Raw genomic sequence first — 144,179 nt, forward strand, 5'->3', positions numbered from 1 at the left:
TTGTTTTCAGAAAGATGATTATCCTGGAATGTAAAACCAACCTTGAAAAATAGAGATAAGGAGTTTCTCTGTCTTGCATGGGGGTTCTGTGTTTCCATGGTGATGAAACCAGCTCTCAATACCAGATTAACCAAGGTGCTCCTGGGCTTCCTGCTTTACTTTCTCACTCCACACACCAGGGAGCCCACACAGCAGAGGAGAGCCAGAGGCCAGTGGTACTCCCGCCAAGAGGCTCTGGGCCCGGGGAGCAGTCTGCCATGGCTGCCCAGTGCTCACTGTTTTACAGTGGTAGTTTACTTTAGACAACACCTTCAACACAAATTCAAAAGCAGGTTTCTTCACAATGTCCACTCCCTCTAGATAAACCCTAAATCAAACCTGCCCTCTCTCACTGAAGTCAGAATGATTTTGTTGTTATTGTTGTTTTAATAAATCTATAAATGTTGCCAGGTTTTAAGGTCAATGAAGAATGACTGCTTGCCCATTCTTTTTCCATAAAGAAGGTGAGGGGACATGGTGAGGGGACCTACTGATGCCAAGAGACATTCTTTATCCAGGTCTGCTTCGTGTATCTGCATCCATTCAGTGCATCGGGAGTGTCGAGGTAGGATAATCAGATATAACTCATACTATATATACATACAGATATAACAGATACTAACATATCTGTCCATGCAGAGTGCGAGGTATCAGCACTGGGGAGTGTGGCCTGGAAAGTGATCAAATAAGCTCTGTCCCACTCCCGTGGATAAGTGATTCCTCACACAGGAGAACCAGCAATCTTTAGGAATCAAACTGTAATCCTGATGGACCAGGCATGTCATCGCAAAGATTCGGGCAAATGGGAGAGTGACCAAAGAGAAGCAAGTCCCATTCAAAGGTTTACTTACTGTGCAACAGATAGCTCATCTGCATACTAGACAAAGACCTGGCATTGTCAACGCTTTAAAACTTCTAGAATAGAAATAAGAATAAATGTAGAGTCACATGGTCTTTGAAGGTTTTACCCCATATACATGAAATCTCTGGAAGCTGTCTCCATAGAACACCATGAGAAGCCCGACCAAGTGGCTCCTTGTGATTAATTATGTAGTATCAGAAAAGAATGACATCATCTGCCATTCAGATCTCCTGCCCGTACTGCATGTATCTGGATGCAATTAGGTAGCATCCACAAGGGCAACCTGCCACACTGCAAATACCAATTAGGGTTGTATTTCTCTTTCATGACATTCTGCCAAGTATAACTCTCCGAGTTTCTCAGTGCACTTCATTACTAGCCACAGGAGAGGGAAGCATGGGCATCTGCCTTCATCCCTTGTCCCTCCATGTTGGATCTCTACCACAGCTTGCTAATTCTACCACTGAAACCTAGAAGCTATCATTTATTCCAGGCAACCTCCTTGTACATTTTTCATTAAGAAAACAATACTGCACCAGAAGTATTGGTGACTCCACAGCCTTCTGTGCACAGCCTGCCAGGAGAGAGTGATCTCCCAGCAGCTCTTTCACTTCTGAGCACAGAGGTGAGATCTCCACCTTCTCTCTGGAGGGGAACAGCTAGGAGCACACAGGGCATAAGATCAGTGGAGCAGCTGGAACAGAAGTCTTCCTGCTACCATTTTCACCAGGGAGCCGGCAAACTCCAGTCTTCTGTGCATAACCCACCAGGAGAGAGAGATCTCCCAGCAGTGCTTTCACTTTTGAGCTCAGAGGAGTAAGGACACAGGCTTACAGGACCACAGGAGGAACAAACTCCAGCCAGAGACAAGAATACCAACTAGCACCAGATGGTGAAAGGCAAGCACAAGAACCCTACCAACAGAAACCAAGAAACCAAGGCCACATGGCAACATCAGAACCCAGTTCTCCCACCACAGCAAGTCCCAGATACCCCAACACACCGGAAAAGCAAGAGCTGGATTTAAAATCGTATCTCATGATGCTGATAGAGGGCTTCAATAAAGACTTAAATAACTTCCTTAAAGAAATACAGGAGAACATCAGTCAACAGGTAAAAGCCCTTAAAGAGGAAACACAAAAATCCCTTAAAGAATTACAGGAAAGCACAATCAAGTGAAGGAACTGAGCAAAACCATCCAGGATCTAAAAGTGGAAGTAGAAACAATAAAGAAATTACAAAGTGAGACATCTTTGGAGATAGAAAACCTCCAAGATAGAGGTTTTCTCCAAGAAAGAATTTCTGAATTCTCCAAGAAAGAATTCAGGAGTCATAGATGCAAGCATCAACAACAGAATACAAGAGATAGAATCTCAGGTGCTCAAGATACTATAGAAAACATTGACACAACAGTCAAAGAAAATGCAAAATGCATAAAGCTGATAACCCAAAACATCCAGGAACTCCAGGACACAATGAGAAGACCAAACCTAAGGATTATAGGTATAGACTAGAGTGAGGATTTACATCTTAAAAACCCAGTAAATATCTTCAACAAAATTGTAGAAGAAAACTTTCCTAACCTAGAGAAAGAGAAAGAACATACAAGAAGCCTTCAGAACTCCAGACTGGACCAGAACAGAAAGTTCTCCCGGCACATAATAATCAAAACACCAAATTCACTAAACAAAGAAAGAATATTAAAAGCAGTAAGGGAAAAAGGGCAAGTAACTTATAAAGGCAGACCGATCAGAATCACACTAGACTTCTCACCAGAGACAATGAAAGCTAGAAGATCCTGGGCAGACCTCATACAGACCCTAACAGAACACAAATGCCAGCCCAGGCTACTATACCCAGCAAAACTCTCTATCATCATAGATGGAGAAACCAAGATATTCCATAATAAAACCAAATTTACACAATATCTGTCCACAAATCCAGTCCTACAAAGAATAATTGATGGAAAATGCCAACACAAGGAGGGAAACTACACCCTAGAAAAACCAAGAAAATAATCTTCTTCCAACAAACCCAAAAGAAGATACCCACACAAACATAAAAATAACATCAAAAATAACAAGAAGTAACAATCACTATTCCCTAATATCTCTTAACAACAACGGACTCAACTCACCAATAAAAAGACATAGACTGATGAAATATTTCTCATGTTAATCTTCAATTTTATCAGAAAATGTTTGTAATTCCCCTTTTGATTAATTTAGTAATTTTTTTATGTCTACCATTTTATCTGCATTATTTTTCATGATAATCTTCTATTTCAATATGTCTCTATACTTCCTCTATTTTGTCAGAAATATTTTCTATGTAAATCTTTGATTTTGTCAAATGTTTCTTAATTCCACCTTCAATTAATTTAGAAAGTTTTTATATCTATCATTTTTATGTAAAATTTTCCATGAAATAGTCAATTTTAATGTGTTTGTCTATTTATTTCTTGAATTTAACCAGAAATATTTTCCATGTAAATCTTCAATGTTATCTGAAAATGTTTATAATTCTACTTTCAATAAACTTAGGAATACTTTTATACCTACCATTATTATATCTATATAAAATTTTCCTTGATAATCTTCAATTCTAACATGTTTTTTACATTTTTCTACAATATTAGCAGAAATATTTTCCACAGAATATCTTTAATTCTATCATAAAATGTTTCATCCCATATTTCAACTAATTTAGCAATGTTTTACATGTCTACCACTTTACTCTTTTATTTTCCATGACAATTGTTAATTTTAATGTGTTTATCTGAAAGATTTTCCATGTAAATCTTTAATTTTATCATAAAGTATTTTTACTTCCATTTTTAATAAATAAAAAAAAATAAAATAAAAAGAATAGAAAGCAATACTATACTGTGTCATGGCCTGATAGCTTGATTTTTAAAAGAAAATCCTGGGGCTGGAGAAATAGGTCGGTGGATAAGAGTGTTCAAAACTGAACACGACTGTGTGTGCCTGTAACTCCTGCTTACAGGGTGGATGCATGTAGAATCTAAGAGCTGGCCTGCCAGCCAGCCTGGATGAATTAGAAGCTGGGGGTTCCATGAACGGCCCTGGATCGAGGCAATAAATAGGCAGAGAGCAATGGAGAATGACACTGGACATTTTTCTCTTGCCTCTGCATGTGCATGCAAACAGACACATAACATACACCCATGCACAAAATGAAAAAAAAAAAATCTCATGGGCTGAGGCCTGCTAAGTCTCTGTTTGGTTAAGAGATGAGCTTATCTGGAAGAGCATAATTTCTTCAAAATGAACTTCCACCTAGAAGATGTTGGACACTTGCATGAAGTTTAGGAGTCTGGAACTGGCTGCTGCTGCATGTGACTGTCCTTCTAGAGCAGCCACCATCTTGGGACTCCATCACTGCTGGGATCGTACATGAAAGGGCTGGAGTACACAGCTAAGGGAGGCCAGAGAAAGGGGACTCCATATCTGTAGCTACAGGACAGCCGTCATCCCTGATGAACACATTTAGGTATAGCCTTTGCTGGTGGGACACCAACACCCCTGAAATAAACCTTCCCTGTGCTTTGTAGGGAATCATAATGAAGTCACTGGCTCCTCAGAGAGAACTTCAGGCAACTACACCTTTGTCTGTGGTTGGGCTCTTGGGAGAAATAGATGTTCTCATGTGTCCCTCAGGGGTGGAATTAGCACTGACAGCCCCGAATATAAAGGCTTTAAGTATGAGTTGGGCAGGTGCCTGTTCACATCGAAAGGAAAATGGGGACAGAGGGAGCAGGAAGCAGACAAACGGCTCCTGGAGTCACACTCGATGAGGTTTGGCTCCTAGAGTCCCTCATTGCCTCTCTTAGAACCCAGGTGTCGACCTGGGGCGATCCCCTCTGAGCATCATCTCCAGCAGTGAGAGCGGCCAGCCAGGAACAGGACAACACTTACAGAACCTAAAGCATCTCAACAACTGCTCTTCCAATGCCAGAGCAACTGCAGCTGGCACTACGAACAGTCATTAACCATGTCAGAGGCACAACCCTTAGCTGGACATGTCGAGTTCTTTCACACCGTGTACCCCATATTCACAGAGTTTGCCATTTTGGCATCTTCAAAGAACTTATAACCAGAAAAAAAAGCCAAAGTAATTATTAAGTTTCTCAAAAACTTAATAAAATCAAATTCCTTGCACACTATTACTAAAAGAGAAAACATTTTATTAAACAAAACAATGCATTACAGAGTAAACCTAGACACTTTAACAATAAAACTTTTGTATAAGAACATTTCAGTGAAATATAAAACGACCATCCTTCTCTCTCCTTGCTTCCTGCAGCTGCTCGAACACCGCACAAGGGAAGGACAAGGCAGAAACGCGCGGGTCCAGCAAGGAAGGCCATGCCTGCCATTCCCACAGGCCGCCAAATGCCGTGGGAAGCATATGAATTTATCCACATTCACCGACTGGCCCAGGTGCACACCTCCCTGGTTATTTTAGTTTGGATGATGAATGAAGAAAGGGGCTCTTCAAAGTGCTAAATCTAGAAAAGATGCCACTAGAAATCAATGCCAGACACACTCACCAGGCTGCAGGAGCTGGGTGTGGTGGCCTGGAAGTACCAGTGTGCCTCCAGTGTGCCTTCCTGATCCTATGTTCACGTCACATGGGTCTTCTTTGTAGTATGATTTTCACTAAGCGAACAATTATTTTTTGGTAGAATGAATGTGTGTGAGGGTCACTCAGGCAGCTGCCGCTTGCAGGACTCTGGTCAGGGAAATCCCAACCTGGATGAACACCTGAGAACACAAGGCTATCACTGCCATCAACTATCTTCCTATGCACCTTTGGAAGGTTCTAGCACATTTATCAGACAATAGGGTCAGTAGCTTTCAAATATCTTTCTTTGCCCCTGCTTCCTGAACTGAACAACTGTGCCCAGCGTGTGGTCTATAATATGAGCCTCACACGGGGATTGTTAATGTCTCAAACTGTGGGGAGGGAGAAGTGCTCATTAATTGAGACTAGCCCATACTTACTCACAATGTCACAAATGCATTTCTGTATCATGAAAGTTAATAACGCTAACTGGCGTCTTCAGGCAACTACACCTACATGTTTTCAAATATTACTTTTTCTTAGAAGTAACTACCGTCTTGAGGCTGCGGAGACGGCCCAGTGGGTCGCTGAGAAGCCTGCTGATCTGAGTCTGACTCTTGGAACCCACGGAAGATGCTGGATGAGGCAGCGCGGGGACTGGCTGGAAGCTCATGGCCGGGAGTGCACTGCAGCAGAAACAAGGGAGAAGCCTCAACAAGGAAGAAACAACTCCCGAGACTTGTCCTCTGACTTACCCATGCACACTGTGGTGAGCACACACACACACACACAGAGAGAGAGAGAGAGAGAGAAAGAGAGAGAGAGAGAGAGAGAGAGACAGACCCATACTTCAAAAACCAAACCAAAATAAAAATAACAAAAATAATTATTGTCTTATAAAACTCTACAACAAAAGACATATAAGGTAAGTACACGTCAGTAATTAAAAATTAAAGTGAAGAAATGCACTTCACTGTGTGATGTGGTCCATCTGCCTCAGACATTTTTCTTTGTTCAGCTCTGATTCCAGACCCCCTTGAGGTTAATTTTTTGTCTCTAGATCTTGGCTTAGACTGCAAGTACTTCTCCATGGGACAGCAATAACTAACTCAACTATATGTCCTCTATCTGCACGCTTCAATCCATATCACAGCTGCCTGCTTCTCTGGTTGTATCCCTAACACTTCATGAGTGTGAGCGTAATATCTGCAGACACTGCTCTCCCAGAAATGCCAGGAAGCACAGCATCAAAGCACAAGGGTGCCTGAACGACTGGTGCCTCAAAACCAGTATCTGCACTCCGCCTGACGGAGAATGAAGGATGGGTTTCCATCTGGTGAGAGGACCTACTGATGCCAAGACAACACAGGCTGTTAGGGGTCAGCTGAGAATGAAGATCAAAGCATGGGCTGCCACAGCCAAGGGGCAGAAGCAAGGGGAGAGGGAGAGGTAAATAGACCCAAAAAAGCCAGTTTCCACCTGGTCACCTACTGCTAGACTAGCTAGGCCACATCCAGATTCCTGACAGCAGACATCCAGACACCAGGTCTGCAGTGCAGAGAATAAGGGACTGGGTTAACCACAGCACTTACCACTGGTCTGTTAGTGACTCGGAAACCAGCACAGCTCTTGGGGTGCAGACTCTGAGCTTTGGACCAGGGCATTCACAGGCAAGGGTGGCTCAGGGCCCTCACAGGCTGGAGAGCATCCAGTCTCCCTCACAGACCCCAGAAGTCTCTTACTCACTTACCAGACAATTGGGACTGGTTGGGCGTGCTGGGCAAAGCATGCCATTGCAGCGCGGAGGAATAAAGTTGGACACACTGGGCGCAGTGGGTGGTAAATAAATGGGAATGCTCTGATTCGGTCTGGCAGCCGCCTCACAGGGAGAGGCGGGTCCAGAAGGGTATCTGGCAGCATGGAAGGAATTCAGAGAGAGAGTCGTGCTGGGGACACGAGCCTTATAAAGATCCTCGATAGAGCTCTCTGCAACAGAGTCTGGGTGAGCTGTAACAAGAAGGAGAACAGGTATCTGTGAGCACTGTGCACACTTGTGTGGCTCTGACTACCATACGATAAATACATGACCTCTGTCTCATTTCCCCATGCTGCACACAGCGACTGCACTTATTCACTGGTGGAAAGCCGGGTGCCTGTTCCTGTAACCACTATAAACACTGCACGTGTATCTCAAGAGATTTCAGAGACAGGAAGGGGTGTATGTGTGTGTGTGTGTGTGTGTGTGAGAGAGAGAGAGAGAGAGAGAGAGAGAGAGACAGAGACAGAGACAGAGAGAGAAAGAGAAGAGACACAGAGACAGAGAGGGAGGGAAGGAGGGAGAAAGAGAGACAGAGACAGGGAGGGAGGGAGGGGGAGAGACAGAGAGAGAGAGAGAGAGAGAGAGAGAGAGAGAGAGAGAGAGAACTCCCAATAAAGACAGTTCTTCCCAAAGACTAGTAAGTCCACAGTATATTTTCTTGACTGATGTGGTCCTGGGTTTAGGAGGAAGCAAGATGAAAAAGCCAACAAGCAGCATTCTCCCGTGGCCTCTAACGCAGTGCCTGTCTCCGAGTTCCTGCCTTGAGCTTTGCCCTGACCGCCCTGGATGATGGACTGCAAGATGTAAGATGAAACAAACCCTTTCCTCCCCAAAGCTGATTTTCAGTCATGATGTTCTACCACAGCAATAGAAACCATAACTCCATTCCTCTAGAGCAAGGAAGAACGTGAGAAAAACAAAACGAAACACACAAAAAAACAAATACATTCAGCTACAAAGAAAGTTTGGCTTTTTTTTTCTTATAAGTAGGTTAGACCAACACAGAATTATACTTTAGTTCTACAAAGTAGCTAGAATTCAAAGATTTGTAAACCATGTAATGTTTCAAAAGCCATCTCCAGTGGCTCAGTGGTTAAGAACGGCCGCTGTTGTAGGGGATTGGCTTAGGTTCCCAGCACACACAGCAGGAAGCTCACGACTCCAACTCCAGGTCCAGACAACTCAGCACCCTCTTCAGGCCTCCACAGGTACTGCGTATACATGGTGCATATGCATGTGTGCAGGGAAACACTCACACACATAAGATAGATACATATTTTTTAAAGTTAAGAGATTAAAATGGGATGACCAATCTAGAGGGAAAAATTATATACAGTCCTAACATAACTGTCTTTCCCAGAGTGGTCTCTCTGGGTGATGCAATTTCACAAGATTTTCAAGTACAGAAAATCCTGGGTGTGCTGTCTGTCATCAACACGGCTTTTACAGAACATAAACAGTACTGTGAATAAGGATATATCCAAAAGAGGCACTGAGCACGGCCCCACCCTAGTTTTTGAAGACAAAGCACACACGCTAAGAGCACAGGTGTTAGGTACTATGAAGACGAATCCACAAGGACACGTGGGCTGAGAGCTGGCTGTGCTGTGTGGACACCCAGGAACGAGTGCCTTTAACTAGGTGGCTCAGAAGACTCAGGGCAGGGCCTCTAAATAAAGACCTGGAAGAAGTAAATAAACCAACTTCCTAAATGCTCAGCCCACAGTCAGCACTGGATTAGTGAGCACAGTCAGTCCTCTGTATCCTTGAGCTGGGAATTAACTAACCATGGATTCAAAGGTTTTCGTTTTCTGCTTTTAAATCGACTACAGTGAAGCTATACAAAACAGGGAAAGACACTGTTCCTTAAACAATGTAATGTAACAATCATTTGTGTAAATTTACATTGTATATCAGATATCATCCAACCCACAACAGACTTCAAAGAGGCAGCAGTATATGCCCAGGTTATATGCAAAGTATGTTCCATTTTATAGAAGGGACTTGAGACTGAAGATCTGGTATCTGCAGAGGGACTTGGAACCAACCCTTCCTGGGTGCTGAGAGATACCGTGCTTTCTGTTAGATTTCATTTCTATGAGAAATAAATTTATCAATATACTTATCTGTTAGCAAGATATACTTTTGGCAATTATGTTCAATTTTCAGGCAGTTTCTAGGATAACTTTTAAAAAATGTTACATATGTTTTATTTTACATGTGTATTTGCACACATTTATATGTGTGTGTTGACCATGTGTGTGCAGGACTGCTCTGTAATTGGAGGCACAGATGGTTGTGAGCTACCATGTGGGTGCTGGGAACTAAACCCAGGACCTCTGCAAGAGGTCTGCTTCTGCTCCTAACAGACACTTGTGGCTGAATCTGAAATGTCACTCCAGACCCACTTTAGAAACGTGTTCCCCAGCTGGTGGCACTATTGTGTGGATCTGTGTAACCTTTAGGTGCTGCAATACAGTTGGCTGGAACTGGGCCTTCCATCTCTGCTTCCTTCTTACTCAGATTCCTGACCCCTGCTTTGTGAAGTCCTACTGGGTAAATCCTGCTCTGATTCCTGGTCCCCTACTTGTGATGTCCTACTGGGTGAATAGTACCATGCTTACCTCTGCCACCCCAGACTAAATCATCTAGCATTAGAAGTTAAACGTTTCCTTCCTGGAGTCTCTCTGTCAGGAATTCTGCCACAGTGATACAAAAGGAACTAAAAGATTCCATGTAAATGCTTCAAGATGGTGAGGCCAGGACTCCCTGGGCGATGCTTCAACGCCACTGGACCATGTGATAGAGCAGAACCGACTAGGGGCTCGGAGGTCCCGGGGGCTGCAGAACCTTTAGTCGCCTTCTCTGTGAGCCACAGAGCCAGGCATTGCTCACCTCTCGCTGCTCCCTCCAGAGGTCCTCCTGCAGCAGGCACGGAGTACACATCCAAGCCCTGGTCAGCCAGGAGCTGGATCTCCTGCACAGGTGAGTAAGCGCTTGTCAGCATGGCATTTTCCCTGGAAAGACAAGAGAGATTCGCTTCGCACATCCCTCCAGGTAGACAATAGTGACAGTGCTGAATTCAAAGGCTTTTCTAAAATGTGTTTTAAAAGATTTATCTGTATGAGTGTTTGCCTGCATGTACATCTATGTACCATACCTATGCACTCCCTACTGAGACCAGAAGAGGACATCAGGCCCTATGGAACCTGAGTTACAGTTGGTTGTAAGTTGCCATGAGGGTGCTAGGAACTGAACCCAGGTCCTCTGCAAGAGTCAGTGCTCTGAACTCCTGAGCCATCTCTCCAAGGTCCTTAAAGCTTTTCTATTCATCAAGATCTAAAAAACAAGTCTCAACTATAGATTATTTAAATATAACATAGTGATACTTGGGACCTTTGAGGATCCTTCAAAAGTCTTTTTTGTTTCTCTTTGCTTGCATAGACTTACAAGGCTTGAATGAGGAAGTCATCTCTTGGCATGTCACGTTTTGTACCTGTGAGTTCCAGTACTGCCTGTTAACTAGTTCTAGATGCTCCACAGCCCTCAACCCCTACAGAGGATTATAGAATCCATCCTGCCCCTGCTGGACATGCAGAGTCACTGAGATGGAGTCAAAAGGCCCCATTTTAGGGTTCTCAGGGCTAACAGGGTGTGTGTCATAGGATGGAAGCCCACAGCCCTGGGGATACTGGATGTGTTCATCACAGAAGTAAGAAGGTCAATTATGGCAGTGGGACACATTCATGAATCCCTGACAAACAGCAGGGCTCTTACTGTGTATGTCTTTGGTTCACGCACCATCATCCACATGAACAAGGAGGGAAAACACACCCAGAATGTGGATTCACATGCCCTTGCCATACCTCTGTGACGTGGCTGTGCACGGAAGGAACAGCTCGATGGGCATCTGTCTCTTAGAAAACCTTTTATTGCTCTGAATGGATTCTGTAATCTAAACAAGTACAAAGATACATCTGTGAAAACAGACCTACAGACACATGGATGTGTGGTTATAGAAACAAAAATAGAATATGGCGTATGGCAGTATGAATAGGACTTTAGAAACTGAGTACCTGGGCCAAAATGGCTGGAGAGAGTGAGTCCCGGACCTGCTTCACATAATCAACCGTGGCCTCAATAACTGAAGCCACATCGTTCTTCCTCCCCTTGACGTATGGCAGGAGAGTGCGCAGTTGCTGGCAGCAAAACTTGATGCGCTCTCTGTTAAAACAATTGTACAAAAATAATGAAGCATTACCTCTTTGTTCTTTTTCCTGGAATCTTGTGAAAGTGGACTGTCCCTATCTTCATCTGACCCTTGCTTAAGAAAAAGGCCGAAGCTCCTGAAATCACAACCCCAAGGTCCCCACTCAAAGGAACTACGACCAAAGTACAGAGTCTGTGCCATGCTAACCCCAGCTCCCTCTTGTACCACGTGAGTTTCACGTGTCATGCTGTGGCCTGAGCTGGAGGAAAGCGAGAAGATAGTTTTCCTAAGCAGATGAACTAGAATACAAGGTGATCCAGGCTAGCATCCAAAGGACACTAAATCTTGAATGCATCTCAGGAGAGACACATGGGAAATGTAGATCTAATTGACTCAAAACCGAGTCAAGCCCTTGGCATTTTCCCCTAAGTACTTGTTTTGTCCAGTTACAGCCTTGACACGTGCAGACTAACCGACAATTACTATCTGGAACCTTAGGAAAGTCCCTAAGATTCTCTTAATTTCAGAATAGAAGAAAAACAGACAGAAAATATCTATGGTTTGGCACACAGCCAGGGAGAAGATGCGTGGTGCTTCACTGGGTCTTCAGGATCTGGGGTCTGCAGAGCTGTCTCAAGAATTATTCTAGGAGAGAGCATCGAGGGGCCAACAGCTGGACACTTGAAGGCTTTGAACGTTTCACATGGAAAAACTCCACTTACAAAAGAATCTAAGACAAAAAACAAAACTGCCTACAAAATTCAAAAAAAAGTCAGCTGAAAATTCATATTTGCACCATTTTTAAACAACTCTTTAAGATATTTTTAACTCTCATTATTTTATTCTTATCTGATAAGGAAAGCATGGATAACTGTCTCTGAGAATTTTTAAGTGATATTAAGAGAATTTTTTGGATAGTTGCAATTGAAAAACTAATGCATAAATTCTCCACTCTACTGTAAAAAAATCAAATGCAATAAACCTAGACAATATTGAAATTATTAAAAAAACAAGAATCTAAGATAAAACAAACAGCAGCAGAGTCTCTGTGGGCAAAGCAGTCTCAGGAGAACATGAGAAGCTGCCTAATAGGAATTATGGTAAATCAGGTCTTCAGAATTTCATTGGCAGTGGGAATAGTAAGTTATAAACAAGAATGAAATTTTAAAAAAAGGGCTGAAACCAAGAACATTAAGCCATTATTATCTATAGATGACAACTGTTGACAATTGCCCCTTTACTATAGTTTTGCTACACAAATATACACCACTTTCACAAGGAGGAATACTATTACACATTGTTCTGATGTGTATTAAGAAAATTTCTGAATACACAGGGAATTAGAAGAACAACAGAAGAATACTTCTGTTCCCGCCACATAGCATCATTACTGTTCTCCCATCATGCTGTGGCAGTGGCACAGTGGCACCTACTCAGCTCTTTGGTCCCTCACAGTGACCAAATGCTGTATGGGTGGCATATATTCAGTGGTCATATTCACTAGTTTCATCTAGACTTTTAGCAGTGTTAAAGTTATGGGATTTGTGGACGTGGTTTCTCTGTGTGAAGGAATAACCTAGTGACCACAGGTTCCATGGGCACCCACCGTCTCAGCTTTTCTTTGCTTGAGTGAAGAAAAGAAGCCATTCTGTTTCTGTCTGGACTCGGCGATGGGGCTCTTAATCCATTTCCAGTGTCATTTTTCTGCAGTTCAGAGCTACACGCAAGTGAGAATCATGTCACATATTAAAGAAAAAATGCCAGGCAACTGTCAACAGTAAGTAGCAATTCACTAATCAGACAGAGTGTCTCCTGCTTCACACAAAGGAGGAGAACATATTAAATCACTGTACCTGACACATTTGGTACTGAATCTTTTTCTTCAGATTTCAAAATATCATAAATCCAATGATCAAAATCCTAAAATATGCTGATTAAATACAAATATAATCAGGACTAAGGCATCCTAATCTTATTAATCATGGCTCTTCTAAATTACTAGCAGTCACTGGCAATACATTTTTTTAACTTCATGCTGTTGTAAAAGCATTGCAACGCCAGTCCATTTCCCTTCTGGCTGTATTTGATAATTACATATGGTAGTTGGTGCTCAGATGACCTGCTATAAAGCAGACTGAACAAGATGACTCCTGCCCAACTGTGAACTGACATTAAGTGTTCCGAGGATGTCACAGGGCAAACTATGATGTTAGGTAGATTGGATGCAGTTTTTATTCACAATTGTTTCTACTGGGTCTTACAGTCCCACTGTAAATCACACCACAGCTGTATTTACCCTTTAAAAGTTAAGGCTCATGGGGCTAGAGAAGTGTCTTAGTGATTAACATCGTTAGATGGGCCTAGATTTAATTTCCATCACCCATGTGGTGGTTCATAACCATCTGTAACTCCAGTTCCGAGGTATCTGATGCTCTCTGCTGGCCTCTGAGGGCACTATATGTCTGTGGTACAAATATATGTGCAACAAAACACACCCAAACACATAAAATACATATTTTAAAGTTAAGGTCCATTACAGAGAAACGAACAGAGCAACTTTACATTTTCTTTTCCAACTTGATCAGAAAAGGTTTCTCTCCTTTTAAATTTGGTCATTTAATGGATGTTCTGATTCTATTATCTGGAACAGTGGTTCTCCACCTGTGGGCCTCCAACCCTCTATCTCCAAAAGTATTTACATTACATTCATAACTATAGCAAAATTAATTGTGAAGTAGCAACAAAAAATAATTTTATGGTTAGGGTAAACCACAACATGAGGAACTCTATTAACGGGTAATGACATTAGGAAGGTTGAGATCTAGAACTTTATGTTTTGAACTACATTAATTTTTATTTTATGTGTATATATGTAATACATGTGTGTCTGGAGCCCATGGATGCCAAGAGAGGGAATAGGACCCCAAGAACTGGAGTCACAGACAGGGTGACTGGGTGCAGGGAACTGAATCTGGTTCCTCTAGAAGAGTGGCCAATGCTCTTAACTGCTGAACCATCTCTACAGGCCCCTTTTGCATTGTTTTATATTGTTTTTTTAAATATTTGAAAAAGAATTCCGTGTGTGTGTGTGTGTGTGTGTGTGTGTGTGTGTGAAAGTGAGAGAGAGAGAGAGAGAGAGAGAGAGAGAGAGAGAGAGAGAGAGAGGTGAAGGGAGAAAGAGGGAGGGAGAGGGGGAGGGAGGAAGGGAGAGAGAAAGGAAGGGAGAGAGAGAGTGTGTGTGTGAGGGGGGAGGGAGGAAGTGAGAGAGATACAGAGAGAGAGAGATACAGAGAGAGAGAGAGAGAGAGAGAGAGAGAGAGAGAGAGATCACCCTTAGTGTCCCTGCTCCCCAGGGTCTCACAGGCCTGAAGCTCACCCAGTGGGCTAGGCTGGCTGGCCAGCGCCCTCCTGTCTTCACCTTCCTAGTGCTTGGATTCTAAACACACATGCCTTAAAGCTCAAGCTCTCCTATTTGAGTTCTGGGTCTGAAGCTCCTGTCCTCACGCTTATAAACAAGCACTTCATTGACCAAGGTAACTAATTCCCTAGCCCTGTACTTCTATTTTCTTTATCCAAAAGGGCAAAACTTGACTGAGAATTTTACTTTGATCTTGAGGGATAAAGAAAATTTCAAAGCTAGTAGACTCTGGAAATGCTTTTATGCAGCATATGAACATCCTGCAACCTCCCAGGCCCCTCCCCTACCTCACAGGCCAGAGAGCGGTCATCTCTCCCTCCCTACCTCACGTGCCACAGAGGGCTCATCTCTCCAAAGAGCTCTTTGAGGCTCAGCTCCTATATAAGGTTCACAAGGCTTTTGCTATCCATGTTCCACTTAAGTGAGGTCATCTTTGGTTTGCCACAGAACTGGCTGCCAAGTCCCTCCCTTGTTCTTCTCCACAGAGGATGGCTGCCTTCTACACACTCTAGAAGTGCCTGAGACTTCTCACCACCAGCAGCAGCAGCAGCCACAGGCTTCAGCACTTGTCCATCCCTGTGCTCTAAGCTCTATTTTAAACATCCTTGGTGTAAAAAGAGAGGGCAGCAGTCACACAAAGCTGAGTTTTATCAAACATGCAAAGCTAGCATAGGAGAGAGACAGAGATTGCCCTATAAAACAAAGCAAAGTGCTTCCTTCATGGGATGTCTGAAACTAAATCACAGGCACGCAATAGTTGTAGTTGGAGTTTTGAGTTTATGAGTTCAAAACAGACAATGGGAAGAAAGTGCTGTAGACAGACTAGGGAAGGCTGTGCTTGCACAAGTATCAGTGTTTTGAATGGGTCTTGCAAAAGGGGAGTCTGCTGTTATTTTATTTGAATATCAGTGTGCTTCCTGATATTGAGTTGAATCATCTTGTAAGGTGTGCTCATGATATCGACTCTAGAATCTGAAGCAGAAGGCTGTCACCTGTCTTCCAGGGATGAGTCCTTCTCTCTGTACCATGCTCAGCACTTGGGCTGGTGTCCTATTAGTAAGTTCTTTGCAGTATCTTTAATAAAATGTACACGGTAAACATAGGTGACATGGAAAAGTCAAAAAATAAATAAAACTAACCTAAGCAACAGATCTGTAGAAAAATGCCCTTCAAGTTCACTGCGGGGCGCAGGGAGGTATGGTTGGCGGTCTGGAAGCAACTCAGGGTTTCCCGTATCTATTGAGAGTTTAGAAAGAGGCTCATTTTAATCACAAAATCACTGCCAATTATTTTTTACAAAGCAGAGCTTTAAAAATAGAAAGCAAGTGATAGGTTTCAGCCCATGAAGCATAAAACCACCAAGATTAGAAAACAGAAAGGCTGCACACACAGCACCCAGGACATCCTCTCACCAGTAAGAACCTTCTATCTAAGGGACATATTTTATAAAGCGTCCCCAACTGAGTTTATGTATCACCTTCCTATTTATAAGTAAATGTCAAGCAACTGCACTGTCAAGTTATGGCCTCGGGGCCATAAAAAAAAATCTGCAGCTGTTAGTCCCTGGACCAATGATAAACCAACTGGAGAATGGCTGGGAGCCTTCAAAGGTGCCGGACAGGTGATGGGCAGCTGCTGCTTGACTGAAGACCAGAGAACAGATTGCAAACTGACCACATGCTTAGTCACACCCAGGAAGAACTATGAAGCCTTAGTGGGTAGGTGGGCTCTAGAGAGAGCCTGGTGAGAGGGGATCCTAAGAAGGGAACCCCTCTGACCACTGAAACCCAGCACTGTCAAGAGGCAGACACATTGACTCTAGAATGTAAACTTATATATAACTGTCTTCAGTATGTTACAAGAAAATATGAAATAAGTTTTAAAAAGGTTTCTAGCCTTATGGAAATATAACGGTGATTGTGGTGTGTGTGTATTTCCAGTGTGTCTAGTTGTGTGTGTGTATTTCCAGTGTGTCTAGTTGATAAGCATATGCAATGTAAAAAATAGCACAATCAAGTTAGTGTGCTCATCACTTTACATAATTATTTTCTTGTGCATGTGTTGAAAACATTTAAAATGGTTGGGCTCAATGCGTCACAAGTACTGTCAATACAGCCATCAAACTTAATCTTAGGTCTTCAGATTTTACTCCTATGACATATCAAAAACTCTCCACTCCCCGCCCAATGTTCTCCATGTGATACCAATTTAATCCTGAAAGATTTCTCAGCTAGTATCCCAGACTCTATCAAGCAAAAATAATTATTGAACTACATGAATTCCAGGAGTTGAAGGCTGCCTCCCACCCCTTAAGGACAAGCTAATAGTGTTTAAATGCTGCAATGCACACAATGCAGTAGGAAAGGGATTACAAAGAAGAGGTCTAACTGAGGCATTGTCATCAGTGCTTTGTATCTAAAACTATGAACGAGAAGGAATGACCCTTTATGCATTAAAGGGGTAAATGATTATGACGCTGTTTTGCAACAGGGTTGCTGTGCAATTCCAGGTTAGTGCCCTACTTTTCAGATATGTTTGTAATGAGGTAGCCTGATCAATTGTAGTTTAAAAACAAAGATATTATGGTAGCTAGGTTACCAAATGAAAAGAAACATAGTAACAATCCCAAACAAAAACAAACAGAACCCTTCATCACACACCCATCATGCAACTAACTCATCTGCAATTTCTGAACATTTCAGCTTCTCTTGCAAATAAAAACAAAAAAAATTTCCCTTTTACCCGTATTTCCTGATTATGATTAAAAACACACTCATAAAATGCATAGCAAATTGTTAATTCACAATAAAAGGCATAAAGTGGGAAATCAATTTAGAAATGTACAAACATGGTTTTATAGAATGTTAAGGACTATTTTAAACATTTTTAAATGTATTTTTAACTCACCCATGCTTGCGAAATATGTTTTCCAGTAGTTTACCACAGTGTTCACTTTTTCCAAGGTCAGCGGCTCACTGAAACTAATATCAGCTCCATATTCTGAAATATAGCCTACAGAAATCATGTTAACACCAACCTTGTAATTTCTGTTTGAAAATGAAGTGCATATTATATAGCAGGCAGTCACATACATACCTCTAAGTTTTTCAGGCATTACAAAAGCAAACAGCAAATGTGCGTTTTTCTTCTTGTAAGATCTGAAGGGAAAGTGTTACAATGAAACAAAATAATCACTCAAAAAAAAAAATCAGACTCAAGAGTTTAGCTAGAAACTAAACTACAGATGCCTTTAACTTTGAGAATTTAAAATGATGCAAAAAATTTAAAACTCCACATCTCAAATCAGTGAGGATATGATGGGCTGTTCTTTCTTAAATAAAGAAAATAACCTAAACTGTATCCACATTTTCAAACTCCTGGTTAGTTTAAAAAAGGTTGAGTCGCTGGTCATTGGTGGTGCACTCCTTTAATTCCAGCACTTGGGAGGCAGAGACAGGTGGATTTCTGAGTTTGGGGCCAGCCTCATCTACAGAGTGAGTTCCAGATCAGCCAGGGCTACACAGAGAAACCCTGTCTCGAAAAAACAAAACAAAACAAACAAACAAACAAACAAACAAACAAAAGTTGAGGACTAGAGGATAGTTCAAGACCACTATAGGAATAAAATCAGCAAGATCTGGATTGGGAAAAATTTACACAAAACTAAAACCCCCTTAAAACAAATACCCCTGTGTGTGTGTTTGAAAAGGACACACACGTATAATTTAAGACAAAAAAATCCCAAATAATACAAGGAAGAGAAAATAGAATTTTGAATTTTTGTCAAGCTTCTTTTAGAATCATAGGCAGAAAACACTCAACTCCGATTAGATATTTCAACATTAAAGAGTTGCTAATGCCCACTTGCTTTAATATCCACCAGAACTCTGAAATAATAAACTCTGAAAAGAGGAGCCACTGTAATGACAATTATTTAAAAAGCATACCTATGGGACTAATATCAGCATTATATACCAAATAATTTTCTATGATCAATTAACCGCTCTGATGTCACTCCTGCCTATTCCTGCTCAGACTGACATGTTAATTCTTACAATGGGGTGTCAAACCGGCCACAGAACTGCACTATGAAACTTCTACCCATGAAGACATGCTTTATCTTAAAACTCACAAAGGACTAATTTGATGTCAAGTATATCAATATACTGTATATCAATCAAGTATATTAATATATTATATCTTATGTATTTATTTTTTTATTCGATAAATTTTTTATTTACATTTCAAATGATTTCCCCTTTTCTAGACCCCCACTCCCCGGAAGTCCCATCAGCCCCTTTCCCTCCCCGTTTTCCCACCCAACCAGAAATAGGTTTTAAAAGCAATTTTAAAGACAAGGTCAAGATTTGGAAAATTTTACCTAATTACCATGGCGGCCTCCTGCTCCTCCGCAGTTATGGTGGAAGTCACCTTCAAGAAAATTATGTCAAACGAGTTAGTAGCCAAAAGGACGGCTACCTTCTTCACGTTGCTAATGGTCAGGGTGACCTGAGTTGTGCCAGAAAAGAATTTCTGCACAGAGCCAGCCAGGATGTATCTTGTGGCATCTCCAACTAGCAAAAGGTTTATTTTGCCCTAAAAGAGAAGGAAGAAAGCAGAGACCACATGTAATTACCAAACAAGAGTGACAAATAACTCAAGGGCAGGCTACCCTAAGCACCCGAGGGGGGAAGCTCTTCACTGCCTCTGTGCCCCGGCCTGGGCTTGGGTCTGAGCATGCTGCTACTTTGTTAAGATCCTGCCTGCTCATTAAGGCCATTATAGTGTAGTTTCCCTACAAACTTCCAAACTTCTCTCTTAGTCCATTAGCAGGTAAGGCTCTATTTATTATCTATCTATCTATCTATCTATCTATCTATCTATCTATCTATCTATCTCTATATCTATCTATCTATCTATCTATCTATCTATCTATCTATCTATCTATCTATCTATCATTCCAGCCTTTTAGATACAGGGTTTCTTTGTGCTCTCATGGCCGTCCTGGAACTCGATCCATAGATCAGGCTGGCTTTGAACTTATGAGATCTGCCTACCTCTGCCTGCTGAGTGCTGGGTCTAAAGGCATGAGCCACTGCCCAGCAACAAGTCAAGTTCTTTTGATCTAGCTTCCTAATCAGACTTTTCTCCTGGAAAATGAATTTTGTGAGAAAGGCCAATTGGTGAGTCACACATTTATTTTGGTTAAAAACACACTCCAGAGAACAAATATTTTAAAAAAAAATCTAAGTTTGGTGCTGGAGTGATGGTTCAGTAGTTAAAAGCTCTGCCTACCCTTACAGAGTACCCAGATTTGTTCTCTGCACCCCTGTGGTAGCTTACAGCTGTTGGCTAACTCCACAGGGGATATGGTGCCCTCTTCTGGTCTCATAGGCACAAGGCACACATAAGATGCACCAGCATCATGCAGGCAAAATACTTATATAAAAACATTTTATAATGCTTAAAGTGAGATTATGGTTGTGTGTCAGGACTTGGTCATAACAATCCTTGGCCACATGCAAAACCATGGGTTGACAGTGAGACCCTTGTCTCTCTACAAGGCTGCACTTCTGCTGGGACTGCCTGGAATTTATAATTAATATTTACACATAATGATTTTTGTTGTCATTTCTCTGACGTGTACTGTTCCTTGTAGCTCGAATTTGCTTCTTCCTGGGATATACTTTATTGAACTTCAGTACAGACTCAGGAGTATTCTTGCCTGACTCTCACACATGTCTGTCACAGTGTTCTGACAAGTCAGAGCTAGCTCTAGTTGGCCTGGGTCAAAATCACTGTCTCTGAATTTTGAAGATGATGGTCTGTCACCTTGTGATAATTCAGAGTGGAAGTTAAAAGCATCAAACAACTTTGCTTTCTTTGGGTTATTTCATGATTTGTTTTGTTTAATCTTCTGTGTCTGAGGATAAGCACTTATTACCTGCTCTGGAAACAGATAATATTTCTTCAATCACAGATCACTCTCTCCTCTCTGTTGTCTTTCCCTCTTTGGGAGGCTTTAGTGAAATGCTAGAAACCCAGGTAGATTCTTTCTCTCCATTTCTCTGGGACAGAATAGTCTTCCCAGATAGCTTTCTTGATCTTTGGTCCTTTAAAAAATACTGAATGTAATATGAATTGTGAAGTTTTTAAGGTTTTATTTTCTAAATAACCCATTACTTTTAGGATGTGATCACTTCTCTGAAGATATAGATTGGAATTTTACTTCTGTGTCTGTGTGTACACACATGTGTATCTATGTGTGGAAGTCAAAGGACAACTCTGAGTGTCATTTTTTCAGGTGTTGTTGACCATGTTGTGTTTTGGGGCTAGTCTTTTACTGAGCTTGGTATTTTCTAAGTATGATAGATTGGCTGGCCAGGAATCCCCAGATTCCTACTTTTACAGAGCTAGAATTGCATGAACGCAGTCATGTCCCCTGCGTGTTAATGTGGGACTGCCTGTGTGTGTGCCTGCATACGGTGGGTAGAAGTCTGTATTGGATTTCTTCTTCTGTTGCTCTCCATCTCACTTGTTTTTGAAGATTTATTTATTTATTTATTTATTATATGTTAGTACACTATAGCTGTCTTTAGACACCCCAGAAAAGGGCATTCGATCTCATTAAGGATGGTTGTGAGCCACCATGGGGTTGCTAGGATTTGAACTCAGAACCTTCAGAAGAGCAGTCAGTGCTCTTGAGTGCTGAGCCATCTCTCCAGCCCCTCCATCTCACTTTTTGAGGCAGTCTCTCATTCAACCTGAAGCTCACAGATTTGACTAAACTGACCAGTGAGTTTCAGGGGCTCTCTCTCTCTCTCTCTCTCTCTCTGCCTTCCCAGTTCAGGGGAACAGGAGGGTTGCAGGCATTACCACGCCTGGTCCTTACGTAGATGGTTCACATCCTCATGCTTACACATAAGCACGTTATCAACCATGCTATCTCCTCAGCCTTGCAAATTAGGATTCAAGCATTTATTGGTATTCTCTTTTGTCTAGCCTTTCCAGCTTGCTCTTTTAAATGTACCAAAGCAAGGATGTTTGTGAACAAAGCGAATTTATTTCTTGCCACTCCGAAGACTGGGAAGTCCAAGATTAAGATGTTGGCAGGTCCAGCATTGAGTGAAGGTATGACTTCTGATTCAGAGAAGGCAATGTCTAATGTGCTCGCACATGGTACAAGGGCCGATGAGTCCACCGTGGGCGTCTTTCTCAGGATCAATGTACCTTTGTGACCTAATCACCTTGGAACAGCTCCACCTTCTCACTTCTACACATTGGGATGTGAATTTCATTATAAAGCAGGTCACAGTGTGTGTGACTGGTGTAGCTAGCTGCACAGTTGTGCAGCTGCCGCTGTCTATCCCTAAAAAACTTATGAATCAAGGACTGAGTGCCTGTGAATATGATTTGGGTCCACTGTGAGAGAGCAGAAAACTGGAAAAAAGTCTTGGAGAGCAGAGTCCAAGGCTACGCAGCGGCTGTGCCTGTTCCCAGCCACACAGGGAACCTGAGTCCCACGTGCTGCTCCTTTTCTGTGGAGAGCAGTTCACAGGCATATGCTGGAGCTAACGCGGCCTTGCTCCAGGTGTTCTGCGTGTAGCTACTTCCACAGCAGGTGGTCAGCTTCTGCACACGTGTGACCCGTCCACCCTCCACTTCGCCCCAGCATCTCTTCTCTCCCTGTCTTTCGAGCTGTAGCCTTCCTCTGTGTGGACATGTGATGTGTCGCTGTCTAGATTTTAAGTCTGACTGTGGATTTTAAGCTGTTCAAGAAACTGTCACGTTGCAACCACGATTCTGTCAAGAACCAAGCATGGCATTCTGTAGTCAAGTCTCCTTAGGTCTTAATGCAGGATGGCCCCTCCCCTTTCTTCTATGATATTTACTCGCTGGAGGTGTCATTATTTCAAAAGTGCCTCCTGCTGTGTAGTTTAGAACAGAGGCGGTGGAGGAAGCATTTATGCTCAATCCACAGGCAGGAGCCGCTCTCCCACTCACCAATATCAGAAAGGATAAAAAATGCTTACTCATTAACATGTGGGGGCTTTTGTTTGGTTGGTTTTGTTTTTGTTTTTTGCAATCTGAAATCAGCCTACATCAGCAAACTTCTATTTTCCTCAAATACCCTAATATTCTCAAAACACACCATAACCTTTTCCTTTAAAAATAATTAATTCATTCATTATTTGAGACAGCACCCTTGGTATGTTGCCCAGGCTGGCTTTAAAGATGCTATCCTCCTGTCTCAGCTTCTGGAAACTGCAGTGACATAGGCAGAACATGAGTCCCTTGTGATTTCTTTGACTTCCTCTGAAAACCACACCATGGGTCCGGTTGCATTTTGGGTGCAACTCATTAGTGTCTGTTTTTGTCTGTTGTCCAATGATACTGTATCACATGACTAATTTGATTCCAGCACCTTCCTAAAACCCCTAAAGCCAAGCTGCTGTAACAATCAGTAATAAGTGGTAATGAGGGTTATAGTTTTGTTGTTTTTAAACAGTGGATTTAGTTGAAGCAAACTACTGATGTGCCGGTATAATCTACATGATACAGATAAGGTAACCCTAAAATGATATAAACATTTCTGTTAAGTGTGTGTGAAATGCAGTAAGTATGTGGTATATATAGTATGTGTTTATGTGGTACGTATATAACATCTGTATGTGGTGTGGATATTGGGTGTGAGTGTCTATGTGGGGTGTGTGAGTGGTATGTGTAGGTGGTATGTGTGTAAAAGGTACATGTGTATGTGCCCGTGTATGTGATGGGTGTGGGTGTGTCTTCCTTAATAACTCTCCACCTTGTATTTTGAGGAAAAGTCTCTCACTGAACTTGGGCTCACCCACTGGGCTAGATTGGTACCCACCGGCTGGCCAACAAGCCCCAGGGATCTCCCTGTCTGGGCCCCTCTCCCCCAGGTCTGGGGTTACAATGGATGCTGCTGCATCAGCCTTTATGTGGGTACCAGGTGCCAAACTCGAGTTCTCACACTTGAGCTGCAACCACTTTACCGACTAGGCCGCTTACCTCTCCGGCCCCCTTTTTCTTTTATGATGTGGTTGATTTTTCTCTCACTGGTCCATTTGAGAATAAAACAATGTGGTAAGAATAATGACACTGAACATAGGTATAAACCAGGGGTATGGGGGAGGGCCTAGTTTGTAAAACTTTCCATTAGGAAGTTCTTTCTTAGTTTTCTCAGGCATCTTTCCATTTGGTGTTCAGGCTTAATTGTGCTTGACAATGACTGTCATCGCAGGTAAAGTCTACTGGACAGAGGCAGTGGACACAGGGGAAGGGCCGGCCAAGAGCCCATGCATAGGGTCTTCCATCCCTTCTCTATAGCCCAGGGTACAAGGCTTAAAATCGCTGGAATGCAGAACAGTGTGTGAGCCATGGTTACCAGTCCACACCAACAATCCGATTTGGAGCCGAGGGAGCAAAGGCTTCCAGGTGGGGACCAGCATCTGCCTCTTGGTTCCAGCCAGGTATCACTACTGGCTCTATGTAAGGACATGACCTGCATCTGAAGGGCAAACCCACGGTGCATGGTAGACACCTCTATATTTTCTTAAATACTAAACCTGAGCCCACAACACACACACACAGACACACACACACATTTAATCAGACAGGATGCGAAAAGGAATTAAGGGAGGATGCCGTCAGGAGGCTCAGCAGCAGAGACAGCGCTAGGTAGCTCTGTTCTCTGCACATCCCGAATCACAGGGCTCTGAGAAGGGCAGAGAAGCAGCTACCTATTTGAACGTTTTTTTCTAGATGGTGCCTGGTGCTCTGACTCCATGAGTCACCTCCCCGGCTCCACTCTGAGCATCCCAATTTTTGTGCAGAAGAGTCAAGAGCTAGAACTGTAAGGGCAGAGTCAGGGAGGGGGCTGAGGAGTTGGAGAGGTAATGCAGACAGGGCGGAAAAGCAGCAGCCTTGGAAGCCATGCTCTATGCAGGAGTCAATGTTTGCCAAGGGGTATGTGCTGACACTCAGTACAAAACAAAGCCAAAGGATCTGAGCAGAAGGTCAAAGGATCTGATTTCCCTGACCTACGAAATCAGAGTCACAACATACTCAGGGTGTCAGTAGTCACACAGATTAGAACACCAAGGATGCCACCCAAGTCCACTTTCCAGTCATGTAAATTAAGCAAATGAAGCATGCATACCATAAATCTGAATATTTAGTGTCTCCTTGTTGGTATACACAGGCAATAAGTAATAAGGTTTGCCAAAAAATAAATGGAAAATCCTAGAATATTCTCGTTTGCAAAATTGCATTTTAACAGATCTATGATTTCAACCTAAGAACACAATTTGTTGGATTTCATTTGACAGCAATTTTTTTTTCTGTATGAATTGCCCAATGCACTTAAAAAATACATATTCATTGGGAAATTTTTTAAAAAATGAAGTGAAAATGAAATCCCATGCTCTCTTGGGGGTATGCCCCACTAACACCCTGCCACATATCCTTTAATTGTGGGCAGTTTTATAAGGTCGCACTTATCTACTGTCTCACTTCTGACCGCACAATCAGGGCACTGCAGTCTCTACGCTTGTAAGATTTCCATCTGCAATCGGTGGCGTCTAAACCCTTAATTAGTACCAGCAGGTGCTGAAGTGCTTAGAACAAATCGCTCCTATATTTTAGTGAGTTGTTATTATTTATGTCACTCTTATCACGAAGAGCAGCGCTGACAAGCAGCAGCAGGGGCAGCAGCAGGAGCTGCCTAGGCCTGAACTCTCAGAGGGCAATCGCTGGCCTCCTGTTTCCCAGAAAGCCAGGGTTTTAACTCTATCTGGACAGCCAGAGCAAGCTGCTGTTTTTGCAGAGGCTCGCAAAATTCCGCAGGAACTCCACACTACGTAGCAGTGTCAGAATCCACACTTTTCCGTGTTCTAGATAATCGGGTATTTTATTCGGAATTCCATTTGGCGCAGCATGGCTTCACCCCGCGCCACTCAAGTCGCTTTCCTTACAGCTTTCGCGCAGGCACAAACACCTCACCTAGAATTATCGAAACCCGTTACATGACCTAGAGAAATAAATTCGGTTTCCAGAAGCTTGTTCTTCGGGGGTCGGAAGATTAAGTAGACAAAGCCTTCTGGTGGGGGAGGGGGCTAACAACGCTCATCTAGGCACAAGTGGCCCCTCGTATTTGTTCAAAAACGATCTGTGAACAACAGATACCCCCGCTGGCTTGGCTTCCGGGGTGAGTAATGGTCCTCTGTCCTTCTCTAGCCAGGCCATCAGTTTCCCGCCACCCCCTGTTTTGTTTTTTTTCCTTACGGCACGGCCCAGACCAGGCCGGGAATTCACAGCGACCCTTTCGGCCTTGAAAGTGCGGGGCGTCCTGGGCAAAAGTCCCCCGGCCTGGGGTTCACTTTCCAGTTTTTAATCTAGTGCTGTTACACTGTGGGTCACCCAGGGTCTGGTCGGGGTGCGTTTCTGGGCGCTCTATCTGCGGGCTGCAGACCCTGCTGCGTACGCGGCAAGCAGGCTTTGTTTGAGCAAGGCCACTTTAGGTCGCCATCTTCGCGAGGCCAACAGTTCGGGGACAGGGAAGCCGGAAATAGACGCAGAGGACTGCGCGGTCCGTTCCTGGGGCCCAAACCTTTCCCCGTGGCAAAGTTCGACTCCGGGTCTCCCGCTTCCAAGACCCTCCCGGGGTTCTATTCCGAGCTCCGGGGTCAGAGGTTCGAAGTCTGGCCCTGTGGCCTGCTTGCCTGAAGGAACATCCCCACTCAGGAGCGCGCGCGTGGCCCCAGGCCCTTGATGGAGCCTGTCCTGGGTGAGCCCTGGCAAGGCTGGGCCTGCTCGTCTAGGCTCGGGTGATGCTCGCCACCGCCTCCCGCCAGGTCCTACCTGCCCCGGCCTCCGGCCTAGCTCCCCAGTGCTGATGCTGTCCGCCATGGCGCCTACTGCTCTGCAGCTTCTTGGCGGGCCCGCGCTGTGAGGGGCGGAGCAAGAGGCAGGGAGCGCCCCCAGGGACTGTGGGAGCCCTGGGCAGAGTGACGTGGACACCCCAGGCACGCCACTCACGCCTGGGGCTGGCTTGCAAGGCTCGACTACGCATGGGCAGAGGGTGTGCTGCCGCGATGGCTGGGGTGGGCCAGCGGCTCTGCGGTCTACAGATGCGTGCGTGCGCGCCTTCCTCGGATAAACTACTTTTGCCTGACGCCTGTGCGTGTGTATGGACAGCGCTCTCATGGCGGATTCTTTAATTCTGGATTTTTTGCAATCGCCCGGTTTTGTACTGAGATTTAATACGTTGTCCCCATTTTCTCAGCTTAGAAACTGAGGCAATGAAGACGTTTCTGGTGACTGCTGACATGAGAATCGGCCCTGGTTCAGCCTTTTCTTGAGAGCTATTGAAACAAGATCTTTTCTCTTGTTACTGTGTCTAGGTTTTTCTAATGCTTAGAAACCTGTTTTGTGGTGACGCAGCTCACTTGAACACAACACAGAAGAGTTTTGTGTGTCCCACCACCGCAGGTGGTCTGTCTCCCAGCCAAGCCCTCAGGGTCTCCCGGAGCTACTGTTGCATTCTGCTCTGGGGGGTCTGATTTAGGTATCAGAGTATGCAAAAATAGTCCTGTGCCTCCACTATTTGGATGGAAAGAGGTGAGATAGTTTGAGGGATCCTCCTTCATCCACGAATCGACCAACTGTGGGCTGAAAATATTAGAGAAAACTGGCCAGATAGTGTGGTACCCAACTTTAATCCCAGCACTAGGGTTGCAGAGGCAGGCCGATCTTCTGAGGCCAGCCCGGTCTATCTAACAAATTCCAAGACAGCCAGAAACTCTGTCTCAAAACAAACAAACAAACAAAAGAGGAGAAAATGTCATCATTACTAAACAAGTACAAACCCCACCACTCACTTTCTCATTCCCTGTACACTATAATGCTAGCCACTATCTGCATCATATTAAATATTACAAGGTAAATGTCCCTTTTCTAAAGGCTTCAGGCCTGAGACCTTTAACGGATGTATGAATGTTTTATATATAAAACGTGACCAGATTCACTTTAGGTGACACTGTGCAGAGATTCAGCCTTTACACATGATGTGCATTTGTGTTCATAAACACCATATACTTAGAATCTGAACGTGATCTTATACAGATTTAAGAAATAATTTTGCATGTCTCCCCATATGTAGAAAGGTATGGAAAAAAAAGGATCATCAACAAAGAAATTTCAAGTTTTAGAAGAGTTTAGATTTTTCAGATTAGCTATGCTCCACCTACATAAGCAATCTAGAGCTGATTTAAAGGAAAAATGTATGTTGTTTATATGCAAAACCAAATGCATTTTGTATAAAGGACCTGAATACCAACAGATCTTAGTATCTACAGGGGACCTGAAATCAATCCTCCGATTACACAAGGGTGAAATCTGTACATGTATGCATTTTATTAAACCTGAATTCTACCTCTCTGCTGCTTTCTACCTTATGCGGCCTGAGAATAAGTAAATGTGTGTGAAGCAGAAGGCCCGTCCATCCTTCTGAGATGTGGGGCAAGGGTGAAGTCATGCCAGACATGCATGGCGTGGTATGAACTGAGCCACTTAGAACATTTTTCTCTTTAACAGTAACCAACTTTCCGTTGTTCCAGGGCTGAGGAACAGCAACTGTGAAGCTAGAATGATTAGCTCAGACATATTTAGTTCAAATAAAACCTAAGACACAGAGCATGTGAAAGAAAGTCATTCTAAGGTTGGGAGGAGTAACTTTCATTTTCATCTATCTGTCTGTCTGTCCTTCTGTCCATTCACCTGTCTGTCCACCCATCCATCTATCCATTTATCTATTTGCATCTAGAGTGTGAAAGTACAAAATTAGGAAGTGTTAACCTAGATAGTTTCATTTTCAGCATTTCAAAAGAAAGCTTAATCTTTAAGTGTATATATATATATATTTTCACTCTTTCTAACTCTTTCAACTCTCATTGTGATGACAACTAACTCCAAATAAGGTCAGTTGCACCAGCAACCTAGTAAAACTGGTGGCAGGGTGACCTATACAAATGAAATTGGTAATTCTCATTTCTTCTAAATAGGATAAATTTTAGCTAATAGCTATCTAGACTTTTATTATGTTATTTAATTAAGCATGTATAATATCTGAATATTTAAACTAGTATGCTTCAACTCTCAAAGATGCAGTTTCTAAAATAATAGCACTGGGGTTCTATTTTCACTAATGGTGGTCAGGCCAAGCACATTACAAAATTGTGTAGTGTGTGCTATATGTTAACCAGCTGATATATTTTAACTCTCAAGACCATTAATCAATTAATATAGTTAATATTTTACAGTGAATCTCCCTGAATGGGACCTGTCAGGCACCTCCCCTGCCTGATACACACACACACACACACACACACACAAACACACATATATAAAATAAAAATTTATTATATTTATACATATGGTATAAATATATTATATAAAATATATATTTTAAACAGCATTATACCACTTTTGCAACAGGCATTACTACCAAAACTCAACTAATCATCAAATTCCATTGTAGAATTATAAACAGAAATGTTTCTGCAGTTTTCACACTTCTGATTCAGTTCTTATCTCCTCCCATCTTCTCCGGCAGTTCAACAAAGAATAGCCAGGACCATGCTTAAAACAGAAGCTGGACTAGGAACTCCTCGTCTTACGACTACCACTGAAACTGTCAGGCCCTCTACCTTGTCCAGTAAGATGCTCTCATCTCTGACTCTGTGTCTTGCTGTTATTACCTCTCACTCTCTGGTCACGACGTCTTCGTGTTGTTCCTTCTTCCTCATAATTTCCAGTTTTCCACTCTGCAGTTCTCTGCTGTGATGGCACCTCCTGGGATGCTCCTATCAGAATGCAGCTCCTTACTCTTATTTTTCTGTACATTGTTTACCCGGATGTAAGTAGCACATTTTCCCCTTCTCATCTCTAGAATAAAGACCTAGAAAAATCCTGACTCATAGCTGGCATTAAAATATTTGAATCAAAGAACATATTATGGAGCTGAAAAGATGGCTTAGCGGTTAAGAGCACTGGCTGTTCTTCCAGAGGACCCATGTTCAGTTCCCAGCCGCACCCACATGGCGGCTCATGATCTGAAACTCCAGTTCCAGAGGATCTGGTGCTTTCCTCTAGCTTCCCAGGATTTCTGCATGCACGTGAGGTGAACACACACGAACACACACACACACACTACATAACACATACACATCTCTCTCACACACAATCACTAACACATAACTCTCATAATACATATAAATATATTTTAAGAAAAAAACAAATTAAGAACACTTAGTAGTTGATTGGCAACAGTGGACATTGTTCTTGTCTTTAGAGATATGAGTTTATTAATGCCACCCATTCTATAATGAGACACAAAAGATACAGTTGGTTGGAAAGGAAAAACTGCATAACCAAAAATGTGTTCATTATCAAAGTGAATGCTCTGTCTTCACATAGTGTCACAGAGAGGAAAAGGCCAGTTTTAATCTTGTCCCTTTCCATCCTTAAAAGTCTGTAAGAGTTCTGCTTAAAGTTCTCTTCCTCAGTGTGACAGCAGGGCCTGCTCTATCCTTTCCCCATCAGGGTTGAGACTCTGGGTTTACTCAGGGTTGACTTTCAAGTCACCAAATTAGTCTCTCTTAACATTTTCCCAGAATCTCCACAATGGTTTTCCAGTACAGGAACCACACAACCAGGCTGGAGGAATTTCTTTGGTGCTGTGGTAATAACTAGATGAGCCCTCTGAGACCCAGAGAAGACCTCAACTCCCCTCAACTACAGCATCTGCCAGCAAACCTCTGTGGACCAGGTCATTGACCTCCTCAGCTAACAGCTAATTTACTAGCCATTCTCACTTCTGCCTGAATTTTTCCTGTATCCAAGAGGCCAGACACTCCTGCTCGAATGTCTTCTTCCTGCTTCTTGCTCAGTCCTTAACCTGGAAGTGTAATTCTAAGAGTTTACTATGCTTAGCTGTGACCGTTTCAAACTGCAACGGCTCATTCTTTTGAGAATAATCTGGGAAAGCAATAAAAATCGAGATGTATTCCTAATTCCCTTGGCTGCCCTTAATATATGCCTCCCTTAAAAGTAATCTGCTGAAGTCCTAGCTCTGACATGATGGTATTAAGAGGTTAGGTCTTTATGTGGTCATTGTGTGGTGAAGGAGCCCTTATTAATTACATTAGTGCCCTGATGAAAAAGAGGCCTGAGAGAGGTCCCTGAACCTCTCAAGACAGTGAATGCACAATGAGAAGATGCCGTCTATAGAGTTGAAATCAGACCATCCCCAGTCCACGGAATTTTCCAACACACTGATCTTGGACTTGGCAGCTTCCAGAGCTGGTAGGAATAAAATTCTGGTTTATTTTCTAAGCCAGCCTGTGGCTCAACAATTGACAACTATTTTCAGATCTTAGGGCAGAGACTGTTTTACCAGGATTCCTATCCCAGTAGTCATGTGATAATACATATATGCCCCCACCATGTGTTAAAAAGTAGTACCCTTAGGTGGCAAAAGAAAATCACATAGGAACTGATAATGCCCACAGTAGAGTGCAATAGGTCTTGACAGCTTTCCTACTAATATACTAATGTTCAAAAGCAGGAATTGGTTGTAGCAAATCTACCTTGTTTTAAACCTTGGTGCCTTGTAAGATAATAAAGAACTGAACAGAAGTGACAGTAAAACCAAGGCTAAGGTGGTGTCACAAAGGGTCCAGAGTGGCCCCCGCTCCCTGGCACAACCATGACACTGAGACATTAGTATCAGCAGATTCCTGAGAGCCTCTCTGGCTGTGCTGCCTGAGAAAACAGTCACAAAGGATTTGGTTTTCCTTTAGCCACAGTGACTGCTGGCCTAAGCCAGCAGGAATTTCTGTCACCAAAAAACTCAGGCAATCTTACAAGGAGAAATGTCTTGTCTATGAATATAGGGGGCGTATGAAGTAGAAAATGGGACATCTTGTGAAAAGTTGAATATTTGCTGACAGGAGAGAAAAGACTACTGAGCTAACTTTTCATGTTTACTATGAAACTTCCACAATACCCAAGTGGTGTGTGTGTCTGAGTATGTAAATAATAAAGATGTGGATCCATATTGGCGCTCTAACACTGCCAATGATTTGAATTCTTAAGATGTTTTTCTTTAATTGGCTCCCCAGATATACATAGGGGTGTGTGTGTGTGTGTGTGTGTGTGTGTGTGTGTGTGTGTGTGTGTGTAATTTTAACTTCTTTGGTTGATAAAGCCCAACTTGATCATTGTATAACAGAAAAAACCTTTTGTGTGGACCTTCCAACTCTTCAAGTTAGTTGCTGCCACAACAGAATGCTGAAGCAAGCAACATAAACTCAGCAGCTCTGGGAGACCCTAGACAGAAAGAGGTTGGAAACCTGAAGACTCCTGTTTACCTAAGTATTCAGCAGATTGTAGACTTAAGAAAAGATGTTGAGAAAATTCTTAGTAGTAAGTGTGGGGTGTAGCTGGTTGCTTTTAAAAAGCACAATGAGTTTGGGTGCAAGCAGCCCATGTTCAAGGAACACCTAGCAGTGTAGAACTCTGAGCGGTATGAAAGAATAGGAAAGTTTAACTACCTCCAGGGTCCACGAAGGCAAGACTGAGAAGTGTTTTGAACACCACAAAGGGCACCAGGACACAGACCGTGGCAGATGAACATGACTGGCAGGTTTTTGAAAATATGTTTGATAGCTTTCATGAGAAAGAGGAATGGGCCTAAGAAACAAATTATGCATAGAAATTATAACTGTTATATGTAGAATTCACTGTTCCTTAGGTATCGTGTGGGGTCTGTGTGTGTACACACATGTAAGTGTGGGTAAGTGTGTGTGTGCATGTGCATGCATGGAGGCAGAGGTTGATATTTTGTGTTATCGTCCATCACATCCATCACTCGTTTTGAAACAGGGTCTCTCATTGAACCCGGAGCTTAAGGTTAGCCTACACTGGCTGACCTTTGAACTCTAGAGATCCTCTCATCTCTGCTTCTCCAGTGCTAAGGTTAGCAGGTACACCATCATGCCCAGCTTTCTATGTGGATGTGGGAGTGTCAGACACACATGCTCAATCAGACGCTTTATTCACATCCTCACAACCAAATGAGTAGCATTGTGAATGTAATAAGTATGATATATATGATGATTCAAAAACCCGAGAGTCTTCCAAGCTGTTGGGCTACCACACATCGGGACTTAGAGATTTGCTTCTTTGGAATGTGTGGCGTCAGCACTTCAGAAGCTGAAGCAGGAGGATGGCCAGTTTAAGGCTTGCTTAGGTATTCTAGCTTGCCTTTCTGTGGCTGTGATTCCTTCACAGTGCTGACCATAAGCAGCACGGGGAGGAAAGGGTGTATTCGCTTTGTTTTCCCACAGTCTTCTAGCTCACACTTGAAGTAGGTGCCGAGCACTACGCCATCCTTAGAGCACTGAGAACTTCCATGGCTCATTCTCTGAGCACACAAGGATGTCAAGATGTACCTCTAGATCCCTTTTAAAAATCACTGTAATACATTTAGATTGTTTTGGTTAATATAATTCCATCTATATAGTAGCAGGGGGCCGGGGAGATGGCTCAGTCAGGAAAGTCCTTGTCTGCCTGATTCCCAACATCCGCATTAAATGACATAATTTAAATGCTTGCAAGGATGAAGCTCAATAAAATTATCAACAGCAATGTGTTGTGCAGAATCCATAGCATGATATAATGGACAGGGAATGACATCAGAAACCAGGGGGAGAAACGGTCATAGAAACAGAGGGGAAATCTAAATCTTTCCATTTCCAGAAAATGGAAGATTTCACATTAAACCCATTGCTGTGCTTATAATACCTCCAAAATCATCAAGGAAGATGGGGGGGGGGGAGGGTGGAGGGGAGAAGGCAGGACCAAGGATGATGACCTTGGGTGCTTGTGTGGGGCAGTCCTAGAAATGGTTCATGTCTTGTGCTTGGATTATTGGTCTGACTGTGCATGGTGATATGTCTTTGGTGCCAGCACCTCAGAAGCTGAGGCAGGAGGATGGCAAGTTTCTGACTAGGTGTTCTAGCTTACTTTTCTTCTGCTATGATATGACACTAACAAAGAAATTTAGGAAAGATGGAGGTTATTCAGTTTCCATTCCCATGTCATGGGCTGTCACTGAGAGAAGCCAGGGCAAGAGCCTGCAGTCTACACCATGAGGAATGTGGCTAGCTCAGCTCCCTTCCTTTTACAGTCCAGGACCACCTGCCCAGGTTTGGCAATGCCCACGGTGGACTGGGCAAATCTACAAACTGGCTATCCAGAAAGTGTCCTAAAGACACAAAACAATCCGATGGGGACTGTTCAACCAGCGTTCACTCTTCCTAGATGTGTCCAGTTGTAAACTACATAACACGACACTGTCTCAAAGACTAAGACAAAACCGAACAAACCTGCAGCAACCACCAGAGAGAAGGCACAAAAGGGACTATCTGCTTGATACAGGTCTCGTACAATTCTACACTGGTGGCGTGCTCCTGAAGAGTGTGTCTAACACATACAACAAGCCAGTGTTTATGAACTACACACTGTAAGCAGAGTGCTTGCCGTCCATGAAACATGAGCCTCAGGTGCATTCTTCAGAGACAGGAGACTGTTCGTTGAGTATAAAGCAGTCTGGATCACAGTCCACCAGTTTGATCACCGAATACTTTTTTTCTTCTTCAGAAACTGCACAGGGAAAAAGGCCTGTGTTTCTCCTTTGTCCAGGAACAACTCAAAAATATATATATAATGGGAAAAAACAAAATGGATTTTTAATACTCTGAGTTTTAATATTTTCTTTGCTTTAAAAATATTTTAATATGAAGTGAATGAGTTCTTCAGTTCTGGCCTTACAAGGGTGGCAGAGCCAAATTTATCCATTCACTGTGACTAAACAGAAGGGTAGATAAAAATAGATGAAACAGTTGTTTGTAGGCACAGGAGAGGCAGCCTTGAGAAAGCAGCAAGTCCCTCTGCCCCCTTCTTCCTCCCCTACGGCACATCACAGACTTCAGAGAAGGAGGTCCCTGGTAGCAGGACCATTTCCCACGTTAGAGGAGAAGCTGGTGAGAGAGGCTGAGGTTGAACACAAAGGCCTGTACAACAACAGAACCCCAGGTCTGCACAGGATACCATGAGCCCCTGCAGGACACCAACGCACAAACTGCAAGTGGTGAAGAAGAATGCTTGTAAGCCTGGGGCATCGAGTCCGGGCCAGGCGGAGCTATGAGCCCTTTGTGTCACTCAGGGCGTCGTTCCTAGGGTCTCAGGGTAGCTATAGCTTAGCAACACCACTCCCGGGAAATTTACTCACTACAGCAGAAGCATGAAAGAACTCTAAGTGGTTTAAATGCTCATAAGAACATTGCAATCTGCAATGTAAAATTATTAATGCCCAGAATCCAACAAAAACTGTACAGATATAAGAAGCAGTACAGGAGACCTAAAGCCAGGAGAAAAATCAGTCTCTAGAAACAAACCTGGAAGAGAAATAAAGAGAAAATATGTACATTAAAGCCACTATCATGTCAATATTCATTTTATTAATATAATTTATTCTTTGATAATTTCACACATGTATACAATGTACTTATTTCATACACACACCTGCTTCCTCCCTCCCAATTCCAAGATCCCATTACCCCCTCCCAACATCATACCTTTAAATATGTGTGTATACATATATTTAATACACGTATTTATATTTATGCATATATTTAATACATGTGTGTTTATATTTATATACATATATGTATACATATATTTAATATACATATTTGTATTTATACATATATTTAATACATGTATTTATACATATATTTAATACACATATTTATACATATATTTAATACATACACATATATTCCATTGAAGCCAGTTAGTGCTGTCCATAAATACATGGCTGTGGGGCCATCTACTGGATCATTCTGAACCTACCATGGACCACACCCTTAAATCAAAGGACTCTCCCTCTCCTGGCAGCCCTCACTGTCACCAGCTCCTCAGCTAGGGGTGGGGCCCATGTGTCCCTCTGCCACTGGAGCTGGAATGGTGGCTAGCTTGATCTTGTGCAGGTTTTGTGCAGGCTACTGCACACTCCATAGCTACTACAAGTTCATGAGTGCAGCATTATGGTTCTATTATCTACACATACATGTACATATTATGCATAATATATAATTGCATACATACACATAAATATCTCAGGTGTAAAAGACACATTACATATAAAAGGAAACAAATGACATTTCTCATCAGATACAAGTCAAAGCATCACTTGCTTAAACAGGCACAAGAAATTTAAATTCCAATAATTTCTCTTATTTAAATGGGAAAGTAAGTTATATACGGGTCTTCCTGATCTCGATTACAATTAGAAAAACATTCAAGTCAAAAAACACCTTAAACATTAATGAAATTCAATAAAGTTCATGGGTCCTAAAAACAACTTATTTCCCCTCTATTTCCTTCTACTCTCCAGTATTCCAAACTCTTGCAAAGTTTGGTCCAAAGACTAAACCATTGTTGTGATTCAGTAAATATCACAAAATGACTTTAATGCCACAGACACAGTGACAAGCCCCTATGACTGAATAGACTTTTTAAAATTGTGAGAAATCTTACAAACTATATAATCCCCTGTGACTGAATAGGCTTTCTAGAAATCTTATAAGCTATACAATTTACCACAGTCATTTTTATAGGTGTTGGAAATAAACATGAGGTGACAGGATGTTTCCTACATTTTCAAGGTGACCAGCAAGGGTGTGGAGGGCAAGAACAACACAGTGCAAGGCTGGAGTTATTGACAATATTCCCTGAGTCTTCCATGTGCATGTGATCTGGGATTATGTTGAAACCTTGATTTTAAAAAGCTGAACTGAGCATGATGCAATTTAAAATAACAAAAGGTAGATATATGTTATATGTAACATATAAAATAATATATAATTTTAACTAATGGTCAATTTAGAAACCAAACACAACATAAAAATGCAATCAGAGCATATCAGAAACACTCTACTGAGAGTGACAAAATGATGTCAACCTGAGAGTGACAAAATGATGTCAACCTTCAGGTTCCCTTCTAAGGTATTGTAAGAACTACAAGCACTTGTACTGGATATTTAGGGTCACTGGAGACACATGACTTTTATGCAGGCAGAAGAATCAACTTTTGAAAGAGCGAGAGAAGTTGCTCTTCCTCATCTATTTCCTCCCCTGAGGAATGTATTGAACATTAGCTTCCTAAACTGAAGACGCTTAATGAAGAAAAAGATGGAAAAAAATAGAAGTCTGCCCAGCTTTGGAATCACGGGTTGAGTTTTGGAAGATGGTTTGATCTTGAAACCTTTTTAACTGGTCCTTTCTTGGCATTTGTTGTCTTCTGATTCACGGAATTGTGTCTTCCACTGAAATAAAATAAGCATCAATCACAATTTTTCTGTCACTGCTGTCTGCAACAAAACCAGAAGCTAATGTTCAATAACTGCCCACGTAGTGACTGGCAGTTTGGGGGCTTGGGAGATGAACATTTACATTCCCCTGTATACTCTAGATATTGCTGCCCTGTCTGACACTGCAGGCCAGGACTTTCTCCATTCTGTGGTTCTCTTCCCCCTCTTGTCTCCTTGCCACACAGAAGCTTTTTAATTTCCTGTGATCCCATTTGCTGCTGGGTTTCTATGCAGAAAAATCAATTCTTATTGCTGTTTCTTAAAGTGCTGTCTCTGGGTTGGTTTGTTTGTTTTTGTTTTGGTGTTGGTTTTTAAGAATGGCAGTTTCAGCATTTCATGTTTTAAACTGAGGTTTTATTGACAGTCCCCCTCTTCTCATTAGAGCTATATTGTGTCTGTCTTTTTTGGTTATCTGTTATTTTTCAAAACTGGGCATTGTGTATAATATCACATAGCCATTCTGTAACTCAGATACTCTTTTTTTCCCCAGCTGGGGAAAATGCTATGTGGGCAGTGAACTGAACTGAAGATGGTTCTCAAGTGGAAAGAATGGTAAAGCAACCATTGAAAAGATGTCCAACATCCTGATCCATTCAGATTCCATGTCACTCAAGCAGGAAAACTAATGACAGCAAATGATAATGAGAGCATGGGAAGAGAAGACCTTAGCTGTCATCGGTGGGGCTATCAAGCAGTGCAGGCACTATGGACAATGGTGGTATAGTTGTTTCTCTAAGAACTAAAAATAAAATTGCCATACTTCTGATACATACGCAAAGGACTCTAACCCTGTGACAGAGATATGTGTGCACCCGTGTTCACAGTTGCCCTGTTCCCAACAGCACGGTTAAAGAGTCAGCCTAGGTGTGCATTGTCAGATGAACAGTGATGATGTGGAAATGTAATCTACTGTCAAGAGAGATGAAAAGGAAACATATTAAAACAAGGTAACTCAGGACCAGAAGGCAAGTGCCATGGGCTTCTTCTCATACATGGATCCCAGCTTCTAATGTTTATGTGCATTTACCTGGAAGAGAATGTGGATGCGAGGGAAGTAGACCGTGCTCCTTCAGAGGGAAGATGGCTTTAGGAAGAGGAGCGGAAGGGTGTGAAAGTGGGAAGGGGCATCCTGAGGTTAGAACAACACAGCAGGAATGCAGAGAAATGGGAGAGAGGAGAGGACGGGACCAGAGGGACCCCTCAAACCTAAGTATATATGAAAATGTCACGAGCAAGCCTGGGACTTTGTATCCAAATAAATAAATAGCAAGCATGAAACATTGTCAGGAGTATCCATAGCAACATTATTCACATTATCAGAAATATATAAATAATTCAAATCCCCATCAACTGATGATTGGATAACCAAGGGTCTATAAAACTCTGGGATGATAGCTAATCAACACAGTAAATCTGGCTGTGTTCGACATGGATGACCTTGAAAACAGAAGCTAGACCTGTGAGTGGCACACGGCATGTGACACAGTAGTGGGGAAAACCCACAAACACAGATCAGTGAGCACCAAGTCCTGGACAGTGAGACTATTATTGATGGGCAGGACACTTCTGTGGGAGTTGGAGGAGGAGGGTGTTCTGGAATCAGTGGTGATGGCTACTCAACCTGGACTTTAGTGCCGTGTGAATTCAGATGCTTCTGTTGGGTATGGGTGCATATGTGGGAATCCCAGGCAGCCATATTGCTCAGCTGAGCTCAAAACGGTTCAGAAACCTTTATATGTGAGTGTTACGTGAATGATATTAGTATAAGTGCTACATATTTGTTGTTTGCATGCTCGAGTTATGATTCATTCTTATTTTTCTCTCTTTACAAAAAAAATGTTTCCTGATTTTGCTTACTCTTTATAGTTACTAATGTGCTACACATTGGAAAGGAAGGAAATTTGGGAATATTTATTGAGTTAGGAGGTTTTTTCAAAACCTTCTAAGTCTTCCACAAACCATTTGGTACAGGTTTCACTCTCATACTACAAGGGGGTAAAATGAGTCTTGGAGTGACTGCTCATATAAAGACACATTGGATAATTTGGAGAAAATTTATTTTCTGTCCGCTCTGAATGCAGAGCAAAATTTCATTTGCCATCATGCTTCTTGCATTGTTAAAAGGATAATACTGGATATACTGTTATTTTGACTTGGAGACTTCGACAAGCTGGCTTATGATAGAATTTTTCTTCATTTATTACTCTCTTTAAAATGATATGTAACTATACAATTCACAGACAACACAAAAGTGAACAAACCCAAATTATTCATACCACCACCAGGTTATTTTTACATTATACTTTCTATTTACTGTCAAAATTTTCTACATCAGTTATATATTCTAGCATCTGCATTCTAGAGTCTTCTAGAATTGACTAGAACTTCTTAATTCTGTCATAGTTTATTGAATTAATTTCTTAAGGATGCAGATGTTGGCTGTATATCTGCTCCTTGTCTCAAAATAAGCTCCCCAAACAATCTGCCCCTCAAGAAGCCACAATTAATTTCCCAAGGGTGCTTTTCTTCTGGGGTATGAAGGACTGCTCTGTCCTCCTCAAGGGGCTTCCATGACTAGATAAAACTTTCATGAACAAAGCAGAGAGGAGGCTGCATAGCAAAGGAAAAAAAAAACAGAAAAAGAAACGCCGCTGCCATTGGTTCTTTGATGAGCGGTGGCTGTGTATCCATCACCGTTTGAAGTCCTTACTTGCTAAGTCCATAATTCACAGTTAATATATTCCATGGCCCATGGTCCAAATCTACCTATCAGCTTTGTAGAATTTAGGGGCAAGTTCTAAATCTATGTCTAAAGAGCATTTCTCTTAATCGTCTTAGCAATCCTTTATAAACAGCATATGCAAGAATCTTTAGCATAGACCTTTCATGGAGATGGAGTTATCTTATTCATTTATAGTCACACGTGAAATTGGAATATAATTGGTGATATTTGACTGGGCAGAGCTATTGTTTTGATCAATGTTTTAAACATACTTTCTCTTAAATGGGTTTCTTCTGGTACTCTGATTCATTCTGAGTGTTGAACAATATCATAAGCCAGTGTTTGGACATTGGATGCTAATATGGATGGTGCCAGTCACTCAAAGATCTACGTGTCAAACATGGCCCCTGGCAGTATTCTTGGGAGGGAGGCGTCTTGAGGTCACTGAAAACATAACTCTGAAGCCAGCAGTGATACCCAGCCCCTCCCTCTTCACATTTCTGCTTTGTATGCGGCAGTTTTGTTCTGCCTTGCACCACCAACCAATCAGTGTGCAGCTTGACACAGGCACAGCACAGTGAGGGCAACCAAGCATAGACAAGACCCTTTTAAGCTAAGGCTAAAGGAACCTTTAAAAAAAAAAAGTTACGTTAGCCTCTGTGTTACAGATGCAGGTTGACAAGCACATATGAGATTGTCAATCAGATCAAACATGAAGGCCATAGCTCTTGAGCTTTAAAAATATCAAAGAGTCAGATGCAGGTGTCTTCACCCAACCAATGGACAGAAATGGCTGACCCCTGTGGTTGAATTAGGGAAGGCTGAAAGAAGCTGGGGAGAAAGGCAACCTTGTAGGAGGACCAGCAGTCTCAATTGATCTGGACCCCTGAGATCTCTCAAACACTGGACGACCTAACAGGCAGCATACACCAGCTGGTATGAGGTTACCTACACATACAGTGGAGGACTGCCGGGTCTGCGTTCATTAAGAGATGATGCACCTAACCCTCAAGAAACTGGAGGCCCCAGGGAATTTAGAAGTCAGGTGGAGTGGGAGGTGGGGACATCCACGTGGAAACGGGGTGGGGAGGAGGTACAGTCAGACGGTGGCAGGGGTGGGGAGATAAAATATGGAGTGTAAAAATATAAATTAATTAATTTAAATTTTAAATTGTATATATAAAAATATATATCATGCAAAACATGACATGTCTGAAAGTGTGTAAAACCATAAACTCACAGTTCCATGAAGTACCATAAGGTTAAAATTCCAGTAACTCTTCCCCAGATAAACTTATAGATAAAACACTGCCATCTTACTAGAAGGCTCTCCTGTACTTCCTGATTCTCAGCCCTGTTTAATAAGGACCACCCTGCATTCTTACACCAGATTACTTCAGTCGCTTTAAAATATTATGTGAATGTAAGCACATTTACATATTTCCTTACAGAAGACTATGAGAATTTTCTAAATGTTGTGTAAAGGATATTTATTATTATTACCTATAAAATATATATGCATAGATACTAGGAATATCCATTCCCTGCCAATAAACATTTTAGATTGTTTTTTCCCCTTTGACTATCATGGATCAATGCACAGGTCTTAGGGTGTAAATGCTCTATCGTATTGAGAAGTAGAATTGTTGAAACCAGAGTAGATGTATGGGCAGCTATAGAGGTGAAACTAAGCACCATTCCTAAGCAGCTAAGCCCCCACTCCACCAGCTCCCACTCAGTGTTGTGACTCCCAGTGGCCACTCTGCTCTGCAGGTGAGGGTGGTGCTAACACTTCTCCTAAGCTCAGCACCACTTGGGTCAATCAAGGCTGCCGTGAGGTGCTTAGCGTCAGTGTTAGTTATGAATCACATCTGAACAACCAACAAAGGAAGGATATTGAAATTCCGTGGCCAGGTCAGTAACTCAGAAACAATATTTTAAGGCACCCTCGACTACTTAAATGTATTCAAATGCCTACAGGAAGACAGATGCTTCTGTTGGGGGAGCTCTGAGTGCTGCTTTTAGTTTCAGGCAGTGAAAGCCGTATTAGTCCAACTGCTTGACCAATCATCAGCTCAGTGATCAATTCAAGGATTATTAAGCAGCAATCTATGGTGGGCAATCTTTCCACATTCAGATTCGTCAGAGATAGAACGGATCTGGGTGGGATGGGCAGTTCTGAAGGTCCTGAGCGAGAGTCCTGGCCTATGGCATTCACCTCCCATATAGCACCTCAGACTAAGCTCAGACCTATGGCCCAGAGGCCCCAGGCAACAGACAGAGGCATGAGGGTGTATGGCCATTAGTCCATAGGGAGATAGGTGGGGTTTGGCAACTTGGTGATATCTTTGGGTAGCCTCAGTCAAACCTGATGAGATCTTTCAGGGAGTAGGCACCTTGCTATGGTGACTGATTTCAGGGTTTATTCTGAGACAGACAATGTCAAGAGTAGTCAGTGAAAACCTAGACTGTCTTCAGAATCACGGGATGGGAATGTTGGTGGATGTGTGTATTAATGTAATAGGAATAAGGCCTTAGTTGAAATCTCAAAGTACCTCTTCGCTATCAAAGAAAATTTCAGAGAAGTAGTAATGTATTTTAAAGATAGGATTGGATTAGGGTAAAGATAAAACAGAAGGTAGCCGTGTATGCTGCTGTGCAGTGAGGAGCTGAAACAGTAGCTCGAGATTACTGTCCTCCGGAAAGCCTGCCCACGCGACTCCAAGTGGCAACAGGTCCCTGTCCTAATATTAGCCTAGAAACTTTGAATATCCAGGACATAATCCACAAATTAAATGATGTCCAAAAAGAATGGAGGAGTGGTCCCTGGTTCTGGAAAGACTCAGTGCAAGAGTATAGGGGAATTCCAGAACAGGGAAGTGGGAAGGGGTAGATGGAAGAATAGGGGGACAGAAGAGGGCTTATGGGACTTGTGGGGAGTGGGGACCCAGAAAAGGGGAAATCATTTGCAATGTAAATAAAAAATAATAATAATAATAAAAACCTTGCCGCAAGTGGTAAGAATATCACCCTATACCATCACAAAACCTGCTTATGTTCTTGGAGTCTGGGATATTAGTAGGAGTTAGGGAGATGTGTGACTCTGGCCAACAGAACTGTTGGGTGGTATGGGCAGTGAGCCTCCCCCAGCCCCCAGAGATCAAAACCTAACAAGCAGGTGCTACCCAGGCAGTGAAATCCAAGCTAGTGTGCTGTCAGCTTGCTGGTGTGAGGCACTCTTGGAGGGACTAAGTCAGCAGGACTCTGCCTAGACAGGAGTTGACAAGTTGCCTCCTAGTCCTCACAAACTTGACTCCAGGACCTTTTCCCTTACGGATTTCAATGGGATCTTCTCTCTGTGATGCATCCTAGCACAAGTACAAATATATTCTGAGTTCTGGAACCTACCATTAAGTCTTTTACCACTGAGAAGGTTTTAGGACTCTCAGGCAGTGGTTCTTTTTCCATGGAGGTCCTTTGTCAAATTTTAATATTTAAACTACACTATAATTCAATAATGAAACTGTGTAAAGATAATTAATAGTAATTTAAATAAGTAATGACAATTAGTGAAAAATATGCTTTGGTCCATCTAGCTGAGAAATGGGCTATACCATTAATCTTTACCAAAGAAACCTGTCATAGTACGTATCCTTTGAGAACTTCTCATCTTGACTAGCTTTGGACAGGATTGATTAGGAACTAACTTACAATTTGGTTTGATTTTTTTCAGTGTTATATATGAATATCCTTGTCATATAGGCCAGATTAGGTGACTCCATATTTTCTATAGGGCCTGGAAAGTTCACAAATATATTAAAAACCTCAGCAAGTTCCTTCATTCTTCAGCATACAGTAGCTTCGTTTACATGACATCCATAGTTTAAAGTGTACCGTATCCATAGCAACAAACATGTTTCTCCACTGAAAAGAGGCAGACAGGTGTCAGCTGCACCTGCTGTGTTGTTAGGTTGTGACGTTTTAACTCTGCCGGTTTAACTCTGCGGGGGTTCTCGGTTGCCTTAGTTTAACATGCCACCTCCTTTGGAGGCTAACAGTGCTTCAGGGAGCTCCAATCCCGTGTATCTGGCATGCAAGACCCCTAGGTTCTCTGCTCTCTCTTCGCATGTGCTGTTTCATACATGGCTATAAGAATCTATAATCTCAGATTCCAAAATATAACAGACACCTTGTTGCGTGAGAGCCGTGCGAGGGCGAGTCTAATGAACTAGCGAGGGGAGATCTACCTAGACGTACGTTTTCACCGGACTCTCCTTCATTCTAGGCAGCGGGTCCATCTGTTGCCTCTTGGATACTTGAGTTAAGCCAGAAACCTGAAACACACACACAAAAAAAAAGAAAGAAAGAAAAAGAAAAGAAAGAAAGAAACAGCATGTTCACCTTTTACTTCCCAGCTAATTTCTGGGTTAAAAGAGTCAATTTTCTGTCAATTTCATTTGCAAACATGGCTCTTACTAGCATGGTAGGAGCAGCTAAGAGTGACAAGAAGTTCAGCCATTTTCTATACAGATAAACCTTTTGAAGTTTCTGTACAGACCCCCTCTTGGCCCCATAATCCACCCAACTTTTAAATTAAATATGGAGAAATCTATGGAAGTCAATCATCCATGTGGTGTGGGCCATTAGGAATTTTTGTAGCGGACACTAAACACACATAAAACACATGTCCTACCAGCAGAAAGCAAAGAGCAGTCTATATGGTAGGAAGGCAGAAAGGTAAGACAGCATCCTCATTGTACTTATTTGTGATTCCCCCGCAAGGGAAGGCAAACGGATGTCCCAAGCGATTCAAGAACACTGGAGGCTGATCAACTTCCAGATGGCTACTGAAGCCGTGAATGAATGAATGAATGAATGAGCTTCTCAATCAGGAGCAGCATCAGAGAGAAGAAAGGCAGTGATGTAAACAGTAGACTGCAGTGTCCGAGGGACACCGTGTTAACAATAGGGAACCCACCTAGCACAGTCAGTGAGTCACAGCGCCAGCCTAACCCAGGTCCAGTGAGAGGCCCTGCCGTGAGTGGAGAGCAGAGAGTGGGACACTGGTCCCCTCTGGTACCCATGCAGGCCCATACACTCTTTCAGTGGATATATCATACATGAGCACAGATGCGACACACACAACGCACTCATACCCAAAAGACATCAAAAGAATTTAGAATCGGTGGACAGTCCAACAGCCTCTTCCTCTGCAAACCAAGGCATTTATATTTAACATTCTCCTGCCCTTTGATAAAATTCTGATATTTGGAACAGACAGCAAAACTTAAATTTATCAGGTCTTATAACACTCTCAGAAGTCAGCCCTGCTTCGCTCTTTAATAACTCCTTGCATCATGAGAAAACCTGTGGAGGGGGAGTGGGTTTCAGTCAAAACACACCCATTTTGGTTGTTAAATGACAAGTTAGATATTAACAGCTTTGGAAGACACAGGGACTGGACCCTCCCTCACAGTCCACAACTTTAAACCAAGCACTAAAACGAACTTTCAATTTCTGGCTAGAAAAGGAACCCCAGTCACATCTTTGATGTTGGGAGGAGCCTTGCATGGAGCCTGACCCCTGGAAAAGCCACGAATGGAGACCTTCTAAACCCAGCTGAAGGAGTCCTAAACCTTTATAGGATTACATATAGCAGGAGGCTTTCTGATCAAGGGCAGAGTCACACCACTGCTTCCTCATCTAAGCCCAGATCCAAACAGGCCTGTCAATCACCTGGACAGGATAAAGTCCCTCAGGAGAAGCTGCTTGTTCTGGAGACCTTAGAAAATAGTATAATGGCTGCCTGGTATGTAGGTCAGACCAGGGGTCTCCTTCAGCATTGTCTGCTCACACTGCAGGAGAGCGTATTTACTCTGTAATAAGTCATGCCTGTCTTCCACACTGCTCTGTATCTGTCTATATTCTTCCCATAGAGATCACAGGAGGGGAGACAAGGAAGGCAGAGACTGAGGCAGGTGGCAACAGTGGATGGAGAAGGAGGCAGCCAGAGCGAGCATTACAGAAGCATCTACGACAGACCGAGCAAACGCAGATCGATTTTTTTACTTATTCAGTGTGGGAAGAACAAAACTCACCCATTAACCTTCCCAGGCACTGTAGCTTGAGCATGCTCAGAACCACCCTTGATGATAAAGATTAACAATTCACTCTAGACTGAAATCCTCATTAACATTTATACCAACGACAGGATTAATGCCTTCCTGGGAAGCTGTTGACTTTGACTGAACATCCGATGAGCCTGCACAGTTATCGAGATTAATCCACCTAAGTGGAAATTTTTTAGATAACTACAGGTAAATGGATGTTTCAGGGGCAAAAGACTTAGACTTTTCACCTTAGACAAAAATCTTCCAGGGTATTTTACATGAATAAAAATTTTCCTAACAATGGGCTTTTTATTATCAGTTGTGTAAATGCTTCCTAGAAACACTGACTGACACTCTTCGTAGTGAACAGTAAAGCAACAGAAGAGTTGGGCACCCTGTCTGACCTCCACAGGGACATACAGTTATGTGATGCAAACATGTTAGCTGTAAGACTCCAGAAGGCAAGTCAGGCGGTGGTGGCACACACCTGTAATCCTAGTACTCTGGGAGACAGAGGCAGGTGGATTTCTGAGTTTGAGGCCAGCCTGGTCTACAGAGTGAGTCCCAGGACAGTCAGAGCTATACAGAGAAACCCTTTCTTGAAAAAAACCAAATGCAAAAAACAAAAAACAAAAACAAAAACAAAAAAAACAAACAACAACAAAAAAAACAAAAAACAAAACAAAACAAAAAACAAAAGAATCCAGAAGGCAAGCAGAAATATGGCAGATCTATAACACCCAAAGACCAGGAAGGAATGGGGAGATAGCATCCCCCAATTACTGGACTTTAGAGCTTCTGATGTGTCAGACATTTTGCTGTACACTTCAAACACAAGGCTCTGTGAACACTCCCAGACCTGGAAACTGGCGGTATTATATCTTCCCTCAAGGGAGGCAAAGAAGGTGAGGTCCAGCACGGTCACATAGCAACTAGGGGCTGCGAGATGTCTCAGGGGCTAAGAATGTATAAGAACATATAGTTGGTAAACATGAGGACTTCCTTCAAGTTCCCAGAATTCAAGTAAAAAGCCAGGCATGGTTGAGTGCACCTGTAACTCTAGCAGGAAGAAAGAGACAACCAGATCCACTTAACACACACACACAACACACACACACTTTTTAAGAAGCTAACACAGCAGGTAAATGAAGAACTGGATTCAAAATCAAGAGTCTGTGGTCTTTCCATCAAGTCAAGATCTCATAGAGAAGACGGTGTTCACAAGAGACCTCCAGATGGAGTGAGACAGGCTCAGATGAGAAAGAGTATATGTCACCCATTGCCAAGGAGGAAGAAGGCAGCATTGATTGTGACCATAGGACGAGGGACTGACCAATCTTGTCTCAGTTCCTACAAACCTTGTTGACACTAAGCCCCAAGCATCCTTTTGCCACTGTAACCCTAATTTTCATTCCCAAATTCTACCATACTTGCCCTTCTGGGCTCCAAATCCCCATAGCTAGGGATGGAATCGTTTCATAGATTATCCTCAATGCTCTGCATCACTGTGACAGATGCTCTGCTCCCCTAGCCCCCACCCTCACCCCACCCCTGTCCCCGTCCCCATCTCCCTAGCTGCCTAGCTGCACTCTCCTTCTGGCTCTCTGGACCTCATTATTGAGGCTCTTCAGAACTATGTCCTGAGCTGTCTTCTCTTTACCTCACAATGTGGTCCCTGCCCATCTCTTTCCCTAACATGCCTGCAATCACTCTCTGCGTGCCAATATTTTCTGTCTCTTTCTAATCTAGAGCATCTTCCTGATCATTTAGACATCCCCCTGATATCTAGATACTTCTGTTTGGATAATATTCATTGAAAACTGAACTCATATTCTAATCTTAAACCGTATATCAAAATAAAGTTATATAAATGAAATATGAATGTAAGCATCAAATATCAAGTTATAGACATGCTGGATGGTGTGGTAGATGTTAAAAACATTAAGATGAAGACAATCTTTTATTTTTAAATAGATAACTATACCAAGCTTTTCCTTTGTTTCCTTTTTAAATAGGCATTTATAAACAAGAAAGCATACATTCATTACATAAAAATAGTTCTGAGTAGCAGAGTAAGCTGTCATATTGTCATTAGCAGCAGTGAAGGACAGGTGGGCACAGGGGTTTGGCAGCTATGAAGGTTGAAATGTTTTTTTCCCTTTGATTGAAGACAATCTTTTAAACCACACAGGAACGTAAGTCACAGCACTAGTGTTATAAAGCAAGTCCTCTGTGATATCACCAATGTCACAGATGAATCTGAAAACCGATGGAAGCTGTCAAGAGGCAAGCACAGGATGTATGGAAGGTCACTTTCCCCCTCACAGCAATGCTTGCTGTGTAGCTCAGACAGATGTGTGCGCGCACACGCGCGCGCACACACACACACACACACACACACACACACAAGTAGGAAAGCAACATGTCTGAAATTTTCTAGCCTGAGGATTATCAGGTTATCTGCATTATGAATGAAACTATGCAAATGTATCTTTTAACTGGGGAGACCCTTACATCTCTTTATAAAAGTTACATCTTCCTTTCCACTTTCCAGATTTAAAAACCGTGGTCTGTTTCCTTCCATAATTCCAGCACCTGTTTTTCTCTGCCAACCAAACAAGAATGGAAAAGCAAAATGACTTGTAGTCGGAGGAAACGTTTAGAATTTGCAATAAAAGACGGTGTTACCTGAGTCATTTCTGCGATGTACGAACGGCGCTCGTTGTTGGTCCTGTGGTATGCCTATCAAAAGATACCAGGTAAAGCCGACGTGAGGGAGGGAGGGAGGGAGAGAGGGAGGGAGGGAGGGACAGACACACTAACAGGTCAGGCTTCCCATCTCCTGCTTTTTGTATCAAATGGAATGTGGGTTTACAGAAAGTGCTAGAGTCCCAAGAAGAGACAACCCCTGCCTGGTGCCACGTGGCCTGGGCAGGCAGACTCCTACATGATGTCCCATTGCACAGCAGGACATAGGACCCCTGAGGCCACTCCTGAGATGACCTCAGACACTCAGAGGCCCCAGGCACCACTACGATGAGCAAGTAAAAGATAGAGAGATGGAAGAGATGGAGAAGCAGAAGGATGACGTGGGCATGGTGAAGAGAGACGGAACTGGAGACCGACCGGAGGGTAGTGAGGAACAGCCTGATGTGAGGACCCAGTGCTGCCACCTAAGGCCATGGTAAGGTCCTGGCCTGTGCTGTCACTGAGTGCTAGTCTGGGTCTGTGGCCTTGCAGCAGTTGGGGTCTGTTACCACCAAAGGCAAGGCAGACTTCCCTGGTCTGGGCTGCTGCCTGGGGCTGTGTTGATGTCTGAGGGCTGTGCAGAACTGGTTTTATCCCTCATCTGGTCATCCTGGGAAAGCTGGTTCCAGTGTCATGAAAAAGGAAGAACTGGCCCTGTCCCTCACTGGCTGCCACACTTAGGAGAGCAGACCCTGTACCTCACCTGGACAGCACCATAGAGCTGGCCCTGCTGGCGTAGGTGGAAGTAGGGGAGTTGGGGATGGAGGTGGGGTGAGCTGGCCCTGAGGGCATGACAGCAGGAAAGCTAGCTTTGCTGCAGGCTGTGGCATTGATGAGCCAACTGGGGCAATACTGGAGAGCTCATTCTGGTAGTGTGGATGACAGAGAGCTGGCAGGCTGACCAGCTCGGACACCTCCCAGGCTCAGATCCAGGGTTTTGAGTTGGTCCACTTCAACATCTACCCCATTAGTGAACTGACAGAGCACATGAAGGGGCGGGACCTGCAGATCCAAAGCTGCAGGATCTCCATGACAACGAGAGATCTGAGAGGAGTCCCAGTGAGGTTCCAGTATTGACAGTACAGCAGAAGCCATAGGCCTCAAACCAGACCAGGGACTCATGGCAATGAACACTTGCAAACAAAGAAGTGTGGGCAAAGGGTGTGCTGTGTGACACACTGTGACACACTACAGCTTCCACAACGAGATTTCCTTTCCTTTAGTGGGATAGGTTGCAAAGGCAGAGGGCCAGTATGAGGGGATAGGGAGATGGGTGAGATTTGGGTACATGATATGAAATTCGAAAAAAGAAAAAAAGAAAAAGAAAAGAAAATGCTAGAAATAAAGGGCAGCTTGGAGAACCTTTGAACCCACCTTTGACTCCTGCTCCAGTTTAAGTGCATAATCTTTCACTTGGTTTTCCAGACTCCTTTTTTCTTTTTCTAGTTGTTTAAGTAACACGTTTAAAGATTCCTGGAAATATGAACAGAGAATTTTATGCTCTTGTGGTTCTAAGCAACAATTAAAAAATTCACTAAAATCTTCCCCAGAGAATGACTGCCAAGAGCCAACGGTGGCCATTACATGAGTCCATGGGCTGTTCTAGGCAAGCGTAAAGCAACAGCAATGATACAGTGTTCTGAGGTCTGGGTGGTGAATTACATTAGGCGCCTTCTTGATTTATTTCAGAATTAGATCCGTTGTCCCAAGGTCTCCAAAATTGGACTAAGACTCAGAATTGTGTCTCTGCACAGAAATTTCTAGGGAGAAGTGAAGGTTTATAAAATCTGAAGAGAAATCAAAATATATGTATTTTCCATAGATGACTTCATTTGATTTGCATTACAAATCAGGAGACAGCCGTCTTTCTGTTTAATGTAGAGAAAATTGCAGCCACGCAATGGTTAGATAATGATCCCAGAGGTGTGGCACTGGCCATTGGGGGGCTGGAATCAGAACCTTGGTAAGCTAGCTCCCAGGCTCACACACGCTGACATTGCCAGTCACACTGTTGCTGCCACAGTGACAATATGGCAGACGACATGTCCTCTGCTAACTGTGTGCTTCGTGCCTTACACTAGTGTGAACTACCGAGACCCTAGGCATCCCCACAGAGAGGACAGCTGAAGACTCCTCTCCCCTAAAGGAGGAGGAAATGAAGCTATTGTGGTGGCCAAGATCAATAATACTATAAAGAGTCAGAGAGGCTTACGATTAAAACGCATCCTTTAGATCTGCCAAGAAACACTAGTTTCCTAGTAACTCGGGGCTCCAGCCACAATGAGGCTGTTCTCATGCCTGTGAGGTACAGGAGGAGCTGCACCTGGCATCCTCAGTGGTATCTCTCCAGAGCCACTGTTGGTTCTGGGATTCCTGGCATCCCTACCAGGGCCCTCAGCTGCACATACCAGGCCCCTTTGGCCTGGGCACTCACATGCCTCTCACAGAGTGGACTTTAGCCCCTGTCCTGCTGTGTTTGTTCTCCTGCTGTGGGGACAGAGGCTTCCTGAGATCTCCCCCTCCCGAACATTGCTATCTGGTCTCACACTTAAGATCTTGCTCATTAACAGTTCCCTGTCTCTCTTTATCCTAATGCATGCTGCAATGCAACTTACTAGCAACCCTCTATTTCCAAAACCCTCTCATGGCTTTTTCTACGCTGCTGCCTGGGCCATCATGTTGCCTTTGTCAATCGGACAACCTGGTGATGCTGACACCCTGAGGAGTTTTCTAAGTGAAGAGGCTGGGGGAGGAGGGGGGAGGGGGAGGGGTGCAGGGTCAGGGAGCACAGGTGAGAGTCACGCTCTGCTTCTGAGAAACAGACAAGTTCCTTTCTCGGTGCTGTGTCTCACTCTCATCTTCTACTAGTAACGCTCTGAGATCCACTGCTATGACTTTTTTTTAATTCTGAAAACAGACTCCCAGCTGGCTTAGGGACATGTACCCACTACACAAGGGGACACAGAGTCCTGAGTGAACAGCGCTCACTGACACACCCTACCTCTTCCATGCCTGCAGCTGCCAAATCCCCATGGCCAAGGCTTCTCGCCTTACCACTGCTGTCCCTCTCTGCGCTGTTGTCCCTTCTTCAACCGGCCCACGCAAGCCACCATGCCTCCAGCCTTAGACTTCCAAGGTGTCTCTTGCCTGGGAAGTTTCAGCCTCCAGTCAGCTCAGCCATTCACTTGAAACACCAACTATCATTCCCCTGCTAGCCAATGTCACATCCAAATCCAGAGCAGAGCCCTGGGTGTCTGTTCTCGATCTTTACCTAACACCTCAAACTCAGCTTCGCCAAACCAACGCGATGGTTTCACTTACGCGGTTCATATCCTGATACACTCATTGTCACAAACCACTAAGCATGGCTTTTCAATTTTACATGGGCTAGATGAGAATAGATTGTGAGTTTTTAATTTAAAAAAAAAAGAGTATACATCTGTAATGGGAGGGTATATAAAAATGAATCAAAAAAGATAAAGTATCGTCTTCCACTAAAATAATAATAATAATGATGATGATGATAATAATAATAAAGTATTAGCAGAGCCCAGGCTGCAGAAACACACTGCTCTGCCTCTGCTTCTGTCTCCCTCACTTTCTCCACAGCAACAAGTGTTGGCTAAAGTATAACATTCTGTTCTGACACATCCGAGACGCCCAGCAGTGCTGCCATTTCAGTCACAGGGGGCACAATTTACACTCCAACCATGAATCCTTAAATAAATCAAGCTTGAGATTCACCACCTGCCCTGCTGTCCGAGCTTAGGAATCACACTGCTTCTCTCTGTCTGACTGTGTGCTCGTCTCCCAGGCTAAGCAGCAGCTTTGGATCAACTGCAGGTCCCGTCCTGTCCTGACCTTCTTCATCACTGTCTCCTGTCGCTTGCCTGATGAGTCCACACAGAACAAGACCAGCCTCAGCACCGCACGCACAAGTGACTCCAAATGAATGGCCACGGTTCCTAGGCTGCATCTTATTTTCCTTCCAGGACCTGTTATGAGTTCTGCCCCACCCCCCTCTCGTGCATGTACACACACACACACACACACACACACACACACAGTACTTTAAAATTACAGTATAGGTTGGACGTAAAGGTTTGCTTGGCAATCTGGTGGGAATTAGACCAGCATCAAAATTAGTTATGCATTGGAGAAATCAAGAACCCGTTGTGGATTTCCCTAGACTACCACCATCATCAAATACCCTGGAGTCTGGACGAGTACAGAATAATCACTGTATTCTGCAAAAGAAAACCTTTAAAAGTACTAAATTATTCTAAGATAAAGTTAGGGTCCATTCTGGATTCTGAGTCTTTGTTTTCCTGACGGCAGACTTACTGAACTGGATATTTGGAAGGTGATTTTATCAGAGGGATGGACCTGTCGCTACCTCCAGAGGAGGCCCTGATCTTTCTGAAATGAACTTACTGAAACAGTTCTGATCTTTCCAAGATGGTGCGTATCTGTTTGCAGAAATCAATGGTCACAAGCCAGAAAGTTGTCTAGTGAAGACAAACTAAAGCGAAAGATCCTCCAAGAAACTAAATTCTCAAAATGGACACCGGGATTTCATGCTGTGTCTATGAAGAATTGTCTCTGACAACAGTTGCTTCTTAGCATTCTAACTTAGCATCTTCACCTACATTGTTTTAATTTGCTTTGAAAAGGTTACACTGCAGGGCTGTGTTTGTATGCCTGAAGCAAATATACTTAGGATTTAAGTAAAAGAAGAAAAAAGAAGCTAACTCGTCCATCCCATACAGAAAGAGAGCCCTAACAGCCACCTATTTTCTCAAAACTAATGTCAAGTGTTGCTCTGAAGAATTCAACAACTACAATAATAGGCAGGGGTAGGGGGCTAACTACAAATTAAAACATCCTGCTCAAGGTTTTAAGAGAGTGAAACAACAAATATGACCTATTTAACACCAGACACCGCCAGCCCTGATAGAAGATTAAGTACTATTCAGCCATTAGAAACAATGAATTCATGAAATTCTTAGACAAATGGATGGAGCTGGAGAACATCATACTAAGTGAGGTAACCCAGACTCAAAAGGTGAATCATGGTATGCACTCACTGATGAACGGATGATAGCCTAGAAACTTGGAATACTCAAGACATAATCCACACATCAAATGGTGCCCAAGAAGAAGAAAGGAGTGGCCCCTGGTCCTGGAAAGATTCAGTGCAGCAGTGTAGGGGAATACCAGGACAGGGAAGTGGGAAGGGGTGGATGGGGGAACAGGGGGAGGGAAGAGGGCTTATGGGACTTTCGGGGAGTGGGGAGATAGGAAAGGGGAAATCATTTGAAATGTAAATAAAGAATATATTGAATAAAAAAATAAATTAAATTAAAAAATCAAAAAAACAAAAATAACAAAAAAGTTCTTCATGCTGACATTGCAAGTGCCCCCTTGTGGACGAACCTGATTATTACAATATATAGCTCATTTGTTAATTTTTCTCTCTGGTTTGAAGCTATGCACCTGCCTTCAAGGAAATTGCTTTGATCTTTGGAGAGGCTTCAAATTAAATAGTGCACAGATCAATCCCAGGTCCACCATAGCCAGGTGGACGATGGGAATCCTACATCCTGCTTTTCGTAGCCCAAGATTCCTTTGTTCATCTTTTCATGATACAGTTGGCAAAACGATTTACTATACTTTATACAAAACACGAATTTGCTTGTCAGCAGGGCTGTAGAAACAAAGTTAGCATTCAGACTGACTGATATCAATTTGTGAGTGCATCGGTGGAAGTTGCCCCTAAACACTGATGATTCTGAAGAGAGGCAGAGGCAAACTGGGAGGAGGGCTGGAGAGACGTTTGACTGTGATAAGTACTTCGTGCCATAGGAGGGGACCTGAGCCTGGGTTCCAGCATGCACATCTGGAGGTTCACAACTGCCTCGTGCTCTGCTCTGCCCTCTTCAGGCACTGCGCACACATGCCGCCCGTAAACTCATGAGACACACACTCACACACAAAAGTAAAATAATAGGTGAATCTCTTTTAAAGTCAGAAATTTGGAGATGTTGTATATTCATAGTCTAGATCCATAAAAATAATTTAAATCATTTACTGTCAACTTAAAGGGAAAACTGAAAAAAGTGTGTGTGTGTGTGTGTGTGTGTGTGTGTGTATTTTCTGTCTGAGCAACACAAATTCTGTCCTCTCTTCTGAAAACTGAGACAGCATGTATTTACTCCTCAGGGATCCAGAGACTGAGTTACCAGCACTCAGGCCTCGGTGCTTGCTGCTCAGTCCTTGGTGACACACTTCCCTTGTTTCTTGTTCCTTGTTGCTAGACTCCCAATCCCTGCTGCTCAGAAACCTTCTCTGTTACTAAGAAAAAATACTTAAATATGAAATGTCCCTTATAGAAGCTACAGAGTCATTCCGACGGCAAAGTCCTGGCATGAAGAATCAGGTGACCAGCGAGTTTGCTTCTGCAAGGAATATTTTACACGCCACGCTACATAGGACCTGTTAAAATTCTACCTGTAACTAAGGAAGGCTCTCGGGACAGCTGCAGCCGCCATGTCAAAAAGCGCCACAAGATGGCGCTGTGAGCCGCCAGAGGAGAGCAAAACCTGGTCTTTCTGCTTTCAGAGAGAGGGAGGAAGGGTATTTTCCTGACCTTCCAAGACATATGAGTATTCTAGGTCAGAGGTAACAGAGAGGCAGGCAAACAGACTAATTTTCCTCTATTTGTCATTAACAAAAATGAAAGGTTTCTCTGCATTGCTCACTAAGCAACGTCAGTTACTCAAAAAGCCGCCATAAATCCCCTGGTCCCTAGGGCCCTTCCATGTGCTTGTCTCTCTGCCTCTGTTCTGAGAGCAAGTAGCACTGTGTGGGGGAGGGGGTAAGGACGAGGCTGGCTCCGCAGAGGCTGGGTGGACCTGGGCAAACCCCGGCCTCCTTTTACACTCAGTATCGCCTGATAGAGAGGGCATGCTGCTTTATCTCACTTGGTGTCTTGAGATCGACATAGAGGAGATTCATTTGTGTACCTGCCTATTTAATTAAAGACAAATTACTATTACAATACTGACTCTATAAATTCAGCTGAGAATTACATTAATATTCTTCCTCCCACCCTGCCAAAGAATCTTTTCCTTTTTAGCACATCCCGTATGGTTTTGTATAAGTTATTTTTCAAGTAAAATTTCAGCATGGGCTCTGAGGAAAGCCTGTCTCTCCACAGCAAGGACTCGTTTTTTTTTTTTATTTATTCGATATATTTTTATTTACATTTCAAATGATTTCCCCTTTTCTGGTTCCCCACTCCCCGAAAGTAACATAAGCCCCCTTCCCTCCCCCTGTTCTCCCACCCACTCCTTCCCACTTCCCTGTTCTGGTTTTGCCCTATACTGCTACACCGAGTCTTTCCAGAACCAGGGGCCACTCCTCTGTTCTTCTTGTACCTCATTTGATGTGTGGATTATGTTTTGGGTATTCCAGTTTTCTAGGCTAATATCTACTTATTAGTGAGTGCATACCATGATTCATCTTTTGAGACTGGGTTACCTCACTAGACACTCTGAAGCTAATAGAAAAGAAACTGGGGAAGACCCTTGAGGACATGGGTACAGGGGGAAAGTTCCTGAACAGAACACCAATAGCGTATGCTCTAAGATCAAGAACTGACAAATGGGACCTCATAAAATTACAAAGTTTCTGTAAAGCAAAGGACACCATCAAAAGGACAAATCAGCAACCAACAAATTGGGAAAAGATCTTCACCAATCCTACATCCGACAGAGGGCTAATATCCAATATATACAAAGAACTCAAGAAGTTAGACCCCAGAAAACCGAACAACCCTATTAAAAAATGGGGTACAGAGTCAAGCAAGGACTCATTATGAGTCGTGTCTTGAGACTTTTTTTTACGACCCTCCTTTCAAGGATAAATTCCCAAGGATAAAAACATGTGCTTCATTAAAGGATAAGCTCTGTGACTTGGATGTGCCCCAGGATGTAGAGACATTTATGAGAGAGAGGACATTAACAGGTGACACTGAGAAGGGACGAGAGGGCCCTCAGGAGCTTTGTGTCAAACTTGGCTGCTGGGCTGATTTTGTGTGTGTTGTGTTATCTGTGAGTGCTCTTGTGAGCACACCTCAGTCTACACATTTGGTGTGAAGGTGGAGACAGAACGCATACACTTTAGAAATGTAGGAGGTATTCAGTGTTCACCAGACTTCTTCGGACTGTGAGACACAGTTCTTAGGCAACCTGACTATTTTTCACTTTTCCGTGTTTGTCTCTATATTGGTCCTGGCCCGGTCTCTACGGGGTGGACAAGCCTGAAGGCCTTGGTCCTTGTCCAGCTCCCCTGAGCATTATCCAGGTTTCTCATATGCCTTGACACTTCTGTACCACATTCCCTGGGTGATTGTTTTCACCCAGGCCCCGTGTACTCACCACCGGCATCTTCTCATAGACACGAATGGAAGACAGTCTATCTGCAGAAAAGCAAAAGACACGGTTGGTCTTTCCGAGGTTCCCCTCAGCCCCGCAGCGCACGGACCACACGCAGCTTTTGTACCTGAAGGGTTCCCACGGACCTTTTCCATTTTCTCTTTCAGAGACACGATTTGTTTTTCCAATTGGTCATTCAGCTCCAGCTGGGTCTCGTACCGGGTTTTCCACTCGCTGCCTGGATAAAGACAGGGGAACGAGATCACCCCCAATGCTACTTACTATCCGTTCATTAAAAGAATACAGATCAGGGCTGGGAGATGGATCAGGCCATGCCACACAAGGACCTGAATTCAGATCTCAGCACACACACATAAAAATGCTGAGGTTAGAGGTGAGTTTCTATAACCCCAGAGCTGGGGAAGGGGCAGAGACAGACAGGCCCTGACTCTTTTATCCTTAAAGCACGTTTCCCTCTGCCTGCCTCCCCCCACACACGTGCACACACACACACACACACACACACACACACACACACACACTGAGTCAATGACCTCTGGTAAGAGATCTGCCTTAAGAGACCTTGTCTTAATTAGCAAATAAAGAAGATGGCAGGTGACCAAGGAAGACACACACAGTACATGCGCACCATCATCCACCCATGCAACACATGTGCACACATATACATAGACAATAACATAGGAACCAACTCAGTTGTATGTTGTTACTACTTGACTTTATTAGTAAAGCAAGTGAATGAGGAAAGAGATATTCTGAAGTATTTCTCTCTAGATAGAAGTTCCTAACTGCCAGGATTAGACTCACCCTTATGCTGTTTCTTAGCCTCATGGCTGTCTCTTAGCCAGAACTCAGGGCGGCCTCTGTGACTCCTGCACAGCTTGTTCTTCTTTGTTTTCTGCCACTGTTTATCCTTCACTTTCTGCTTTCTCATAGTATGTTCTACTGGGGGGGGAGGAGGTATCAGGAGCCTGTCTCCTCCCTTGAAACGTCCACACAACACCCTCACACACAGTACCAGTGTCCCATCCAATGTCTGAAGTTGGTCTTACCACTCTACACACTTGCTGTAGGGAAACCTTCGGTGTTAACACACTTGAGGCAGTCCTATTTAAAAAGTCAGTCATTTTCCTAGTGAGGAAATGGAGGCTCGGAAAGGTTGGAGACGATTCTCTAAGATGTTAGAGCTAATGCTGGTCTCGGTGGCACGCATTTGTAGCCCTGTGCTCGGGAGACTGAGAGTCTAGAGCTAGTCCTGGTACACTGCGGGCACGGGACCAAGTAGGGCTACATAGCAAGACGTTGTGTTGAAGACAGACAGACAGACAGACAGAGGGATGCAAAAGCAGAACTGAGAGATGATATAAGTGAAATAGCCTAGAGCTGAACTCTCCCTCGTGGCCCAGCACCTTGAAGCTGGGCTTTGTAAAAAGAGAGGAAAGGTGGTAACTTGTTTTCCCCTTCTCTTTAACACAGGACTGGGAAATGAGGGTCCGAGGGAAATGAGCAAACAAACACCTCTACAGACCGGACCTTGTTACCAGGACACAGCCGGCACTCCATCTGCACTGCTAGGCACGGACAGTTGTCCAACACTGGGCTTCACATCATCCCAAGCCGAAGGGCGGAGTCACTACACCAAGTTCCTCATGGAAGAGGAGCAAAGATGCCCCAAATTACTGAGCATATACTTCCAAGAGACACCACTGACCCCAAGAGACGCAGCTCTACCTGACCACGTAACTGAAGCCATCTTTCCCAATCCTCATCACGACAACAGAAGCTTTACAGATAAGAATGCTACCAAAATAATTAATTTTTTATTTATAAGTATATTTTATCAGTTTAATAATACGCTACTGTGGACATAAAACACAGATCTCCTCTGCATATTGCTATTAGTTACAGAACTAACAAAGCCATAACTTAAGCTATTTATCAATATACTTGTATGTCCACGGATAGGTAGGCTATAGAAAAGTGAGGTACATTCTATGGTAGCCTTGATGCTGTCTGGTCCATTCTTGGCTTCTGGGTTGGAGGAAGCTAGGTATCTGCTGGGAATGTATTGCAAAGTTTCACTTCATTGTCAAAGGATATTACATTAGACTCAGGGTAGGACATGAGGTTATTGACATATGCCCAACATATGCAAATCATTGAGTACAATACAACACAGACTAAAGAACAGAAATCACCTGACCGTGTCAATAGATACAGGAAAAAAACATTGATGGAAGCAAAGGATCCCTTCACAACGGCACCAAAGGAACCACCAAGGATTGAATGAACATTTTGCAGCACAGTAAAGCACACAGCCAACATTGTGCTGAAGGCAGAAGAACTGAAAGCATCTCCCCTGCAAGCAGGCACAGTCAGCTCCCTCCCTCTATTCTTTGTATTCAACAATGGGCTCAAAGCCCCAGCTGGAACACCAAGGGATTGAAGCAGAGAGGGCAGGGAGAGGCCCCAGCCACTCAAGTATTTCTCATTGCTACTTCATAACTGTTATTTTGATATTGATACAAATCATAACAGTAAGTCTCTGATATGCAGGATATCTGATATTGTAGCCCCTGTGAAAGGGTTGTTTGACTTCCAAAGGGTTGAGACCCACAGGATGAGACCCACCGGAACACGGACTGAGAGACACAGGCACACAGCGGAAACCATCGAGTTCTCGACTCTGTGCTCTGTGGGTGATGGAGTTGCTGTTCATCAGTTTGAAGGGAAATGGTGATCAGGCAATTTGTTTCAAATTCTGCACCTCTGAATTTCCCAGCTGAATCACCACAAGGCCTACTAAGAGCAGTCAATACTGCTGTCACAAGTAGACCCTGGCAACTGCCCCTGACTAGGGCAGATCTCAGTTGGCTCAGTCTGAGCAGGGCAGTGTGTGTGTGTGTGTGTGTGTGTGTGTCCCGATATTCACTGATCACAAGGCAAACTTTGTATAGCAAATCATTTTCAAAGTGAAAACTGTAATAATTCTCTCTTCCTAATTAATAATTGCACTCATTTCTTTTTGGCAAATTTTTTTGACATGGCTACAATTTTCAAACAGATGACATCTTAACAATGGCAACCAGCATCCGTGGAGTTTTTTCCCTAACAATGCAATTCCTTCTAATGCCTCACCTTTAAGTACTAGGCCAGGCTGAGATCAACAACATTCTTTTCTGAGTTTTGAAATGAGAAAAATCTGAATTTTATGGAAAACACTTTAGCATATACTGCTAAGGTCAGTCCCTTAATGACTTGGTTGGATAACCAAACCAATTAAAACCAACTACAAATGAAAATTCAATGGAGCTCAAAGGGGAGGCCCCAGGGTAGAGGCCTGCCATCAATACAGTTTGGCATTGACCCCACATGACCAGAGAATATTACCCAACACAGTGCACATATTAAAGAAAGGACGGAAGCCTGAGGCAGCCCAAGGTGGTTTTTTGTTTGTTTTTGTTTTGTTTTGCTTTGTTTTGTTTTTTTTTAATCTGGATGATGAAAAACGTCAAATGTTAAGTGCATAGGACAACGGAGAGGTTCCCATCCCGGGGACCCAGAGGACAGTGTTTCAAAGGTAAGTTTCTAATTGATGCTGGGTGCAGGCCAAAGGTGAGGACGCCTGGGTTCTGCTTAGCACACAGGGCATCACTAGTGACCCTGAAGAGGAGCTCCAGGCAAATCTCCTGACTGTGAGTGCAATTGTGAAGGAGGCCATCAGGACCTCACTGTGCAAACCTAGCTCTTTCCCTCCTTGGTCCCACAGGGGAATCATCCCTAAGCCTCAGCAGGCTGAAGTTTCTGTCTCAAGATAAAAATAAATCAAAACAAACCAACAAAAAACTGAGCAAATGCTTTTTCTTTCCTTTCTTCCTTCCTTCCATCCTTCTTTCCTTCCTTCTTTCTTTTCTTTGTTTTGTTTGTTTGTTTGTTTGTTTTTAGAGACAGGGTTTCTCTGTGTAGCCCTGGCTGTCCTGGAACTCACTCTGTAGACCAGGCTGGCCTCAAACTCAGAAATCCGCCTGTCTCTGCCTCCCAGGTGCTGGGATCACAGTTTTCTACTGTCTCCTTGCTGAGACGAGGTGAAATTCAGATTTGGCTACTACATGAAATCACATTTTCTTGCACATTTTCTACCAGTGCCAAAGGGTTTCAAGGGGCCTGTTTCAAAACTGGTTGTGTTTGCTCTCTCACCTGTAAATTAATCCACTTACAAAACAGATTAGACGAACTAAGAGACCGATAAGAAAGTGCAACTCGGAAAAGCCACTGCTTTGTGAAGTGTGTTACTGCGCAGGTGGAACGTGGGGAGTCAGCTGGAACAGATCTATCTTTCGGTGTCTTTCAGACACTGGGGATGATGGGAGAAACTAGGAAAAGAGGGCCTACCTCTGGAGTAACATCACTGTCCAGTGGGAATAGATGGGACTTACACCTGGCAGAGGCCACCCAGAAGCAGGATGGGAGAGGGGGGATCAGGCCCAGTGAAGCCTGAAGCTTTGGTGGTGTGAGAAGTCTTTGGGGATTGTGCTTTCTCTCTGGAAGGAGAGGGTGAACGCACCAGTTGAAAGTGACTATGGGATAAAGGTGGTAAGGATTCCAAGGACAGGAAGGAATGCGAGAATTCATCACCCTGTGTCGGATGGGAATTCATCCACAGTTGTTGATAGTTACCATAACTTTATAAGGTTAACATAGAAATAAATCGGAAGTTTTAACACTGACATCAGGAGCCATACTGATGATTCGTTAGTGTACAAGCAGTCATCACAATCCTTCAGGATCCTCAGCCTCGCCTCCTCCTGCGTTCTTTCTGCAGGCTGTGATATACTCCTGGTTACTGAGCATTCTTCCTGAATGGCTTTGTGTTTAGGATCCCATGCAAACTAATATGCATTTTTACTTATGTAGGTAGGTAGGTGTGTGTGTGTGTGTGTGTGTGTGTGTGTGTGTGTGTTTCACGTGCATGTAGGTAGATGAGGAGGCTAGAAGGGGCTGTTTAATTCCTTGGACTATCGTGACAGGTGATTGGAGCTGGCCCCATGTGGGTGCTGGGATTTAAACTTGGGTCCTCTGGAAGAGCTATCCCTCAGCCATCTCACTCGGGTCACAGTGAAATGTGACCTTCCCTTTGAATCTGGTTGAGCTCAAGGCTTTGCCAATGCTCTGCTTACTAAGCTCCAACCCCAGCCTGCAACACGATCGCGACAGTGAGCCTGCCTCCATCCCTTGAACCCATGACTGTCTTCACCAGGAGAATGCAGTGGCCCCACCCACTCAGCATCCCAGAAGCAGCCTTTTCCTCACCAGCATCTTTATTCCTGTCATTTAGAATGCTTGCCCAGGACTGTTCTCTGGGACAGAGTGGAAGGCAAAAGAGCCGTCTCATCTGAAGACCCAGCTGGGCTCCGACATCACACTCCAGCTATTTGCATAAGTCATCTTGAATCACCAGCTCATTGGAACCTTTACTGAAGCCCAGGCAGCACTGGGCTGCAACCACAGAGACCCAGCCAACCCAGCCAACCACTGGATTGTAACTGTTTTTATGCAGCCCTATGGGAGGGTGGTTTGCTACACAGTAACAATAACCAGAAATGTCCTGTACAAATGTGGCAGTAGCAGTGACCATAGCCAGGTTTTTGTCACAACCAACTGTGTGACCTAAGAAGCCATTGAAATTCCTCAATCCTGTTTTTTTAATAAATGGGGAGAATAACAACTCCCCCGTTCCTGAGAATCTCCAGATGCAGTAAACATGGGTGGGAGCTAGTTACACAATTCATTTTACACTTTAGACCAAGGACTGCAACACTCCGCCATCAGGACCTAGGCTCCTTGTAACTCAGCCTCAATCCTCCCCAAAACAGCTCTTAACACTCTGCTCTATTCAGCAACGCATTACCAATGGGCATAGATATTGCACCGCCTTGGTAATTCCCAGCATGCCTTCTACTATACCTAGGAAGACCCTTGAGGACACCCCAGACAACGTAACTGAGAGTGAGGATAACGGAGCTCCCACAGGGCCAGTAACAGCAGCCATCTGGAGGTTAGAAGAGACTATTATAGCCTTAGCTAAAATGCTATTCTCCAATTAGTCTTTAATTGGGGCGTTTTAATTCGCTTCTCATTGCTATGATAAAACTCCATGACCGAAAGTGACTTGGGGAAGGGTTCATTTCAAGGCACAACTCACAGCTACTGAGGGAAGACAGGGCTGGCACTCAAGGCAGGAACTTGAAGCAGAAACCACCATGGAAGAAGGCTGCTTCCTGGCTTGATCACTCTGGATTCCTCAGGTTCCTTTCTTACACATGTCCAAGCCTGCCTGTGTAGGAATGGCACCGCCCACGGTGGATGAGGCACCGCCCACGGTGGACGAAGCACCGCCCACGGTGGACGAGGCACCGCCCACGGTGGATGAGGCACCGCCCACGGTGGATGAAGCACCGCCCATGGTGGACAAAGCACTCCCAAATCAATCAGCGAACAAGAAAATGCCTACAGATCAATCTGATGGAGGCAATTCCTCCACTGAAGTTCCTTCTTCTGAGTTACGTCTAGGTTTGTGTCAAGTTGACTGTTGGTTACTTACTCAGAGCACTGCATTTTACCTCAGATCCACTTGTTTATGGCTCCCCAAGAGGAACAGAGTGTAAATCTGGCTTTAAAACCAGTTCATTCCCACAACCCTAACACAAACCTCGAGTCCCTCAGCATTCAGTTCAAGCACTGGATGCCTCCAAGGGTCGCTCACACAGGCCCACTTCCCATCTCGTCTCGCACACAATCCTCACACGAAGATTTCAGCCTGACCTTTTCTCCCAATCATCAGTCAGCTACTTTTGAGTGGAAGAAACAAAAATTCTTCAAAGTATTGGCACGTGATGGGATCTTGGTCAAAATTTGTGTGTTCATAGATTGACTATGTGACAAATTTTAAAGGTGTGTGTATGTGTGTGTGTGTGTGTGTGTGTGTGTGTGTGTGTGTGTGTGTGAGAGAGAGAGAGAGAGAGAGAGAGAGAGAGAGAGAGAGAGAGCCTTCTCTCATATTCTTCCCATTAAAACAGCCAAAGCCCCAATTTTAATTATGGTCCATGTCCAATAAGACCCAAGAGGCTGCGACTTGATTACATAGACTTGTGATTTTTATCTCAAAGCAAATTACATATTGATGTCTCATATCTAAACTTTGTGTATGGATGAATACTCTGAGCTTACAGGGTAGAAAACACCCAGTCTGAGGCTGAGCATTCTTAAGTAGTCCATGAAAGCCTTCCTGAGGCAGCACGGGAAGCTTGGGACTATTACTTTGAGTCAGTTCACCCACACTAGCCACCGGCACGGGTCCCATGCGTGACCATCCACTGCACACCTACCTGCAATGTCACCGCTGAGGCTGGCCTCCAGCTCTGCTATCTTATGCCGTATCTCAAGTGTCGAGAGCTGCACGACATCCCTGTCATCAGGAAGAGGTTGGTTAATAAGAATCCAGTTGAAGACAGCATGAGGAAAATAACATCTAGTGATACTTCAGGTGCAAATTACTCTGAAAGACCGTTTGCGGGAGGAGCAACTGAGCATTCTACAGGTACTGGGAAAATGGAAGTCAAGTAAAACACACCCAAGTCCAGAATCCCCTGCAAGCAGTGTGTGTCTGTGGTCAAATATAATCTCAACGACACTGTTTCACGCTTCTCGGGACCCGGCTAATTGTTAGCATGATGAATAGCTACAGTGACAGGTAACAGCAGATCACCCCAAACACAGACGTGGGAGGCACTACTAAAGCACACAGAGAAAAAATTATAAAGTCAAAAGCACCCTGGAGCTCACTGAGGACACGAGTGAGCTACCTGTAGCCACAATACAGGACGATGAGACAACTGTCCATCCAGTAAATATTCCAAATGCCCATTGTGTGAATGTCCAGCCCAGGGGCAGCACAGGGCTGCGGTTTGGCTCAGCAGCAGAAGGCACCTGCTACAAAGCCATGCAAGGGGAGCTTGATCCCTGCAAGCTACATGGTGCGAAGAGGGAATCAACCTGCCTGTCCTTAGACCTCTGACCTCTGACCTCAGCCCTCTGACCTCAGCCCTTTGACCTCAGACCTCTGACTTGTGCCTGTGTACTGTGAATATGCTTACTGCATACACACACCAAATGTAAAACAAAACAAAAGCAAACAAAAGCACCCACAGTTCAGTGACCCTGTCACAGGGGTGGCAGCTAGTGTCCCTGAAGGCTGACTGGATGAGCTGGGTTATGAAGCCACACTGAGGCCTAGAGTTCCTGGGTGACAGAGCTGAGATGAGAGTTCACACAGACTTGTTCTGCACCTTGACTGCCTCTGAGACACAGAGGCTGCACTCAGAATGCTCTGAGTTTGGTATAAGACTAAAAAGTAGGCAATTAGTCCAGTGTGCAGCTGGGAAAGAGCGGAAGTGGTCACTTTGGGGAGGGGCCGTGGGGAGGGTGGGCTGGTGTTCATGAGGCCTGTGAATGGGACCGTCGACAGCTACTCAAAACACTCAGAATAAAGACAGGCATGGCGGTGCACGCCTATAATCCCAGCACTCAGAAAGCAGAGGCAGGCGGATTTCTGCCTCTGAGTCCAGCCTGGTCTACAAGTGAGTTCCAGGATAGCCAGGTCTACACAAAGAAACCCTGTCTCAAACAAACAAACAAACAAACAAACAATAAAATCAAAACTCTCAGAGTATTCAAGATCCTAACATGAAATACTGTATTATTTTTGCCCATACTAAGAACTGAATCCAGCACCTTGTGCCATCTATGCTATCGGACATCCTCAGACCTTGTCTCATCCTGAAACAAGGCCCTGTGTGCCCTAACTGCCCTCTAGTCCCACACCCTCTTGCTCTGAGTACCTGAGTTTACAAGTTTGTCACCAAGCCAGGATAAAACTAGCTCCCCCCCCCCCCTTAAAGCATTTAAGATACAGGATACAGCTCATCAGCAGAAGCTGACCCGGTCACAAGCCCACACTCCCACCCCTCCATCTTAGCCTCCCTCAAAAATCACAGAGGGTCCCAGGGCTCATTTTCACAAAAATGTCCAGGTTTCTGAAGTTCTTCACAATGAACAGGAAAACACGGACTTCGCAGAACCGTCGAAACCAAGCACACATTTTCTTCAGGATCACAGACAATTCTTCTACGTTTGATCTACAAAGCACAAACCTTGGACTCCCGTGGCCTCCATGAAACAAAAAAGGTAAATGGGAATTGTTCAGATGACTCAGCGTTAAGAGCTGAGGACCCGGTTCAGTTCCCAGCACCCACAGGGAGGCCCACACGTGCGGTAACTCCCATTCCAGGGCATCTGACGCCCCCTTTTGGACACCATGGGCACCGCACTTATCTGTTGCATACCACCCCACACCCCAACCTCTTCCGTACGCTAACCCCACACAAAGAACCTCTCCATAAACATCGCTTTGAGTGAATGCCTCACGAGCCCGCATTAATTCCCACACATAGGGGCCTCCTCACGCCATCAGAGTTCCTGCCCCAGGTCGGTCGTGGGAGGCCTCGCAGCGAGCCGGAGCCCACACGGCCCACTCACTGCCCACTCACTTCATGTGGATCTCCTCCAGCAGCTCCAGCTTCAGGCGGTCTGTGCTCACCCCCTCGAAAGTGTCTCCGTGGCCCTCTCCCATCGCGAGACCTCCCGCGCGCCCTTCCCCTGTGCACCACCTAGAGCTTTAAGACCTGGGCACGCCTAGGAACCCTAAAGGAAAAAGCGTTGCCAGGAGCCAGGGCATGACGTCATAGGGTGTTGCTCATGTCTGCAGGCCCTCATAGGAGCCAGGTGTAAAACAGTCTCGGGGCGGGGTGTCCCTTTTCTGTGTCACCTTTGTGAATAGCCTCTGTGCAAGGCCAGGCTTCTGACCCAGGGGGTTGTGCCCAGAACATCCAACTTCTTCTGACCCCCTGGGGTTCCTGGATTAAGAGCGCCTTCCTTTGCTTCAGTTCAGTAGGTTAGTTAGACTTTAAAAAGATAGTCTGAATTTTGGTGATTATGAACTTTCAGGCCAAGAAATTCTGCCTTGGAGTTCGGGCAGCTCTGTGCACTGACCTCCTTATCACAATTTGCATCCCACTCTTGAGACGTCTCAGGTTTAATACTGTCTTCTCCCTCATCTTTTACCAGGCCGGTGATAGGCTCTCTGCCCGTGTGTGTGTGTGTGTGTGTGTGTGTGTGTGTGTGTGTGTGTGTGTGTGTGTGGTGTGTGTGTGTGGTGTGTGTGTGTGTGTGTGTGTGTGTGTGTTATCCCCGTTCAAATTCATGAATCCAGACAACTACTAAGAACTGATCAGAGGAGCTGGAGAGATGGCTCAGCAGAGATGAGCACTTGAGCTGTTAGATATGGGTCTGGGGTCCCCAGAAAATGGCAACACAATTCAAAGGACCTTAGCAAGGTCGACCGTTTTGCTTCAGCAGAAGGGAACGTAGTAGGTCCTATCGTCATATCAGTAGGCAAGCACATCCAGTGAAGGTGCCACGGGGTTTTCATTCCTACCCCAAAGGGGCCCTGTGCCTCATTTTGAGTGGGCAGTGCTGGGCCTCCCATGCTAACACTAATGGATAGGGCACAAGTGGTAAGCAAACGACAACCAAGCACGGCAACTGTCAACACATATTCTGACTTCAAGAAGTACCGACCCACAAGGAGCTCAGATTTCTGCCAAGTGATTTACCGATTTTTCTAAAGGGAGACTTGCCTTATTTCTTTCATAGAAAAGAATGGGACTGGAGAGATGGCTCAGTGGTTAAGAGCACCAACCGCTCTTCCAAAGGTCCTGAGTTCAATTCCCAGCAACCATGTGGTGGCTCACAATCATCTGCAATGTGATCTGATGCCCTCTTCTGGTGTGTCTGAAGACAGGTACAGTGTACTCACATACATGAAATAAATCATTTAAAAAGGAGAAGAGTACATTTTGTTTACATTTTCCACACAGCTCTTGATAAGAATGCTGGTTGGATTCCAGCACTCCAGGGATGCTGGACCACCCAACTCCCTATTCTGGTCTCAGCAGGCACTGCATGCAGGCAAGTAAGGTTTCCCAGACAAACTTTCCCTCATGAGTAAACCTCATGGTTGATGGGTTTGTGGGTTGTCTAAAAGCCCCCTTCCCCTGGAATATCTCTTCTCCCTGGCTCTCCCCTTCAGGTGCCTGCACCCACCTAGGACATGCCATCTGATGGCCTGTAGAGGAAACAGCCACCCTGGGATTCCCCAAGGACGCAGTGTTCTTCCTGAGTGTCCTGAGTAAGGCATTGCTATGCTGGCTGAGTCATGGATTTGCTCTTCCTCTGTACTAATGGTTAGACATGAGAGGCACTTCCCACCACTCCCACCACATCCCCTCCTCCTCACTGTCTAGTTGTCCCTGCGTGTTCAGTCTCTAGGTCCCAGAAAGTGCTCTTAAGCAGACATCTTGCTTTACTCTTATTCTTGCACCCCCTCCATTAGAAAGAAGCAGCAAGTATCTCAGCCTCTCTCTCCCCACTTTTCTCAGCAAACCACGGGCTAATCAGTGTGTAGCATCCACACCTCCTTTCTCCTCTGAAATTCCTCCCTTATGGGGCAAGCTCACAACTGCCTGAAATTCCAGTGGGGGGGGGGGAGTTGGGGGGTGCCCTTTTCTGGTCTTCACAGATACTCTACAAACATGGTACACATGAAGACATGCATACACATGGAAATAAAATCAATATTAATAAAGAAGTAGATTCTCAGTCTTAGTACCTGGTTCCTGACAAAGCTTCAAAAGCCCTTGAAGATTCACAGAATATCTTTGATCATTCATAATTCTCCTTTAAGCATACCTGAGGAGTTAATGTTACAGAGATGACTTAGAAGATGGGGCTAGATGCTGTAGGTAAGCATGAGGTGAGAAAGTTGAGACTTTGGGCTCCATCCTTTGAGATGGAAAGTTACTCTCCAATGGCCCACAATTGAATTATGCCTGTGTAATGGGGCTCCTTAAAGACCTTCAATGCTATGGCTAGGTGAGCATATTCACAAGTCTAAGTTGGTTGGCTCCAACTCTATGGAGATGGAGGAGTCACCTCTGTAGTCTAAGACAGGGTCAGTATGCTTTTCTGTAAAGAGGTGAATATTTTCAGTTTGAGGGCCCTATATTCTTAGAGAAGCTGCTTTCTTATATAATAGTGCATTGACCCAAAGCAGCCATAGTGAATGCACAAACGGTGAGTGTAACTGTCCCAAAAAATCTTATTTTTGAAAAAAAAAGTGGCCAGTGGGATTAGCCAGTGGAACATGCTTGCAGATACCTGGTCTAAAGAGACTAAATGAAGGCCTATATTTGAACAAGGCAGAGACTGACTGGATGTTCCTTCCAATCCATTTCAACAACTAGTACATAGTCCTTAGGCTATAAGAAAAAAATCCCCATTAGTTCCATATTCCTGAAATATAAGTATAGTAAATACGTCTGAGGCCCAGCAATTCAAAAACCATTTTATTCTCAAAGCACATTCATTAACCAATTCCAAATGAAACCCATAAGCTAGCCAACTACAGGTTCAGAAATGATAATAGGCCAAAGCTATAAAAACCAATATCAACCTTTTAAAATTAATAGAAATAAAATACCATGGAGTATTTAATTACACATTTCTAACTTAAAGGAAAATTGGCAACTGTCTGTCCTGTGTTCTGCACAGGTAGGGACTACCCACCAAAGGGTCCCATATTCTTTACTGAGCAGGGAGAGGCTCCTCCCATCACTTCCTGCCTTTCAGTATAAAATGTAATGACTAAGTGGAGACATATCACACTTAGTAAGTACAGTGTTTGTGTTTTACTTTCTAGAAATTTAGGAAAAACTTACAGAAGCAGATATGGAAAAGTGATTTCTTAATGCCAGTAACAATCAATGCAAATTTTAATAGAATATTAATCATCCTTCAAAATTCCCTAGTCTATACCACACTCCTCCATAAAGCTCAGGTAATGTGGAAGAAGAGGAGTGGAAAGTCTAAGAGTCAGAAGTCCAGGAGGCGTGGATAAACTGACATCTTCTGGGTACGATAGGACCCTTTCACCCTAAGGCCACCTCTATAGGATCAAACCAGCCAACACCAGCTTGCAGTGGGCAGGGTCTCACAAGCCCCCAGCCTAGCTGAGGAGCTTCTGACAGTTGATGGCTTCTGGGGAGCAAGATGTCAGTTCTCTTGAGGAGCGTGGTCCCTGGCAGATGAGCCAGCCTGCAGTGGATGGCCTCTCACCCATGAGCATATGGGCAGCACAGACTGGATTACTCCAAACAAACATACCAAAGAACATGAAGCTGGGAGTAAGACTAAGGTGTGGACCTGGGAGGAGTTGGGGGCTGTGGGGAGATACAATCAAAACATATTTATGCATGTACAAAATTTTCAAAGAATTAATAAAAATCATTCTATCAAAAAATTCCCTAGCCTCAACCATAAAGACTTAAAGAAGTGTTTTCTTCAGTTTAAGTCCAAAGCCATTTTGGTTTCCTAGTAGGCAGGAGAGCTAGCAAATACGAGACACATTACAGAGCTTCAAGGCACGTTCATGACCAATGTCTTCCCTGTTAGCTAGCAAATAAGAGAAGTATTACAGAGCTTCAAGGCACGTTCATGACCAAACTCTTTCTTCCCTGTTTGAGAAAGATTTCTAAAATATTGTCTGAGAACAAACTTTAAGATCACAGTTTTGTTTAGCTTATAGGCTGAAAATTCTGTTGGACATCTCAAAAGATCCACGATTAGTGCAAAAAAAGAAAGGCGTCAACATTAAGTCCTTTCCCGGTATAACTGGAACTCAGGTGGCTGTAAAATCATCTGCACAGCTTCCTGCTTTGCTTTCTGAAGGCTAGCACATATAAAAATAGATTGACATTAGGTTTAAATCACATATATTATAAGCTTTATTTTAACTGCAAAAATATTTTAGCCACATTTAAGGGAAAATAAACTTACTGAGACTACAAACTGCATATGTCTAGAAGCCAGATGTAAGAATACTGATTATTTTCCTTGTAAGTGGATACATGCCCCAAACTTCCAACAGTCACTTTGTAGGAATGAACAGACAGAAGATGCTGTTTGTCTGCGGAGAATCCATGCCCGCTCCACTCCACACCCTCCGTCTGGTAAGGCTTTGGTGCAGGTCGCTCCCAGGACTCCTGTTACTTGTCTTTCTTTTTTGCGCCTTGCTTCTCGTCCTCCTTCTGCTTTTCTAGGTCTCTCCTCCCTCCTGGGCCTGTTGCTCCTCCCCGACCTTCCCTCTGAGGGCTCTCGACGATCTGATAGTCCTCAAGGAGAGTGTGTCCCGTCTGCTTGGCGGTCTTCTTCACCATGGCCTTGATACCGATGTTGTCAATATTGTAGGCAGTGACCCCAACGTTGATGGCCGAGTCCACTGCATTATGTGTGGCTTCTCCTGCGTTGTGCCCATACCTTTAAGACAGGTAAAAGTGTAACAATGACATTAGAACACGCAATATTTCTAAAACACATTCCTCTGAAATCAATAGTGGATATGATGTCTGTGCCATTTCTTGAAAGCAAAACTGAAGCCTAGGTTTCAAGTTAGTTAATAACTGAAGACACAGGAGACAATGAAAACCACAGCTACAAAGCTGCTCTCTCCCTTTTAGCAAAAACTGTGGCTGAAGATTTAAGACTAGCTAGAAGAGTAATAAAATGATGAAAAAACTAAATATAAATTAAAACAAACATTGGTACTCATTAGTTTAAATCTGTTTCTTGAAGTCACTGCAGGATACAGAACTTCCAGCATCACAAGTGCTCTGAACTCACAAGCATCTGACTTGTCCTAGCAGAGATACTGTGATGCTCTCCTGACACCACATGCCACAACTCACTGGCCATCTTGCTGTCTTTAAACCCACAAAGTACACAGAAGCGCTGGCCCTCTGCTGTCTGGCCTCTGTGCAGACCTCCATGGCTGCCTTGAGCAGTCGCTGCTGCCGTCTCGGTGACTAACCTGTTTAGATGGTCTGGGCCCACTTCCCTGACAGCCGATTCTATTTTACCTGCCCTTTCTTCCTTCACAGCTTGCAATTCTCTATATACCATTAAGAGTGTTAATGGCAACTACCTGCATCTCCATTTATCTTGCTAAAATATAAACCCCACTGCAGAGGTTAAGTGCTTTGTTCACAAATGTACCCTATGCTTCTGACAGCATTTATGAATGACTGATACGATCACTTGTGACCTTACCCCCCCCCCCCCCGCCACTCTCTCTCTTTACTTCCCTCCCGTGCCCAGCCCTCCTTCCAGGACAGCCATGACTGAGAGCTCGCTCAGCCCTCTTGCCCCCCACTGCTGGGATTACATGCAGATAACCTGCCTCCCACCTTCCCTCAGTGTGAACAGTCACTGCGCAGACGCCGGCCCACCGTGCTCACCACCTTGATTTTGCAGGACTCAAGTGATCCTCATTGGATGACTGGAAAAAGAAGACTGACTAGAAAAGAAAGCTAAGGAGCTCTAAGCACAACCCAGCTTTTATGAGACACAGACATGAGAGGATTCTGTTAGAAGGGAGTGGGCAGAGCCAGAGAGGACCACGCTCAGTGAGACACCAGTCTCACAGAGCACTGCTCAACTGTTTCTCTTACACATGGGATCTGAGAATGAAACACAGTCTATCAAGGACATGGAAGATGAAAAGGCAGGCCGGAAGAATAAGATAGGGGTGTGTTACATGCAAGCATGGAAATGCCATAATGAAATGTACTGCTGTGCACATTTTATATACACCAATAAAACACATAGTGAAATACATGATAAAAGCATACAACAGTACTTATCATTGTCAAAGGTAGTAAGTCTAACACAGTGTCTCTGAGAGTCAATCTGAACCACACAAGGGCATCACAATGTGCCTTCACACTGCATACCCTGTCCTGGCAACAGGCTTGTAGAGCTTTTCTGAGCTGCACAAGCCTGCCTGGACAACAAACAACAGTCAAAGCCAAAGGGTGTGTGTGTGTGTGTGTGTGTGTGTGTGTGTGTGTGTGTGTGTGTTGCAGGAGTCAGTTCTCTCCTTCCATCATGCTGCATCAAGCTCAGGCTGACAGGCTTGAGCGTCAGTCCTGGACATTTATTACGAACACGGACCTGCTTTTGCCCTAAGGAACCCATTGCTAGCTGACTCAAAGAGACTTGCAGCCCCCTGGTTTCTCCAATCCAGTGCTCTAAGTCCAAAATAATCTGTGGCCCTGGGTGGCTGCCCAGATCTGTCCCTCAGCACCAAAAGCCATAGCCAGTCAAATCCTAGCTTAGTAGCATCCTGGAATGGGGATTTTCTTGCTAGGCATGTGACAGAAAAGCTTCCTGTCCCTGCTTTTCTGCAACCTGTCAGCATTGTGAAGGAACACGGCAGCCAGGGAACTCTGAGCAGATCCATCAGCTACGACTGAATCAAAGATGAGGTGGCGAGTTCAGCATGGGAACGTGACCATACTTATCTGACAATGATAACCAGTAAATCTTTAAAGCCAAGTCTGAGGAAAAAATAAGGACACCAGAACATATCCCAGAGAACGCTACCCAGCACTGTGAGGGCCACACGGAGATGATGCTGAGCTTGGCCCAGTCCTGTTTCCAAGAACTGGAAATGTTCTAGATGTCTAAATGCTCAAGTCTGCATAGCCACTCAGGAGAGCACTCCTCCTTAGCCATTTGAGGCCTCTTATGACACTGGCTTTTTCTGTGTGCAATGTATTTTTAAAAGCTACACCATCCTTGATGTGTTAAATAACTGTCTTTGCCTCCATTGGTTGCTTGTTCCTCAGGCTAAGACAACGACTACAACATGGAAAACTCACAGCAGGCCGAGAGTCAAGAAGTGCCATCAGACCCCACTCTGCAGGCCACTGGCCTGCACATGCCTTTGCAGCTCTCCCTGTCTCTGCATCTCAATTTCTTTATCTCATAAATGAAAAATATATATTTACATGGCTTTTGCTTGCTGTGTTTCTTTTTTAAATATATCCTCACTTAACTGCTTTTCTTTCTTTTTCTTTTCTTTCTTTCTTTCTTTCTTTCTTACTTTTTTTTTTTTTTTTTTTTTTTTTGGTTTTTCGAGACAGGGTTTCTCTGTGTAGCCCTGGCTGTCCTGGAACTCACTCTGTAGACCAGGCTGGCCTTGAACTCAGAAATCCACCTGCCTCTGCCTCTTGAGTGCTGGGATTAAAGGTGTGCGCCACCACTGTCCACTTAACAGCTTTAATGTCCCTTACACACAATTCTCCTAATAGACATGTATTCCTGTCTTCCTAGATAACTAACCATTCAGTCCTTTATTGTCTTTCAACTTAAAATGCATTGCTTAAAACTCCTCAAAATCAAGGATCTAGGTAAGATTATAAAGCTGTTTTGGTGTTTTCCTTTTTATAGTAGGTGAAAGCTGTAGTTACACTTCATGAACAAACCCCACACTGAGGGACAATGCCAGCGAGTGGAGCCGCCCTGCGGAGAGGCCCGTGTGTGCTCAGTCAGAACTGCACAGACGTCCCGTGTGTCCCCTGACGCCCACAGAGACAGGCCACCACCGCGGTGAGTCAGCGCTTCAGCAGGCACCTGTCCATCAACCAAGTGATGTGCAGCCATCAACACCGTGCTCAGAAACAGTGACTGGAATATTCAAAGGAGAAACACCGGTTCCTCCTACTTATGAAAGGAGGCAGGCTGTGGCTAGTTTAGGAAGACTTCATAGGTGAAGGTACAGAATTGATGTTTTTCATGAAAGCAAATGGGGGAAATAAGAAAAACAATGACCTGGCCACAGGCGTGCCAGCAAACCCCAGCTCCAAGGCAGCACTGACACAAGAGCAGGCCAGAAGCAAGCTGTGCATATGGCACGAAAGGGCAGGGTCTGTCTAAAGGTGGGAGCCCAGAGAGTGTGGGGTCACTCTCTAGATTACACCCACAGGCACAGGTGACTGTGATGGTTTTATGCCAACTTGATAGGCGCTAGAGTCTTTGAAAGGAGGGAAACTCAATTCAGAAAACATCTCCATAAGACTGGGCGTAGGCAAGCCTGCAGGGCATTTTCTTAAGTAGTGATTAATGTGGAGGGCCCAGCCCATTGTGGGTGGTGCCATCCCTGGGTCTGGTGGTCCATGGCTCTGTAAGAAAGCAGGCTGAGCAAGCCAACAAGCAGCACACTTCCCTGGCCTCTGTGTCAGCTCCTGTCTCCAGGTTCTGCCTGAGTTCTTGTCCTGACTTCCTTCCTTCCATGCTGAAAAGCAATATGGAAGTGCAAGCCAAATAAGCCCTTCCCTTCCCAGCCTGTTTTTGGTCACAGTGCTTCATCTCAGCAACAGAAGCCTAAGGCAATGACATTATCTGTGAAACAGGGAGGCTGGACTAAAGCAAGACTCTAAAAAGAACCATTTGTAAAGGACAAGGCTAGGGCTAGAAGGCAACAGCCGTGTGCAGGCTGCTAACCTCTTGGTCTGAAGCAGTAAGCACTGCAGCAGAACCAGTCAGGACAACAACGTATGCAATCAGACTTTATCCACAAAACAATGGTGGAAAAACAAAACAGCACCTTAACATGGGTAAAAATCAGCAAAGTGAAATTAAGCATTGTAAAGGAAAGGTCCTAATCATAAAACAGGGATGACCCTAAAACTTTACAGTCTCGGGCGGGGCTGGAATGCAGCTTTGTGGGCTAGCACTGCCAGGCATGGACAGCCTGAGCTCATTCCCAGCATTAAATAAACAAACACGGAAAAAGTGTCAAATATGATGAAAGACAGTAAAGACCAACTTATGTGTCAGTGTCTTTTGTTCCTTCATCAAGAGCAAAGGCGGCCAACACAGGAGCAGCGATGTCCTATCAGCATCTATCTGTGCACCCACGTCAGCTCTGGTTACCTTTAGAATATTTTTAGAAAACTGACAAACCTGTCACTAAAATGAGCAGTGATGGAGAAATGAAGGGACCTGGAAATTATATTTACAATTGTTCAAGAAACAGGAGCACTCAGATAAGAAAAACAAGAGACAGCGTCAACAGTGCTGTTTGTCCATCTGTTCAGATCTGTGTTTGACAGAGGAGGGCAGAGGCAACTCCTACGCAGATGTCATGCAGACCTGGTTTCAGAGACCATGACAACTGTCATTGGAGTTAGTTCATCACCTCTGGAAATTTAAATTTTACTCTAAATAAACCAATACAATCTAATACCATCTGAGCGTAAATTTCTTCCAGGAAAACACTGTTAAGCTTATTTTCCATAAACAGATATTCAGAGACAGACCTAACCTGCTGCAATGACATCATTCTCCTTAAGAACACCGAGTGGCACTAAGGAGCCTCGAGCTAGGCAGGGTGGAAGCTATTTGGCAGGCAGTGGGCAGCTGAGTTCAGTGGGTTAAGATGCTTACTGTTTTCCACTATTTCTGTAGCTCTTCACTTTGCTAAATCTAAAAATGTAAAAACCAAATGTTACTGTAACTGACCACAAACACTGTATATATATTCACCTACAGCTTCAGTGTTCCTGCTCCCTCACAGCAACACCAGCCGCCGGTGGTGAGGAGGCTTCTCTATGGCATTGCTTTCCTCCCAAGCACAGGCACAGGGAGGGCACAGCAGCGCTCTCCACAGGCACAGGGAGGGCACAGCAGCGTTCTCCACAGGCACAGGGAGGGACACAGCTTCAGTATACTGAAGTGAGCAGAAGACAAACACGCATTCTACTTTCTACAGTGTCAAAAAAAACAAAAAACCCCCGTAAGGATGGGGAGTGCTCACATTTAAGTAAGTGAGGGATGAAGGAAATGAAGGAATTCGTGACCAGCTCTTCTGTTCTCCCACTGCCACTAAACTGTTGTTGGTCAACAGATCCATCTTTTTCTATGTCTGGCCCAGATTATCTCCACAGGTGTAAAATCTGGAATCTTGGGGCCAAGTTTCTAATGCCCCAAGGCCTCTCCCCTCTTCCTGAGATCCTATTGGCATAAATTAAATCACTGTTAAGAACTATCACCCCTACAGTCACTAGTTCAATATCGGGCAACTCTGCTTTCTTTATTCACACTGTGTCTTGGAGAACAAAGTAACACTATCAACAGCACACGGGTGAATTCACTCAGAACCTTGTTAAAATACCTTGTTCATCACACCGGTCTCCTCCCTAACAATCTACACATAGAGAAAACATAACAAGCGCCTTCACTTTCTGTGCTAAGAAATGGTAATCATCATTTACTCTCTGTTTAAAAATGGCAGCCAAGCTGATCTACCATGTTCCTTTGACTTGAAGGCGCACCCCACACTGAGAAAACAAAACAATTTAGGTGGAAATTAAATTTAGCACTATTTAAGCCAAAAGCAATATAAATTATGTCAGATTAATGGTGCAGAGGTCCGTCCAGAGCACTGAGATTGTACACACAGCCCATGGAGGACAGACAGGGCACAGCGCTCTGCCTGACTGCGCAACATAGGACCTAGCTTACATCACAGCTCTGCCACTCAAGTAAGGATGGAAACTCTAACAGTTTTTAACTTTTAATGTTTCATTTTCCTTGTCTATAAAACTGATAGAAATGTGAAATGTATATAATACACGAGAACCCCTGAACACAGTCCTAATATGTACATATGAACTCTAACAGCAACACTACGGATACATTTCTCACGTGCAGATTCTGAGCACACTGGCGTTCACTTGCCTGTGAAGACCTACAGCTGACATAGTCGTTGTCACTCTCCACTTTGATTAGCTGAGGCAGCTCTCACTGAACCCAGAGACCTCCAGTTCCATCCTGCTGGACCGACTGCCCTGGAATCCACCTCTGCCTCCCTGGCTAATGTGCTAGCGTGGCCTCACATTGGTTTGGGGTCTGAACTCCAAACTCATAAGGCAAGAGCTTTATCCACTGAGCTTCCCTGCAGCCCTGCTGGTCCCTCTCCATAAATAAACAGTAAGATCCAAACTAACTACGCTAAGAAAACAACTCAGGTCCCACTAGATTTAGTTTTTTTAAGATCCAAATTTCTCTAATACAGACAGAAGAAGAAAGAGAACATGACCAAAAGTATAATCCATGTACATGTGAAATGTTACTAAAAAACACTATTTTGTACAATATACACTGATAAAAACCTTAAGTTCAAACAAAGAAGACACCCTCAAAATGGCATTTTAAATTTGTTCTTTAATAACACTGCCAAAGTATTTGTTTCTCAAAAGTAACTGGAAAGAGGCCTATGGCGTTGCTCTGGCCTGGTCTAAACTTTACTGTGTGGGGCTTGTTGGTGACTCAGTAGACGTGTTCCTCTCACTGACTCGATTCCACAGTTCCACTCCACAGCTGCTGACCTCTAACAAAACAAATGGCTGACACCAGAGTCCTGAGTGACTTCCCCTTTCAGAGTTTCTCTAAAGCAGCTAGCCTACCTCCTCACACCCTGACACCAAATCCCAAATCCCATGGACCTAACTAAAGTCACAGGCCCTCTTTCCTCTACTCTGTGGATGTCCATCTCCCCTGTGCTGCCTTCGGCTGAGGTCCCACTGACTGGAGACTGTGTGTGGGGCTCCCCTTCCCCACAGCCTGCAGGGAAATGCCTTTGACTTCCTGTGCCTTGTCATGCTAGGCCTACTGTCTCACCAGCACACAGCAATCTCTCCTTCCAGTCAAGACCCTCCACACAGATCTGAGGAGCCTCCTGGGGCTAAGGCACCTGGCTCCGAGATGGATACAGACTTTAGTCACCTGCCAAGGAGCAGAGTCTGGCAGCAGCCAGCGGGGCACACTGAAGCTACGTCTACCTCACACCAGAGACCTCAAAGCCAAAGTACAAAGAAAACATGCCACCAACTATCAGCTAAACTGGACACATCCATTTCTGTCCTGCCTACTTAATAGAAGACAACTGTCTCTCTAGCCCAATATAAATGTGCAATGGGAATCAGAACTTAGCCGTGGCACTTAATGAGCTAATGTTAAAAGGGGCCTCCAACCCAATCCAGTCCTTTTCTTCTTCAAGCAAACACTATTATCAAAAATTATGGTATTAAAAATTAAACATATTCTTTGCATTAATGAACATTTACAACAATTAGTAGCACAGATCAAAGCCACAGGAGTTCAATCAGTATATTAAAAATGTTCTCTATTTAGAAAATAGAGAATGGAGAAAAATAAGTTTATCAGAAACTTAACTAAAAGAAAGCACATAAATCTCAGGTGTCTGACTGAGGTGATGACACTGCAGACTTACTCTCAAACAGAAACGGAACTCACTTGTATCTGACAGTCTGCACAGTCTCTGCAGACACGTTGTTAACGATGCACTTAGCTGCGCATTCCAATCCTTGCCACACAGTTGAGAACCCTGCAAACATATTTAAAAGTCAGTCTCACATGAAGATCAAGCCTGCCTGAGTTTCTTAGGGAGCAGTTCTGTGCTCACCCAGAAACACAACAAAAATAAAAGAACAACACAAACCCAGGCCTTCCGTTACCTTGGACACTGCTCGCCGCCACAACCATGGCGCCATCCAGGGCAGATTTCCCATCTTTGTCTCTCTTCAGAGATTCTGGAACGAGTTTGCTTCCATGCTTCTTGACATGTGGAGCGAGCTCTTTACCAACACAATTCGCTACTGTGCAGACGCCATCAACTAACACAACCACAGAGAAAAGACTCAGGAATCGCTCCCCTGACGTCAGCCCCTGCACTGCACAAAGCTCTCCAACAGCCATCCACAACTGGTTTCTGCAGGGTGTTACTGTGTCTGTTAGGTGAACCTTGGCAGGCCCTACAGTGATTTGAAGTTCTGTTTGTGGTGTCTGCTTAAGGGGCACCTCAGGCAGAGTTCAGTTTGAAAAAAATCATCCAATTTTATTTTTCTCATTCAATAAGACTTAATATCAAAGATAGTGTTAGTCAATTTAATAGAAATCCACTAATGATCTATACAATTATATAAAAACAAATTTTAATGATACTAAAGTGTCACCTGGGGAAACAGACCCAGACCCACTGTGTGGCTGGACTGCAAGTTTAACGGTGGGGAGGTGGAGGCCCTCGCTCCTCACACCTCCTTAGTGACACTGAGTTGTCTATGCGAACATTCAGCCTGGATTAGCAGTGGTCCTAGCTCAGCCTAGAGGAAGCACAGGCACTCACCCAGGAACTGACTGACTTTAGCTGCTCCTCCAGTTGCCTGCTTCGCTATGTAGAGACCCCTGGTGACAGCCGGACTCACTTCCACTGGCTTTTCCTCTGGCTGAATGCGCTCTCTGAGTTTAGAAGCACCTTTTTGAATTGCTTTGCCAGTAAATTCAGCACCTTTGACTAAACCCCAGCTCACCCAGGAAGCACCTTTAAAAAGGGGAAGTTCAAAATTACAGAGATTAGGGTTAATTTTATCTTTAAATCCTTTAATTACATCAGCAGAAAACAAAAGAGTTCAGTAGTAGATCCTAAATGGGCCATGAACATGCCAACTGCACACCTGCAGCTTCCTTGAATAAATATTTCTCTAGAAAAAAACTAAAGACTTATTTTTATTTTATGTATATGTGATCATGTGTGTGCTGCGTGCATGCAGTACCTGCCGAGGCCAGAAGGGGGCAGAAGACCCCTGGGACGGAGGTTCAGGTGGTTGTGAGTCACTCTGAGGAGGCTGGGAACTGAACCCAGGCTCTGTGTCATGTGGCTAGTGGCCTAACACTGAGCATCTGTGGGGCCTGAAGGAAACCTTTTCTACTAAATGTATCTGTACTTAGGCCACACATCTCTGCAGGGCAGTTTCTACATTGCTCTGAGCTGTGTCATAGTGCATAGCAATCCGCTTTCCATCACAATTTTCTACTATCAGGTCCTGGTATCAGATTCTGAAATGGGTCACATGAACTGCAGCATCTGGCAGGAGTGAGGCGCCCCTGTCCTTTCTACCTTAGCTTAGGCAACACTTTTCCTTGTGAAATCCTCAGAAAGACAATTCAAGCCAGAAACCAAAGGACCTGTTTTGTAAGAAGGTGGTGAACTGTGGCTTGCTTTGGACTTCAGACTCAAGCATGAATTGGGCAGGGCTCTTGGTCTTCTCTCAGTCACACACTCAGTTTCCTGGAGCTCAGGACCTTGCAGTGTGCTACCCCAATGACAAAAGTGTGAGCACACTGGAAGACAGGCGCAGCCTGGACCACAGCTGACTCGGGCACAGCCCACCCTTGACGCTGCTAATGCTTCCCGCACTGTGGATGATAAGCAACAGCCTCTTCTTGTGGCAAGCACAGGCAGCCGCATTCCTGAGGACCACTTCCAGGCTCACTGAGCACCAGAGGCAGCAAGGCAGCCTCCTGGGCCCTCCGTGAAGAACTAGTCTTGTTCACAAAAGCTCCTCCCTCACAACCCAGCAGCAGCTCAAAGACCCCATCTAAATCGGTTACTTAAACACGATTCTATAAGCCATACTGTTACCGGCTCTCGGTCTGAGCCTGTGGGGACAGGCAGCTCGGGTACCTGACAGGATGTTGTGCGCCACTTTCTCGCTCCACTCGGGCAGCTCTCTCGGCTTTTCTTCTGAACTTGGCTCACAGGGCACAATCTGGCTCAGATTAACTTCTTCACTTGAAGCATCTTTAGTCTAAACAGTAAATGTGTTTAAACATGTAAAGGTTAGTGAAGTACAGAGGAGAGAAATTGAAAGCATCACATGATAAAGTATCAACAAACAGCAGCTGAGGTTAGTGAAAAAAAATCCACCCTGTCAATAAAAAAGTGCAAAAGAAGAATTGCTGCGAAACTGAAAATGGCCAGCTCCTCTGATGGGCTCCAGTAAAACAAAACTCCAGCACTGCAGCCACCGAACCACATTCATGATACTGCATACTCTCAGCTTAAGACCCACGTCAGAAGTCACCCTCAAAGCTGCAGGTATACGGTACTATCAGATCAACAGTCTAAAAGACTCAGCCAGTGAAGAAGGACGTACGCAAATAAACTGGATTTGATAGAAGACAAAGTCCAATTTGAGGGGCTGGAGAGATGGCTCAGTGATTAAGAGCCATCCACCAATTGTTCTCCCAAAGGTCCTGAGTTCAAATCCCAGCAACCACATGGTGGCTCACAACCATCTGTCATGAGATCTGACAGTTCTTCTGGTGTCTGAAGACAGCTACAGTGTATTTACATATATATCATAAGTAAATAAATCTTTAAAACAAAAGTCCGCTTTGGAACCTGAATATTCAGGTACACAGTGACCCGCCAGTGCATGTAAATGAAAACAGCAGTGGTTCACTAGACATCCGCCAGGATTTTAGTCAACACCCAAACTCAAAGCCAAATTCAACATTCTAACAGCATAGACCTCAAAGTGTTATAACTTGAAAAATCAAAGGTTTTCTGTGCCCAACAGATGACAAAGAATGTGACTTCAAATCTAGAGATAAACAAGGACTATCTGTGGATTCCCATGCTAGGAGGAGCACACTCTTCTCTATGGGAGAAAAGCTTCCTGCCGGTGAATCCAAAGACAGTCTGCGTCGCTAGGGCCAATGTCTCTGATGTATAAGATCCCTGGAGACTGAGAAGAGAAGGACTAACAACCCAATAGGAAAAGTGGGTGAAGGAGGGGAACAGACAGTACAGGGAACCCAACCTTGTCCAAAAAGAATGAATGTAAACTACAGTATGCTAGATATAAAAACAAAGCACTGGCCACCCTTCCTGCCCGGGCCATGTGGACATGAGACTGGAGCCCCCGACTGCACGGGATCCAGTGGATGCCTGGTCACAGGTGTGCTCAGTCCTGAACAGAGTGGGGAATGCTAGCACTAAGTTTTTTTCATGTGTATGATATATAGGATAAAATGTAATTAGAGATATCAACTAGGAGAGAATGTTTCACAGGAACAAACGTAGAATGACTTTTTCTTCTTCACAGTGTCAGACGAGCCACTCTCCACTTATTATTTATTGGAGGGAGCAGCACGGACCCAGAGCCAGCTCGGCCAACAATCAGAGGAGCATAAAAGGATGGGGGCCTCACTGTGAAAACAAAGTCTGAAAAACTGACGGCGACTCCGTCCCCGAACACAGGGTCTCCCTCAGCAGTGTGAGCGCACATATGTGGGGAGCCTAGCTGTGGCTGAGCTCTGCCTGTGACACTAGCGGTGTGTGGCCATCAGACTGGGACACACTTCCCACTGCGTCCTGAACTTGCCTTTTTCCCACGCTTCCCTTTGTGGCGAGCGTCCTTGCTGCCTTGGTCTATTGAGGAACCTGAAGAACTTGACTGACTGATATCGGTGTCAGAGGCTTCCCTCGGGGGTTCAGAGGGGCGACTCGATCTCCCAGGGATTTGGAATTCATCTTCTTCTCTATTCCAGTTGGCCTAGAGCGTAAAGGACTAAGGTTAGCTCAGCCAGCCTCTGCAGGGCACTCCTCCAGGTATACCACTCCACGTACACATGACACACGTGGTCAAATACCGGTGTGTCTGACTGCACAGGTAACTACTGTTGCCGTGTCTCTGTGTGTATGTGTGTCTGTGTGTGTGTGTGTACAGCTATATGTGCTGATACCATGGAACACATATGACAGTCACAGGACAGTCTTGGGTGTTGGTCTCACCTTTAAACCACCATTATTTGAGAGGATCTCATGGCTTCTGTTTGGCCAGGCGTACTTTGGGTGCATGGAGATTTTGCTACCTCTGCCTCCCAGGTCCACCAGGGCTGTGCTGGCCTTACAGATGCTGCTACTACTGTATGAGGCTTTTAGCAGGTTCTGGGATCTGCTGTCCAGTCAGTCATCAGTGCTGCGGAGCAGGTGCTTTGCTCTTGGAGCCTCCACCCAAGACCCTGCTTTCTTATCTAAACTCCTGTTCACTTCCTTACCAAACCTTAAAACTCTTGAGGGTTCTTTGGGTTGCACATATGGTTCAGGGAAGGTATAAAAGATGATCCTCAGTAGTTGCTCACGTAAGCTAGCTTTAAATCAATTATGCAATACTAAATCTGAGAGGATAAAGCAAGATGGGAATGTGTTCGAAGACAAGGACTGGAGAAGGCACGCATAACTGCACTGTCGGAAGGCCGGCACCAGGCGTCCGCACTCAGTCCACAGGCGCCATGGCGTGTCATGCTCGGCCAGGTGAGCAAACGCTTCAAGGTAAAATCGGGGTTTACAACTGACATTTTGGAACAGCGCAGAGCCAAAAGTAAAATAGAGCCAAAGAGTAAAATGAGGTAGAGCAGCATCCTGCAACCCTGGAGTCTTAGTTTCTTTCCTGAGGCCTGACAGTGAAGGCCCACAGAGCTAAGGGCAACAGTGTCCTGTACTGAGTCAATAAGCACCTGCGAGTTCCTGCAGTGAGCACGGTGGTTACTCCTGTCAGCCTCGTGGGATTTAAGCCCTCCAAGGAGAGACATCTCTGGGCACAGGTATGAGGTGCTATCAAATACATTAATGGAGGCAAGGCGAGAAAATCCACTTGAAATGGGGCCACACCATCCCTGCACTGGAGTCCAGAACTGGAAAAGGAGAGGGATCTGAGTAGCAGCAGCCATCTCTCTCTGCTTCCCGACTGACTGGGATCCCTCAACCACGTCCCAGCCTTCACCCACTCCTTCCTGGGGACACGCAAGGCAGGCCATACTGCACGGAAATTGCTCTTGACCCCTGCCATTTATCAGTTTAACTGGTTGGTAAGAGTCCATGCTCAATGGCCAAAGGAGAACAAGACTGCACTGCCCGCTGCCAACTGAATTTGGCTACTATCAAATACAGTAACTATCAATACTCACGATGTTTTTAAAAAAAAAAATTAAAGGAAACTTTCTTATACTCACTTAGCCCAAGATTTTGGCAGACAATAACACAGACAGGGCAAACAGGCTAAGTAAGGAGGCCTTGATTAAGCAGGTTGATTACCATGACTAGCTTGTGAAGTGTCCCCCAAAAGGCCCCAGTGCTGAAAGCCTTGTCAGTCTCCAGTGGATGGGTCCCGTCTCACAAGGAATAGCTTGTGGGGGTGCTGACACAAGTCAAGGGGGCATGTGCTGACAGACATGTGACTGAATGGACTGCAGGGACCCTGGTAGAAAAGGCAGGCCTGACTGAAGGAAGAGGGCCTCTAGGTGTTGTGCATTTGAAGGGAGAATCTAATCCCAGCCTTCCTCCTCTGTCTGTCTGTCTCTCTGTCTGTCTGTGTCTCTGTCTCTCTCTGTCTGTCTCTGTATGTCTCTCTCTCTCTCTCTCTCTCTCTCTCTCTCTCTCTCTCTCTCTCTGCTACATAGCTGACATGAGGCAAATGGTGTTCCTCTACCATGACCCCTGTCACGCACCTGCCTTGCCACAGATCTAAAGCATGTACCAGCAGGTACTAAAGCTCCTTGGAAGCATGAGCCTAACTACCTCCTCTGGTGACAAAAAGTTGTCATTCACAATGAACACATATTGCTTATTTGACCTTTATCCTCTAAGAGATTAAAGTCATTCTGTCCACTAAAATCTCTCCTGAAATGCCATCATAGATGTGAAATGTCCAAACCTACTAAAGCAGAATTATCTTCAAAATTTCATACCTTAGGCTAACCTCACTGTAAACAGGGGTCAAACAAACAGGCAGGATTACTGGGTGTGGCCGCCTGATAGCTGTCAAAGGAGAACTTCAATTCAGACCACTGCTGTGTGGGGTGGACACTATCACTGACTCCATGTTTTCCTGAGAAAACTACAGGTAGAGAAGGTCAGTAACAGCTGAGATTAATAGCTACTCCACAGAAAATTTACCTCTGGCGCCTACAATCTGAACAAGCAATGGCAGCCAATTCTCATCACCACATCATGAAGGAAGTCTCCTGGCAACTTACTGAGGGTCTTTGAAGACAATGGCACTCACGGTGAAGTTTGTTTTACCTAGGAATCCAGGTTACCTGGAGCCGGAGATCAGACATCTGTCTCAACAGATCTTCAAACAGCTCTCTGTCATCCTCTGGGAGCTCAGATGAAAGAACAACCCCTACAAAGCACCCGGCTGCTTGTAACATGGTGTCTGGAAACATGTAGGCTCCCACAGTGCACTTCAGAACCGGTGACCTATCAGGAACTAGAGGGTATAACCAGTCACACACCTGGAAAAGTGAGACAACACAGAAATCAGTAAATGGATCTCCGTGAAACTGCTATATAAAGGAAATATGTCAGTTTGATGCATGTTAAAGGTTTTACAGACCAACTATCAGCAGCTCCAACTTACAAATACCATCCTCTGTCCTGATCTTCCTGCAATAAAACTGTTGCAAATGCTCCACTGACAATGTCTTCAAGCCTTAAGTGGTCCTGAGTTTGACATAACCATGATGCTAGCCTTAAATAAAAGATGTCGGCATAAAATGGAGGCTGATTATTCTAAGTAGATCCCTTTGCAGCACTAGATTACTTTGTAGTACAATATTGGACAATATTCATTTACTCCTCACAGCATTCTATCAAACTGACTAGCAATTTTTACTTTTAAATGGTAAAGTGAAACTATAAAATTGTATATATTAACAGGACAACCAGTAATATTTTGATGAATGTACATATATCAGAATGTTTAAAGCAAGTTAAAATTATTATTTCTTCAGAAACCCATTATTTCTTCATAGTGGAAACCCAAAAGCACAGCTGACCATTCCTACATATCCACCAGTTGACCACCCCATCTTCGCCCACACAACTCAGCCTCCGTAACCATCCCTCACTCCCAGCCTGTCCATCCTGTGGTACTCAACTGTGTCAGGTGAAAGCCCCAGTTGCATCCGTGGTGCATGAGTACCCCACCGTATGCATACACCTCACATTCTCCATCCACTCACCCCATGAACAGGTAGGTCATTTCCATTGTGAAAATGTTGAATCACAGTCACTTTATGACTAGGTCACGTAGGTTTCTCAGTACTAAGAACTAGAAAGTGCAGCTTGCACGTGAGTATACACTTTGTCAGAGATGCAGTGATTATTTAATTAGGTTTTGCTTTTGCTAATGCCCAGAGAACCTGATCTGTCAGACACAGAGCAAAACATTGTGTGTCACTAATTGTGACAAATGACACTGTGGTACCACCTGGGGAGGTCAGTTTGTCCCAGCACTCAGACTTACGCTCATATCCTGGCTTTCTAAATCAGAATTCCTAATGTATTCATTTCTTATACACTATACCCCTGTAGCAACTGAAATATAGCCATCCCAATCTTGGAACACTGTCGCCCTTAGGTAAGCCTAAGGGGTCAGTCTACGGAAACAAGCCAAATTCGACACATCACCCGGCTGAGCAGCAGAGAAATGTGCAGACGGCAGCACTCAGGGCTGGCTCCTGGTTTGGTTTTGTTTTGTTTTGAATTAATGGATTCTCTTATCTATCTCAAAAGCCATTCAGGCAGATTAGAATAAAGCTAACTATAATGTTTTATAGAGTATAAGTGGTGCCAAGCACAAGACAAAACAAAAAGCCCAGTGATTAATTATTTAATATGTATTAGAAAATCTGCCTATTGAAAGTAACCTTACTCAGGCCCTAAATATATTAATAATGAGTTTTAGAGCCCTGGAAAGTTTACCCAATGTCTAACAGATAGCTGTGTTGTTACTGCCTATTTTGCTGTTGCTTGCTTGTTCTGTTTATGATAGATTCAGTAGATATGTTAACGACTTATCAGAACAGTGCTGCAAATAGCTAGTGTTTGAGTGATGGCCGATTAAACTTGGGGTGCAATTCTACTTATTTAGGAACCCAAACAAAGTATATAGCAGGTCAAAAGCCAAATTAAATAAATAAAGACAAGACAAATGCTGGTGGAGCCAAAACAACCACAGCAGAGATATGGCAGCCAAGGTGTCCCGGTGCCACATTCCTGCTCTTCCAGTTTCAAGGGCCCAGTGTTCTCAGAGCCAAGACTTCGCAACACTGTTACCAGACTGGCAGAAACTCTCTCAGCAGCCCCTCCCCTCCCTCCCCTCAGTCAGGAGCCCTGGGGGACTTCTCCCTTAAGATAACCAAGTCGGTAAGTCAGTTCTTGTCCACTAAGGAATCTTTCAGCTGTGCCCAAGAATCTGTTTTCCACGCCTCTGATATGCTTCCAACTGTTAAATGACTTTCAAGTTGGCTTCCACAAGAACCAGGGCAAAGGAGCATTAGGAGGCCTGCAGAAGGCCAATGTCTAGCTAAACTACCTTATCTGAGTCTGGGTTCAGGGAACTGCTTTGTTTAAACACAAATCCATTAAATGTACACTGTGACCTAGTTTCAAAAGCCCATCCCTATACCAAGCTTTTCACATCGGATGCTGGTCTGCTCCCTAAGATGACCCCACTGGACCCAACTCACATCTTTACTCTTTAGTCTTTACTCCTGGACCAACTGCATCTGCAGTTCAGCCTCTGGGCCAGGGCTTCTGAACCTTGGACTGACTGAGGTTTAGGGACAGATAAGTTTCCTCTTGATGTTGTTGTACCCTGTGGTCACTTAGCAGTTTCTCTGATCACTCTAATACACCAGAAATAATCACTCTCAGTTGTTGTACTGGCCGGGTTTGTGTGTCAACTTGACAAGAGCTAGAGTCATCAGAGAGGAAGGAGCCTCAGCTGAGGAGGTACATGCCTTCATGAGATCCAGCTGTCTCAACTAGTGATCAGTGAGCAAGGGCCTAAGCTCATTTGGGGGGCACCCATAGGCTGGTGGTCCTGGGTTCAAGAAAGGAGTCTGAGCAAGCCAGGGGAAGCACGCCAGTAGCAGCACCCCTCCATGGCCTCTGCATCAGCTCCTGCCTCCCTCCAGGTCCCTGCCCTGTGTGAGTTCCTGTCCTGACTTCTTCCAATGATAGACTGATCTGGAAGTGTGAGCCAAAGAAACCTATTCCTCCCCATCCGGCACCTGGCCATGGGGTTTGGTGGTAGTTATAGAAACCTTGATTAGACAGCTGTAATGAAAACAAGTGCAGGTCACACTGTCCTGTGATCTCTCAAGGGGCAAAAACGCCCTTGACTGAGTGTTTCCAGGCCAGTTCAGAATGTCAGGTGGGTCAACATTTGTGACTATTCAGTTACATATTCAAATATATCACATAAATTCTCTTTGAAATTTAAGTAACGTTTCTTCTTCAGATAAAAAAATTGTTCTCTTGGGCTGGAGAGAAGGCTCAGTTTCTAAGAGCACTGACTGCTCTTCTAGAGGCTCTGAGTTCAATTCCTAGCAACCACATGGTGGCTCACAACCATCTGTAATGGGATCAGATGCCCTTTCTGGTGTGTGTGAAGACAGCTACAGTATACTCATGTATATAAAATAAATAAATCTTTTTAAAAAAATTGTTCTCTTGGGTCCTAAAATCAACTTATTAAAAATAAAACCAAAGTAGATTTTCTATGGTAAGAATTCTAGAACTTTAGTTTCTTTAAAAAGAAAACACAAAAATATGATAGGAATATGTATTTGTTTTAATCCCAGGTGTGTTGTTTGGACTTCTGGGAATTTTTCTGGAGCCCAGAGAGGTGGTGGAGTCCCTAAAGTAGGTCTTTAGGGGTGTTGGCTGAGGCTTGTTAATAGTCAGTGCTCAAGAAGAAACAAGACAAAATCAGATTCAAGGATCTCTCTCTCCCCCCACCTCCTCTCCTCTCCCTTATCTAGTAATGGGGTGAACCTGGAAATATAAAGGGTGGGGAAAGAGGCCACAAAGTAGCAAAGGCCAGCTACAATTTTCTATCATTCAAAACAAAATAAATCCCAGCAAACACAAACATGGATATGTTCAGAACCCAGTAGAACTGTCTTTTCTTCTCCTCTTACCCTGGACATGGTAGATATCAACAAATAAAAATGAAACAGTCCACCCTTTTTTGGCTTATGCTCACATGTTATTTCAAAGGGCTTACCTGGAGAAATCCAGGAGGGCGGTTCAGAACTGTATCCAGAGAATTATCCAAGAACCTCACGATCCGCAGGTACCCAGGGTATGAGGGAGCACTAACCTCTCCCGCAGGGTTTACAAAAAAGATCTGCACTCCGTTTGGTATCAAGATCAGCTCATCTGCATCAAGCCCCAAGGTCTCAAGAGGGGGCGGCTGGGACCGGTTCCTATAGAAGTCTTCTCCCACAGAGGAAAACTCCCCAGAATCTGTTCCATAGGAAACAGTGTAGTGGCCCTCAGCAGCCTGTGGGGTGTAGGCTGGTGGCGCTTCCGTGGGGCAGCTGGGCGACGGTAAGGGCAGAGCAGAAGGGGCAGCACTTGGTCCAGCACCTGCAGCAGAGATGCTCCCATCTACTTCAGCAGGCTGCGGGGCTGAACTCACCGTCTCTGGGGTCTTCTTACACTCGTCTTTAGGAGGGAACTCTGGGTATAACTTGGGCACATCTTGAATGTCATTCCGCAGAGAAGTGGCAAGGCCCTTCTCCAGGATCTCTAGCCTGGTGCGGACGTTCTGAAGCGTTTCCTTCATTTTCTGTTGCATCTGTCTGGCGGCCTCCCACGCAGGGCCGGTGTGCCCTGGATCTGCTGCTGCCGCGATGCTGATGCCCCTGAGCAGGTGTCCTATCCCTTGCTTGTAATAGTTCTTCGCTTCTTCCTTCTGCCCTAGCTCATCCGTGTTCAGTCCTTTATTAACAAACATAAAGGCCTTCTCGTACGCTTCCTTGATGATCTTAATTTCAGCAGGTTCTCCATTTCCCGGTTCTCTCTCCATCTCTGCAAGACAAGAAACATCTCCTGCGATTAACCAGTTAGCTCTCTGTGTCCTCAGTTCAACGAGAATATATTTCCAGGACAGGGGCCTCTCTTATCTTTGCCCCGTTCACTACTGCATTCCTAATACTTCAGAGAAAGCATCCAATAAATACTTGGTGAGTTGATAAATGTTATTGGTAATAAATAGTAAAGGGGGCTGGAGAGGTGGGTCAGTGATCAGTTCTGAACTCCAGGGGACCGCTTCTTGAACGCTAACCCCAGTACTGAGGAGGTGGATCCCTGGAACTCACGGACCTCCTTGGCTCCAGGACAGTTGTACAGCCTATCTCAAACCAAACCAAACCAAACCAAACCAAACCAAACCAAACCACGTGGTGACTGCAGATGAACGTCACCACCCACTCACAGTCGGCCTCTGGCTTCCATGCATGCATACACCATAAGAAAAACCATAAGGGAAAAAAAACAACAGAATAGCCATAAAATAAAATATGCATGTTCCCGTGCCCAAAAAGACACCCACCCACCCCCAGGAGGGGGGAAACAAATTCAGCTTTTAGAAATTATACATAAAATAGCTGGGAAGGTGAACTTGACAGATGGGTAAAGAGTTTATAAAGTTAGAGAAAATGCCCAGAATGCAGAGCAGTGAGATAAAGGAATGAACAACAGAAAATAAGAATAAACTTAGGACTTTTTAAAGAAGGCCCAATGTGAATTCTAAACTGCTCCGAAATGCAAAACAGAGAAAAATGATGGACAGAAGAGTAACAGGGCTAACTCACAATGAACAGATAAATCCAAAAACAGATTAAACAGGTGTGGCAGAGGCTGGACAGCTGCCGCAGCGCCAGGCAGACCTCAGGACAGTTCCCTGCACACTGCAGGCCTCCTCCCCTCACTGGGTGAGTGGAATCCAGAACCAAAGGTGGGATCCTCAGGGGTAGTTACAAAGTGACAGAGCTAGACTGGAAGATAACCCAGAAAGCATTCAGGAAACAAAAACTGACAGTGTCTGGTGTGTTCCGACCTTTCAGGAAAGACTTATAGAACCCTGGCAGAATTCAAGGTTTAATCGGAAAAAATGAAAAACTACAGACATAGAAATCAAGACAATTAGTAACTCCAGGGAAGACAAGTGCCAAACAAAACCAAGAAAGTAATCAGGAAATACTATGCTTCTGTTGTATTTTAGTGCCATAATACTGAAAACAGTGGATCTTGATGTTAGCCCAATGATACACTAAACCATCCTGAGAAAACAAAACAAAGTCTGTGTGTGAGGATGAGGAGCCCAAACCTCATCTTTACCAGTCAGCTGTGGAGCCCAAGACTGCACAGCAAATGGTGCTACTATACTGCCGAGAGATAGGAAACACCCTGAATTGGGTCAGAAAATTGATCCAAGCTGCCCTCAGAAGGGAGCCAGGTTGGTTTACAAAGGCCGTTAATTCTTTATGTATCTATTGAAGCTGAACACTTACTTTACAAAATAAATGAAGGCTTTGCAGCAGTCTTGTCCAGAAAGATTACACTGTGGGCCACAAAATTAATTTTGATTTTCCAGGAACCACTAACAAAGTAAAACGAAACAGGTGACATTTCAATGGCAGCTTTTATTTATCTAATACAGCCACTCTATTATTCTGACTTGTAACCAGTATAACAATGATTTGTGACTATTTTGCTTTTCTTTGTATTATGTCTTACAAAGACAGCCTACACTGTATTTAAGAGTTTGTGTCGAGTCCAATATGTCCCACAGCTAACAGTCAACTGTCAAAAGTGCCCCTGCTGGTCTCTGTGGACTCCTTACAGCTTCTTGGGACAAGGAAAAAAAAATCAAGGGACAGAAGAGTTTCTATAACTCTCTACACAATGAAGGCACCACAGGCTTTAGTAGTCAGACTTCCTAGAGCTGAAAAACAGGCCAATAGATGGCCTTATCACACAGCAGCTTTATGATAGTGGACAACAAGCTCAGTCCCCAATTCAGGAACTAGCGTAAACATGTAGCAATATAAAAACCATTATTTGCCCTACCCTGGGGTCACTACTGACACACTTTCCCTGGAATCTATTCTGCTGTGTCATCATAATGCCTCAGGCTTCCAAGGATCCCAATCCCTTTGCCCTCGTAGAAGCCACAGGATAAACATTCCATACTTCATTTCCCTTGGGGCACAAGAAGGTATGAACTCAGGAGTGTCTATACAGTGCTGGCCTGCAGCTGTGGCTCTGCTAGACTGCTTGTGGTTTCTGGGCCGCAGGCTGTATTCATGTGCTTAGAATAATCAGAGGACCAAGCAGTGCCCCGGCATATCTATAAGAAAAACTGTTTACTATATGTCTTGAAAAGATTGAAACGTTAATGTTTAATTCTCAATGTTGGGAACAAGAAAGTCTTTGGAGTGCCAATCTGAAGAACTAAATAAACAGTGCCTTCCTTCATTAGCTTAATGGTCCAATCATCAAATCATGAACCAATACTTGCTCTAGATAACAAGGGTGGAGTTTTAAACATTCTCTCTCTCCCTCTCCTCTCTTCTCTCTCCCCTTTCCCCCCTACCCCCTCCTCCCTCCCTCTCCCTCTCTCTCTCTCTCTCTCTCTCTCTCTCTCTCTCTCTCTCTCTCTCTCTCTCTCTCTCCTATACAGATCTCTGCTTGTGCAATGTTAGCAGACAGGTGCCCTGGGCCTGGGGAAGTCAGAGGACAGCTGGGTGTGTGGCCTGGTCTTTCACCTTGTCTGAAACAGGGACTTTAGCTTGTTTGTTTTTGTTTTCCTATTTGGTAGACAAGGCTAGCTTCTGGGGAGTCTCCTGCCTCCCATATCCCAATATGAGGGCAGATTACAGCTTTATACAGGGTTGGGAGGGGAGGGGATTTGAACTTAGGCCCTCAGGGTTAGTCTCCTCAGTCCTGTTTAAATTTTCTAAGATTTAAGAAACGCCTGCTTTACACACGGCTGTGTATGTGATTCACTCTGCACCAGAAGAAGTAAAGTTCTGATTAAAAAATACTTGAAAACTCAGTTTTATTCCATGACAGAGAAAGTAGCAAATAATTGTGCTTATGGGAAACAGGCAGCAACAGGAGTTCTGATGCCAGCATGCCTGGTCCATTACAAAGAGTGGGGAATGGGAAGGGTTGGTTATTCAGATTATATACAGACAAGTTAACATAGGGTACAAAGTGATAGCGAAGCCTGATTTTTAAACTATTGTAATTTTTACTATGTTTTTATTATTTTAATTATGCATATGTGGGGGTAGGGAGCATGCGCCCCTGTATGTAGAGACCGGGTGAAGCTGGAATTAGAGACAGCCAGAGTACCGAAATGGGCGCTGGGAACTGACTTGGGTGCTCTACAAGTGTGGTACCTGTTAACTGCTGAGCCATCTTTCCAGCCCCATTATTCTGACTTTTTTAAAAAATGAAATACAGAATGATGAAATAAAGCTAATTAACTTACTCATCACCTAGATATAATTTTTTTTTAAATGAAAGCAGTTGAGCCTCATCTCTTGCTGATGTGCGCAATGTCCCATGATTAAGCTATACTGAGCAGACTGTCTGTCCCTCACTCTCCTATCTGGGTAGGGAAAATGGAGGACTGATCATCAGAGACGGTTTTTTAAGGTCTCTGTTCAGCTCTCATACCATCACACCAGTTCTCAATTGCTAGGGAACTGTGTGTTTTAGATAACACCGCGCACCACCACAGCGCAGCAAACCACATTCCACAGAATACAGAGGTTTCTTGTTTCAAACAAGTCCTCCACAAACGCAATTAAGACCATCAGGAAGATGCACGAACCAAGACCAGTTCCCTCAGAACTAAGAACACTCTTCTACTGGCGCATTATTCACTTAATTGCTTCTGTAAAATTTAAAACAGTTGCTAAATTCTGAGATATCCGAGGGTCATCTCACCGATTTAAAAAAAAAAAAAAAACCGTTACGCAAACCTCGAGTATCCTTAAGTAATACCACAACCATGGAGAATAACGGAACCAGCTGTACACTTGTGCAATAAAGTAGCGTCACAAAACCACGCACATTCCCAGAGAAAACTTTGCCAGTTAGGCCTCAGGGGTCTTCTGAGATGCTGGAAGCCAGTAAACATGTATTCCAATTACCAAACGCCCGCGCCGTTCGTGGCCAGTGTTGTGGCTCCTGGCGCTTTCAGCTGCCCAACAAGCAAGAAAGCCAGTGGGGTCTGGAGAGGGAACCCTAGAGGTCGCACGCTAGGGATTACCAGAGATCAGGAATGGGAGGATCGAACCAGGGATTCTGGGGACCAGGAATAGGACTCAAACAGGGAACAAGCGAAGATCAGGGATAGGTACACGCGCACCAAGGATGCGCGGGGGCTCAGGATTGAAGGACCAGCGCCAGGGGATGAGCAGGGACCAAGGATGGGAGGACCCGCACCAGCGATGCGCGTGATCCTGGGGCAGGAGGATCGAGGACCTGAGCGCCGCTCCCCGGGCCAGAGCGGTAGAAGGTGAAGGGTGGGCGAAGGCTCCTCAGTAATTGCTGGAATACCCTCAGCAGGACTTCTGGAAACTTCTTTGGCAGAAGGGTTCCCAGCAAGATGCCGCCGGGGCCCGGGCCGCAGCCCCCACCCCGCTGTGCGTCCCGGGGTGGGCCCGGCTCACAAAGCCCCGCGTGACGCCCTCTGGTCCGGCCCCGCCCACGCGTCACCACACCGGCGCGGAGCTGAGCTTCTGCCCACGCTGACCTTCCAAAGGCGCACGGGAAGCTAGCGGTCCGCTCCGAGACCGAGAGCCCACGGAGAGCGCGCAGCTGCAGGCCCGAGACACCCACCCTCCGGCCTCAGCCAGGCCCAGGCCACGTCGGACCGCGCCTGCGCACTCTGCACCGGCTGCCCTGGGGCCGCCGAAGGGACCCGCAGCGCCACGGCAATGACAGCTTCCGGCCGCCAGGGGGAGACCTGGGTCGGGCACTGAGGACCTGGAGAACAGAGGTTGACAGGAACCAGGGACCTTACCTGACTTGTGTAAGGTGCTAAATCTGTGACATGAAAACAAAACAGACACTAACAAACAAAAACCCCACAAGGCTGGGGGCTGTAGAGACGGTTCAGCAGTGAAGAAGAGGTCATTATTTTTCATTTGTCTCTATAATACATAAAGAACACACCACAATAATTTATAAATGCAACAATTAAACATGAATAAAAGACTTGAGTAGATTCTTCTTCAGAAAAGATATACAGACCACCAGAAAGCATATCAAAAGATGGTTAATATCATGAGTCTTCAGGCTAACTCAAATCAAAATGGGGTGTGACTTCTCATTAGAATGGCTATAATCAAAACACAAGCAGTAAAAGGTTTGGCAAGATGTTTTTTCAGTCCTCCTGCATTACTGGTGGGAATGTTAAATAACGAAGAGTAAATAGCCCAGCAAGTCTATCCCTAGTTAGAATTGTTCGTTAAATTATCCATTTATCTTGATTCAAATAATTCAGTCGTTATAAAATTCCTTTCACTCTCTTGACACCACCTGTAATCACCTGGCTAGAGTCCCGATGTGGGTGGCCTGTGTCAGGGTGGATTGCGGGGTGTCTTAATTGATGTGGGATGACCCAGCTCTCTTCCGGCAGCACCGTTTCCTAGATAGGAGGCCCTGGAAGAATGGAGGCATTGCACCTGGCTCCAGCAATCAGACAGGCCAGCGAGAGTGGGCTCCTTTCTCTCTGTTCTTGACTGGAGGTGTGACTTATCTAGATGTTTGGTTTCCTGCTTGACTTTCTCATAATACTGGATTATAACCCGGACCAGTGACCGGAATAAAACCTCTTGCTCCTCTAAATCACAGCAACAGATGAAACTAGGACATACTCCTGTTTATTTTTGATTAAGTGAATCAGACAGGATTTTATAACGGCATCCTGCCTTAATTCTTTGAACTGCTTCCAAATTATATGCTCCAAATCACTTTACAATGCCATATCTGTAGTGTATGTTTGTGTGTGTGTGTGTGTGTGTGTGTGTGTGTGTGTTAGGCAATAAATCCCTCCATCTCTTCAGGCAATAAAATTAAGCGACTTGACTACAAAACTACTTGCTACCAACTAATTATAGTTACTCACACACTCAATTTCTAGGAAATAGTTCAAAATGGTCTTACAAAGATTGACAACTGGAATGATTGGGACCTGGTATTTCCAGCATACCATGTTCAAATTAATGTCTTCATCCTCTAGTAGTATCTAAATGGGACACCCACACTCACAGACACTCACAGACATACCCACTCACACCCACAATCATATACACACACTCATGCACACACACACTCATGTACATGCACACACATGCACACACACTCACACACACACACACACACACACACACACACACACACACACTTGCAGCCATCCTCATCCCTAATCTAGTTTCAGCAACAGGTAGGAGAGGTAGGGGAAGAGATGCTGGGACCCTTCCTCTCTGGGGAGGAAACCCCTCTCATCTGTTAGCCATGGAGCCTGCTCTTGGCTGTAACAGTCTGGGGTAGTTTCTATTTCAGAAAATGGAATTAGAGGAGACAGTGAGGAGGGAGAACCTGTCTCAATAGCAAGGAGAAGAACGGTAGAGCAGGACCCTGAGTGTCTTCCTCAGCCTCTGTAATTCACAACCCACCAACTCTCACAATCAACCAAGAGAATCAGCTAGAACTGTCCACATTAAATTATGAGGCTAAAACAAAGTCTCCTAGATTTCATAACATTGGCCTTGACAAACAACGCTAAAGGAAATGAATTTTACTTATTCATTTAATCTCTCTCTGGAAACCTTACAAAGTTTCCTAAAAGGAAGATTGTTCAGTAGTGTTTATTTGAGCAAAACAGCACTTTTGGAGAAATGCACCATGATCTGCCAGCATTGATAGACAAATGAAAGGCGGCCTAGAGTAATCTAATGCTCTACTCAGTCAGCCAGCCCATCGGTTACAGTTCAAGCAGTAACTGACAGCTTAGTTAGTTAATGGGCCTTTTGCAATACAGCAAAATCATCTTTCTGAAAAATTCGTACTAATATCATTTTCTCAAACCAAGCAGAGGTATCTTGCTGTTTTATTTTATTTCCCTTGAGCTGGAGAGACAGCTGTGTTTAAGAGCACTGGCTGCTCTTGCAGAGGACCCAGGTTCAGTTCCCAGCACCCACATAGTGGCTCACAAGCCATCTCTATCTCCAGCTCCAGGTGATCTGACACCTTCTTCCGTGGTTACCGCACACATGAAGTATATGTACATACACATATGCAGGTGAATCAACAATATACACATACATACATATATGTGCATACATATATGCAGGCAAAACACCAATATACACATACATATATGTACATACACATATGCAGGTGAAACACCAATATACACAAAATAAAAATAAATATATTATTTCATTTTTTAAAAAGAATTATTTATTTTATGCATATGAGCACACTGTAGCTGTCTTCAGATACACCAAAAGAGGGCATCAGACCCCATTACAGATGGTTGTGAGCTACTATGTGGTTACTGGGAATTGAACCCATGACCTCTGGAAGAGCAGTCAGTGCTCTTAACCACTGAGCCATCTCCCCAGCCCTAGCCTTTTTTTTTTTTTATTTCAGGCTTTCTCATACACAAATAAGGTGACTCCCTCTGACAAGAAGATGAGAGCCCCAAAAGTTTGCATTGCAGATTCCAGACCCACAGCACGTCCCTGCCAGAGTCAAGATTTCCACTGCTTTCAGACCTGTTGTTTTCTCTGCACTGAAGACTGTATGTTCAGCATGAACGGTTTCCATACCTCGTCCTTGAATTCAATCCAAACAGTGTGGAATAAAGTTTGTAGACAGGAAATGTGGCCAAGGTTTTGTCGTGACCTACGGCCAACACTAGAGTTTTCTATTTTAACCTTGATGTGTATAGCTGTTCTTTATCCCAAGAGGTAATGTATTTTATGAAAATCAGAAAGATTTTAGAAAAGTAATGTTGCCAAGGTCGAGGAGATTAGCTTTAAAAACAGATATATTTAATACCATGGACTGTCACAGGGACCAGTATTTGAATCTTAGCGTCTGTGCCAGTTTGAACTTAAGTAACCCATTTACTAACCTCAAAGCTCCAGTTCCCGATCTATGATACTGGGATAGCAGTGATTTCTTCAAAGGCTTAGGCTCTGGATTAAATAAGATAATTATGCAAAGCTCTGTCTCTCGGAGGAAGGAACAGACTGCTGAGCGGTCTGTGCAAGAGCACAGACCCTGGAACCTGAAACTCGGATCTGATACTCACCTCTGGGACTGACTGTGGGTTGGTTTGCTTTGCCCAGCTGTGCCTCCGTTCTGCCACTGTTAAAATGCAGCAATGACAGTGACAGCCTGCTTCCTATCGGTGTGTGTGACATGCTTAACAGAGCTCCTAGCAGAGAATAGGCACAAAGCTGTTTTCTAAAACAAATCTCTTCGAGGGGCTTGAGAGATGGTTCAGCAGTTCAGTGGATGGGCTGCTCTCAAAGAGGATCTGGGTTAACTTCCCAGCACCCACTTGGCAGCTCATAGCCATCTACAATTCCTGTTCCTGGGGATCTGACGCCCTCTTCTGGCCTCTTCAATGAATGCACACATACGGTGCCTGAACATACCAACAAACACCTATACGCAAAAATTAAAATTAACTTACTGCTAAATAAAATGGAGGCTATTTGACACTGTGATCACAGGTTAAAATTTCCCCCATTGTTACAATTTTGGACTTCTGTTTTGTCTTTCTTTAGGAATATAGATAACTCAGCATACCCAGAGTGCTAGCTAGGTCTTATGGTTACTAGAGTAAGGGACTAGAGTCAGAAGAAGGGAAGAAGGGAGGAAGGAAAGCTACTAGGAAGGTCTTTTAGGTCTATGTGAAAACGCGATCATGTGATACCCAGTATTTCCTAGAAGGAACAGAAGGGTTGTACATATGAGAAACTGACAGAAGCGTTCTCGTGAGGCTCCCAACTCAAGTGACTTTAATGTTTGGCAAGGTGGCATTAAATCATCACATTGACAAGGAGCTGAAACTTGCTGTATAGCCACATTACACACAGCAGGAATCCTGATGTTACCCACCACAACTTCAACATTCATGCCGTGGAAACGCAGACCGGAGGACAGGGCTTCTCGCCCTGTCTTCTGAGGAGTGTGTGCCATGCGCTCATCTCAGAAGCTTAGGCAACCTCACACAGTAAGTGTAACCAAACTAGCAGAGAGAACCACAGGCGACTTCTGAATTGGCTACAACACACAATTCTGAATCACGGAACCTAATAGTTTCTGAAAAGCTGCAGAAGAAACTGCTGTTCTGTGTGGGGCCGTGGACCGTGCCACAGACAGAAAACCTGTAAGGTCGAGTGGATTCAGGAGCCCCGGCAAGTCTCATCATTGAGAACGGAAGGTGTTTAAATCTGCTTCCGACCAGGTTCCTGTCCTGGAACATGTGACCACAACACCCAATTGAGAGAGAGGGCTATGACAGCCATATGAGGCAACCCTAACATCTCAGGCCAAGCCAATAGAACGCATCTACCTTTAGATCCCACCCCACCCAAAAATATTAATAAGGTCCTATCCACAAAGAATAGGGTGCATGAGTTATTTCACCCAAGATAGTCGAGAGTGCCTGTCTTAAGGAGCTGTAACACTCCAGGGAAACAGTGTGACCCCCACCTGGCCCAACCGGCTGGATGCTCAAGCCTAAGGCAGCCACTTCCTGCTCAGTGGTCCCAGCCTTGGCCCTTCGTCTCCCACTGTGTCCCACTGCTTGCCGCCGACTCTAGGACAGTGGCAGCCACTCCAATTGGGCCAGAGCCCCGCAGATAGCACCCCTATAGGCAGACCAGCAGTTCTGTGCAAATTCCACCAGGTTATAAATAAGGTGGAACTCTGAACTTGTACACTGGGTATCTCTGTGTGGTTCTGCCTCACAGACCCACAGGCTAGTCCACAGCTCCCAGGGGCACTGGTGTGATTGTATTTAAAATAGCTTTTCATCTTTCAAAGACCCTCTTCATTCTGGTAGAAAAAGGGAGAACGTTCTAAACTTTTCTAAGTATCTCTACTGTTTTCTTTTAAAATCTTTTCATCATCTCACGGAGTCCTTAGTTCTGCCTTGGTCCACCACACAGATACCTCTCTGTTCTGCCATCTTTTCTGGAGCTCCTGGTGGATGCAATCGATGTAGGGCCTTGGTCTTCAGTGACTGCGTGGGTAAAGAACGCACACACCCAGGAACAGCTTTGGAGAAGGTTTCGGTTTATTGGGGGGAGGGGTATTATACCCCTGGGGAGGTGGGCAGGTTCTCTGGGGCAAGGTTCCTGTGGCTATGTGCACTTGGCCAAGACAGGGGAGTTGGAAGATCCTTCATCTGCTTGCTCAGAGGCTGAGGGGTCCAGGGACAAACCTTATAAGGTCAAACAAGAAGTGAGGCCCGATAACCGACAGGGTAGTCAATTCTTAACTAGGGTTGATAGTGGGGCAGCTGACTGGGAGAGGGGAGGGAACCGATGTCTGCCGTCCTCATAGGAGGTATTAAGGATTGAAGCTTTCCCTGAGGCCCTTCCCCCATCTATCCTGGGCCATGACACTCCCACACTCTTCCACTTCTCCACCAGCAGATTCGTTCTTTGTAGTGGCATTGGAAAATGCTGGCCTTTCCGCCGAGGGCTATGTGGATGTCTGTGCTCAGCCTGAAGCCACGTTGATGTGGGTGGTCTGAGCTGCAGCCTGAGGCTGTGTCTGGATCTACAGCAGCCAGGGACTGACAGTGTTGTTGGTGGTGACCTGTGTCGCCACCCAGCGCCATGAGCATGTCCATTATCTGTGCTGTCACCTAAGGCTAGGTTGACGTCCACGGTCTGGGCTCTGGATATCTGTGGGCCCTGGTGCTTGAAATACCCACGCATCACCCCAAAGGCCATGTTGGTGTCCTCCATCTGTGTTGCCAGTGAGGCTTATGATGGTGTCTGTGGCCTGCTTCAGCAGAGAGCTGTGTCTGTGACTGAGACCATGCTGATGTCCATGGCAAATGCTGATGCACAGGACCAGGATGAAGTCGTGCTGACTGCAAAGGGTAAGGAAGTCACTTCTGCAATGGCATCAGTGAGTCACAGATGACAAAGAGGGACATAGGAGGCTTCAGGGATGACCTCACCCCCATGCTCCCCAAAATAACATCTTAAGCAGAAAACCATCAGAGAGAACTCTTAAAACGTGTGAGAAGGATGCTGAAGTGTAGCTTTCCACAACTGATGGTTTCTGGTGGGGGTGTGGAAGGACTCGGTTGTCTTTAAGGGGAAACATCAGTTGAACTTGATTCTTCTTTTCTTCTTCTTCTTCTTCTCTTCTCTTTTCTTCTTCTTCTTCTTCTTCTTCTTCTTCTTCTTCTTCTTCTTCTTCTTCTTCTTCTTCTCCTTCTCCTTCTCCTTCTCCTTCTCCTTCTCCTTCTTCTCCTTCTCTTCCTCTTCCCCCTCCTCCCCCTCCTCCTCCTTCTCCTCCTCCTCCTCCTCCTCTTCCTCCGTCTCCTCCTCCTCCTTCTCCTTCTTCTCCTCCTCCTTTTCCTCCTCCTCCTCTTCTTCCTTTTCCTCCTCTTCCTCCCCCCTCCTCCTCTTCCTTCTTCTCTCTTCTGGCGAGAGGTCACAAGGGTGGGAACAGACTTGAAAGGACAAAGAAGTGAGTGTGATTGAGGTGCATGATATCAAATCTTCGAATTGTTGATAAAAAATTCTATGAATAAATGAATAAATAAATAAAATCATCTTATTTTTGTTTGACTTGGTTTGTTTTTTGCAGGTCAAGGTTTAGTGATGTAGCTTAGGCTGGTCTCAAATCCACCATACAGCCCAGGCCGATCTCATACTCACTATGTAGCCCAGGCTGATCACAAACTCACCACCCTCTTCCTTACATCTGAAATGTCCTAAGATTACAGCTGGCTATTAAAAAAATATTCTTAAAACGAAAAAAGATTTTATTTTATGTGTATGAGTGTTCGGATATATGTCTATGCACTACATGCATGCAGTGCTCATGGAGACCAGAAGAGGGCGTCAGATCCCCTGAAACTAGAGTTATAGATGGTTGTGAGCTCCCCTTTGGGTGCTGAGAACGGAACCCAAGGCCCTCTGCAAGAGTGGTCAGTGCTCTTAACTGCTGAGACATCTCTCTAGCTCCTGATAGAGGATCAAGATAGTAAGCAAGACTGATTAAAAGTCTTTGATTTTAAACAAAATTATTGGTTATAAGTAGAAATAATGAAAATATTTCTGCCTGTGTGACACTTGGAGGACCTCTGCAGGCCCTGTTAATGCTGGCCTTTGCAGTTTATTTTAAGAAGGTGGTGGTGTGGCTCCAGCATCTTACAGACAGGGCCAACATTAGCTGTGAGAGAGCCTCAGAGGGCAGAGCATCTGTGAATCCAGATTTCAGGGGTCAAAAGTGACACGATGTTTTCCCTAGACCTGTTAGACAAGTGGCTCATCTATTGAAATGTGTCTGACATCATCTTCTGAAAGAGACATTCCTGCCTGGCAGACCCAGGTCTCAGAATGCAGACGTCACGCATACCTTCTGCCCTGTAGCTCTCTCTGCACTCAGTGATTCTCAGGAGGCCTCTGTCCACTGAGCTTCAACACAGAGCCCCAGAGGTGTGGTGACATCAGAGGCAGCCCACAGTCCCCCAGCCTGCTGCCTCTCAGCCTGAAGTCAACAGGGATGAGGAGACCCTTGTTTGTTTGTTTGTTTGTTTGTCTTTAAAGACCGTTTTGTTCCTGGGTAATTTCAAATGACAATTTATGTTTCCAGTGTTGCTTTTGGCTCCTAGGCTGTTTGCTAGCACACTGGCAGGACTTGTTCTCTGTATCGCTTTGTGGAGATGAGTGGGGTGGAAAGACAAGACCAACCGGAATGGAGCCGTTGTTCATCACTGATGTGCCTACACTCGACATCTTTAAAAAAAAAAACCTCCATCATGGGGCTTGAGAGATGTCTCAGTCCTTAGGAGCACTTACTGCTCTAGCAGAGGACACGGGTTCGATTTCCAGCTCACAACCATTTGTAATTCTGGTTCCAGGGGATTCAATGCTTTCTGGTTGCTGAAGGTATCAGGCACTGGTGTGGTGCATGACAAACACTCAAACACACAAAATAAGGATCAATTTTCAAAAAATAATAAAAATGCAGTCAGATTTACTAGGGCTGGGGAAGGGCCTGACAGTGTGCACTTTGAGGTGTCCCAGGAGGGGGCGGGGACATGGAACCCAGGGAACTTCTTACAGGTCCTGGTCTATAAGAATGCGACAATCACAGGTCTTTCTTCTGAAAACTACAAGCATCTTAAAGATCTGTAGTTGATGTTATTTCTTCTCTCATTACCTTTTCTGTGGAAGTGTGTGAACTGAACTGCAGTCTTTCCCTAGAGTCCAGGGATCAGGAGTTAACTAAACCCACCCCCCTCCCCCTACCTCTTCCTTCATCCCCTAAATCATCAGTGATGAGATGCTGCCTAGTCTAGCCTCATTTCTCTTTGACTTCAACCATCAAATCTTACAGTCCCAGCCTGTCATCTTCATAAACTAAGCAAGCAAACAACCAAAGCGTCGATGAGCAGAGTGTTCCAGTTGTGTTGGTTTGTGTGGTTAACTGGAGTGGTGCAGAAAATGGCTGTGACGTAGCATCACACACAGTAGTTCGCTTTACACCCTCCAGTAGGCTGAGCAGTCCTGTCCCAGCATGTCAACATAGCACATGTCCCAGCACATCCACAGGACAGCACCGAGGCTGCATTAAGAAAATGCAGCTGACTCTGGCTCTGCATGGGCTTCCCACAGCTTTCTGCAGAGAGAACATTCAACATAGCCGTGGGACATGCTCGACACCAAGATGTTTATACTGGCTCAGGGCTAGTAATGAAATTTTGCATTAATATTTTTATGTACAGTCATTTTTTGAAGACAGAGGTACACATACATCACTCTGAAAAAGCACCACCAGCTTCCGGGGTTAGGGATTCACCCTCCTGTTTCTCTGTGTCCTTATCTTGTCCCACAAAGAGCTACCATTAATCCCTGTGAGTTCCCCCCATCAACGTGTCTTTAGTGTCCCTTGCTGTTCTATAACAGTCTCCATTTCCCTTCTGGGTTTTTCTAAAAGCCTTTCTCCTCTGAACTCTAAATGATTCATTTCTTTTCCTCGTGTGACCAACATTTGCTAAACTCAAGGCCTTCATGCCAGGCCCCTGCTTTGGTGACTTGCACTGCCAGGAAAAGAAGGCTATTGCTTTCCAAGGCCTCTGAAGCTTCAATTAAACCTGGCCGACTTCCCATGATGCCTCACCCCTCTCTGAGCTCCACTCTTGCCAGGTCCTGCCTGCAGCTGTTCGGGGCAGACTGGAGAGGCAGCTGCTAGCTTGCTAAGACTCTCAAATGCCACACATTCCACGGAACTGGATCCCCTCTTCACCAAAATTGTCACATGGGGCTCGGTAGCCCCACCCCCTCAGCACTGCCCTAGCTTGTGTGCCTCCCCCTACCCTCTTCCTTCCTTAGAGAATCCATCAATGCCTGTATAAACTCACTGGTTCTGCTAGTGAGAATAAGAATTTAGCTGACATTCTAAGTAAGCACGGCTGAGTTCTGAAAAAATATTACTTACGAAAGACTGGAGACCAATGCGTTTTCGCTTCAAAATCGTTTACCCATCCATCAGGCCGGAGAGACAGATGGTGGCTAAGGGCACTGGCTGCTCTTGCACAGGACCTAGGTTCAGTTCCCACCACCCACATAGCAGCTCATAAATACCTGCAATTCCAGTTCCAGGGGATCAGACATCTTCTTCTGGCCTTTATGGATACTGCACAGGCTTGTGTACAGGCAAAATACCAGTACACATAAAGATAAACAAACCTTAGAAAAGACATAGTTTACCTGGGAGAAAACCCTCTGGCCCAAGATGGAATGAATGGATGTTGGCATTTTCTTGGCCTTGGCCGAACGCATAGCTTCTACATCAGTGTGATGTGTGTGCACTGATAGAAGCACTGGTACAGAGATCTGGTACAGGGTTCAGTGATATTTAGGTACAATAAGAATGAATTATTAAATCCAGTAATCATTCACCCTAGACAGTGTAAGCTGTACAAATTACTTGTCTCCTGTTTTTCATCCTAATACAAGTTAGATCTCAGCATGGAAAATGTGGAAAAAATTCATAATTCCTTGCTACTAAGTGGTGTCCACGGCTCTAATTCTTCAGGGTCATTGGCATTTCTTTGGAAGAGACAGTGAGTTGGGAATATTTTTAATGTATCAATAACATGAGAGTCTTTGCTTTGGCTGTCCCTCCCTCCCTCCTTCCCTCCCTCCCAGTTCACTGTCACATTAGCTACCCCCTCAGCTGCTGAGCGTGCAGGAATGAACAACGCAGCGTGTCCCCTGCTGTCAGCAGGATGAGCACACTGCACAGATGGAGGCAGAAGAGTCATTGATGAAGAAAAATACTTAATTTTTCAAAGTCATGTCTATTTAATCACATGTTTTTTGCTTTTCTCTAATTCCTAAGATGCTTCTGCCCAGATATTTTCGGTCTCCTTATGTAAGAAACACTGGTGAGAAGTTATTTCTAATATGCCTTCATGCGTTCTTCCTAATAAACTGTAAATGTAATCAGTTGATTCTTCTAAGGTGCTCAACATTGAAGTCAGTCTCTGTAATGCTTTCAATTCAGAGGACAAAGTAAACAGCATACGGCACTACATATCACCATTAAAGAATACCGCTGCAGTTTATCTCTGCATACATCTACTCTTCTCTAAATTAAATCAGCTACTGATTTGCTTCCAAGGTCATCTGCCTCCCATCCTTTTTTTTTTATTCTCCCAAGTGCCAACATTTCGTCTACTTCATTTTTGTACTGAGACTTTAAACAGCAGGAGGCCTGGGCAGAATGGAAGCCACAGCGCACACCCATTGAACATCTCGTCTCCTAATAATTGTAGCAAAATCTGCAGTCAGAAAACTAGAACTTTTAGCACTAGTTCACTCTATTCCTCCGAATCCTGCTGTGATTTTTACAGATTCCCCACCCCCACTCCTGGGTTTTAGGTTTCATTGGGAACCTTGACTGCCACACCCCAGCTGTGACAAATGCTTGCATTCTGGTTTGGAGCATGTCCGGTCCCAGTTGCTTCCCTAGGGAATCATAGAAGATCCTTTTGCCAGGCTTAAAGAAGCATCAGAGTCAGACTGAGCAGCAGCCTTTATTTCAGGTGACCCCAATGTGCTCCCCAGATTAGCTTTGCAAAGGAAGAGTCTGGAGAGATGCCTTCTCAGTTAAGGGTCCTGGCTGCTCTCGCAGAGGGTGTGTGTTCAATTCCCAGCGTCCATATGACTGCTCACAACCATCTGTAACTCTTGTTCTAAGGGATGTCCTCTTCTGGCCTCCTTGGGTTCCAGGCATACATATGGTACATACACAGGCAAGCAAATGATCACATACATATATATATAATCACACATATATGTGTGTGTGTATTTATGTATGTGTGTATAATAAAAATAAGTGGCAAAAGTAAAAGAAAAGCACATTCTTAGGACCCATGAAATCCCCTGTTCTATATTGCTATTACCACTGTCATTACCCTTCCAGACTCACTGGGAACTTCTGTGTTTATGCAGCAGACCTCACTGTGTACAAGACAGTGAACTCAGATTGCATATGAAAACACGGACCCAGCACCGTGAGCTCTTACCTTCTAAAGACAGATGCATAGTAGAAGACAGACAGGAAATCAGCCCTAAAAATAAGGCTGCCTACTCCTTAAATGAAGGGACAGAGGGCATGGGTAGAACAATAGTAATTGGCGAGACTATCCACTAAGATGAAACCTTCACAGCCGCTTGCTTATGGTTCCCTTCCAGGGTTGAGGGAGTCACAAGAGGAAGGGGGCAGGGTTGAGAGGTGGGGGGTTGGGTGGATGCAGCTCCTGGCCTTGGGGAAACAAGGAAACTGACTGAAAAGGCTCTTTCATTGCCCTGGCAGAGGCAGCCTTGCAGCTGGGGCCCCCACTGCCCTGATGATACCCCTGCTGGCTGGTGGCCTTTTAGAGAGCCTGGTAGAGACTGGTCTTAACCCCAGTCTCTGGTAATGGGGGAGGCAGTTGAAATGACCACCCAGCAAGTCAAGACTATCTAATCAATCTAAATTTTAACTTGGCAGGCTCTCTTGTGAGACCTAGGATAGTGTCTCCAAGCTGTTCACAAAGATAAGAAAGCCCGTGTCTGCTCAAATCTCTCGTGTTAAATGGCTTGGTATTTGCATTGTGTCCAATATTTATTCATCTGTAGCAGCTATCATCTGAAATTTGAAATCTGAAACATTCCGAAATCATTAACTTTTTGAGCACTCACTGCTGCCCCAAATGGAAATTCCATCCCTGTGTTGTGTTTTACCAATCTAAGACTTCATTCATTCTTGCTGAAAAACTACATTTCCCATCTTCCCTTGCGAATTACGGAACTCCTAGCCACTCTTGTAAGGGTCTTTGTCAGCCATAAGCTTTTTGGTTCTCTGCCCACGTGGATAACAAAAACGCCCCTTACTGTGAATAAACAGGGTTCCACCCCAGGTAAGACCAAACCTTTCTTTCTACCTTCATCTTTCTCTGGCAGCTTTAATACAATCTTTCATATAGTGCCAAAGATCCTGGATAAAATCTGAGCCTAATAGTGGTTAAGCCTACTCCCAGAACACCTCAGCCGCCGGCCAGGTAACTTTTTTTTCACTTCCTTTGTCTCTCACTTCACTATGTCCCCGACAGACTGACCTGGGTGGGAGGCTACACTACCTTCGATCAGAATGTGCAGACAACAGCAGAACTCTGGGTCAAGGTAATGGATTGGACCTAATTCAGAGGTGCCCTGGGTAGGTGTGGACGCTCACTGGGGCTTTCTTCTGTCTCAAGACCCGCTTGATCAAAGGCACTGGAGACGTCCCACTAGCTGTGAGAAAGTCTGGCTCAGACTTCTAATTCCCGGAATTCTCCACTGGCCAACCACTTGATTGGCCGAAAGCCCCAAGAACCTTCCACTGGCCCTGCAGCTCCTTAACCCTGGAACTGTAACTGTTAGGGAGGCCCTCTTACTTTTCCAGGCACATCTGGTCATTCCAAGACTTAGAGGCCGCTCTCTAAGCGGCTGGATATTGACCCCTGTTTTTACTCCATTCTCGGCCCTGCTGTGGCTTCCAAATCCTCTGTTCCAAATAAGACATCCTCAGCTTGGCTGCAGACTAATCTAAAAGTTCCCTTTGGGAGGAGACCTTATTCCTTTTTTATGTATTCAACACCCCATTCAAATCTGGCCTCCACAGACGTTGGGCAAATGGCTATTGCTGGCCCAAATTTGGAACTATTGATTTTTAATATCTAAACTGATTTAAGTAACTGCACAAGATGAAATGCTAGCATGGCCCAGCCCCCCCCCCCCCCAATATATAGTTCACAGTTCATTTTAATCTCTCTCAAGGCCTTACAACCATGCCAAGAACCCAGAATGCTCACCACTTCTGCAAACCTCCGAACATACTTCTTTATTCCTGAGATAGTACAGAGTCCTTTTGTCTCGGGCCTCTTAGGCCTTGTGCAGTGGTCCACTTGTGTTTCATCCTCTCCAAACCTAGAAAATCCTGCTTGTGCTGTTGACAGCTGAGGGGTAAAGGTGGGTCAGGGTGTTGGTTCTATTTACAGATCTCCTCAAACTCATTATGGATGTGTAGATCACAGGGTTCAGTCTCCCAGGACATCAAACACCATCTGGGTATGGATAATATTGAAAAATTCTTTCATGTTGTTCAACTCCATTGGGAAGGCTGGCTTTGATGTTACAGTTTGGCCCACCTGCTCCAGACCCAAGCATATTTGTTTAAAAGATTCCTCCCTAATCACCCAAGTTCCCTGACAAAAGGAGGACACCAGCTCATCTGTCAAACTCACAGACATTGACAGTAATGTTTGTGGATGTTTTCCAAGAAATTCCAAAGACCAATATTTATTAAAGTTCTTTGAATGCGGTGATCTTGCTTCACAAATTGCGCCTCTAAACAACCAATCTACTTAAAATAGAACGACGTTAAGAATAACGCTTGCTGTTGTCACTGTGTGGTGATCTGGAGATTTGTTCACCAGCAGAAGAGATAGAGACTTGGCTTTAGACTTCTTTGCCAATTCAGTCTATGCTACATGTAATTATTTATTACAGATGTGACGTGACTGGCTGCTTTTGTTTTTCATCTGTTGGTTGAGTGTATGGAAGGAAGATGTGGAGAGTTTTTAAAATGTTCTGGTAATAGGGTTAATTTTAGAAATCTTTATAAAATGAATCATTTACTCTTGACAAGGCAGCTGCTGTCTTTGGGCGTGTGGTGTTTTGATTAGGAATAGCCCCCCACAGACTCCTGTGTTTGAATGCTTGGTTCATAGGGAGTGGCACAATTAGGAGGTGTAGCTTTGTTGGAGTAGGTGGAAGACGTGTGGGGATGGGCTTGGAGGTCTCCTATACTCAAGCTATGCCCAGTGTGGTACACAGTCTCCTTAATACCTACAGATCAAGATACAGAACTCTCAGCTCCTTCTCCAGCACCACGTTTGCCCGCACGCTGCCATGCTTCCCACCGTGATGATGCTAGACTAAGCCTCTGAACCTGTAAGCCAGCCCCAATTAAATGTTTTCCTTTACAAGAGTTGCCGTGGTCATGGTGTCTGTTCACAGCAATAAACATCTAACTGAGGCAGGGAGTACACTTTTTAAACTGGAAATTGAAAATCACTTCCTTTTGGAGAATACAACTTAGATATTGATATTTTGATATAATCTTGGAATATAGCTATAACAATTTGATTTTAACTAAAATATGTATTAAGTTATGTTTTCAAATACTAGATAAAGTAATTTAAAGCAATGGTCCCAATTTACATTTTTTTTTTTACCTTAGCAAATTGTTTCTAACAAAAAATTGTGTTTTACTTGAGATATATTCTGGTTTTGTTCCTTAAGTAATAGGTGATATTATGAATATTTGAAACAAATATTAAAGTTCATCATATTTAAAAGCAAGGAATACCACTAACACAACTTATTGGTTCAAATTCATTCTTTTGATGCTGACTTTAATTGACTTTTTTTTTTTTTTAAACAAAGCTTCCAGGTACATATTTCCTATGCTGGAGTCTGGTCTAAGTGAATAGCCAATACAGTTATTTTATTCTTCTACAGAACTCTGGTACAAGGTTCAGTCAGTTGTGCAATTGCATTTAACCTGATGTACCTGAATGTATCCAATTCCATTTGGATCTATATTGATTCATGTTAACCTTGATGTCTAAGTTTTCCTTGTGCGACTTTGTTTCTTAATGTTGTACAGCTATTATTGCCTCCTGACTTGTACTCTGGATCTTTGCCAGCTGCTGAGCTTGATCTGGGACCTTTGGATGAAGCCTCTTGAACCTTCCCTTACTGCCCTTCTGTCAAGGGTGAGGTACCAAGATTACTGCCCCAAGCAGTTCAGGTGACCCCTGGAACTGGACTGAACCTGGAGTCTCAGTCTCCCTCCCCCTCTCTCTCTGCTCTGTATGTGTGTTTATCTGTATGTGCCTGTGTGCTTGTGTATATGTGTACATATATATGGATAGTGCATTTCTTTGTACATGTGTATGAAGGCGAGTTGTAGTTGTGTGTGTGTGTGTGTGTGTGTGTGTGTACAATCGCGTGCGAGAACCAAAAGTCAATGTTGGGTGCCTTCCTCAGTTGCATTCTACCTTACTCTTTGAGACAAGGTCTCTGACCAAATCTGGCCCACAATATAGACCCTGGTCCAGTGTCACAGAATCCAGGTAGACCAGATGCATGAAATGAAGAAGGAGAGAGCAAGAGGATAAGTAGATGGTGTCCTGGTTCACTATCATTACACCCCTTTTAGAACAAAGGACATAAAACCGCAGTGGCACAGAGGGCAGCCCAGGAGGAAATGGTTCTGCCTGGAAACAACATCACCCATCAAGTGCATCCCTCATCTGCCACATGGGCGCTCTGGCCTTCTAGGAGCGCCACAGTGGAGCCTGATGTGAGCCTGAAGGAAGCGTGACTAAATGCAAAGCCAACATAGACTTCCTGTAGGCCTCAGCTAAGCTGCTGTGTGCCGGACTCCGAACCAGCGCTCTGCTTCCAAAGAAAGGAACTCGCCCGAGAAAATGCAAGACACGGCTGTGAGCATGGCAAGCATTTTATGAGATCTGGGGGTTCCTTCCCAAACCCACTCTCTCCTGAAAGCATTGTCCCAAGATCATCATCCAGAAAAGAAGGATACAGCCCCCCCTGGAAGGCAGTTTTACATCTGCAAAGTATGACCTTAAAAGCTCGGAGAAAGCCTGGCATATGGGCCTCTTCTGAACAATGATGCAATCCCCTAGTATCTTAGAGCAAGCTTTGGAGATTTGGCATAAATCTCCCTCAAAGAAGCCTCAAATGACACCAAGATTTGGTACTGAAATTGGGACTGGGGTTAGGAGGGGAGTAGAGATGGAAGAATCGGAAATGCCCAGTGTCTGACTACCAGGAGGCAGGCTGTCTGAGAGTAACCCTCCGCTTCATCTCTGTCTTCCCTGGCTCCACTCTGCCCCCTGCAGGTCAGGAGAGCAGATGCTCTCTTCCGTTCTGCCAGCAGCTTCTGCTTCCTATTAGCCTGAACACCCCTATCTGAGTATCTATAAATTCATCAAACTGTGGATCAAGAGATTTTCACTGCATAATACAAAAACGTACAGCTTTTTTCCTGTATTGTTTTACTCTGATCAATGAAGTATGCAAAACATGTTCATACAGCCTTGGGGAGATTTGTATGGGATAGGACCCGAGTTTGAAGGTTAATCTTATAAATATTTTTATATACAGATTTATATACAACAGGCTGAATATAGGTTTGATAGATGATTTAAAGCAAGAGGGGCTTGGTCTGACCTTAGGAGGGACCATGCTCACTGTGAGGGTCACTTTTGTAACCCATGTGTGCGGATGGACAAAATGCCTATAGAAGATAAACAGCACCCCCATAGGGCAGAAATGACACCCCTAGTCTGCAAGGGAAGCTGGGAAGTGTAGTCTTTCAGCAAGAAACTATCATTCCTAACTAAGAGGGGATAAAATTTGCAGGGCAGGGGCATTACAGCTGTTTTCTGCTGTTTTCTATGTCAGAGGGCATAGTTCTGAGTCCACTGAAAGGGGGCCCCCAGGTCAAGAAGCAGGGGGAGAGTCTTAATTTGATTGGTTATAATGGATCAGGCCACTGTGATCCTGTGGTCCTCCTGGAGAGACTTGTAAAATGATTATTAGAGGGCTGTACGCAGATGATCTGGCTACAGTGGAGAACTGAGAGATTTTTCTGGAAAGGTTGGTGGAGGGGGAGGAGCAGGGCAGGAGAGACAGACTGGGTCGGTGAGAGAAAGTGGACATAGGGTTGATTCAGGGTGACAGTGTCTGGTTCCATTGCCAGGACGGTTGGACCACAATGAGCTAGCTAGCAAAGTAGCAGGCAGCTACAGAGCGTCAAAGGAAGGGAACCGGTGAAACCAGAGGAGTAACGTAAGGAACTGGGTCTGGCCTGGGGGCAAGGGAGGAAGGTCCCTTTTAGCCAGTTTCTCCACGGTGTCTAAAAGCTCTGTTCTGCTCATGTGTCAGGAACAAAGGGAGCTGTTGTAGGGTGGGGACTAGGAGAAGAGCTTGGGTGGGACATTTAGTGTTGGTATAGAGTGACGTTCAGAAAGGAAAACATTTTAAAAGCAACTAAAACATTAAAAGACAGTAAGTACAACATTAAAAGAAAAGTAAGTATGATGATAACAGAGAGGAAGGAGGGATCAGAGGAGCCACACTGGAGGGGAACCGGAAGGAACTTTCACCTTGTCCCTGTGTCTTTAGGCTCCTTTAAAACCAGTTAGGATCTGCTGGCGTGGAAGCAGCATTGTTTGGAGAGGGCAAAGATCCCATCCTTAGCAGAGGTCAGATCTAGTCCTTTTTAATCCTGGAGAACTGCAGCTGCCGAGGAGGTGAACCGGTCCTGAAGGGCATTGAGCTGATCTGAGCTGGTGAGACACAGAGGTTCACTGGTGCAAAGAAGTCCAGCTGCATTAGTTCTGAGTCTCCAAAACAATGTCCAAGTGGCAAGACGAGAGATGTGTCAGATGGCCCACTAGTCCCCTAGTCCACTAGTCTCAAAAAAAGAAATTATCAACCTCTGGCTTCTACATGTACACACACATGTACACACCCTACAAACACACAGAAACCAACAAAGTTTCCTCCATATCTTATTTCTATGTGTTTCTCAAGTACAGACAAACTATAGAATCTAGCTTGCTGGCACAGAGAGGCTTGGTTTGCTTCACGACATTTCAAGTTGTCAATATCCAGTGTCATCTTTGTAGAATATAGGCCTCATTGTGCCTTTGCTTAACAATCTTCTTTGATCTCTTGGGGCCTAAAGATCAAGAGCCCAAAACATGGCATCCAAGGCTTCTCACATCTAATCCCAGCCAACCTTGGTCCTGTCTCCCATGCTCCCCGCCCTTAGTACCACGCCAGACTACTGCACTCATTCCTTTCCAAGGTCCCACAGTCAAGAAAGGCCTGGCCCCCTCATGCCTTCTCTTTCCCATTTGGAATTCTTGCACACCTCTCTGTAAGTCAGAAAGACTCATCAGCCTTCCCAGAAGTTGCTAAAGAATATCTCCTCCTCTGTGGCATTTTCCTGGAGTCCTTCCAGGCAGCCTCCATCCTTTCTTTCACATTCTGTGGTTGGCATCTGTTGAACGAAGGCTTCCTGTGGCTCCGTGTACTCAGGTGGAACATCTAGGTTTGCTTTAAGAGGTTAACAAGGCGATCGCGAGGATCATAAGCCACAGAATCAGGGCTGCTGGCACCTCTTTGTCATTCTGCCATCCCATGCTGTCTTAAACAAGCTGTCACTTTGTTTCTGTCTTGGGGCATTTGCAGTGACTTCCTTGGCATCATGGCCTCAGTGAGAACATTAGATCCTTCTAAGTGCCTCTTCTGACCACTGAATCCAAACAGCTTTCTGATTGTACTGCTGTGTGTGTGTGTGTGTGTGTGTGTGTGTGTGTGTGTGTGTGAGAGAGAGAGAGAGAGAGAGAGAGAGAGAGAGAGAAAGAGAGAGAGAGAGACAGACAGACAGACAGAGAGACAGAGGCAGAGACACACAGAGAGACACACACAGAGAGAGACGCACAGAGAGAGACGTCATTTCATTTTGAGAAAGTTAATTTTGTTCTTTTCCCCAATGAAATGTTAAAAAGTCTAAAAGTCTTCTGCCAAAATTCCTAAGCCACCTTAAGCCAGGATGACAATAGCTATATTTTTTTTAACTTCATTAGACTAGAATACCTGACTTCTAATTATTACTAAAATATAATTGAAATTAATAACATGTCAAGAATATTTCCTTTCAATAGAACTTCTTAAAATGTAGAAAGGGAATAAAATAAAGAATTCCTAGTAGTTCCCCAAAAGACTTGTTAACTGTGCTTTGATCCCTGTCAATTGAAATGCCCAGACACACAGTCTCTCTGATTCAAATCTGAAGCACTATGATTTGATCTAGTTTATCCCCTATGAAAAGAATGTCAGAGTATAACCCCCATGTGGGGAATGAGAGGGCAGAAGTTTAATGTGAGTGCTCTGTAGGAAGAGCCTTCCAGGGAGGCACATGTGTGGATGCATTTGCCAGTTTTTTACCAAGTCCCTTTACCTCTGCTTGTTCTTTATCAAGTCCCTTGCCTCTGCTTGGGCACAGCAGTCCTACCCTTGACCATGCCTGTCGGAGTTTCATTGGTTCCAGAAGTGTGACGCTCCAGATACCCCAAAGGATGTGTATATATGTAATTTAAAAAAAAAAGATTCTGTTAACAAATGGTGCTGGATCAACTGGAGGTCAACACATAGAAAAATGCAAATCGACCTGTTCTTATCTCCTTGTACTAAGCTTAAGTCCAAGTGGATCAAGGATCTACACATAAAACCAGATACACTGATGCTTATAGGGGAGAAAGTGGGGAAGAGCCTTGAACACATGGGCACAGGGGAAAAGTTCCTGAACAGAACACCAATGGCTTATGCTCTAAGATCAAGAATCGACAAATGGGACCTCATAAAATTGCAAAGCCTCTGTAAGTCAAAGGACACTGTCAATAGGACAAAATGGCAACCAACAGATTGGGAAAAGATCTTTACTAATCCTACATCTGATACAAAGCTAATATCCAATGTATACAAAGAAATCAAGAAGTTAGACTCCAGAGAGTCAAATAACCCTATTAAAAATGGAGTACAGAGCTAAACAGAGAATTCTCAACTGAGAAAACTGAGGAAATGGCTGTGAAGCACCTAAATAAATGTTCAGCATCCTTAGTTATCAGGGAAATGCAAATCAAAACAACACTGAGATTCCACCTCACACCAGTCAGAATGGCTAAGATGAAAAACTCAGGGAACAGCAGATGCTGGAGAGGATGTGGAGTGAGAGGAACACTTCTCCACTGCTGGTGGGATTGCAAACTGGTACAAACACTCTGGAAATCAGTGTGGTGGCTCCTCAGAAAATTGGACATAGTACTATCTGAGGACCCAGCTATACCACTCCTGGTCATATACCCAGAAGATGCTCCAACATATGATAAGGGCACATGCTCTGCTATGTTCATAGCAGCCTTATTTATAATAGCTGGAAGCTGGAAAGAACCCAGATGCCCTTCAACAGAGGAATGGATACAGAAAATGAGGTACATTTACACAATGGAGTACTATTCAGCTATTAAAAACAATGAATTCATGAAATTCTTAGGCAAATGGATGGAACTAGAAAGTGTCATCCTGAGTGAGGTAACCCAATTACAAGGGAACACACATGGCACTCACTGATAAGTGGATATTAGCCCAAAAGCTCAGAATAAACAAGATACAATTCACAGACCACAGGAAGCTCAAGAAGATAGAAGACCAAAGTGTGGGTGCTTTAGTTTTTCTGAGAAAGGGAGCAAAATACTCAATTTTGGAGAAATTATAGAGATGAAATGTGGGGCAGAGAGTAAAGGAAAGGTCATCCAGAGACTGTCCTACCTGGGGATTCATCCTATAAACAAACAGTCACCAAATCCCAACACTATTGTGGATGACAGGAGGTGCTTGCCGAAAGGAGCCTGTTATGGTTGTCTCTGGAGGGGCCCTGCCAGAGCCTTACAGATACAGAGACAGATGCTAGCAGCCAACCATTGGACTGAGCATGGGGTCCCCAGTGGAGGAGTTGGAGGGAGGACTGGAGGAGCTGAAGGGGTTTTCAGCCTCATAGGAAGAACGAAGATGTGGACCAACTAGATGCCCCGGGACTCCCAGGGACTAAGCCATCAACCAAGGGGTACAGATGGTTCCAGCTGCATTTGTGGTGGAGGAATGCCTTGTCAGGCATCAGGGGGAGGAAAGGTCCTTGGTCCTATGATGGCTCTATAGATGCCCAATCATGGGGAAATCGATGGGTGGGGGAGTTTGGAGTGGGTTGGGTGGAGGGGCATCCTCATGGAGACAGGGGAAGGGAGGATGGATTGGGTGTTTTTCTGGAAGGGGGGAAACAAGGCAAGGGAATAACATTTGAAATGTAAATGAAGAATGTACACAATATTAAAAAACAAAGATTCTGCCCATAACTCTGAGCAATCCAGAGCCTCTGAAATCTCCACTGCTCCCTTCAGCTCTCTGGCTGTGTCCTCTGCCAACCTTTCTCCCTCCCGAGTCTGATGACTGACGGATGGTCCTTCTGGGAATGCACCTAGCTTGTGTCTGGTCCCACCTGGGCTTTCCTGATGCATCACACCAGCACTGAGCATGTGTGTGGCGCATCTTCTAGGCCTTGTGTTTGTTCCCAAGATGCCCTGCTCACGGTTATCACACTTGTGGACAACAGACTGGGGACACTGCTTGGAAACTATTTACATTCAAAGGGTTGGGTTGTAACATTTACCATGTGAAAGGTGAATAAAACTTTCAAGTCATTTTGATAAATGGCTCACGAGGCTATTGGCTGGAGCTGACTGCACCTTGGCCTAGTGACATGTCTTCATTTCAGGGATAAGAATGGTTGGAACCAAGTGGCCTGATCCCTCCCTCTCTTCCCATCCCAAGACAATTGAATTTCAGTGCAGCCTCATGAACAGTTGCTGTGAAACAAATCAGACTATAAAAGGATTTTTCATTATTAATGAGTAACAAACCATCCTATGTTCCCTTGAAGAAGTCACTGCCTCCTGAGGAACATATGCAAATAATGAAAGTATTCTTTGTGTGACAAAGTATCCTGAGCGCCCTGACATCTCAAATATTTGTTTAGAGCAATTTATTAGCGAGTAGGAAATGAGCCTAGGGTTCATTTGGAAATGACAGTTAGGAAGCAGCAGGGATAAGGAGACAGACCTTTTCCTTTTGCAGTCTGTCTGCCTTCTGCCAATGACTCTACCGCGCCCTCCCTGTGCACAGTTGGTTACAGTGGTACATAAATGCAGGTTGTCTTGAGTTTACTTTCCTTTCTACTCTTGGAGCTTATATTTTGTCTGTATCTAAATTTGTATTGACCTTGCTGGGCATGGTGGCATATATCTTTAATCCCAGCACACGCTGGGGAGGCAGAGACAGGCAGATCTCTGAGTTTGTGGGCTGTCTGGTCTACATAATGAGTTACAAGTATTACACAAAGAGACCCTGTCTCAACAAGCAAACAAAAGTCATTGACTTTGGGTGCTTTGAAAACTCACCCAAAATGCTTTGAAATTTCAGAAGTTGTTTGAAACCAGGCAGCAAGGCAAGCTCCAAGGGCATCCATCTTCTGCCCTTGAGGACCAAGAGTCTGTCTGTTCCTTTCTCTCTGATACAATTTCCCACATGGACCCCTATGATTGTCACATAGAGTGATATAAAGCTAATTCCTTTTTAGGTTGTAACACAGCGTGTCTTTTCAAAATAGAATTGTCTTCTCACCTTTTCTCCTTCTGAAACTGTGCCAGGAAGTACAAGTGATGGCCAGAGTCCTGAAATAAATGCATATTAATGTGTTAACATTGGCTTAGTGAATCAGAGGGCACTGGGGGCATCAGTTTTATACTCTTTTGTATAGAAAAAATTCAATTTTCTTTCAGGGCTGGCTGCATGAATTGGAGATTGGCTGCACGGGGTTTTGGGAAGAGGTAAATCTGATTACTACATTTGGATCTAGAGTGGGGATGTTGGCCCAAGAAGGAGATGATCCACAGAGCCTGCATTTCATCGTCAATGCTTCCATGAGGCCACATGGAGCAAAACAGTCCCTGCGTGGTGTAGCACTGCCCAGGAGCAGAGAAGTTAGAATTAAGAAGGATCTTTTGAGTTTGCCCCATTTGAAGAATTGGGTGTGTGGAGTTTTCAATGAAATTCTAGACTTTTTCTAAAAAAAAAAAAGAAAGAAAGAAAGAAAGAAAGTAAAGAAAGAAAAGAGAAGATAAGAGAAGAGAAGAAAAGAAAAGAAAAGAAAAAAAGAAAGCTAATTAGTCAATTCCCAACTTCAGCTGTCTGAGTAGCTGAAAACCAAATCATTTTATTAAAACTGTTGTCTTCTCTAGGTGAAAGACTCTGGCTTGATATAAGACCTATTGTCTGTTCTCTCAAATTTTGCAAGTTTTCACTAAGGAAATGATAACTGAAACACTATGAGGACTCCAGTTCAAGGTTATTTGCTAAGTCCCAACTCTAAAGCTCCTCCCAGATCAGCTGATGTCCCCTGGAGATCCAGGGGAGAGGCACTGTTATCCATTCTAGGCAGCTCCTTTGCAATCCTCCCCCAAAGGATGGAAACAGAGGAGAAAGACATTTAATAAACCCCAAGGGTGGGAGAATTGTTAGAGTCAATGCCTTCTAGCTCTGGATCTGTGGAATCTCACCCCAGCTGAAAGAGTCTGCCTCACTCAACAGCCTTATTACCCTTCTGAATACCAGCTAGCACAGCAAGCACCCTTCATCAGATGGGTATCCGGCCATTATTTGTTGAATAAAGTTCAGCAGGGAAAACAACCGTTAAATTGTCTGTCATCCTCTACGTATATAAAATAGATTTCTACTTTAGTCTTCGGTGTAATGTTCCACTATAATTGTTCCATAGGTAGGAGCTCATGTCTGATCTCCCCAGTCAAACTGTCTTTATAGACTCTGCCTTGAATATCCTGGCATCTCTTTTACAGTCTTGAGAAACTATGAATCTCACAAGCGGCATGGCCAGCCTGTGGCTGTCACTGGGGGCTCACCACCTGGCCTTATTGTCTCATCTATACCTTTACCAACCTCCAGTTAACCTATACCAGGCCAGATGGATACAGTATCGGGCTGCCTCGCAACAACTCTACCCCTGTGCTAAGGCTTTCCTCTCACACTTTGTTGTGGAGGTTTTATAGTTTTTGCTTGCATATTTAGATCTGTGGTCCATAGTTGGGTCTCAGTAACGATGTGAGGCAAGAGTCAACACATTTTCCGTGTGAATATTCAAGAATCATTTGCTGAAAGGATCATCTTTTCACTGCAGAATGTGATGGGTTTTGCATGGAAAACTCTACAGCACGAAAATGTGACATCTCATTCAGGGCTCTCTGTTCCTCAGTCACTGCATGGAGGATTGAACCCTCCTGAAACTTGGCACAACACTTTAAATTTATCCCAATGAGGGGAGGAGGTAGGAACCTCTAAACTGCAGCATCAGGCCTGTCTCCTCTGGGGACAGGCTGTCATGAGACTGTCATGACTTCTGCTGCCACCACTTGTGTCTCACAGTTATACTTTTGTGTGTGTGTGACAAGAAGAATGTAGGGACTCGGAACTGTTGGGCTCTCTTTCTCTTCCTGTGTATATAAGCAATACTTGTCTGAACCAAAAAGAAGCTCTTGTGTCCTCACTAGCCACAGCATGTGGGCCTTGGCTTCCCTGGCTGTGTATGTTACATGTGCCCAAGACTTTCTGCTCCCCAAGAGATGTGCCCATAGCTGTCTCCCTGGGCCCTTCTGACATGTATGGCGTCTTAATTATTTCAGGCCTTTCCAGGCAACCAGAGACATTGGAATTTGTGAGTTCTGGGTATAATGGCTTCATTTTCTGGGTCTCTCTGAGAATTTTCTTGTGAATTCACTAAGATGCTTCTTGTCCTAGCTAGGATGGCAAACTCAACTGAGCTGTGATGTAGCCCTTTCTGATCTGTACAGTTCCCAGCAATGTCTACGAGAAGTCCTGTGCTGGGGCCTTGGGTTAAGTCAAATCAGCCATCCTCCAGTGGAGTGTTTTGAAAGCTTCCTCCATCCTGCCACAGGGTGTTGGAGTGTCAGGAGAGGTCAGACAGCCCAGGGACAGTTTTAGAGATACCACAGACTTCCCGCTTCTCAGCAGCTTTTATCGTATAAGCTATTCTCAATTTCCATTTATGATTATTGTTAAGAATACACCACAGTAGGCTAGACATAGCACAGTTGTAGACCAATTACCTGCACATGTGAGGCTCCACGTTCAATCTCTGGTACTACAAAAATAAATGAACAAACAGACTCCCACAGAAGACTCAAGTCACTGAAAAGTATTTCACAAGGCAATGGAAAACATATTTAATTTGAGAAAATGAAGTTAGTTCCTTCATTGCAAGTCTCATCAGAACTTTGAGAGGCTTATATGCAAACCAAGAGTTTGGAAAAAGAAAGTCTAATACAGTTTTCCATGGACAGATCCATCTAGTCTGTGAACACCCCTGGGAAACCGCACACAACGAACTCCCGTGCGGCAGTAGCTCTCTGTTGCCCTCTTGTGGTAAGTTGCTTCACTTCGGTCCTGTTCAGGGCTTAAAAGGGCTTAGTCTTCCTGTTGCTGTTACCAGGTCCACAGATCTGATTGCTTCTTCTATGCACAAATGGTTTTGCATGGCCTCATAATGGCACACAAGAATTCCAGGAAAGAAAAGGGCAGGAACTGCCAGTGTGGAAATTCCTTCTTGGCTGGATAGTTTCCTGGAAGTCTTACTAGTTATAACCAAAGAAGCAGTTCGAGTGTCTGTACTTGATCTTAAAAAGGCCATTCCGCAGCCTGCAAGGTCGGGAAGAAGACGCTTCAAGAGATGCTTGAGGCTGAACGGCTTTGTGCATGGTTCACTCTGCTACAGGCGGTTAACTGTTCACAGCCCAGCTGCGCTCGGCCGTGGGAGAAGTTAACAGGGATAAGGAAGAAATATCTGAGTATATTGTTGGGGCAAGAAAAGCATCACCTGACCTCTGCCTAAGCCCTAACACAGATACCAAACTTCCGTTGCAGTGTATCAGCAGTTTTTAACCAGGGACAGCTGAACCAGTTGGAAAAGAGGAGGGCAGCTCCAACAGGGTGGAGCATAGAGATATGCAAGTAGGTACAGGGGTGGGTGTTGGAAATGGTGCGTGGGCTGGAGAAGGACAGGATGGCAGGGGCCAGATAGACAGCTGGTATTTGCTAATTAATACCGTGGTTGTGGAATAGGAAAAATAATTACTAGTGATTATTTTCAGATATAAAACCGGAGGGATATAATTGTTTTAAACACTGACTCTTACAGGACCGCATGCTCATTAACAACTTTTTAAAGTGTCAAGCTCTGTGTTTTGTTGGAAGTTGCTCATATTAATAAGTTTTATAGATATTTTTTGTAATATAACTAAGGAATGCGTGACTTCAGCATTTGCAGCTACGCAAGATGTTGGCGGCTTCTTTACAAGGGTGACCGAAGAGGTTCAGAGGCTTCCGATTGCTTTAAATCCTTTTCTGTATAATACAACATAATGAGGATACCCTTGAGATTTGGGGAGTTTCCTGGATGCTGCAGAAAGTATGAGAATTATAAATCCAAGCATGTGTGTGTGTGTGTGTGTGTGTGTGCACGCGCGCGCGCGTGTGCACACTCACAGTCAAAAATTCTCAAGCGAGAGTCATTACCTCTTTAGTCCTCTGCCTTCAGTAAGAGTCAGCGTGGAGGGAGTAGTGGCGATAGTATCCCATGATCACCCTTTTAATAAGGATCTGGCTTTTCAAGTATCATAACTTTTCTGAGGCTTCCATTTTAAGTCTGCAGCCTTAATGCCAAATGCAGCCAAATGCAGTTGAGATAGTTTTGTGTAGGGGAGTGGAATATTCATTTTTCCCCTGTGTGCGCAACATCACTGAAATGAGTCTCTGACTACAGACAGTGCTCCCGGAATACTTCATAATAAATATATAAAGAAACACCATAGTCATGATTTTAAAACAACATAGTTTACCTATGGTTTTCTTAACATTTTATTCAGTAGCTAAAAATTATTTGATATGTGATCAAAGTCATGGAATTCTGAACATTTTAGGGTAAAGTGGATATGATAGTAAAATTGATAGTATAATTTGATCCTCAGTAATAAGTTTTGTTACTTAAATTTAAACACCCTAAAGAAGTATCTCTTTTAGATTGTTAGAGGAAATTAGGGCTCTGATATCTGAGAGTGCACAGGCACAGTGCAAGCAGCCCAGGGGAAGCTCTTGGCTTAATTCACGTGTGACCAACACACATCTTCCTTGACAAAGAGCTGTTTTGTAAAGGCCTCTTGACATCACTGGTCTAAGGTTTAGTGTGCAGCATTTCACATAGATTTATTTTCTGCTGATAGAGTATAAAAGCAGACGCCTCTTTAGATGATACCACTGACTTTGTTCCCTACCTTTCTGTAGAATGCCATTTTCCCACTTCCAAGGATTGGGCATAAAATTTGACAGGTGGCGTGGAGATCACGCGCTCGTGGATAACAGCTGGAAGAACCTCGAATGTTTAATACACAGGGCTGTTCCTTCAAGGGAAGGAATGAAAGGCCTGTTTTCTCCCCCCAGAAGGCTGGGAGCAGCTGTGCTTTCTAGACTGGTGACTTTTGTGCTGTCTACGAGACCAGAGAGCACAGTGGACCCTCCCTGGGACCCTTAAAGAGCAACTTCGCTTGTAAATACAACTACTACTAAAAGAAAGGGGCAATCTGAGAGAAAACAGAATTACCATTCAGTTCTACTACAGTCCCTACTTTTATGTCAAGTAAGAGAAACCAAACAAAATCTTTTAAGTTCAGACTTCATTTTAGGGAGCCTGATCTAAACTTGAGCTCAGGTAAACTAACAGGCTAGTACCTAGCATTAGTTTCCAAGTTGCTCCCCAACAAAACCTGAGCCTAACTCCAGTCTCTAGGCTAATCCCCAACAAGACCAGAGTTTCCAGGTTACACCCTCAACAAGACCAGAGTTTCCAGGTTACACCCTCAACAAGGCCAGTATCTCCAGGTTATTTCCCCCGAACAAACCTGCACCTCCAGATTACAAACCCACCCTCTGCCTAATGACCACCACTGTAGAGCGGAGCAGAAATTACGTTTATGGTATGACTACCAGCACCAGCCAATTATTTTAAAGGCCTCAGTAGCTTTCCAATTAGATGCTTGCACACTTACTCCCTGCTTGCTGCTTACTATAAAGCCTTGCCCCAACAATCATTCAGGTCTCCCCACCACCACCAAACTGTCCTGTGTGACAGCAGTACGTTGTGTGTGTGTGTGGGGGGGTGCTAAGCTAGCTTGACTAGAATAAAGACCCTGCTATGAGTTGCATCAGATTGACTCCTGTCTGTTCTTTTGGGGGGACCACTAACATGTCTCTGGCACTGCAGTACCTGTTCTAGATGCTTCTCTTTATTTTGTGGCAACAGATAGCAACAGTACCAACAGAACCCAAAGCCTTCAATTCCCAAAGCTATTCATCCCATTTCTTTGATGAATATTTCTTGGTGTCCGTGGATCCAAAAAGCTTTTGCAGATAAACATTTGAAAGTGAGCTTTATATCATTTCTAAAATCTGACAAGGGAAATTATCTCTAGAGGACCCATCTCATTATGTTGGCAGTTTTTATTAAGCTTTAATCAGCCTTTCATTGTGGAAGAGCTCATGTTCCCAGGAGGTGTAAGTTCAGACACCCAGAGCTTGAAGCTTAAATATATAATCTTCGAAAAGGTCTGGCTGGTCATAGACACTGGATGGTTAATAACACAGAATTAAATAGCTCTATCAGAATGGGATCTATCACAGACACCCACAAATGTCACCGTAGGTGGTACACATTCCAATTAACCGCCCCAGGAGGGCAGTGCAGAGTTGGAACAGTTAAGAGACTGAGCTTCATATTTAATTAATCCTGAAAGTTTTAATTAGCAAACTGTCATACTAATTAATGTTCCTTAGGTCCGTGGGGAAAGGAGACCAACTTTGAGGTGATCTTAATCTGCCCTTTTAAAAACAATGGTCCTCATTCAGGATGGATCTTCAACCTCAATTTAATTCCGTATCTCAAAGACAAATCGTACTACCTACTAATTTTGAACCACAGCTTCCCAAGTAAAAATCAACTAAGTCAACAGTCACAGTTAGCCACTGTGACTATTAGAAGTAATTGCTTTTGTCAGTCTATAGGAAGACAGTGGTACCATCTTTCTAACACTGGGCACTGTGCAGAGACTCAAATGATATGTTTTTCCTATAAAATTTAATACTATATTAAATAGTATTATTTAATACTAATAAAAGTAAAAGATTTTCATTTTCTTGATTGCATTATTCTGAGCACGTATAGATATATGTACTAAGAGTCATAAAAGCATTATACATCTATTTAATTGAGTGTTAAATGTCAGGCTGTGCAGGGAGCTTGTGGTATGGTTGAGTTTGCAAAAGAGTTTGAGCTGTGTGCTTCTTTTCCAAGCTAAGGGCCTGTGTCAGCTCTGGGCCTTTCCAAACAGGAACACCTGAGCCTTGTCACACAACCTCTGTGATGTAGCCACATCACAGGCTGCCAGGAACAGTTAGTTTCTCCACCAAAGGTTCATTGTTTCTTTGTTGGAACTAAATTAGAGCCATTGAGTTACCTCTGGGGATCTTTGCTCAATGGGCCTTGTGTCCTTGTCATCTTCTTCAGATATTAATCATGCCATAGCATGACTCAGTGCCAGGAACTTGGCCACTGTAAACAAGGCCCAAGGTCCCATACCCAGCACCACAAAGAAGAGGTGGACCATACTGGTGAAATATTTCCTCTACAACAGTCTGAATGGGCTCTCATGCAGTTAATGCAAAGTGGTGAGCTGGTGATTGACTGAAACCACAGATGATAACAAGTATGCTGACGCACGCCTGTAATCCAGGTTAAAAAAGAAAAAGTCAAACGGTTCCAGAGTACATTACTCATGGACTTGAACTAAAGCATAGTAAAGAAAAGTAGTATTCTAAAACACTATATATGCTGATTATCGATTAGCCCAAATGTGAGCTAATTTTCATTCTCTAAATGAAATCTGTATATAAAACTTTTTGGATACATAAGCATAGTAGATGCTAATAAAAGAGATAAATTAGTCGATGATTACCTGGACTGGTTAGTAAGAATTTAGTTATATAGATTATATTGAATACAATGTTAATTTTGAAATATTTATTCTTATTTCAAAAACAGTTTTTACTTGTATTACGTATTTGTAAATATGTGGGCAGTACCCAAGGAGGTCAGATGAGAGCCTCAGATTCCCCTGGAACTGGAGTTGTAGATGAATATGAACCACCATGTGGGTGCAGCAAACCAAACCTTTGTCCTCTGGAAGAGCAGCCAGTGCCCTTAACCACTGAGGCATCTCTCTAGCTTTAAGACTTCTTGCTTTTGAAAGATATCCTTTAACAGGAAACACCAAACAAACAAATGAACAAAATCCCCTCCATTCTCCTCCACTGAGCATAACAAAATAAGTTAGGAAAAGAAAGAGTTTTTTATCACAAAGTGTTCTGAGCACCCCAGAAAGTCTATGTTTCCTACAGGCAAGAGTCAGGGGTCAGAGAGGTGAAGGACAGAGAAAGGATCTTAGAATTTCTTTGCTGCTAATGCTTGGCGTTACAGAGGGATGTTGAGCCAGACAGAACTTATATCCTGACTAGAGATGATTCTCTGACTTGGGCAGCAAGGAGGAGCAGACCTTGAAGGCTCTGTCATGACAGGTGGGAACAAGACATCTCCAGAAGGTTCAGCATGCATGACTGAGTAAGAGTAAAGGCCATTGTTTTAAATCTAAAGTTGAATGGAGAACTTAAACCAGTTGGTAAGCACCATTGGAGAGTAAGGGTTAGATTTCAAATCCTGTGAACACTGGGGCCAGGTCTCTCTTGTATACTGCGACAGATTCTATTTTTCCAGCTCCTACCACTACCCGAGGAGCCAGTAGGTGATGGCCACTTGGGAAGGGGGAGTCATGCAGCCACTAGTAGGTTCCCCATTGTGGAGTGGATGACCACAGGCCCACGGGTGTGTGGGAAGCCTGATTGGACTCAGTTGGCTAACACTAATTAACTAATTATAAAAGGGTATGAAATTGAGAGGTAAAAACTTGGAAAGCCCTGCAGGAGTAGAAATCAGTCATTTGATTTTCCTCTATCGAGAACTTTCTGTTTAGATTTCTGCCCCATTTTTAATTTATGTTAGACTTTTTGATATCTAGTTTCTTGAGTTCTTTTAAAAATATATTTTGGACATTAGTTTTTTATCAATTCGAAGTTGTTTAAAAAAAACTTTCCCCATTACATAGAGTGTTGTTTTGTCCAAATGACAGTGTCCTTTGCCTTACAGAGGATTTTCAGTATCTTGAGGTACCATTTATTAGTCGATCTTAGTGCCTGTGCTATGGTTTTCCTGTGCTGATGAGTTCAAGCCTTTCCCCCACTTTCTCTTCTATTTGGTTCAGTGTATTTGGTTTTATGTTGAGGTCTTTGATCCATTTGGAGCTGGATGATAAGTACAGATCTATTTGAATGCTTCTGCGTGCAGCTGTTTGACCAGCACCATTTGTTGAAGATGTTTTCTTTCCCCCCATTGAATGTTTCTGGCTTATTCATCAAAAATAAGGTAACCAGGTTTATGGAATTATGTCTGGGTCTTCAATTTGAGTTCACTGATCAACATGTCAGTTTTGGTGGGGGTTTTTTCTATATTATTTGTTTACATTCCAAATGTTTTCCCCTTTCTTGGTTCCCCCCTCCCCATAAGTCCCATAAGCCCTCTTCCCTCTGCCCATTCCCCAATCAACCCCCTCCCACTTCTCTGTCCTGGTACTCCCCTACAATGCTGGATCAAGCCTTTCCAGGACCAGGGACCTTTCCTTCCTTCTTCTTGGGACTCATTTGATATGTGAATTGTGTCTTTGGTATTCAGAGCTTCTGAGCTAATATCCACTTCTCAGTGACTGCATTCCATGTGTGTTCTTTTGTGATTGGGTTACCTCACTCAGGATGATATTTTCCAGTTCCAACTATTTGCTTAAGAATTTCATGAATTCATTGTTTTTAATTGCGGAGTAGTATTCCATTGTGTAAATATACCACATTTTCTGTATCCATTCCTCCAGTGAGGGACAGCTGGGTTCTTTCCAGCTTCTGGCTATTATAAATAGGGCTGCTATGAACATAGTGGAGCATGTGTCCTTATTGCATGCTGGGGAATCCTCTGGGTATATATATATGCCCAGGAATGGTATAGCAGAGTCCTCCGGAAGTGTCATAGAGGAACCGCCAGACTGATTTCCAGAGTGGTTGTACCAACTTGCAATCGCACCAGCAGTGGAGGAGTGTTCCTCTTTCTCCACATCCTCGCCAACACCTGCTGTCTCCTGAGTTTTTAATCTTAGCCATTTTGACTGGTGTGAGGTGAAATCTCAGCGTTGTTTTGATTTGCTTTTCCCTAATGACTAATGATGCTGAACATTTCTTAAGGTGCTTCTCAGTCATTCGAAATTCTTCAGGTAAAAAAAAAAAATCTTTGTTTAGCTCTGTACCCCAATTTTAATAGGGTTATTTGGCTTTCTGGAGTTATTGAGTTCTTTGTATGTATTGGATATTAGCCCTCTGTTAGATGTAGGGTTGGTGAAGATCTTCTCCCAATTTGTTGGTTGCTGTTTTGTCCTTATGCCAAACCCTGTTTTTATTACTATAGCTTTATAGGACAACTTGAAATTGGGAATTGTGATACCTCCAGGAGGTTTTCTCTTTCAAGATCTGTGAAGAATTGTGTTGGAATTTAATTGCATTGAATTAAAGATTGGTTTTGGTACGATAGCCATTTCTACTAATTTAATCCTTCCGATCCACAAGCAGAGATCTTTCCATCTTCTGATACCTTCTTCAATTTTTTTCTCCAAAGACATTAAGTTTTATCATACAAATCTTTCACTTGCTTGGTTAGTTACTCCAAGATATTTTAAATTATTCGAGGCTATTGTGAAAGGTGTAGTTTCGCTGTTTTCTTTCTCAGCTCCTCTGTCATTTGTATATAGGACTATTGATTTTTGTAAGTTAATTTTCTATCCAGATACTTTGTTAAAAGTGTCTATCGGCTGTAGGAGTATCTCGGTGAGATTTTTATGATCAGTTGTATGTAGAATCATATCATCTACAAATATATTTATATTTGCTTCTTTACAATCTATATCCCCTTGATCTTCTTGGGTTGTTTTATTGCTTTAGCTAAGACTTCAAGTACTGTACTGAATGAATACTGGAGAAGAGAGTAGACAATCTTGTCTCTGATTTTAGTGGAATTGCTTTGAATTTGTTTCTATTTAAATTGTTATTGGCTCTGGGCTTGCAGTAAACTGCCCTGATTATGTTGAGGTATGTCATTTTTATCCCTAATCTCTCTAGGGCTTTATCGTGTAGGAGTGTTGGATTTTGTCAAAGACTTTCTGTATGAGATGATCATGGGTTTTTTTTTCTTTGTTTATATGGTGGGTTACACTGATCAATTTTCATATATTGGACCATCACGGCATCTCTTGACACAGCCGACTCGATCATGATGGATGGCCTATTTGTTATGCTCTTGGATTCTGTTTACAAGTATTTTATTGAGTATTTTTGCATTAATGTTCCTGGGAAAAATTGGTCTGTGATTCTTTGTTGGGTCTTAATGTAGTTTGGGTATCAGGCTAAGAGTGGCGTCATAAAATGAATTTGTCAATGTATCTTCTGTTTGTTATGTGGAGTAATTGAGGAATATTGACATCAATTCTTTGAAAGCCTGATAGAATTCTTTGCTAAAAATTTGGCCTTGGGCTTTTTTCAGTTGAGAGACATTTAATGGCTGCTTCTATTTTACTAGGGGTTATAGGTATATTTAGATTATCTGATCCTGATTTAACTTTGGTGTCACCTATCAAGAAAATTATCCATTTCTTCTAAATTTTCCAATTTGGTAGAAGTACAGGATTTTAAAGTATTACCTTATGATTATATCTCTTCAATGTCTGTTGTTATGTGTTATGTCCCCTTTTCAATTCTGATTTTGTTAATTTGGATATTCTCTCTCTCTCTCTCTCTCTCTCTCTCTCTCTCTCTCTCTCTCTCTCTCTCTCTCTGTGTGTGTGTGTGTGTATTTTATAGTTAATTTATACAAAGGTTTGTCAATTTTATTGATTTTCTCAAAGATCCAACTCTTTGTTTTATTGATTCTTTGTATGATTTTCTTTATTTCTACTTTATTGATCTTAGCCCTGAGTTTGATAATTTTTGCCATTTACTTCTTTGGGGTATGCTTTCTTCTTTTTCTTCTAGAGCTTTCAGTTTTTCTGTGAAGTTGCTAATATGATACCTTTCCTATTTTTTTTTTTTACATAAGCATTTAGTGGTGTGAACTTGCCTCTGAGAACTGGTATCATGTGTCCCATAAATTTGGGTATGTTGTGCACTCATTTTCATTCAATTATAACAAGTCTTTAATTTCTGTCTTGGCTCATTTTTATGCAGTAGTGAGTAGTTCAGTTTTCATGAGTTTGTAAGTTTTCTGTCATTTCTGTTGATATCCAGCTTTAATCCACGGTGATCTAATAGAATGCCAGGGAATTTCAATTTCCTTTTATATATTAAGACTTGCTTTTGTATCCAAGTATGTGATCAGTTTTGAAGAAAGTTCCAAAAGGGTTGAGAAGAATGTATATTCTTTTGTATTTGAGTGAAATGTTCTGTAGATATTTGTCAGGCCTATTTGTTTTATAATATCCTTTAGTTCCAGCATTTCTCCATTTTGGTTTTGGCTGGATGATCTGTCTACTGGTGAGAGTAGGGTATTGAAGTCTCCCATTACCAGCATATAAGGGTCAATATGTGATTTAAGATGTAGACATGTTTCTTTTATAAAAGCAGGTGCCTTGTGTTCGGGGCATAGGTGTTAAGAATGGACAATGTCCTCTTGATGGATTTTTCTTTAATGAGTCCCTTCCCCTCTCTTCTGACTACTTTTGGTCTGACACCTTTTTTTTTTTTCAGATTCCCAATTGAATCAAAGCATTAGAACCAATCTCCATCAAGTTAGCTCATCTTTTTCCTGCTCAGCTGCTGTGTTTCCAGGGAATCCCAGTGATAGTTTCAGTAGCCACTAACCTTGGCTGGTACAGTCTTGAGTTGTAATGTTCATGGAAATTTAAAGCATAAAGTTGGTTCATAGCACAAATTAGTTCTATATGGGGACCATAGACCATTTTCCATCTGATTTCAAAGATCATTCCATAGATTTTCATCTTATGTAGCTTATATAATTGTTGTTCTGTTAACCAAATACTGTTCTGTAATCATAAAACAAAGAATGCAGATGTTTTGTTAATATTCTGAATGCTTCTAAATGAATACAATTGTTAGTTAAAAGACTTAGTAGTTTTCGGTAGTGGTTCTTAGTAATAGTCCTACTTACTACATGTGTGCAAACATAAGCTTTGTTTCTTCAATCACAAGATTTTTCAAAGGTGACAGGAAGTGAATGACACCTCCCTTAAAAGAACACAGTCATACTACTGAGTAATTTCATATTTAAAGTATACATAACGACAGGGATCTTTTCTCCAAATTGTAGATTCACAGGGGAAATAAAAGAGGGATGATACATGACTTAAAAGAAAAATGACTAAACAAAACATTTCTGATTAGTGAAATAAATCACAACCTAAGTGGGTAAGTCTTAATTCCCTGCTGAGACCCATGGGACAACTCATCACTGCAGATGATTAATTCACTTGCATGAGTCGGAAGTCAGTTTTAACTCATCACACAGCAATCGGAGATACTGTTGAACTGGGGTGGTTAATCTCAACATTCTGCCTTTGCCCACGTTAGAGAGAGTGTCTGTGGACATACCACCCTGAATGTGACCAGCCTTGTCTGGGGTCACGAGCTAAGCAGAGTATGGCTTGCTTAGTGCTGGAGCTGAGCACTGGATCACGGGGAGTTTTGGAAAAGAAGCCCCCCCCCCCCCCGAGGTTTCTGCAGATGGGACACCTCCAAATGCCTGCCTCCTTGTGCTCTGGTCTTAGCTCGAACCCAATAGACGTGTAAATGGGGATTTCTTTCTTTCTTTCTTTCTTTCTTTCTTTCTTTCTTTCTTTCTTTCTTTCTTTCTTTCTTTCTTTTTTTGGGGTGGGGGTTATCAGATTCTCCTTTATCCTTACTCACAAATTCCTATTTTGATTGGTGTGCTTGTGTGCTTTTATCTTGGTTTTTTTTTTTTTTTTCTCCTCAGTAAAAAGATCGAAAGCTGCCTTCCTGTAAAACAAAGACAAGAAAGCGTGGTTCGATATCTGCTCCTGGTGGGGTAAGACATTGACCGTGTGTTCAAAGCAAGTGGAGAGGAAATAATGACAATGTGATTTTAATTATCTCAGATACAGCCCAGCTTTTTCCCTCTTATCACCTCACCTCACCTCACCGCTGAGTCCATGGCCTTGCTTTCATTGACTCGGCAAATAAATCTGCAGCCTGTTTTCCCAGAGGGCTGGAACAGCAAAACGCCACGAGTCCCCTCTCTAGCTCACTAGCTTCCATTGCACGTCACCCTAATTGTTTCCCAAAGAAATTACACTGAGCAGGTTGGTTTATGTCACACACTTACCATAAATTACAGGATAAGAATAATTTAGGGGAAAACCAGTCCCCAGACCCATGTATTACATCCACAATAACAAAACTGTCTGAATGTGCTGTGACTGGGCTCAACCTGAAGCATTCGGATTCTGCCCTAGAATGGTGGCTACATATGCTGAGCGATTGCATGCAGAGAAACATACTACATACTGCATCCATAGCTAGGAGATAAGTTAGGTAAGACACACGGCTCTTCAGGGCGCTCTGTGTCCCACACAGCCAGTCATTATCGTACTGGACGAAGCAGACTCAGACGATTTTATCCCTCCAGATGTTCCAGTGTTCATCTCATCCTACCTCTGTCTCTGTCTCTCCCCCTTCTGTGTGTGTGTGTGTGTGTGTGTGTGTGTGTGTGCAGGTACTCACACAGGCCAGAAGAAGGTGTTAGATACCCTGGAGCTGGAGTTATAGGTGGCTGTGAGCCTCCTGCACAGGGTGCTGGGAAGAGAAATCAGGTCTGCTGTAAGAGCATTACAGGCCTTTAACCACTAGATCACCTCTTCACTCCCGATGATTTAATTCTTAAATAACTTTTCCTTTTTCTTTGTCTTCTCTCCAGCCCCCCTCCCCTTTTGGTTTTTCAAGACAGGGTCTCTCTGTGTGGCTCTGGCTGTTTTATTAAGCAATTAGCATTTTTATTAGAGGAGGTTTAGAAATTATCATAAGCCTCACTATTATTAAATAATACCACGGTGAATATTTAACTATTTAATATTCCATGTTCAATTTTATTTCTTCTCATATAAATGCAACACATTCATTTATCCCCTAAAATATTAGGAATAGTTCTATGCCATTTTTGTACATAATTTTATATGGATGAATTATAAAAGTTCATGATTAACAAACATTTCTACTGTATTATACTCTATTAGCAATTTTCCTAAGCAGGGCAGTGGTGTCACACATGTGTTTAATCCCAGCATGTGGGAGGCAGAGGCAGGTGGATTTCTGAGTTTGAGACCAGCCTGGTCTACAGAGTGAGTTCCAGGACAGCCAGGGTTATACAGAGAAACCCTGTCTCGAAAAACAAAACAATTTTCCTGAATAATTTGTGTATGGGCACATATGCATGTATGTGTGTGCTCACCCTTGTGGGTGCCTGCAGAGGACGGCAGAGATTTGTGCTGCGTGTCTTTTTCAGTGGCTTCTCCACAGTAGTTTTCTGTGACAGGTCTCTTAAACTCTTTGAAGCCTCTCAAGTAGCTAGGATTACTGGGAACTAAATTTGATGGACACATGAACCCACATTATTTTCTTACCTATATAGGGCATGATTTAAAGAGATGGATTCAGAGTATCCTAGATTTTTATGCTAAGAAATTTTTGATGAGTGACAACATAGGTATTTAAATGACACCAGAGAATGTTGGGAAGGCTTAGAGAAATTGACGTAAAGAGCTGGACTGCTTCTCTCTCTCTCTCTCTCTCTCTCTCTCTCTCTCTCTCTCTCTCTCTCTCCCCCTTAATGCTTAGTCATTTTTATTGGATATTTTATTTACATTTTAAATGATATCCCCTTTCCCGATTTCCACCCAAGAAGCCCCCTATTCCTTCCCCTCCCCCTGCTTATATGAGGAAGTGCCCCCACCAACCCTCTCCCATCACCCTGCCCTCACATTCCCCTACACTGGGTCATTGAGCCTTCATGGGACCAAGGGTCTCTTCTCCCATTGATGCTCAGCATGGCCATCCTCTGCTACATATGCAGCTGGAGCCATGGGTCCCTCCATGTGTACTCCTTGGTTGGTGGTTTAGACCCTGGGAGCTCTGGTTGGTTGATATTGTTGTTCTTCCTGTGGGGTCGCAATCCCCTTCAGCTCCTTCAGTCCTTTCACTAACTCCCCATGGAGTTAGTGAAACCTCTTTCAGCAATTTCTTTTCAGTAGGTACAGCAGGGACAAAAAGGTGTGACCACCAGGTGGCAGTAGCACACAGTACAAGGAGGGTGGAACCCTGATCCCTTTGCATGCTGGGGCAGGAAGTCCTACCCCAGAGGCCTGCTGGAGATAATGGACTGGACCTAGCCCAAAGGGAAAGGGTCATCAGAGAAGGGCCTCTGTGGCTACGTGACACAGCTTTAGAAGTGTCTGGGCCAGAGAATTATCAAAAAGACAACAGTGTTTAGAGGGCTTAATATAGTTGCAGTCACGCTTTGGATTATTTAGTAGTGTGTTTATGAACTGGCCATGATGGTGCATGCCCATAAATCATAGCACTGGGGGTGCTAAAAGAAGAGGAGCCAAGTTCAAGGACAGCCTGAGCTACACAGTAAGTTCCAGGTCAGCCTCAACTACATAAGACATTGAGAAAGAAAAAGTAAGAGAGAATGAGTGAGAGAGAGAGAAAGAGAGAGGGAAGGAGGGAGGGAAGAAAGAAAAAGGAAGGAAGGAAGGAAGGAAGGAAGGAAGGAAGGAAGGAAGGAAGGAAGGAAAAGGAAGGAAAAATGGGAAGGAAGGGGAAGGAAGGAAGGAAGGAAGGAAGGAAGGAAGGAAGGAAGGAAGAGGTTTTTGGTTTCCATCTGATCCGGAGCTGATCCTCTGCCATGGGGCTCCATACCCAAATAGCACCAGAAGAGAGCTGGCCTCCCAGGAGTGCCTACACACCTGTGAGCACAGGTAATACCACCACTTCTGTTCAAATTCCTGGCCCAAGAGGGACTCTACCAGAGCCAGTAGGACACAGGAACCAAGGAACAGCTGGGGACAGGATCCTTCCAGTTTCTGTCTGCATCCCAGGGCTGACCGTGTGCCACAACTGTCCATTCCCAAATTCTTCCTGGAGAGAACTAGTCTCCCAGGAGTACTGACACACAGGCTAGCAGGAGGGACAAACCACAGTCAGAGACAGCAAGACCAGCTAACCCCAGAGATAACCAGATGGAGAAAGACAAGAGCAAGAAAATAAAGAACAGAAACCAAGGCTACTTGGCATCATCAGAACCCAGTTGTCCTACCATAGCGAGCCCTGGATACCCCAATACCCCAGAAAACCATAACTCTGATTTAAAATCGCATCTCATGATGATGATAGAGTACTTTAAGAAGGACATAAATACCCCCTTAAAGAAATATAGGAGAACACAGGTAAACAGGTAGAAGCCCTTAAAGAGGAAACATAAAAATTCCTTAAAGAATTACCGGAAAACACAACAAACAAGGGAAAGAATTGAACAAAACCATCCAGGATCTAAAACTAGAAATAGAAACAATAAAGAAATCATAAAGGGACACAATCCCGGAGACAGAAAACCTAGGAAAGAGATCAGGAGTCATGGATCCAAGCATCACCAACAGAATACAAGAGATGGAAGAGAGAATCTCAGGTGCAGAAGATACCATAGAAAACATTGACACAACAGTCAAAGAAACTGCAAAATGCAAAAAGCTCCTAACCTAAAACATCCAGGAAATCCAGAACACAATGAGAAGCCCAAACCTAAGGATAATAGGTATAGAAGAGAGGGAAGATTCCCAACTTAAAGGGCCAGTAAATCTTCAACAAAATTATAGATGAAAACTGTCCTAATATAAAGAAAGAGATACGCATAAACATACAAGAAACCTACAGAACTCCAAATAGTTTGAACCAGAGAAGAAATTCCTCCTGTTACATAATAATCAAAACACCAAATGCGCTAAACAAAGAAAGAATATTAAAAGCAGTAAAGGGGGAAGGTCAAGTAACATATAAAAACAGACCTAGCAGAATTTCACCAGACTTCTCACCAGAAACTATGACCCTCAAAGAACACAATTGTCGGCCCAGACTACTATACCCAGCAAAACTCTCAATAACCATAGATGGAGAAACCAAGATATTCCATGACAAAATCAAATTTACATAATATCTTTCCACAAATTCAGCCCTGCAAAGGATAATAGATGGAAAACTCCAACACCAGGAGAGAAACTACACTCTAGAAAAAGCAAGAAAATAATCATCATTCAGAAAACCCAAAAGAAGATAGTCACAGAACCATAAATATAACATCAAAAATGACAGGAAGCAATAATCACTATTCCTTAATATCACTCAACATCAATGGACCCAATTCCCCCAACAAAAAGACATAGACTAACAGACTGGACACGTAACTATAACCCAGCATTTTGCCGCCTACAGGAAGCACATCTTAGTGTCAAAAAACAGACACTAACTCAGAGTAAAGGGCTGGAAAACAATTTTCCAAGCAAATGGTCCCAGGAAACAAGCTGGAGTAGTCATTCTAATATAGGATCAAATCCACTTTCAACAAAAGTCATCAAAAAAAAAAAAAATAAGGAAGGACACTTCATACTTATCAAAGGAAAAATCTACCAAAAAGAACTCTCAATTCTGAACATCTATGCTCTAAATACCAGGGCACCCACATTCATAAAAGGAACTTTGCTAAAGCTCAACACACACATTGCAACTCACACAATAATAGTGGGAGACTTTTAATAATAATTACTTTAATAGGTAGCAGTGGCTGCTCCAGCTGAAGGGCCATCAGCGGTGGAACCAAGGCGACACAGGGTCCAGTTAGGCCCTGCGCCCACGACCACTGACCTTCGCTGACCAGCCGGGCGGCAAGCAGCTGCGGTTCTGCGGAGCCTTTCGCTGCACGGAAGCCACTTCAGAACTCGGCTTCCCGCCAGTCAGGAGAGACTCACCTCCATCTTGATCCCGGGCTCCAGAGATCGGTCAGACTGAGGTACACAAACATAATCCTAGGCCCAACACCGCAGGGGTCTGAGCCAGATGGGCGTTGGCCTGCACCCAGGCCCTGGGCTGTTCGAGTGGCCATCGGGGTGCCAACCCAGCCAGGAGTTGTTTTTGCCCCGGCCGGCGCACGGGCCGCCATTTTGCCTACAGGAGCCAGAGTGCTCGGGAGGGCAGAGACTGCTAACAAGCGTAGCCTGAGGCTAACAAAACGGGGGTCTAGGCCCCAAAAGGCACAGGACTGACCCCAAGAACTGGGCGGCTTGGTGGGCCATCTGTGTGTCAACCCGCCCAGGAGGTTATTAGCACAACAGACTCTCCCGGTGCTTTCAGGGAGCGCGGACGCGCACGCCCGCCATCCGGGTCACCTGGCGGACCCAAATAACAGTCATAGCCCTAGGGGAACTTTGCTCGGACCTTGGCCTCCCAGGCGTTTGCCTGGACTCAGGGCCCGGGCGACAAGGCTAACCTAGTGTGCGCCAGCCCGGTTGGGGAAATCGGCTGCCCAGCAGAGTGAGCGGAACACAGGGGAGGTCACAGCAACATACACCTTCGGAGCTCCCTGGGGGTGCACACAGGTTCCATCTGGCCCACAGACACAATCTGGGGCAAGGCCTCAGGCAGAAGCCCTCAGGTCAACTCTCTCCGCTTCAGATCAGCCTGGGTGGCCGCCACATCTCCAGGTCCCTCAAGAGGCTAGTGGGGGCTTCCGGGCGGCCAGCTGGGAGAAGTCGGTGTGCTCCAATAAATCCTGCGGGCCCCAGCGGGAGCCTTCAGGTGCCTGCTTCGGGATCTGAACAGCCTGGACAACAGCACCCTGTCTACAGGCAGTGCAGAGTGTAAGCTGTGCACCAGAGGCCAACTGGGAAGGGGCAGCTTGCACTGGTGAGTCCAGCACTGACAAGACCAAGTAACACCAGTGAGAGCTAGATGGCAAAAGGCAAACGCAGGAACGTCACTAACAGAAATCAAGGCAATATGGCAACATCTGAACCAAATTCTCCTCTACCAGCAAGTCCTGGATACCCCATCACACCAGTAAAACAAGATTTGGATTTAAAATCACTGGTCATGACGCTGGTACAGGAACACATGAAGGACATTCAGGAGAAAATGGATCAAAAGTTAGAAGCCCTTGCAAGGGAAACACAAAAATCATTGAAAGAAATCCAGGAGAATACAAAAGCCAACAAGGAGGAAATGCAAAAAACACTTAAAGAAATACAGGAGAACTTTGGTCAACAGGCTGAGGTCATGAAAGACGAAACACAAAAATCTCTTAAAGAAATACAGGAGAACTTTGGTCAACAGGCTGAGGTCATGAAAGAAAAAACACAAAAATCTCTTAAAGAATTACAGGAAAGCACAAACAAGCAAGTGAAGGAGCTAAGCAAAACCATCCAGGATCTAAAAACAGAAGTAGAAACAACTAAGAAAACTCAAAAGGAGACAACTTTGGAGATAGAAAGCCTTGGGAAGAAATCAGGGGACAGAGATGCAAATATCAACAACAGAATACAAGAAATAGAAGAAAGAATCTCAGATGCTGAAGATTCCATAGAAACCATGGACTCAACAGTTAAAGAAAATGCAAAATGCAAAAAGCTTGTAACCCAAAATATCCAGGAAATCCAGGACACAATGAGAAGACCAAACCTAAGGATTATAGGCATAGATGAGAGTGAAGATTTACAACTTAAAGGGCCAGCAAATATCTTCAATAAAATTATGGAAGAAAACTTCCCTAACCTAAAGAGAGAGATGCCCATGAATATACAAGAAGCCTACAGAACTCCAAACAGACTGGACCAGAACAGAAATACTTCCCGTCACATAATAATCAAAACACCAAATGTTCTAAACAAAGAAAGAATATTAAAGGCAGTAAGAGAAAAAGGCCAAGTAACATATAAAGGAAGACCTATCAGAATCACAGCAGACTTTTCACCTGAGACTATGAAGGCTAGAAGGTCCTGGGCAGATCTCATACAGACTCTAAGAGAACACAAATGCCAACCAAAACTACTATATCCAGCAAAACTCTCAATCACCATAGATGGAGAAACTAAGATATTTCACGACAAAACCAAGTTCACCCAATATCTATCCACAAACCCAGCCCTAAAAAGGATAATAGGAGGACAACACCAATACAAGGAGGGAAACTTCACCCTGAAAAAAGCAAGATAGTAACCTTTCATCAAACCCAAAAGAAGTTAAGCAATCAAATTTAAAAAATAACGTCAAAAATGATAGGAAGTAACAATCACTATTCCTTAATATCTCTTAACATCAATGGACTCAATGCCCCAATAAAAAGACACAGACTAACTGACTGGATACGTAAACAGGACCCTACATTTTGCTGCTTACAGGAAACACACCTCAGGGTCAAAGACAAACACTACCTTAGAGTAAAAGGCTGGAAGACAATTTTACAAGCAAATGGTCTCAGGAAATAAGCTGGAGTAGCCATTTTAATATCAGATAAAATTGACTTTCAACCCAAAGTCATCAAAAGAGACTCTGAGGGACACTTCTTGCTGGTCAAAGGAAAAATACAACAAGAAGAACTCTCAATCCTGAACATCTATGCTCCAAATGCAAAGGCACCCTCTTTCATAAAAGAAACTTTATTAAAACTCAAAGCACACATTGCACCTAACACAATAATTGTGGGTGACTTCAACACTGCACTTTCCTCAATGGACCGATCAGGAAAACAGAAACTAAACAAGGACACAATGAAACTAATTGAAGCTTTGGACCAATTAGATTTAACTGATATATATAGAACATTCTATCCTAAAACAAAAGAATATACCTTTTTTTCAGCACCTCATGGTACCTTCTCCAAAATCGACCATATAATTGGTCACAAGACAGACCTCAACAAATATAAGAAGATAGAACTAATCCCATGCCTCCTATCTGATCACTATGGAATAAAAGTGGTCTTCAATAGCAACAGAAACAACAGAAAACCCACATACACGTGGAAATTGAACAATACTCTACTCAATGATACCTTGGTCAAGGAAGAAATAAAGAAAGAAATTAAAGACTTTTTAGAACACAATGAAAATGAAAACACAACATACCCAAATCTATGGGACACAATGAAAGCAGTGCTAAGAGGAAAACTCATAGCCCTGAGTGCCTCCAAAAAGAAAATGGAGAGAGCATACATTACCAACTTAATGACACACCTGAAAGCCCTAGAACAAAAAGAAGCTATTTCACCCAGGAGGAGTAGAAGGCAGGAAATCATCAAACTCAGGGCCGAAATCAATCAAGTAGAAACAAAGAGAACCATACAAAAAAATCAACAAAACCAGAAGCTGGTTCTTTGAGAAAATCAACAAGATAGATAAACCCTTAGCCAGACTGACCAAAGGGCACAGAGAAAGTATCCAAATTAACAAACTTAGAAATGAAAAGGGAGACATAACAACGGAAACTGAGGAAATCCAAAAAATCATCAGATCCTACTACAAGAGCCTGTACTCAACACAACTGGAGAATCTGGAGGAAATGGACAATTTCCTTGACAGATACCAAATACCAAAATTAAATCAGGACCAACTAGACCATCTGAACAGTCCCATAAAGCCTAAAGAAATAGAAGGAGTCATAGAAAGTCTTCCAACCAAAAAAAGCACAGGACCAGATGGTTTCAGTGCAGAATTCTACCAGACCTTCAAAGAAGAGTTAACACCAATACTCTTCAAACTATTCCACAAAATAGAAACAGAAGGAACACTACCCAATTCCTTCTACGAAGCCACAATTACGCTGATACCAAAGCCACACAAAGATCCAACAAAGAAAGAGAACTTCAGACCAATTTCCCTTATGAACATCGATGCAAAAATACTCAATAAAATTCTTGCCAACCGAATCCAAGAACACATCAAAACGATCATCCACCATGATCAAGTAGGCTTTATCCCGGGAATGCAGGGTTGGTTCAATATACGGAAATCCATCAATACAATCCACTACATAAACAAACTCAAAGAACAAAACCACATGGTCATTTCATTGGATGCTGAAAAAGCATTTGACAAAATTCAGCATCCTTTCATGCTTAAAGTCTTGGAGAGAACAGGAATTCAAGGCCCATACCTAAACATAGTAAAAGCAATATACAGCAAACTGGTAGCCAGCATCAAACTAAACGGAGAGAAACTTGAAGCAATCCCACTGAAATCAGGGACCAGACAAGGCTGCCCCCTTTCTCCTTATCTTTTCAATATTGTACTTGAGGTACTAGCTCGGGCAATTCGACAACATAAGGAGGTCAAAGGGATACAAATTGGAAAGGAGGAAGTCAAACTATCATTATTTGCAGACGACATGATCGTCTACCTAAGTGACCCAAAGAACTCCACTAGAGAGCTCCTACAGCTGAGAAACAACTTCAGCAAAGTGGCAGGTTACAAAATCAACTCAAGCAAATCAGTGGCCTTCCTATACTCAAAGGATAAGCAGGCTGAGAAAGAAATTAGGGAAATGACCCCCTTCACAATAGCCACAAACAGTATAAAGTATCTTGGGGTGACTCTTACCAAACATGCGAAAGATCTGTATGACAAGAACTTCAAGACTCTGAAGAAGGAAATGGAAGAAGACCTCAAAAAATGGGAAAACTTCCCATGCTCATGGATCGGTAGAATCAATATAGTTAAAATGGCCATTTTGCCTAAAGCACTATACAGATTCAATGCAATACCCATCAAAATCCCAACTCAATTCTTCACAGAGTTAGAAAGAGCAATTATCAAATTCATCTGGAACAACAAAAAACCCAGGATAGCTAAAACTATTCTCAGCAACAAAAGAAAATCTGGGGGAATCAGTATCCCTGACCTCAAGCAATACTACAGAGCAATAGTGTTAAAAACTGCATGGTATTGGTACAGTGACAGGCAGGAGGATCAATGGAACAGGATTGAAGATCCAGAAATGAACCCACACACCTATGGCCACTTGATCCTCGACAAAGAGGCTGAAAACATCCAATGGAAAAAGATAGCCTTTTCAACAAATGGTGCTGGTTCAACTGGAGGTCAGCATGCAGAAGAATGCGAATTGATCCATCCTTGTCTCCTTGTACTAAGCTCAAATCCAAATGGATCAAGGACCTCCACATAAAGCCAGACACTCTGAAGCTAATAGAAAAGAAACTGGGGAAGACCCTTGAGGACATCGGTACAGGGAGAAAGTTTCTGAACAGAACACCAATAGCGTATGCTCTAAGAGCAAGAATTGACAAATGGGACCTCATAAGGTTACAGAGTTTCTGTAAGGCAAAGGACACCATCAAGAGGACAGATCGGCAACCAACAAATTGGGAAAAGATCTTCACCAATCCTACATCAGACAGAGGGCTAATATCCAATATATATAAAGAACTCAAGAAGTTAGACTCCAGAAAACCGAACAACCCTATTAAAAAATGGGGTACAGAGTTAAACAAAGAATTCTCACCTGAAGAACTTCGGATGGCGGAGAAGCATATTAAAAAATGCTCAACTTCATTAGTCATTAGGGAAATGCAAATCAAAACAACCCTAAGATTTCATCTTACACCAGTCAGAATGGCTAAGATTAAAAATTCAGGAGACAGCAGGTGTTGGAGAGGGTGCGGAGAAAGAGGAACACTCCTCCACTGCTGGTGGGGTTGCAAATTGGTACAACCACTCTGGAAAGCAGTCTGGCGGTTCCTCCGAAAACTGGGCACCTCACTTCCAGAAGATCCTGCTATACCACTCCTGGGCATATACCCAGAGGATTCCCCACCATGTAATAAGGATACATGCTCTACTATGTTCATAGCAGCCCTATTTATAATTGCCAGATGCTGGAAAGAACCCAGGTATCCCTCAACAGAAGAGTGGATACAAAAAATGTGGTATATCTACACAATGGAGTACTATTCAGCCATTAGAAACAATGAATTCATGAAATTCTTAGGCAAATGGATGGAGCTAGAGAACATCATACTAAGTGAGGTAACCCAGA

General features: G+C 43.9%; 3 protein-coding genes across 9 annotated transcripts; all 3 read right to left on the reverse strand.

Annotated features, from left to right (window-relative positions):
• Positions 1 to 6,027: 6,027 nt before the first annotated feature.
• Sohlh2 (spermatogenesis and oogenesis specific basic helix-loop-helix 2) lies at positions 6,028 to 26,869 on the reverse strand. Its single transcript, XM_052178722.1, has 11 exons — positions 26,822 to 26,869; positions 19,317 to 19,531; positions 18,032 to 18,093; positions 17,843 to 17,947; positions 16,075 to 16,171; positions 13,124 to 13,234; positions 11,384 to 11,531; positions 11,174 to 11,262; positions 10,203 to 10,324; positions 7,239 to 7,495; positions 6,028 to 6,174 (listed from the first exon to the last, which is right to left on the reverse strand). The coding sequence occupies exons 1-11, from the start codon at positions 26,867 to 26,869 to the stop codon at positions 6,028 to 6,030; spliced, it is 1,401 nt and encodes a 466-aa protein (XP_052034682.1).
• Positions 26,870 to 37,313: 10,444 nt separating this feature from the next.
• On the reverse strand, positions 37,314 to 67,182 carry Ccdc169 (coiled-coil domain containing 169). Its single transcript, XM_052178723.1, has 8 exons — positions 67,100 to 67,182; positions 64,880 to 64,959; positions 57,604 to 57,714; positions 57,480 to 57,520; positions 50,413 to 50,511; positions 48,979 to 49,032; positions 44,438 to 44,514; positions 37,314 to 37,413 (listed from the first exon to the last, which is right to left on the reverse strand). Exons 1-8 carry the CDS (start codon positions 67,180 to 67,182, stop codon positions 37,314 to 37,316), a joined length of 645 nt encoding a protein of 214 aa, XP_052034683.1.
• Positions 67,183 to 69,998: 2,816 nt separating this feature from the next.
• On the reverse strand, positions 69,999 to 96,136 carry Spart (spartin). Of its 7 annotated transcripts, none has more exons than XM_052180499.1 (10): positions 96,008 to 96,136; positions 92,748 to 92,836; positions 90,455 to 91,263; positions 86,475 to 86,672; positions 83,759 to 83,929; positions 82,054 to 82,177; positions 80,716 to 80,910; positions 80,048 to 80,206; positions 79,827 to 79,917; positions 69,999 to 71,984 (listed from the first exon to the last, which is right to left on the reverse strand). In XM_052180499.1, the coding sequence occupies exons 3-10, from the start codon at positions 91,259 to 91,261 to the stop codon at positions 71,714 to 71,716; spliced, it is 2,016 nt and encodes a 671-aa protein (XP_052036459.1). In that variant the 5' UTR covers positions 91,262 to 91,263; positions 92,748 to 92,836; positions 96,008 to 96,136; the 3' UTR covers positions 69,999 to 71,713. The 7 variants fall into 7 exon arrangements, with proteins under 7 accessions (XP_052036459.1, XP_052036462.1, XP_052036458.1 ...); XM_052180502.1 differs by lacking the exon at positions 96,008 to 96,136 and adding an exon at positions 95,698 to 95,715; XM_052180498.1 differs by lacking the exon at positions 92,748 to 92,836.
• Positions 96,137 to 144,179: the final 48,043 nt, after the last annotated feature.

This window comes from Apodemus sylvaticus, chromosome 4 (genome assembly GCF_947179515.1).
Source record: "Apodemus sylvaticus chromosome 4, mApoSyl1.1, whole genome shotgun sequence".
NCBI classification, from domain to species: domain Eukaryota; kingdom Metazoa; phylum Chordata; class Mammalia; order Rodentia; family Muridae; genus Apodemus; species Apodemus sylvaticus.

Excerpts from the sequence above, each read along its gene's own strand:
- Ccdc169 (XM_052178723.1), bottom strand. The coding sequence starts at position 67,182 with ATGGGAGAGGGCCACGGAGACACTTTCGAGGGGGTGAGCACAGACCGC. Across the intron at positions 57,715-64,879 it reads CCTCAGCGGTGACATTGCAG|GCAGCGAGTGGAAAACCCGG; the intron begins GTAGGTGTGCAG and ends GTCTTTATCCAG. Across the intron at positions 50,512-57,479 it reads TCTATGAGAAGATGCCGGTG|GAATCTTTAAACGTGTTACT; the intron begins GTGAGTACACGG and ends TCATATTTCCAG.
- Sohlh2 (XM_052178722.1), bottom strand. The coding sequence starts at position 26,869 with ATGGCGGACAGCATCAGCACTGGGGAGCTAGGCCGGAGGCCGGGGCAG. Across the intron at positions 11,263-11,383 it reads CTCCAGCCATTTTGGCCCAG|ATTACAGAATCCATTCAGAG; the intron begins GTACTCAGTTTC and ends GTACTTGTTTAG. Across the intron at positions 6,175-7,238 it reads CAACCAGTCCCAATTGTCTG|TGCACTCCCGGCCATGAGCT; the intron begins GTAAGTGAGTAA and ends TTTCTGCTGCAG.
- Spart (XM_052180498.1), bottom strand. The coding sequence starts at position 91,261 with ATGGAGAGAGAACCGGGAAATGGAGAACCTGCTGAAATTAAGATCATC. Across the intron at positions 86,673-90,454 it reads GCCCTCCTGGATTTCTCCAG|GTGTGTGACTGGTTATACCC; the intron begins GTAAGCCCTTTG and ends TCACTTTTCCAG. Across the intron at positions 80,207-80,715 it reads TAAAGTCAGTCAGTTCCTGG|TTGATGGCGTCTGCACAGTA; the intron begins GTGAGTGCCTGT and ends TGGTTGTGTTAG.